General features: G+C 39.6%; 2 long non-coding RNA genes across 3 annotated transcripts; one reads left to right on the forward strand and one right to left on the reverse strand.

Annotated features, from left to right (window-relative positions):
- Positions 1 to 36,121: 36,121 nt before the first annotated feature.
- LOC136885878 (uncharacterized) lies at positions 36,122 to 113,403 on the forward strand. 2 transcript variants are annotated; one of them, XR_010861630.2, is made up of 6 exons: positions 36,122 to 36,333; positions 49,076 to 49,148; positions 66,266 to 66,327; positions 66,494 to 66,566; positions 73,446 to 73,518; positions 113,276 to 113,403. It is a non-coding gene; the product is annotated as an uncharacterized lncRNA (long non-coding RNA). The 2 variants fall into 2 exon arrangements; XR_010861629.2 differs by lacking the exon at positions 113,276 to 113,403 and adding an exon at positions 83,149 to 83,515.
- LOC137503090 (uncharacterized) lies at positions 83,572 to 116,234 on the reverse strand. The gene is made up of 3 exons (XR_011019040.1): positions 116,196 to 116,234; positions 102,463 to 102,666; positions 83,572 to 84,724 (listed from the first exon to the last, which is right to left on the reverse strand). It is a non-coding gene; the product is annotated as an uncharacterized lncRNA (long non-coding RNA).
- Between the last annotated feature and the right edge of the window lie 6,129 nt (positions 116,235 to 122,363).

Here is a 122,363-nt window from a genome sequence, read left to right on the forward strand (position 1 = left end):
AAATGAAAGCAGATTATTAGATAAAATTCCAACAAATGTTGCTTAGATGCAGGAAACCAAACCAAACCCCATGGCACTACAGCCCTTGAAAGGCCTTGGCCTACCAAGCGACCGCTGCTCAGCCCGAAAGCCTGCAGATTACGAGGTGTCGTGTGGGCAGCACGACGAATCCTCTCGGCTGTTATTCTTGGCTTTCTAGATTGGGGCCGCTATCTCACCGTCAGATAGCTCCTTAATTCTAATCACGTAGGCTGAGTGGAACTCGAACCAGCCCTCAGGTCCAGGTAAAAACCCTGACCTGGCCGGGAATCGAACCCGGGGCGTCCGGGTAAGAGGCAGGCACGCTACCCCTACACCACGGGGCCGGCCTTAGATGCAGGAAGCACGGGCTAAACGGCAAGAACTTTTGAGCTTCCCTTATGCTGTCGGAACTAGACTGTACTCGTGTACAAATTCAGAAGCCACATGGTCATGGGAATGACAACATTTACAGAAAAGGCGTCCCTAGTATTAATGTACAGGCCACTTGCAATGGAAAGGAAGAATTCAACCATTGTAGATGTATCACGGCCTGACTGTCTATGACGTCCGGCTCCATAGCTAAATGGTTAGCGTGCTGGCCTTTGGTCACAGGGGTCCCGGGTTCGATTCGTTAACTTCCCTGGCACGGGGGCTGGGTGTATGTGTTGTCTTCATCATCATTTCATCCTCATCACGACTACGGGCGTCAAATCAAAAGACCTGCACCTGGCGAGCCGAACCCGTCCTGGCATCTCCCGGCACTGTCTGTGACTCCCGACATTGGAGGAACTCCGATGTTTGCAGAGTTATGACGCCTCTGAAGAAAGTCGAAGGGATGACAACTTCTGCAGATCTTACAACTTGCTTACGTCACGCCGACACAGATAGGTCTTATGGCGTAGGAATAGGAATGGAGCGGCTGTGGCCTTAAGGTACAACCCCAGCCTAGTGTGAAAATGGGAAACCACGGAAAACCATCTTCACTATCTCCCGGATGCACAGCTGCGTGCCCTTAACCGCACGGCCAACTCATCCGGTCCTGCAGATCTGTCTGGCTCCTTAAAAATTTCATTCAATTGTCAATATATTATTTTCAACATAATTAATGTTTGTCAGTTACGTTATAGGCCTACCATTTTCCTCAATTTATTAATGTCGTAATATTCAGGCTATGATTTCCTACCTTTCAGACGGCCGATGGTACGGTTATTCTCCCCCTGCATCAGATTAATCAGCCGCTTCTCCCATTATTATAACGATATGCATTTGTTTCCTGTACGCCTTAATTCTACTTTATATTTCAGTCTTGTTTTCATATATTGTAATTTTTTAGCAACAGTTGTTGGACGGAAATTCTTCTTCTCCTTCTAGCGCTTTTCCCACCTCTGTGGGGTCCTGTGTACGAATTTTGTCGCACATGTGGATTTGGCCCTGTTTTACGGCCTGATGCTCTTCCTGACTGCAACCCTAGGTGGAGGGATGTAATCACTATTGCATGTTTCTGTGATGGTTGGTAGCGTAGTGTGTTGTGCGAATATGAAAAGGAAAGTTTTGGGACAAGACGGTCCAGAAGAGTTAATCGGAGGCGATTAAAATCCCCGACCCAGCCAGAACCCTCTGAACCGAAGGCCTCAATGCTGACCATTCAGCCAATCAGACAGTTGTTGGACGGAAATGTCCAAGTTAAATTTAGCAAGTAGTTCACACTGAACTGCATTTATTGCACTTGTTTTCTTGTGCTTCTTATGCTGTGACTTTGAAAACATAATTGTATGTTCCTTTAAAATGGAGATAAAAGCGGACTGGAATTCCACACGTCGCCTGCCATGTTAAGCATTGAAATACCTGGAAGTCATCGAAGTGTTATCACAGTCTAAGGTGTTATATACATGGCACGTGCACGATCTTGATCAGTGACACTGAGTTGCTGCTCCAGACACTCGAGTGTATCCTGTGCTTCTGCCCTACATTTTTATTCACCGCAAATGCTGAGTGGAAGCTCATCGGCAGGAAGACACTCAGGCACTCAGCGAGCACACGCTCACTCACTTAGACTCATTTTTATTCACACCATCCATAGACTCAGAGAGATGAGAGTCGAGTACAGGCAGTTGAAATGAAATTCCTGAGGAGTGTCATAAAGAAGACAAGGAAGGGTAGAGTGAGAAATGAAGACACGAAAACTACTAAATGTGCAAAAGCAAAATGACCAACTGGAAAAGAATTGATGAGGTGGTTTGTACATGTCCAGCGGAAGCAAGGAGAAAGACTGCTAAGGCAAGCACCGGAAAATGTGATTACTGGGAGGAATAGATGAGGGAGACCAAGATTATGATGGATGGACTCTGTGAGGAACAGCATGGGACAATGGAACTTGGAATGGAATACGGTGTTGGATGAGGAATAGTGGAGAGAGATGATGAAGTGGAGAGGAACCATGTTTGTCCCCACCCGGTGTCAACTGGAAAAGGGGAATTGATGATGATGATATTGTGTTAAATAATACATTTGCATTGCCCACTAATAAAGATGTTTAATAAGAGGTATGAACAACATTCTGATAAATTCAAAGAAGTTTATAGCAAAGCAATGTACAGATTGTCACGTTCGAATAAACACTTCATTTTCTTAAACAGAGGATCCAATATGGCATCACGAAGCAGAAGTTTCCTCATAATTAATTAACCTAATATATGTCTAATATCTAGAACTGTTAGTATTTTTAGTGACTATATTTACCATGAGAAATAAAGCATTTTGACTAGAGGTAGGAATTTTTAGGTGTAAAGAGTAAAAGAGGGAAATTTTAAATGTAAGAATGCATACCTAAACTAATTTTACATCAAATGAAACAACACTCACGTTATGAATTCAAATTTTTTCTTTTCAATTTGTTTTACCTCACACGGATTCAGATAGATCTTATGGCGATGATGGGAGAGGAGAGGGCTAGAATTTAGAAGGAAGTGACCAAGGCCTTAATTAAGGTACAACCCCAGCATTTGCCTGGTGTCAAAATGGGAAATCATGGAAAACCATCTTCAGGGCTGCCGACAATGGGGTTTGAACCCACTATCTCCCAATTGCAAGCTCACAGCCTCGTGACTAACCGCTCGGCCACTTGCTCGGTTATCATGTATTAAAAATCTGCCTAAAACAAGTCCCAGAACACAATGTTATTAAAACCATACGTCCAGAAAACTGTCAAGCAGATAACATTTCAATGTCATTTTCAATGAGGTTGTATCTCCAGTCACCAGGTAAATATTTATACTTAGAAAAGAAATGTTAAACATGAATGGACACAAGTGTAGTATATTTTGTTTGCAGTCGATATTAAATGCCCGTTTGTTGCAACATTCTTAGCATCACGGTTTTTGGCTAATCTCAGCCAAGATAAAATCGTCGGTTTAGTGATGAGTCGAAATCCTGAAGCAGTCCACCTGCGAGCGCAAATGAAGAAGTAGACATTATCATTAACTTCAAATACTTAGGGAGCTTCGTTTCTTTTGACAATACCATAAACCATGAAATAGTCAATAGAATACAAGCTGCATCAAAATTCTACCACTCCGTTCGTCAATTACGTTGAGATACTCATTTCCCCAAGCTTGCAAGCTTACGCTGTACAAAACATATCTTGTACCAATTTTAACATACGGACTTGAAGCAGCAACGTTGACTAGATCTGCACAGTCGCCTACAGGCCACTGAAATGAAATTCCTTTGGTCATGTCTTCAAGAGACAAAGAGAGACAAAATATGGAATGAAAGTAATCGGCAACAACTTGGATTGGACAGGAGCCTGTAAAAAACCTTAGAATTAAGCAGATTACGTTGGTATGGACATGAATGGCTCCAATTAGGACCCCAAAGAGCATACTATGAAACTAATGTTGTTGGTAAGAGGCCCAGTACGAGGCCTCGTGATAGTTGGGAAAAGCAAATTTTCAAAGACCTTGTCAAACGTGATGTAAATTGGCAGCAAAAGGTACAGGGTCTTTTTTTTTTTTTTTTTTTTTTTTTTTTTTTTTTTTTTTTTTTTTTTTTTTTTTTTTTTTTGCTGGTCCACAACACCACCCAGAGCAAGGCACGGCTGGTGCAATGACACTCCGTCGCCATCTGATATAATGCGCATTTTTCCTCCCCACTACTCACGGCAATTCACACTTATAGAAATCCATTTCTAGTGAAACTATTAGTCTACAACCTACCTGGCAGTACATCTGATGTTCAAAATGTTGTCCCTCAGCTGTCAAACATGCCCGACACCTCGTAAATAGGTTTGCAGACACTCGATGAATCTCAGCCCATGTGATGTTCGAAATAACTTGTGCAATGTTCTCTTGTGTGAGGGTTGTTTACATACACTTTTCCTTTCAGCATCCTCCACAGGTAATAATCACAGGGGATTTAAATCAGGAGATCTAGGGGGATAATTAACCACACGATGTTCAAAAACTTCCCGTATTACCTCCATAGACCGATTAACAGTGTGTGCCGTCGCCATTATCTTGCATAAAGTAACCATTACTCCTTTCTTCTTCCATCAGCTCTTGAAAGAATGGTCAGAGAATGAGGTCTCTATATTGATCAGCATTTATTGTTTTGCAGAAAAATATAGGCCCTATAATTCTGCAAGCACTTATTGCGCACCAAACTCCTATTTTTACATAATGAATTGGACGGACATGCAGCTGGTGGGGATTTTCTGCACACCAGTAGCGATTGTTTAGACTATTTAGAAAGCCACTTGAGTGTAGCCATGCTTCATCACTATAAAATAAAAGTTCTCGGTCAACATACCCACTGTGAACTGACTGAAGCAAGCAGTTACAGGTTGTCTTAAAAATTGGGCAGGGGTGGGTTTGTACGGTTTTGATTTAAACAGTTTTGTTGCTTTGCGGGCAGAAGATAATGACACATTAGCTTGTACGGCGAGACGCGACAGGGGTTTTGTTGGAGTTCTTACCAAGAGAGCTCCTATTTTGTCAAGCTTTTCCTCTGTTAAAACGGTTCGTCTCCTGCGTGATTTCTTGTTAAGAATGGATCCGGTGGTGCGGAACTTCTTTACTAATTTACGTACTGTACTCCTATGGGGAGGGAGGACGCCAGGAAATTTGCGAATGATTCGAAAGCGGCACTCTGTATAAGAAGAATGCTTCGCATAGCACAACATAATGAATACACGCTGTTCTACTGTATAAATCACTCGTTAAACACACGATTATTATTCCTACAGAAACTACACTATTTTAAAGCGAACACATTGAACACTCTACCAATACTGGAGACGAACTGAACTATTGCTGTGAAGCAATGTTTATCACTACCGTACTGCATTAGATCATCTTAGCTGGTCATGAAGCAATATATCTCTTAGCAAATGAGTTAGCCGGCCGCGCTCTCGCCTTCCGTGCATGTTCCTCTGACACACGGAACAAGCCATAAATAAGACCCTGTAGAACATCAGCTGTGGATGGACAGGACAAGCTGGAAGAGGCTCGTAAACACCCGCACCTGGCTGGCTGGAGCAGAAAATCGATGATGATGATGATGATCTATTGTTATTGATATATCACAAACATTGCACCTCAGAACTGACTCGCCACTCTGAATACCATCAGCACTAAACTGTTTAGCACTATCACGTATTTTCTCGGTGTTTCAGCATACTTGATACTCCTACTACAGTAACAGCAAATAGCGTAAGATTAAGCTAATAGGACAATGGTAGACACCACATGCAGTCAAAGCGCATCCCGAACCGTCACCTACGTAATAACAACAAGGCCGGCAGATAAGCAACTGATGACAGGCGGCAAGCTAATAGTTCAACAATCACCAAGTTTGAACGTAAGCTCCTGATTAGTGCAGTACAGGGAGCCTACAATTCTAGCGATGAACTGGGGAACGACATAGAACATAGAACCAAGCTACACAGATACATGTTCGGGTTTTTGTGTTTAATATCTTTAGGAATAAAATGCGGCAAAGGAGTCAAGAAAAGTATTAAACAAGTGGAAAATGGCTCTGACATTAAGAAAAGGTGCAAAAAATTGATAGCATTGAGAAAAGGTGCAACAAGACAAGCTAATTCGGGAATTTTAATAGCAAAAAAGGATTAAGGTGCAGCACATAAAAATCCTAGCACTAACTATAACACAGAATTATCATTCCTTGTGTACATTATTGTAAATGATTCTCAGGACCACAAAGTGTACGCAAGACAGACACAATTAATATCTACAGGACCGCATTCTTTTAAATTTGCATATTTACCTATTCATTTCAATTTATAAGTATAAAGTAAACATGCCCTGTTTTACGGCCGGATACCCTTCCTGATGGCGACCCTCTGTTTGATGCTCTCCAGGAAACTATAACTGAAATCGTACGACAAAATTTTACACTACTATTATTAGAGCATAGACTATGCCTGTAAACTTCAAAAGAACATTATTTCAAACTAATGAAATTACTGTTTTAACTGGTGTCATTTTTTATTATTATTATTATTATTATTATTATTACACTCTGTTCATAAAAAATATAACACCTTGAAAGACTAGAGACAGGAGCGCGCAGTTGTGAGCTTGCATCCGGAAGATAGTGGGTTCGAACCCCACTGTCGGCAGCCCTGAAGATGATTTTCCGTGGTTTCCCATTTTCACACCAGGCAAATGCTGGGGCTGTAACTTAATTAAGGCCACAGCCGCTTCCTTCCCATTCCTAGGCCTTTCCTATCCCATTGTCGCCATAAGACCTATCTGTGTCGGAGCGACGTCAAAACAAACAGCAAAAAAAAAACACTATCGGCACGGCACACATGTCTATATCATTCCGATTTTAAAAAACGCCAAAGGACAGCAGCTTAGCAAAGAATTATATTTAATAGAACATATATCTTTGCTGGGAAATGAATGATCCCAAATTCGGTCTGCAATCGACGCTTAATATACGATCTTGTAAATAAATGGATACATCTGGAACAGAGGCATTCTTCATAAGATAATTCCTACCTTTATTTTCTGATAACTCCTGCTGTCTGGACATCTTCAAAATCTTTGTTGCATAATACACTGGAAATAGAATCACGAAAGATACGATAGCGACACGGCTCCACCACGAAGTGAAGAAATGCCAGGATTCCCAAGACCAGGAGGATATGGTAGTTCCATCAGGGATACCAACGGGTGTACTGCTGTTCCGACAGGGATACCAACGGGTGCTACTGCTGTTTCATCAAGGACACCAACGACGTGAACTGTCAAACGTTGTCACCAGAGTGCAGCATGAACAGAACGGGTCTTTACTCTCCAGAACGTTGTAGGCCTAAATATTTTCAAATTGGATTGCTTACAAAACAAAACGGACATAGGTAATAAAAAGCTGCCATATGACATCAGTAGACGAATAAGTTTGAGTGGTGTCTTTAAAAGTAGGAAAGATTACAATATGAAGATAAACCTGGAATTCAGGAGGACAAATTGGGGCAAAAATTAATTTGTAGGAAGGGGAGTTAGGGATGGGAACGGCTTACCAAGGGAGATGTTCTGTAAATTTCCAATTTCTTTCCAATTATTTAAGAAAAGGCTAGGAAAACAACAAATAGGGAATCTGCCACCTGGGCGACTGCCCAAAATGCAGATCAGTAGTGATTGATTGATTGATTGATTGATTGATTGATTGATTGATTGATTGATTGATTGATTGATTGATTGATTGATTGATTGATTGATTGATTGATTGATTGATTGATTGATTGATTGATTGATTGATTGATTGATTGATTTTTAGAAGAGATTTGTTGGTAACACGTCAAGTTCTACTATAGGTGGACCTGCACAAGGTTGCACTCGACAGTTGCATGTTGCAAGTTGGCCCAACTAAAAGAAATAAATGAAGTACGTCAAACATCAATCGAATGACCAATCCTCCTAGTGCTACTTGCTTTACTTATCACAAAATCAAGTTGTCTGGTCCTCCTAGTTAGGCCTACAGCAGTGCTTCCTTTAGGACCCCTTAATAGTCCCACTCCTTGAGTGTTCTGTAAGTTAAAAATCTTACACATCCTTAATAGTTAAACTGCTCGGAAGTTTTGTGTGCAATAGGTGTGCTTTTTTGACAGTGTTAATTGTGCTTCATTACATTTTTATTGTGACTGGGTAAAAACTCAAAGCCCATTAACCTTTCCAGAAGAAGAAAAGAATCCAAAGAAAAGCAGCTCGATTTATTCTGGGTGATTTCCGACAAAAGAATAGCGTTACAAAAATGTTGCAATGTTTGGGTTGGGAAGAATCGAGAGAAAGAAGAAGAGCTGCTCGACTAAGTGGTATGTTCCGAGCTGTCAGCGGAGAGATGGCGTGGAATGACATTAGTAGACGAATAAGTTTGAATGGCGTTTATAAAAGTACGAAAGATCACAATATGAAGATAAAGTTGGAATTCAAGAGGACAAACTGGGGCAAATATTCATTTATAGGAAGGGGAGTTAGGGATTGGAATAACTTACCAAGGGAGACGTTCAATAAATTTCCAATTTCTTTGAAATCATTTAGGAAAAGGCTAGGAAAGCAACGTATAGGGAATCTGCCATCTGGGCGACTGCCATAAATGCAGATCAGTATTGATTATTGATATTTATTATTATTGAAAAGAAGAAGAAGAATGACCAATCCACTCTTTAAAGTCAAATAAGCCCACTGTAAGGACTGTTATACGGATTAGTTCGTATATAATTTCGTATACCTAGTGCTTATATTTATTTATTCATGTGTTTAATTATTTGTTGTGTTGTTGTTTGAGTCATCAGTCCATAGACTGGTTTGATGCAGCCCTCCATGCTAAGGGTGTCCATACCCGGGGGCAAGGTGGGGCCGCGGCCCCCCACTAGCTCTCAGGTAAAGACAAAAATCTAGTGTAGTCACGTGTTTTTCTTTCAAGAAAATGATTTAAAAGTCAGTATTACGTAAAAGCGTTAGTACCGTCCACTACCAACAGGCAGCGAATACCGTGGGTTATTCTACGCAGAATACAAATAGCCATTTATCTTCCAAATATTAAAATTACTACGTACCCCCAGGTCTGGGCCCCCCTCTAGAAACTGGCACCTGGGCGCCCATGCTCCATGCCATCCTATCCTGTGCTAAACTTTTCATTTCTACGTAACTACTGCATCCTACATCTGCTCTAATCTGCTTGTCATATTCATACCTTGGTCTACCCCTACCGTTCTTACCACCTACACTTCCTTCAAAAACTAAATGCACAAGTCCTGGGTGTCTTAAGATGTGTCCTATCATTCTATCTCTTCTCATCAAATTTAGCCTAATCGATCTCCTCTCACCAATTCGATTCAGAATCTCTTCATTCGTGGTTAGATCTATCCATCTCACCTTCAGCATTCTTCTGTAACACCACATTTCAAAAGCTTCTATTCTCCTTCTTTCTCAGCTAGTTATCGTCCATCATTTATTTATTTATTTATTTATTTATTTATTTATTTATTTATTTATTTATTTATTTATTTATTTATTTATTTATTTATTTATTTATTTATTTATTTATTTATTTATTTATTTATTTATTTATTTATTTATTTATTTATTTATTTATTACAAAAGGTCCCATTAGCCTTTGGCTCATGATAGGGACAGTACAGTACATACTTTTGTTAAGGCGACACAGTAATAACATTACATATAGGGTTGCTTTGTCAGAAAAGTGACAAGTTCATTTTTGGATAACTAAGAGATAGTTTTTACATGTCAGCATCTTATTATTTCAGTAGTATATTTGCATGGCTTTAAGATATTAAATATAAGTTAGAATATATATTAACGTATTAATTAAAGTAAGTTATATAGAGTTTATATTAAGTTATCTGTATAGAAGTAATATTCCTTCAGTTTTTTCTTAAAACATTTAACCGATATACAGTTCTTTATAACAGGAGGCAATATAATATAATCCCTAAACATTGACCATTCTATGCCTTTCACTCCAAACTTTACTGAATTGGAGTGAGAGGGATATATCCTTAACGATCCTCTAGTTTCATATATGAGGGGTGTAGAAGCAAAACTCACATTGTCCACTTTTCATGATTTACGGTAAAGCTGAAAAACTCTCAAATGTGCACACCTGGACAAATCTTGCTATATACCTTTTTATTTACATCTTGAATGTGATAATAAATACCGGTGAACATCTTTTCTTGTGGAAAGTAAAGGTGAAGACGACAAATTACATTTTAAGTTTGGAGAATGTGAGTTTTGCTCCAAGTTTTTGGATTATGAGAGTTATGCATCACAAGCCTGTGGATAATGTAAATTTTGGTACAAACATTCTTATGCTTAGTAGGCTATATGAAGCTAAGAAACAGGATTCAAACAGTGAACAGAAGCAAATAAATAAAAGAAAAACGGACACTTGGAGGAGAATAACGATAAAAATACAGTTTATTAAACAGTAATGCATAATTTTAAAACATAGTTGTCTTGGGAAACTTTGTTCTTATGAAAATAGAATTTCTCATGAAACCTGCGAAGGTCTTGAGCTCCAACTGTACGACATAAGAAGGCTCCCTGACTGAGATTTCATCCTGGAAACTTTGGTAACGTAACCTCTTTGTAGAATATCTGAAAAAAAATTCAAAACATGTAAATACGAAAACTTGGACTAGTGAAACCTTCTCTTAATACTCCACCTCCAGAGCAAGAAAGTGCACATCCAACTCATCTCGTTTGTTTAGCCTTGTTTCTTTTCCAATTAGATTGATCTCTACTCCTCTTCCGAACTCTTTCCTCCGGAGAACATGGTTTCACACTTTCTTCCATTTATAACCCTTATTTTGGGGAACTATTTATCTTAAATCAACAACTGATGTACTGCTGAGGCCTCCACCTAACAATATGACATAGCCTGTAACCTAAAGTAAACTTGCGATACCCACAATGCACTCGGAAACAAGTATAGCAGCATGATTGGTGTAACCGGAGAGTGTGACGTTTACTTCGTGCTGGGAAGTGGATAATGTGAGTTTTGCAACTAACCCGTAATTTCAGAATGATGTTACACAATTAAACGCTAGTTTCGCTACAAATGTTTCATTGGAAATGAGAACACGCCTTCACACAGAAATCAATATTGAAAGAAATGAAGAATGTGAGTTTTGCTTCTACACCCCTCATATATCAATTTCACTAAAACGGGGGAAGTTAACAGTAGAGTGGGTTAATTTCCTGATTATAAAAACGCAATTTGATTATTGAATGGCAGAATGTTTGACTCTGAAAGTACTTCATGCTATGGTTTGAGGAAGGGGAATCCATACGTGATTTTGATGACATTGTTTTTAGGATTTCCAAATTATTAACATAATCTTTCCTACATCTTCCCCAAATGAAGCTTATTTATGTGTATTAGATTTGAGTGTATCATTGCATAATATATACACTTCAATTGTTGGTGAGAGAAATTACTGAATCTCAATATGGCTTTTTCAGGAAAGTGTCCAGTCTAATAATATACCAAGATCTTTTATTTACAAAAATATGAGCATTGAAAAACTATAAGGTTTAAGCTAGCCATAAAATAAATATAAACTATTTTCATTTGATTGTTGTTGGCAATATGGATAGTATAGTGATGCCATCTATATCTAGCGTTACAAAAATATTGCAAAGTTTGGGTTGGGAAGAATTGGGAGAAAGAAGACGAGCTGCTCGACTAAATGGTATCTTCGGAGCTGTCAGCGGAGAGATGGCGTGGAATGACAATAGTAGACGAATAAGTTTAACCGATACCTTTAAAAGTAGGAAAGATCATAATATGAAGATAAAGTTCTAATTCAAAAGGACAAATTGGGGCAAATGTTCGTTTATAGTAAGGGGAGTTAGGTATTGGAATAACTTACCAAGGGAGATGTTCAATAAATTTCCAATTCCTATGAAATCAGTTAAGAAAAGCCTACGAAAACAACAGATACCTAGGGAATCTGCCACCTGGTCGACTGCCCTAAATGCAGATCATTATTGATTATTTATTTATTTATTTATTTATTTATTTATTTATTTATTTATTTATTTATTTATTTATTTATTTATTTATTTATTTATTTATTTATTTATTTATTTATTTATTTATTTATTTATTTATTTATTTATTTATTTATTTATTTATTGAATACAGCAGTCTGACTACCGTATTGAAGTATTGGTGTCTTGTCTATCGTCGCTAGCACGTGGTCGGGTGTGATTTGCGCGTTTATGTAAGTTTTGTTTTTTTGTGAGATAATTATGAAGTTTTCTTCATGTAACTAGTGCAGTGCGATATCACGGAAACGGCAACATACGGTAGTGAGAAATCGCGAAATGATAATCCTTTGCGCCGTGGAGAGCCCCTTAATAGTCAAGCAAATTAAATAGTGCGGAGAACTCTTGTGTTTTATGAGAGGGAAAGAGAATTTGTACGTTTGTATGTCCGTCCCTCTCTTCCTGCAGATCAACTTGTGGAACACACGTCAAATTTTACGGCTTTCAAAGCCTACTGTTATTCAGGCAGGCGTTCGCCTCCAGTAATTGAAAGAAAAAGAGACTGGGAAACCTACCAGTAGTGCTGACGAGGTTGATAGTGGGGATATCAACTGGGTGTCAATTTTATCATACAGAATGCTAAGCTTCATTTCTCTAAAACTGAATCAACTTAAGCAGCTCCCTATAATCGCTCAGCAAATCTTTCCCACCGAACCGATTTATTGAACTTCTCGACAGCCTTATCATAATTATCTGCTGAGGGGGGGAAATCTATCAACCACAGCTCGAACCTAGATATAGAAACTGTTGATTGGATCAAATACCGTATTGAAACATTTCCTCCTTAGAAAGAAAAGAGTCACAATCGGTGCCTGACAACTGTGCCCAAAATGAGATCCACTCAGACACATCACCGCTAAACTTGACTAATTCAAGTTTAGGAAACAGTGTCGATCTCTATTTCTCAGACGATGAACGCGCAGATGACTCAGTATTTCCACTTTCCACTCTTGCTCTCACAATTTCGTCACAATTGGTCTTGAGCGAGTGTTACCTGATCCCGTAACTATTTCTTTTGCAAATTTTGGCATCAACATTTTGATTCCGCCAGATAGAGTTGATCCAAAATTTGTTCGTCTACCCCTTTCTTTTCGAAAAGGGGTGAACGGCTGGTCCAATTTGTAGAATTTATGAAGATGCCCATCACGAACACCTACTTCAAAATATATCCCAGTCGGAAGTGGACATGGAGGAGCCCAAATTTTGAGGTCACCAATGAAATTGACTTCATACTCTCAAACTCTCCTTATGTCGTTAAAGATGTTTCAGTGCTAAATAAGTTCAACACGGGTAGTGATCACCGTCTAGTAAGAGCAAGAATTGTTCTGAATACACACATGGAGAGGCAAAAACTAGTGAAAGATAGGAGAACAATAATTGATCTTAAAAACCTGGATACAAACAAAGATGAATTCCAACAAGCTCTTCAGAGAAAACTGATTAATGTCAAAGAAGATGATCTACCTGAAGTATAAACTGCAACAGCTCAAGAAATTTGTAGTACTTGAAAGAAAAATTGTTTGTTTAAGAAATTCACTGATGAAACAAGAGCCTTATTAAAGAAGAGGAGAGAGATGAAAACTGATACTAACACTGATAGGATAGAGTACACAGAGCTATGTAAGTCATTGAGGAAAAACATGAAAGCAGATGTAAAGAAGCATAATGAAGAAATACTAAGATCCATCCTTGAGAATAAAAGGAGTTTAAGGTCAGCTAAACGATTGCTAACCATATGCAAGAAACAAAGAATAGCAATGGATGGTGAAAATGGCAGAATAACTGATAAAGTTGAACTGCTAAAATTCATTAAAAACTTCTATAGTTCATTATACAGCAAAACCGAAGAAACTACAACTATGCCCGTTCTTGGTTCAACTTCACATGTCCCAGATGTCCTACCTTCCGAAGTTAAAAGCGCTATAGATAATATGAAAAAGGATACAGCTGCAGGAGATGACGGACTAACAGTTAGCATTCTGAAATTTGCTGGGGAGGCAACCACAAATTATTTGGCTAAAATGTTTACTTCTTTTCTTCAACGAGGGTCGATTCCCAAATGTTGGAACAAACAAAGATCATCCTACTTCACAAAAAAGGTAGTATCCACAACATAATGAACTATCGTTCTATCAGCCTATTGGCCGTCCTGTACAAAGTCTTTACCAAGATCCTGACTAATAGAATCAGCTCAACACTCGACTTAGCCCAACCCATCGAACAGGCGGGTTTACGCAGTGGTTTTAGCACCATTGACCACATACTTGCTCTACGGGAAGTAATCAGCCGAATGAATGAATACCAACTGCCCCTCTGCTTAGCATTTGTTGATTTCGAAAGGGCATTTGATTCTGTTAAACACTCATCTGTCCTTTTGGCATTACCTGAACTGGGAGTAGAAGCAACCTACATCAACATACTTAAGGACATATACAAATCGTCCTCTGCCTTTGTGAGTGTCAGTGAAACAACTGAAGATTTTTCTATTCAACGTGGTTTAAAACAAGATGACCCATCTCACCAAAGGTCTTATCTGCAGTCTTAGAAATGGCAATGTCCAAAATTCAACGGGAAGATCGAGGCATCAGAATCAATTGGAGGAGGCTGAATCACTTGAGATTTGCGGACGATATAGTATTGTTGGCTAACGATAAGGAAGAACTGCAATCACAAGTACGTGATCTTGTACTAGTTTGTCAGCAAGTAGGCCTCAAGATTAATCTGTCCAAAACAAAGGTCATGCATAACAAGTGGGCAACTTCAGAAAACGTAGAGATAAAAAGAATGACTATTGAAAATATTGGTGAATACATCTACCTTGGCCAACAAATCAACATACAAGGAGATGTAAGTCAAGAAATTTTCAGAAGAATCAAATTAAGATGGCAGGCATTTGGACGATATTCAACCGTCTTCAAATCCAACATGTCAGTAAACCTAAAGAAGCAAGTTCATGACCAATAAATTCTCCCTGTCATGACCCATGCCTGTGAGATCTGGACAATGAATGAATTCACTAAACGGAAACTAAGAACTACCCAGAGATGAATGAAGAGGTCTATGCTTGGGTTTACAAGAAGAGATAGAAAGAAGGCCCATGACATAAGAGCAGTCGCAAATGTCGTTATCGTCATAACGAGAATTTCAACCTTGAAGTGGCAATGGGCAGGACATGTGGCCGGAAGAAGGAATGACAGATGGGCCAAGGTTGTTCTCGAATGGAGCCCAAGAGAAAAATTGAGGCCGCGAGGAAGGCCACCGGACCGCTGGGACAAAGGCATGCGTAAAATCGCCCGAGTTAATTGGCAAAACATCGCTCAAGATCGCTGGAAGTGGAGGCAACTCCTAAATTCTTACCTAGGTTTCAGACTTCAAGAGGCCACATCAATTATTGATAGAACTGGCTGATTGTGACTGTGGCTCTCGGCTACAGCGAACATTGCCAAAATACCTATCGCGTAACGGTACTCCTTTATCGCTAGCAAACTACAAGCTGAAGCAAGAGCTTTGCTAAAACTGATCTACTTACAACGGCCACCGCTAGCTTATCCATCTTCAAAATAAGAAGTACACACGTTGCGGATGCTGAAAGTGATGTAATGTTGCTGCGTAATACCTCTTTGTCGTGACGGCATCAGCTGAGTGAAAGCTTGGTCGTGTAGCTGTGTTTGTTTACATTTTTTGCTAGTTGGGGAAAGCTTCTTACTCCACTCCCCCGGTCAATTACATAGCCAACACCCAATCAGGGGAGACCTATTGCTTTAGAAGTCTGTATGTGAAGTATTTCCTTTCCCTTTGTATGTGCTTTTATTACAGGTCACAGATTTGGATGTCTGATTGTGGGCATCATTGTGAGTGCTTATTTATGCTGTTTACGTGTGTCATATTGTCTTATGTTTGTCATTTAGAAATTGATGTAACACGCAACTTACTAGGGGTCAAGTGTTCATACAAATACTCCTCTGTGTTTATGGGGTCGCGCCCACAGTAACCACTGTGCTTTTGGTGGGAGTAATTGAGTCGTGTGCTTGTGTACATTTGTATATACATCCATTATATAAGGGAACATTCTAGTGTTAATTATTGATCTGCGAAGCGTTACCAGTCCTAACACTACAACTCATTTATTTTATGCCAGCGTGTTGTACACCCAGGGCCTGTTCTCATTAGATTTCAAATGATAGAGCAACATCCCGAAGACTCAATGTGTTGTTTATTTAATTGCCACCTTCTGAGCATTTACCACACTTGCTTTTGATACATTATATTATGTAACTAGGGATTATAATATTTTTCTTACCTTGTGCTTTTATTTATTAAATTGGTTTATTACAAGTTGCTCCTCATTTACGCAAATACAACGCAAATTCCTGTCCATTTCGATGTTTAAGATCCTATTAGTTATTTATTTTAGGCCATCGAACCGTACACGAGTTCTCGGGCTGCTAGGCGACGAATTCTGGACAGGAATAACAGGTAAGTTATCGAACCCCCCATACTCACTTGACTTAACCATTCACTTATACCCTTATAGGGTATAATACCTTTTAAAAATACCTTTCAAGAGACAGCAGTGCCTTCAGTATTTGCATGGCAAAAGGCAAAGGGTAGCAGTGAAACGTTAAAGGAAAGAAAAGAGAGACATGCTAGGAGAGAGTTACTGTTAATCCAAGGAGGCAAAGATAATGGTGGCTGATCCTCCGGTGAGTAGCCAAAATGATTTTGAGGTCATTGATAGATAACATTTGTCCCTTTCCAGTCATGAGCGCCCATATGACAGTTTCTAGAGGGGGGCCCGACCTGGGGGTACGTAGTCATTTTAATATTTTGGAAGATAAATGGCGATTTGTATTCTGCGGTAGAATAACCCACGGTATCCCCTGCCTTTGGTGGGGGACGGTACTACCGCTTTTACGTAAAACTGACTTTTAAATCATTTTCTTGAAAGGAAAACATGTGACTACACTAGATTTTTGCCTTCCAAGAGAGCTAGAGGGGGCTGCGGCCCACCTTGCCCCCGGGTATGGGCGCCCTTGTATTCCAGTTGGTGAAAAAGTAGAGATTTTTAACTACTGATCATCCCCCCTCCAGAATGCAGCAAGGCTACAATCTACAAAGACCGGTACTGGAATACAGACAGAAAAAATAGGCTAACAGTTAAAAAATGAAATTTCTAGTGTATTTTACTTCATCTAAACTAAAGCAAATTTGTTCTACATAGTATAAATACGTTTCAAGGAAATGAAAACATGCTGTACTATTACACTGATTTAGAAAATTATGTGAAATTTCTGTTTGTTTTATAATTCTTACGACATCCATCACTTCATATCAACTATATAAATACCCCACCATCTACTCATTTAGAATTTCTAGATTTGTTCTACCGAATGCCCCATCAAAAAATAATCTCTTCTAGCAACTCAAGAAGCAGCATTTTCCTTCTATAGTCAATAAAACGGTACACATTGAGCGACTGATAGGCTTGGGTAAAACATATAAAATACTGCAATATCCAGTGAGTCCCTCATATACTTCCTTGTCATCAGAAATTATATTTATTTGTTATATGCTCTTGAAATATTGTGGGGAAGGATTTTTGATTAGTAACAATGAAGTCATTTCCTTTACATGTTATAATAACTTACCGTACTGTAGTTTTAAAATACAACGCCTATAAAACAGATCTTCTAGTGATGTGTTGCAGTATCTTCCATTATACTTGTTGATCAGTTATAGGCTTACAGCATTTTAGGATATGAACACAGGTGATTAGTTTTAATCCACCGCAATCATTTTAGGAGTATAGTTTATGAACAGAAATTATTGTGTCGTGAAAGAGTTTTAGAGAGGAAATCATATGTTTAATAAATTATTCATTCCCATGAAAAAGGATAACTTTCATGTCCCTGAAGGCGCATTACAAGCCTGCAAACTATTCTTTGAGCACAGTGCAATTGACCTTGAATCTTATAGTATTACGAGTGGTTAGTATTCAAAGCTTGGTTTCCTGATACATCACAAAAGCACACGCATTCTATAGTTTCAATGGAAACCATTTTATCTCTGTAGGAGTATGGAGACGTCTTGATTTCAAGTTCATTCTCACCCAGAAGTCGGTCAGGTGAAGCACACAAACATGGATATTCTGTGCTTCTGTCGTGATGCAAGAGCCAAGTGTTGTGCCGTGACCTTGGACGGAGCTGCTTGAGAGCCTGGATGACCTGAGGCAGACAAGTCTCACTGTACCACTTCGCAGTAACTGTCCTTTGTGTTTCTAGCACAACTCGAGTCAGGATGCCCCGTTCAGTGAAGAATACTGCAATAATCCTTTTCTTCACTGACCTTGACTTTCCGTCATCATAACAGGGGTGTCCAGCCAACCGTTATTCTGGGATTTTGTTGGAACATCATAATAATAAAGCCAAGTTTCGTCATCTGCAACGATGCTATTGACTTTACACGAAGTCCCATTTTCAAACTGTTTAGCATTTTTCGGCACCATTTTACTCGATGTGCCCTTTGTTCCTCAGAAAGTGAATGGGGTACCCAAAGGGGGAACAAACCTTTCTAACATGAAGATGATCGTGTAGAACTGAATGAATAGCTGGTGCAGGAATGTGGAGGGTCTCTTCTACCTGCCGATATGTCAACCGCCTCTCTTGCTGCAACATTTTCCTCGCAGCTTCAATGTTTTCCTCAGTCACTGATTCAAACGGTCGCCCAGAACGAGGATCGTCTTCATCCCCGAAATTTCCCCTCTGGAACTCTTTGTACCTACCAGCGTAAAATTATAGTCCGATATTAGCAGTCCTTTCCTCAGCACATGAGTCATTTCCTCCAGGCTCTGGTCAGCAGTTAATCCACGAGCAAATTTGTAGTGGATCATTGCACGATATTCATCTTTAGACCACACTGACATCTTAACTTGCTCTCAATCGCACTGCTTGGTACCAACTGGTGTGGAGGTCGCGCCTTGCTGTCTTCTAGACCGGTTTTCACCCCTCTTTTTTGATCCCTCACAATAACAGGGGTGTCCAGTCAACCGTTTTTGCGTTTTTCAAAACTTTCCTAGTGCCCTTTGTACAAGAAGTACTACAGAATTTAGAAATGTGGATAGAAGTAAATGGGTTACAAATAACTCTTAAGAAAACGAAACAGATGACATTCAGGAAAGGAGGCAGGATAACACCAAAGAACAACTTGACACTACATGATAAACCAATAGAAATTGTTCCACAATTCATTTACCTTGGGACAGCACTCCAACCAACTTTAACCACATTCAGAATTCACGTTCAAGAAAAAAGCAGCCACTGCAATAAGAGCAATATATAACATAAAACATCACCCACTACTCTCAACAAAAACTGCAATGACACTTTTCCGAACTGTAATAGTGCCCGTAGCAACCTACGGTATTACTGTGACTTGGGATACTCTACAGTTGGAGATTTATCAACTTTAGAAAAAGTCAAGGCTCGTTTCAGGAAGAGGGTACTGTACCATTACGTTACGATTGACGTCAATTTACATGAATATAGATCGGAAGAAAAATGACGCAGATCAGCTTCAAACGTTGAGAATGCACGGAATAACTTTTTATGACAAGTTCACCGCAATTAGGAGGCAGTGCCTGGCGAGATGGAAAGGAAACTCTATGAGAAATGAACTATTGTACGTAAAAAAAATTGAAAAACGTTCTATTATTATCTACTTTGGCAAGAAGATTTTCGTCGTAAACGAACTGTGAATTGCAATTACCTGACCAGAAGATTAGCTGACATAATCAATATAACCATAATAGGAGCCATTCGAAGGAAGAATCCAGAAACAAACTACCGGAAAATACGAAAAAACGGCAGGGAAACACGCATAATACATTTCAAATACTGTACGGAAGAAGAGGTGTCGGAATACGGCATTCGTAAATAAGGCCTACACTGACTTAATAAACGGCCAAAATTTTCCTCAAATTATGCGTATAGCCCATTTATAAGATTTAAAGAACATTATTCAGACAACATAGAAAACCAAGGAAGAACCAGTTTATGAAAATAAAATTGAATCTGAGCAGTATCTATAGAGCAAAAGAAATATAAATACAGTTAGACAAAGTCCTTGGAAGAGCTCTATATACTGAAAATTAAGATGTATTCTATCAATTTAATAATATCTTTTCGTTGCATGGAAATTGGACACGAAATGGAGCTAGCCTAAAGCGATGGAGGAAGGCTGACCAGATCATCGTAAGCTCAAGTCTGAAGACCTAACGTAATCCAGCACAAGGCTAGACGTTCCGTGATGCCGTGAGGAGGAAGAAGAAAGCAACGTCGGACATAGAATGGCCTGAGATAAGTAACATTATAAGAAATTTAACTATAAAGTATTTCATTTGGTGTAGTATAATTGTAGAAATGCTGAAGTGCCAAAAATATGACCTGTTTGTGCCAAGGTGTGAATTCTAAGGCATATGCCGGAGAAAATAACCACAGATACGTATTATTTATGTGTAGTAATATACTGCCGTGCTCATAAGTTTGATCTGAGTTTAATGTGAGCAGTATCGGGAAGAGAATTGATGTTTTTGAACCTATATGCTTAGAGGAACGTCGTATTCAAGCTAGGCGAGGCTGAGATATGAAAGTGAAGTGCAGTATAATAATAATAAACCTAGGCTACCCAATGACCAGATTGAATAACTAGGCCAATATCGTCCATATTTACGATGAGTTGAAATAAACAGTAGCAGCTTGCGGTGTTTTGAGTAGATATTAAGGTAAAAGAAATGTTTTACTGCGACGTGGTAGACATTATGAAGAAGCTGAGTAGAGATTTTGATTGTATGCGGAAGAATAGCAGTAATTAAAAGCATAAATGATAATATGTTGTTGGAGATTTGAGATGTTGAATACGTATTGTGTAAGTAAATGATTGAAGGAAATAGGTGCGAATTTATGCTTAGCTACAGTTATGTTGTGATTGAAAATGAGGCAAGCAGTGGAATTAAGGCCTAGATACGTGAATATTAAGTGTAGCAGTGAGGTTAAATGGTCAATTGGTCGAACTCAAATGAAGTATGGAGATAGGTTGATCGTAATTTACATGTATTTGAAGTGTATATGGGAAAGAGATATAGTCGCCTAGTAATATGTATTTGTCTCACATAGTGAATATACAATATTGGAACACGCGTTAACCTGAAAATGGTAAAATTAGTAGGCAGTAGAAAGAACCATTTTAATTGAAAATACACATAATAATTAATTGATCGGTACGATTCCGGCAGGTTATGACGGTTGAAGAACATGGAGTTGGCACTCGTAAATGAAGATATTTAATTTCATTTTTGGCACACCTTTTTAATATATATAAGGATGTTGGAATTAATATTTATGGTTAGGATTAATTTATTTTAGATACTTAAAATGGCATTTTGAAGCCATAATTGGAAAGAGTTACTTATCTCATGCCATAAACAAGTCAATACGCAAATTCCCAAACCAATTCCAAAGAGTACTGCAAATAGACCTACAGGAAAGAAAGACCACTCCCTCCTTTAATAAAGAGTGAATCCTAATTGTCCCCATGATGAAATGAAATGAAATGTGGTCACGCAGCAAAATAATAATTGCCCAGATGAATTAAAGATACCTGCCCAATTTTAATTATGTTCATTCATTAATTTGAGTTGTCAAGAAAGATAATATGTGATATTCGAGTTTATTTTCCTCTATTACCAAAGATGACCATTATTTTGTTAATTATAGTATTGGCATACTAATAAATTAGTTTTAAGATTATTTTAGCGTTTATTTTCAAAGGTAGAGATAGGAAGAGTAGTTATAGGATATATTTAGACTAGTATTTCGGAATCATGATTTTCAGAGGCTCATATTGATTCTACGGTAGGATTTTGGAGAAAATGAGTAACATATTGAAGTATACAACCTCTTCAACGGAACTTGCGAAGGTAAATAGTATTTTTGAATATACATAGATGTTTTTACCCTGAGATATTGACGTTATATGAACATGCAACCACCGCACTTGATTGGTATACCTATCCCCGATTTTGGATAGTTAATTAGCAACATTTAAGTGGAAATATTGCACGGGCAACATCATATTAAATTAGTACTACAAGTTGAGGTGAAGTATGAGGAAGTACAGCGCGATGGTGATACCTATATTTTTTATCAGTCCAACCTGGAACTTGGTAAGAATTAGGACTACGAGGCCACCAAAGGTTGCATTAGATTTATCACCCATTCGTGAGGCAGAATTGAAGAGAAAGGCACCGTAGGGCATGTTGCAGTACTAAGTACACTGACTGACAGAGCAAATGCAACACCAAGAAGGAGTGGTTCGAAAGGGATGAAAGTTGGGAAAAAAACAGAGACGGCACGGACGAATAATTGATGTTTATTTCAAACCGATATGCAGGTTACACAATGCGCACGGCATCGACTCAGTAGGATGCAGGACCACCGCGAGCGGCGATGCACGCAGAAACACGTCGAGGTACAGAGTCAATAAGAGTGCGGATGGTGTCCTGAGGGATGGTTCTCCATTCTCTGTCAACCATTTGCCACAGTTGGTCGTCCGTACGAGGCTGGGGCAGAGTTTGCAAACGGCGTCCAATGAGATCCCACACGTGTTCGATTGGTGAGAGATCCGGAGAGTACGCTGGCCACGGAAGCATCTGTACACCTCGTAGAGCCTGTTGGGAGATGCGAGCAGTGTGTGGGCGGGCATTATCCTGCTGAAACAGAGCATTGGGCAGCCCCTGAAGGTACGGGAGTGCCACCGACCGCAGCACATGCTGCACGTAGCGGTGGGCATTTAACGTGCCTTGAATACGCACTAGAGGTGACTTGGAATCATACGCAATAGCGCCCCAAACCATGTTCCCGCGTTGTCTAGCGGTAGGGCGCTCCACAGTTACTGCCGGATTTGACCTTTCTCCACGCCGACGCCACACTCGTCTGCGGTGACTATCACTGACAGAACAGAAGCGTGACTCATCGGAGAACACGACGTTCCGCCATTCCCTCATCCAAGTCGCTCTAGCCCGGCACCATGCCAGGCGTGCACGTCTATGCTGTGGAGTCAATGGTAGTCTTCTGAGGGGACGCCGGGAGTGCAGGCCTCCTTCAACCAATCGACGGGAAATTGTTCTGGTCGATATTGGAACAGCCAGGGTGTCTTGCACATGCTGAAGAATGGCGGTTGACGTGGCGTGCGGGGCTGCCACCGATTGGCGGCGGATGCGCCGATCCTCGCGTGCTGACGTCACTCGGGCTGCGCCTGGACCCCTCGCACGTGCCACATGTCCCTGCGCCAACCATCTTCGCCACAGGCGCTGCACCGTGGACACATCCCTATGGGTATCGGCTGCGATTTGACGAAGCGACCAACCTGCCCTTCTCAGCCCGATCACCATACCCCTCGTAAAGTCGTCTGTCTGCTGGAAATGCCTCCGTTGACGGCGGCCTGGCATTCTTAGCTATACACGTGTCCTGTGGCACATGACAACACGTTCTACAATGACTGTCGGCTGAGAAATCAGGGTACGAATTGGGCCATTCGCCAACGCCGTGTCCCATTTATCGTTCGCTACGTGCGCAGCACAGCGGCGCATTTCACATCATGAGCATACCTCAGTGACGTCAGTCTACCCTGCAATTGGCATAAAGTTCTGACCACTCCTTCTTGGTGTTGCTTTTGCTCTGTCAGTCAGTGTATAATAGCACCACTCAGGTTAACTTACATTCTATTGAGAGAAAGCTTCTTTATAGAAGATATTAGACTACAAATGTTTCTTCCAAATACAAGAGCGTATGATAAAACGCTCCAAATACTACACGACGAAAGCAATGAAATTTGGGATGACTTCTTCATTACGGATGCGATGATGAAAGAAGAATTGGAAAGAAGCCAACCACCAATTGCGACACACCATCGGACGCTTTGCAGTACACGGCTTTCACAACAAGATGTGTTCGGCTCCATGGCTAAATTGTTAGCGTGCTGGCCTTTTGTCACAAGAGTCCCGGGTTGGATTCCCGGCACTTTAATTGGTTAATTTCGCTGGCGCGGGGGCTGGGTGTATGTGTCGTCTTTATCATCATTTCATCCTTATCATGACGCACAGGTCGCCTACGGATTTCAAATCAAACGACCTCATTCTGGCGAGCCGAACTTCTCCTCGGACACTCCCGGCACTAAAAGCCATACTCCATTTCAGTTTATTACCACAAGATATGTGCCACCAAAAGATTTCACCATCCAAGTAAGGCCTGTGTATATCAGTTGTGCAATGATCAATGTACAGAGTCGATATCGTGCTAGTGAATGCAGGGAAAGACAAATATCACTAGCTAAACTTTGTACTGAATAATTCAGAGTGTGTACTAACATACGGTAACTATTTTTTATGACTATTTGCTGCAATAAATATTCATTCATAATAGCGTAAGTAACGGTTGGAATGAACCTGCAGTATATTTACTTCACCGCCGTCTCGATCCTCCCAAACTGCCTGCTCTATGCGAGCTTTTTTGCGACTACGCCGCGACAAAATTTCTCCGCTAGATGGCAGGCAGAGACGCACAATGTTCTAAACTTATTCTAATGACGACAGCCTACAAAACAACTATGCAATATAGTCATATGTTCACTGAAGCTCGTAAATTACATCAGTAATATTCAATATTGGCAATATTACTTGTATGAAGTCACAGTTGGCCTCTTCATGCACAATTTAAAGATTTTCCTGGGCGAAGGCTTGGAGTGGTACTGTACTTTTTGTGTTCTTGCCAACGCAATATCAAATAATAGAGGTCTTACGAACTTGGTTAGGATAATATCACTAACCGTTTGCTGATGTTCTTTAACCTCACATTGTAACAAAACACATTCTGAAATGTTTTTTCTATTTGTCTTACGTCGCACCGACACAGATAGGTCTTATGGAGACGTTGGAATTGGAAAAGCCTAGGAATGGGAAGGAAGCGGCCGTGGCCTTACTTAAGGTACAGTCCCAGCATTCGCCTGTTGTGAAAATGGGAAACTACGGAAAACCATCTTCAGGTCTACCGACAATGGGGTTCGAACCCACTATCTCCCGGATGCAAGCTCACAGCTGCGCGCTCATAACCGCATGGCCAACTCGCCCGGTATTCTGAAAGGGAAGACGTCGCAAGTCCTCGTATTACGATCGTACGTATGAAGGACTTCGACAATAGTGCACAGCAGCTTAAACGAACTACTGTAGATGCTTCATCAGAGCAACAGAACAAGGTTTTGGGTATCGAACTCCTCCTCTGTCCTGATGCATCATCAATTCCATTTAGCGGTGACGAAACTCTAGGCAGTGAGAAGTTGATGACACAAATGTCACACTCCATCCTCTCTTCAGCAACACGAACCTAGTACCCGCAAATTAGCATTTTATTTCCTGTTTCTAGTTTGATTGGAATATTATTGTGTGGATATCTGAGGTTGTCCAAAATGTCTAAACACGAAGACGTTTGTTTTGTGATTGTCCGTCACAGTTCTTATCACAAGGGATCCACTATACTCCACGGCTTTAATCACCTTATGAAAAAAATCCGCTGCCTGTTTCCAGTCATTCGACCGGGTCAGGAATGGAATGAATGTAGCCCATCTAGCAGCGAGGACAGTAATTGTGCCGGCTGCCGAAGTCTGTCGCACTCCTCCGGGGCGATGATTAATGAATGGGAGATTAAATGAAATTATATTAGAGAGTGTTGTTGGAATGAAATATGACATGGAGAACCGGAGGATCCGGAGAAAAACCTGTCCCGCTTCTGCTTAGTCCAGCACAAATCTCACATGGAGTGACCGGGATTTGAACCACGGTACCCAGCGGTGAGAGGCCGGCGCGCTGCCGCCTGAGCCACGGAGGCTCCATCACCTTCTGAAATAAGGTGTAAAGGCATAGATGCGAGAGTAATCTGAGGATATCCAATTACTTCCTTTATTAGGTCCTTGCCAAGATAAAGCCGACAGCTGCTTTTCCCTTAATTCCCTTCTAGATGGTATTTGATGGAGTCGTATCTTTTCTGGCTGCGAACTACCTTGCCGAGGTTGGAAAAATGGTACACACCAGTTGAATATTTCGGAGAAAGAATCTGAAGTTTCAGTTCTAAGAAAAATATACCTTGCACAAACAGAAATAAACGTGTACAAACACCTTAAAATTACTTTTGAAATATCTATAAGCATAACATGATTAATTCTTTTCAAAGTTCTATACAAAATATCTCTTGTACGAACGAAAGTGACCAGACACGTTTACTCAATGTACGAAACAACTCAGGTTTTCACACACATTCATGCATCAATAATGCAGTGCTACACCCACACCGACGGCGAAAATTGTGCGTCTACTGCTGCACTCTTACGGCGACTTGGAGAAATATTGGTAGTCGCGCCCACTGAACTATAGCAAATACAGTAGAGACAATACACGACACTTACGGATTTCGCCATGCTAAAATGGGAGACAATTCGACGGTGGCGCTCCTAGTGACTTGACCTGAACAAATCGCGCTAAATTCAAATATCAATGGAAATGTATATACGGAAATGGATAAATAAATTACGTCTAGAAATAAAGTGGTATTGAGATATTAACTTCGAAGTTGCTAAAGCAATTCTGGATAAATGAATGAAGAATTATTTAAAAGGTTATTATTCAAAGACTGAAATTGATGCTTGCTTGTTGTTTAAAGGGGCCTAACATCGAGGTCATCGGCCCATACAAGACTGAAATTAGACATATAAACAAGGTGTGAAATGGACTGCTGTGATATGGCTTGATCTTCCATTTATGCATTACTTTTTTTAGCTTTAGCATACCTGCCTGAAATCTTACGGTTGGATTTGTCTTTTTTCCTCATTTAAAAACATTGTATTATCACATTAAGACATTTGTCAATAAAAATATCGGCACATTCCTTACACATATTATGCAATGAATTAACATTTAATAGCTGGACAATTTTCCTCTTAACATGAAGCCTACTAACAGAAAGAAAATCTATAAAATCTCGTCTTTAATCTGAGAAGAGGGATAAAAGAAATAAAAGTTTGAAAATGTTATCAATAGTGATGCTTTGAAGAATATTTACGTACAATTAGAGGAAAAATGTAACATACCTTTGGCTGTATAGCCTAGGATTTTTAAAGTCGCTGGCCTGGAAATGATCTGAACAGATCTTTATAATTCTTATACAAGCGTAACGTCCCTTCTTTCTTGTACACTTTATCCAAATCGCTTCTGTGACATTTCAAAACCCACAGATCACACCTACAACAACACATCGGTATTGAAGGTTAACTGCTGCACTATAAAATAAAATATGAGTATTATATTTTAAGCCCGTTAAAACATGGGTCGAGCAGGTCAGAAGATTATGAAGTACTATAAAAATCTCTGTCACTGGAAGAATATAGATGCAAACACAATATTACTTACATGTTCTTGTCACGAGGGAACCTGAAGGACGACCGCGCATTTTTCTCTACTTCAATCAATCAATACTGATCTGCATTTAGGGCAGTCGCCCAGGTGGCAGATTCCCTATCTGTTGCTTTCCTAGCCTTTTCCGAAATGATTTCAAAGAAATTTGAAATTTATTGAACATCTCCCTTGGTAAGTTATTCCAATCCCTAACTCCCCTTCCTATAAATGAATATTTGCCCCAGTTTGTCCGCTTGAATTCCAACTTTATCTTCATATTGTGATCTTTCGTACTTTTATAGACGCCATTCAAACCTATTCGTCTACTAATGTCATTCCACGCCATCTCTCCGCTGACAGCTCGGAACATACCACTTAGTCGAGCAGCTCTTCTTCTTTCTCTCAATTCTTCCCAACCCAAACATTGCAACATTTTTGTAACGCTACTCTTTTGTCGGAAATCACCCAGAACAAATCGAGCTGCTTTTCTTTGGATTTTTTCCAGTTCGTGAATCAGGTAATCCTGGTGAGGGTCCCATACACTGGAACCATACTCTAGTTGGGGTCTTACCAGAGACTTATATGCACTCTCCTTTACATCCTTACTACAACTCCTAAATACCCTCATAACCATGTGCAGAAATCGGTACCCTTTATTTACAATCCCATTTATGTGATTACCCCAGTGCAGCCAAACACAGCACGTACCTTTCCCCTCATGTTGAGAAGAGATATCAAGGAATGACACACACTACTATTTAATTATGTCAACTCACTGAAAACTTATAAATAACACCAAAAACTTCGCACAAAAATACACGTGCTCTTATGACAGAATCAGTACCGTTCAGGTCTATACGCTAGAGTGAGCTCCAATAGCTGTCCCTCGATATCTCGCTCAGTGTCGTGTATTGTCTCTACTGTATTTGACTATAGGTAATACCTATTCCCTAGTTCAATGGTCGCGCCTTCCTGTGTTAAACCAACACCTCCTAGATAGCAGGCAGTATAAGAGGATCTACGTTCAGTCCATTCGTGTGTCTCGTACGGTGCGGATCGTTCTTTGGTTGCAGTCTGGTGTTTGCCTGCGGTGACAAGTGGTGTGTGACCGTTTGGCGAGTGTGTGTCTGTGTACGCTTTGGTGATGGATACTGATAGTGGAGGAGATGAGGCACCGGATCCCTCATCTAATGCCAATGTTGGTCGTGAAGAAACTGTGCCGATGCAAACCGATTTGATTAATCTCACTTCAAATATTAATTCATTACAGCAGCCTTTACAACCTCAACAGTCTCATGCCGCTCAGCCGCCTCCTCCACCTCCCCCACCTCCTGAAGAATTGGAGGTTTATCAACAGGCTCATTTTAGTCCATTTATTGTATTTGTTGAATCAACTAAGTCGAAAAATATTGGTGGGCTACATCCCATGGCGCTTGGGCGCTTGTTTTACGATAATGATATTTTTGTGAAAGGTATAACGCCCAAAGGACGAAATAGATTATTGGTGGAATTTAGTTCCGCGATCCAAGCTAATTCCTTTCTACGTCATTCAATACTTGCAACTCACTCATTGAAAGCATATATTCCCAGTTCCAATATCTTTCGTGTTGGACTTATACGCGGTGTGGAAAAGAATGTTTCTGATTCTGACATTCTTAAATACCTTAAATCTGATGTTCGGGTCAAATCGGTCAAGCGGCTTAACCGTAAGGTTGTGGAGCCCAGTGGAGTGAACTACGTTCCTACTGGAACAGTTAAGATTGTTTTTCGCTCTCAAACTCTTCCTCAATATGTCTCTTTGTTTCAAGTGCATTTAGAGGTTTCCCCTTTCATATTTTCCCCGATTATCTGTTCAAAATGTCAGCGATATGGACACACGATTAAAAACTGTCAAGCTAAGTCACCCCGATGTGGGCATTGTGCGTTACATCACCTTACATCAGAGTGTCAGGAAAATATTCGTCGCTGTGTTCACTGTTATCAGGAACATTATACTGGCTCATCAAACTGCCCTACTCATCAACAGCAAACTGCCCTTAAAAAGCTTATGTGTACAGAAAATCTATCCTTTTCCGAGGCGTCTGCTAGAATACCCTCGACCCAATTTGACATGTCCAATAATACCCATCTTTTTCCACCTCTTCCTTCTACTAGTTCCACTTCACCTGTGGAAACCCCGAGGAAACGTAAATTTACTCAGGTGGTTATGAAAGAGCCCCGTCCCATTCCAACACCTGGTTTCGATAAGTCTGAGTATCTTAATCTCATCCGACCCACTCCAGTGTCTTCAAATACCTCGGTCTTTCCATCCACTTCATCTTCATCCTCCCCCTCCCCGATTCCGTCTACGTCCCGTAATTCTCAGTGTTTACCTTCAGCTCCTTCTCAATCATCTAGTTCCCCTGTACTACGCCAAAAGGCGTATCTCCAAAGTGGTATTCATCAACTATTTCTACAACTTATTCAATTATTAGGGGACCAGCCACATGTCGCACATACACTTTATAAGCTTCGTGACTGTGTGCACTCTATGTTCTCTTTAGATGCTACGTATCCTGCAGTGGAATGCTAGGAGTATTCCTTCTAAACGGTATGAGTTACAATTTTTGATAAATGAAATTTCCCCATTCATTATAGCATTACAGGAGACTTGGTTTTCCCCATCCTCTGAGTTTTATTTAAATGGCTTTAATGTTGAACGCTGTGATGGTGTTGGTTACGGTGGTGTTGCTTTATTTATTCACCATAGTTTATCCTATCAACGTCTTGATATCTCGTATTGTCTACCCCATACATTTGTTCTTGGTATCTCATATAATCGCCTTTCCATTATTAACCTTTACTGCCCTCCAGATCTTTCTATTTCTCACATTCAATGGTGTCGATTCTTGCAGCAATTTTCTTCTCATAACGAGCTTCTCCTCTTAGGGGACTTTAATCTTCATCATTCTATGTGGGGAAGCAGTAGTGATACTTCGCTGGGTTCTTATTTCCTCACTGCCTCCCAATCGCATGACTTTGTCATTTTAAACGATGGTTCTCCCACGCGCCTAACTCCCCCCGGCTCTCCTCCCAGTGCTGTGGATTTATCATTATGTCGTCCTGCAATGGCTTCGATTGTAACTTGGCACCGTCTTACTGATACACATTCTAGCGACCATTTCCCTATTATTCTTACATATGGTCTTGGTAGGTTTCCTAGTTCTTCTTCCGCTCCTACATGTATCAGTAATGTTCGCTCTCTCCGTCACTTTGATAGAGTATCTTTTATTTCTTATGTTACCCATCATATTGAGCTTATTTCGGATAATATTTTGTCCTTTTCTACTCTCTTTCAATTTATACAAGATTATCTCGATCTTTATCATCCCTATAAACCTATTTCTTCCCACTCTGCTCGCCCCTCTTCCTTTTTACGATGGTGGGACTCAGAGCGCCATAATCTGGTTCTTAAACGACGCCATTTATTCCGGATATATAGGAAAACATTAGCCCCCCACCATTTTTTCCGTCTTAAACAACATATTGCTTATACTAGACGAGTTTTTCTTTCTAAACGCCGTGCTGCATGGCGATCCTTTATTTCCTCCCTAAACGCTCATACTTCGTCTTCTCACTTATGGAGTGCATTTCGTTCCCTTACCCGAGCTTCTCAATACATTCCAGCCTCTGTCACCCCTCCACAGATTCTATCTATCTTTCTCAACTCCCTCACTCCTGATTATGTCGTGCCCGACTTTACTATCCCCCTGTCTCCGTGCTCTTCCCGCTTTTCTGTATTACTCAAACCTATACACCTTTCTGAACTTGAGGCCACCTTGTGTAATGCAAAGAGTTCGTCTCCGGGCCCTGATTATATATCATATGATATGCTCCGGATTCTCCCTCTCCGTGCTAAACAAGCTTTATTAGCTCTCTATAATAATATACTTCTCACTACTTCCGTTCCTACCTCTTGGAATGATTTTTTTTTAGTACCTATCCCCAAACCTGGTCAACTTCAAACTGACGCTAACGGCTTTCGAGGGATTGTCCTTGGTTCGTGTATCCGCAAGACGTTTTTAAAAATTCTCCTTCAACGACTCCTGTGGTCTCTTGAATATTATAATTTGGTTCCCAAATATCAATTCGCCTACTTTAAAGGTCGTTGTGCTCAAGATGCTATTAACATTTTACTTATCGATATTTTATTAGCGCAAATTCGTAAGGATTGTTTTATTGCTATTTTTTTTGGACATACGAGGAGCTTTTGACTCCATACCACTGCATCTTCTCTGGACTAATCTTGCACAGAAAGGTTTTCTTGGTCATTTTCTCCACATCTTGCGTAATTTGTTTACGTATCGGAAACTTTCACTTAAATCCGCTTATTCTTCTCTTCCTTGTCGTCTGTCATCTGTCGGTGTTCCTCAGGGAGACATTTTAAGTGGTCTGCTTTTCGCCCTGTATATGAGTAATCTTGAACAATTGGTTACCCAAAAAACTCGCATTCTTTTTTATGCTGATGATATAGTTCTTTATTACTCTCATAGTAATGTCGATGTGTGTCGTCACCATATATATCAGCTAATGGAGCAAGTCATTACATGGCTTACTTTCCATGGTCTTCAACTTTCTACCTCCAAATGCTGTGCAATGTTTTTTACCTCTAAGCGTAGGTTTAACTCTGAGCCACTTGTTTTCGATTCTCATGTCATTCCTTTTTGTTCCTCCCATAAATACCTTGGTGTTATGCTAGACCGCTCGTTATCTTGGAAACATCATATTACTCAGTTACGTAATTCTTCTGATATGTATATTAAAATTCTCCAAGTGGTTACTAGACGATCATGGGGTGCTGACCCTGGCACAGCTCAGTTGTTATATTCCGCTACTATTCGCTCTAGACTCGACTACTGTGCGCATGTTATAGATACTGCGTCGGATTCTGTTCTTAACCACTTAAATACTTTACAATTTAAAGCCCTGAGAACTTGTGTTGGAGCATTGTTGTCTACCCCTACTAATGCTCTCCTTGTCGAGACCGGTGAGTTCCCTCTTCCCATTCGCCGTAAAATGATAACATCTAAATATTTACTTAAAAGATTTGCTCTGGCTCAACACCCATTGCTTCCTAAATTGCAGTTATTAGATGAATATTCTCTTCTTTCACAGGCCCGCCGTCGTAAGATGCCTGCTTTGTTGTATGCATATCAATTTCTTCTTTCCTATAAAAACACTATCTTACGCACTGCTTCTTCCCCCGTTTATTCAGTAAATTTTGATTGTTTATTTTTTGTCCCTTCTATCATTATCTCCCCTACATCTTCTTTTTCCTCTTCTATTCCTGGTTCTTCGTTGCCTGGCCCTCCTTTTAAGAAGCTACGTTTTGCTATAAGTGATTCTGGCGTCCAGATATATACAGACGGCTCAAAAAACTCTGCTGGCGTTGGAGCAGCGTTCTATATTGTCAATACCAATGTTGCTGAACTCTATCGTTTACCCAGTGACTTTTCTATCTACACTGCGGAAATTTTTGCTATTCGTCAAGCTCTCATGTACATTAAGCATCATTCTATACCTAACGCAGCTATTTATACGGATTCCCTCAGTGCAGTTCAGTCGCTCCAGTCATCTCATCTTTCTTTTAACTGGTATTTGTATCATGTTAAAAGTCTCATTTATACTTTGCATCAATCTGGGGTGGTTCTCACTTTTGTCTGGGTCCCTAGTCATATAGGTATCTATGGGAATGAACAGGCGGATTTATTCGCGAAGCGAGCTGTTCGTGATGGCAAATCCCTACTTAACCTTGCAGTTCCTCTACCCGATTTTTATCCAGTTCTTAAACATTATGCTTATGGTCAGTGGCAAGAAGATTGGACTAGATCAGCTTCTTATAAAGGTCGCTATTATTACAATATTCAGCCTTGTATTCCTACCTATCCTTGGTATTTGAAGGGTAACTATTCTCGCCGTCACATTACCAACATTATTCGTCTTCGCTTTAACCATGCTCTTACTCCTCTGTATAAACATCGTTTTAACCTCTCCCCCCACTCCTCCTGTATATGTGGTACTCCGAGTGCTGATGTAAATCATTTATTATTCCAATGCCCTGTGTATGATTCTTTTCGTCCGGCTTTTATTTCTCGTCTTCTCAGTCTTCAGAAAGCTCTCCCCACCAATGTCTCCTGCTTGCTTACCGATATGTCTCCTGCTCTAATACATGCTATCAATCAATATTTGGATGACTCTCATCTTCATTTGTAAATTACTGTCTGTTTATTGTTCGCACCGTTACATACTCCTGCTTCCACTGTTTTTTGCTTCTACGCACTTCCTTTGTTATGTTTCGCGTTACTTAAGGTGTGTACATAGACCCGATGCTCAACTGTTCTTGAGACCTTCGTAGTGAAATTCATTGCGTGTGACCTTCGTAGTGGACTAATTGCGTGTGATTTCGCATTATAAGTGTAATATCACGACAGGACGAATAGAAATGAATAGTGTGACGACTCCCTCTGAATCACATGTTAACAGACACGGTGTACATGTTCTCCGCCACCTGCAGCGCTGCTGTCAATAAAAGGGCCAAGTACGCGCGCTTTTCGTCGGCTTACTGTGGAAATGTGCAAACGGTTTCTGGTCTTTTTCAGTAGTTTTATACATCCTCAAGTGTATAAGTGCAAAATAGCTGGCATTAACTTTTCATGAACTGAAAAGTGAAAAAGATTATGCATTTGAGAAGTAGGACGTATACTTTGACATATGCTTCAATTTACTACCGCATGTGAATATGCCAACTTGAAATGTCCCGGATTGTAATTCGGGTTACAATAAACATTCGAATTATAAGCGTCATTTTTGTTTCACCCCCAAAAGATCCCACTCTGTTCTCAAAGTGGTCGAAGGCTATCCCACGTCAACATCTGCTTTTAAAGTGATAGTACCCTTAACATAATTTTTCAGTCAGATTAGAGCTATGGCAAAAGCTGTTGTCAAAGAGAATGCCAAAATCACAAATACAGCTCAGGAAAAAAATTGCAACACGCTTACCTTTGATCAGTCCGACTCGTTGGCTGAACGGTCAGCGTACTGGCCTTCGGTTCAGAGGGTCCCGGGTTCGATTCCCGGCCGGGTCGGGGATTTTAACCTTAATTGGTTAATTCCAACGGCACGGGGGCTGGGTGTATGTGTTGTCTTCATCATCATTTCATCCTCATCACGACGCGCAGGTCGCCTACGGGAGTCAACTCGAAAGACCTGCACCTGGCGAGCCGAACGTGTCTTCGGACACTCCCGGCACTAAAAGCCATACGCCATTTCATTTCTTTTCACCTTTGATCAGCCACAATTATCTTTTTTCATTTTTTGCTAGTTGCTTTACGTCACACCGACACAGGTAGGTCTTATAGCAACGATAGGATAGCAAAGGCCTAGGAGTTGGAAGGAAGCGGCCGTGGCCTTAATTAAGGTACAGTCCCAGAATTTGGCTGGTGGGAAAATGGGAAACCATGGAAAACCATCTTCAGGGCTGCCAAAAGTGGGATTCGAACCCACTATCTCCCGGATGCAAGCTCACAGCCGCGTGCCCCTAACCGCACGGCCAACTAGCTCGGTCCACCATTATCAAGTTGGGAAGATGAACAAATAGCTCCTTTCACCAGTTCAAAAATTAATGTCATTCATCAGTTCTGTGGGTATATTGTTAAACATGCAAGCGAAGTGATAGGCTGTACAGCATGTATTGGTTCTATGCAGAACAATACAGAGGAGGACCTAACAAGTCTAGAAGAATATTTTAACGCATCCAACTATCTTATTTATCCATCGAGTTTTAATGTGTTTATATTATGCAGCATGTACACTAACAGTCGAACATGTGTTTTTTAAAGGTTATAGCGGATAATTGCAACTGAACTTGATTTTGTGGTGAATTAATGAAATAGCTCTGTACACACATACCCGTTTGACATATTCGTTAAGACACTGAAGAGCCAATTTCAGAAGTAATGTCATTAAATCATTACTAAATGTAAAATATTTCCTATGAATTTGTCACATATTACTTTCAAAACAAGGAACACTATATCTTAATTTGCACGAAACACAGATCGCACATAAACACAGTCATCGGTCAGTAAAGAGAATGCACATTCCTGAAACATAGCAATAATAAACACACGGTTTTGAATAATTTATTTAAACGATAAATTCCGAATTAAGTCACATCAGATCTCATTTAAAATCACATGTTCAGGGACAGCTGATCCCTGTTTACCTACACCAGCGCCGCGTAGTGTAGGAACATAACAAACAGCAGAAGTCGTCACACTATGTACTTCTATTCGTCCTGATCACGATAATAAGTGTAGTGGCTGGGTGAAATAATAGAGCCCATAACCTCTCCGACAACAACAACAACAACAATAAGAGGATCTAAACGGCGGTGATTTACTTCCAAAAACTATAAGGAGAAGCAGAAGAAGAAGAAATAATAATATTTACATGACGTATTCCAGTGATACTGCAATTTTATAATCTGTTTATACACGTGTGTTATAGTAAATTATATAGTGTTAATGTCGTTGGTATGATTATTCAGTGATGCCGTGATGAATATGTGTGTAGTATTGTTAACCTAAAATACTTCTGTTTGAATGATGAGATACTGTATGCCTTTGCGCATTCAAGAAATATCAAGCACCAACTATGGATTTGCACTGAATAATAATTGCTGTAAGTACTGTATTACGGTGTATTTTAATCATTAATAATCATGCATTGGCGTTAAGCGTGCGTCATTAACGATATTTATTTTTCATTGTAAAGTAAGAAATCACTTTTTTTATTTCAACAATTTGCTTTACGCCCACCGATACAGATATTTTAGGTCTTACGGCGACGATAGTACCTACAGGAAAGGCCCAGGAGTGGGAATGATTCGGCCGTGGACTTAATTAAGTTACAGCCTGGTGTGAAAATGGTAAACCACGGAAAACCATCTTCAGGACTGCTGACAGTGCGGTTCGAACCCACAATCTCCCGGATAAAATCACTGTTAAGCTTAATGGTGAAGGGATGGGGACTTAAATATAAAGATATTGAAGATCGCATATCATTTATTTTACTACTGTCTCTCAATGGAGGTAGCTCAATGGATTCGTCATACTCTGCCTTAATATTGCTGTAATTATGGTAGAGGCTAAGGGATTAGACTTCATTCAGGTTTTTTATAGCCCTACATTTAAATTTCACCATTGGTCGAGATGGGTAGTTTCCAGTGAATGATGATGATGATGATGATGCTTGTTGTTTAAAGGGGCCTAACAGCGAAGGTCATCGGCCCATCCAGTGAATGATAGTGGCACCCACTGTTCAAGAGTTTTACCTTAGTATCTAAATACAGTTCTTGGGAAAATAAGAGTGTGTAGGTCAGTGACTTGTTGCTTATAAGAGAGCTGCAGGTCCTTGTCATCGACTTAAATAGTTTCAGTTTCTATTGTTACTTCCCAAGAGCCTTTGTAGGTTAAGTGGGTGAAAAAGCATATAAAAATGACATAAAAGACTTGAAGTAGTGTAGAATAGAGATCCTTCCTTTTTGCTTGTTAGGAACCCGCCAACCTGCCCCTAGAAGTATTATTACTTAGGCCTACATGGGATAATTAGAATCGGGGCACTGTAAATCTCGGATTTGCGACCATTTGTTTGTGTTTCTGTTGGCCACCTTGGGTTTTCTATTACCTCCAGTAGAGCTTGCATCATGTGTGCCCACAAGACTGTCTGCACCTTTTTTGAAAATAAGAAAACCATTCACTTTCACGTTGTCATGCTGTATGCCCATTTCAGTTCTTACATTTCTTAGGTCCACCTTTCAATGCTTGATAAACTAATACAATTTAAGAGATAAATTTCGTCATATGGTACATGTTTTGACCTTTTGTGATCATCAAATGCAATTATCAGAAACAATGGAATAACATTTTAAAATCTATGAATGAATCAATAAAATGATGGGTATCATGAGTGGGTGAAAACATTATTTAAAAAACTCAGTAAATTGTCTATAATTTTTTTTGGCTTCTGCCCTTATTAAAATTCACAATAGCCATATAACTGTTTAAACTCCTCTTGCTGATTATAAAAGATTCAGATGAGAAGGTGAGAACATAGTTGCTGGTGAAAATCTGTAGTAAATAAGACCTGTAAATAAGATTTGTAAATTCATGTACTTCAAACACTAAATGGCCAGTTCGGTTGCAATAAACATGTTATTAAAAGATTCACGTGTTGTCTTTGGGAAAGCTTCTTTTGTTTAGACAGCTTGTGATCAGTTAACATCAAGGCAGAAGCATTCGTGTCATGAAGTTTATTGTTTGCAACTTTACATTTTGCCACTTTGTCACTTTTTGTCACATTTAACAAGACTCCAGGGAATGCTAAAGACCTCTTAGCCTGTTTGCAGCCCTAACGTGGTGCCTTATGTTCCCAGATGCTCTTTATTAGTCCCCATTCCAGTGGTCTTGTCACCTGCTGGACCTAAGCTGGCAGTCTTGTGTAGCGTTGTGACATCGTCCAAGCGGTGCAATGTTGGATCTGTAACTTGCCTTTCGCAAAGGCTCAATGGAAGCTTTACCCAGTTTTTTGCAATTTATTTTATGTACATGAATTTGTTGTTAATTCACAGCCTAAGTAGTGCTAATGGATCGTTACATTTTTGGGGGGTTGATGTTGGGCATTAAGCCTGTTTTTGGTACTGTAGTTAGCATGACATTAACATCAAGATAGGTCCAGGGTGTCGATCAATTATGGGTCCTTTGCAAGAATGAACAGAAGTCGTGATAAGGCTGAGGGCTGTGAAACATACCAGATGGCCCTGCAGAAGCTTGGATATTGTTTCATTGTTCTGTATATAGGCTGCACGGAGTATATTTTAAGACTTCATAGTGGCAGTGGCGTGCACTGAACCCCACCTACCCCGGTGTTGCTGGGGTAAATACTTTTGTATTTACATTTTATTATTATTCCTTAGAACACTTTTTACAAAGTTTAAAAACTGCGAACATCTAAGCCAAGCATAGCTATCTCGACAATCCGCTCGCACTGCCGCAGTTCAGCTTCTCCAGCGAGCTGGATTTCCTTGCTGGCACAAAAGAGAGCTACCCCAGCAAAATTTAAGTTGCTTGGTTGACACATACATTTGAAGCTTCCTTGTCCTGGGAGCGGGGCGGGGCTGAGGGCCCTACCCGACAGCAATTTACGGCGACAGGCAGGCTAGCTTAGGTAAGGGATATTAGTTTTAATACTTGACACACAAATTGTTCAGCGCCACACACTAGAGACTACAAGAAAAAGAAAAGAAAAAAAACAACATGATAACAGTATAGCCACTTGAACATCATCTTGCTAATAAAAATAGAGCCAGTTTATGAAATCAATTGTAATATAGAGGCATATATTTTATTTTTTTGATTTCGGCATGTATAAAGTTTTTTTAGCAATTCATTGATGGCACGTATACAGTGTGTTTTCTGATAGCTGCAGAAAAATATTTAGATTGCCCAGCATGATGAACAACACAGAGCTAAGCGCGAAGTAAATTTTTTTTTGTGTATTTTTTTGTTTTTTGCAAGTTGCTTTTACGTCACACCGACACAGTTAGGTCTTATGGCGACGATGGGACAGGAAAGGGCTAGAAGTGGGAAGGAAGCGTCCATGGCCTTATTTAAGGTACAGCCCCAGCATTTGCCTGGTGTGAAAATGGGAAACCATGGAAAACCATTTTCAGGGCTGCTGACAGTGGGGTTTGAACCCACTATCTCCTGAATACTGGATACTCGCCGCACTTAAGCGACTGTAGCTATCGAGCTCGGTAGTAAAAGAATTTTGTGTAATGGTATAGGTATAGTGAAGTTTTGTAGTGTTCCTCCTGGATTATGGGTGAAGTTTTTATGAGTTCTGTGCTATTCTTCATGAATATAACGTGTGTTATACGTCATGACGAATATTTTCTCTCGTTTGTCATTGATGCACGTACACTCGGTAAGCGAGTGAAACTATAGAACTTTGGCAACGGTAAAATACCAGTTAAATTTTGCTGATTCAGTTTAAGTTAACCTTTTTGAGTTAAAAACAAATATATAGTCCCAGTGTATTTTTGTGAAAACCCTGGCTGTACTGTCACAAAGCGTCACCGGGTGAAACTATAAGTACATTGTTTGAAATCTGTTCTAGATTACGTTATGATGGTGTCGTCACTGCCGTGAATATCAATTTGGAAATATGTGCGAGTGTGTGGTTGAAAATATTCTTGAAAGACCTTTCTCAGGTAGTCCTTTCCACAAAAAATGCAGCTTTATAAAATGGTAATGTTGACTTTAGAGAGTGTAGTGCAGCTACGATTGCTTATATTTAAAAAATATTTTTGCAGCTGGGGTAATGAACGTGTTCACCGCACGCCACTGCATAGTGGAGTACTGAGGCATAGGAGCGCAGAGAAGCAGGGACAATGAGCGCAGTCCCACAATGCTCTGCAGTCGTAGTCGTCTCAAATAAGCAGCATAATTACACCTATTAAAACCAAACAAAACTGAACTTGCCAGCTATACATATACGTAGAACAAATATATGAACTAGTAAATGAATATGAACTCACCAGTATTTACAGATGATGTGAAAAGTTATCTTGTTAAGCTGCGATGCAAGCTTCACATCTTACGAGATATAGGAACACACTTAGCACTTCCAGAATTATTCCTCTAAACTTTCTCTTTGAGAATTCCCCATAGATAAAATTCACATATGCTTAAATCAGGCAAACACTTCTTGCAACTGTCGCATAGAGCTATGCGCGGTATGGGCTCTCGCACCATCCTACTGGCAAATCACAGTCATCCATGCAAGATTTGTGTTGGACATTGTGCAGGTGGGACATGTTTTTCTCCGGGTACTCTGGTATTCCTTGTCATCTGTCATTACAGCAACACACTCCAGTATCATTTCATTTCATCTGTCAGTCATTAAGCACTGCCCCAGAGGAGTGCGACAGGCTTCGGCAGCCGGCACAGTTCCTGTCCTCACCGCTAGATGGGGCTTCATTCATGCCATTCCTGACCTGGTATGATGACTGGAAACAGGCTGTGAATATTTTCGTGATATGTGCGAGAGGCTCTACCACTCCTAGTAATTTCGCATAAAAATAGGCCTACGTCACTCATTTGGAGATAGTTCTGATAATCTTCTACTTCGATATTTTGTATATCCCTCAACAATTTCATATGAGGCCACCTCTGTGGTGCCGTGGTTAGTGTGATTAGCTGCCACCTCCGGAGACCCGGGTTCGATTCCTGGCTCTGCCACGAAATTTGAAAAGTGGTACGAGGGCTGGAACGGGGTCCACTCAGTTTCGGGAGGTCAACTGAGTAGAGGTGCGTTCGATTCCCACCTTAGCCATTCTGGAAGTGGTTTTCTGTGGATTCCCACCTAACTTAATTCCACGGCTGCTTCCTTCCCTCTTCCTTGTCTATCCCTTCCAATCTTCCCATCACTCACCAAGGCCCCTGTTAAGCATAGCAGGCGAGGCCGCTGGGCGAGGTGCTGGTCATCCTCCCGGTTGTATCCCCCGACCCAATATCTCATGCTCCAGGACACTGTCCTTAAGGCGGTAGAGGTGGGATCCCTGTCTGAGTCCGAGGGAAAAACCAACCCTGGAGGGTAAACAGATTAAGAAGAGGAAGAAGAACTTAATGTGAGAATACTATTCTCTTTTCCTTTACGTTTAACACTGCGTTTTATGCAGATGCTAGTATGATAGCTACACGTGCCCATCTTTTACGATCCATTTTGATAGAATACCGCAATTTCAAATTATATTGACTGTTATCGACTTTTTATTTGTGAAGTGAGAATACCGCAATTTCAAATTATATTGACGGTTATCGACTTTTTATTTGTGAAGTGAGAATACCGCAATGGGAAGCAAGTGCACTAGTACTGACCAAAATATTGACAGTAATAATGATCATGTAAGGTCACGACAATATTGATGCGTACTGTCAGTATTATTGACTCAGTATTACTGACCGTGTAGGGTCTGCTTTACATCATCTTTCTTTATCAGTCTAGTGTTGCCCTAGTTACATTGTTCTAAGAAAGGCATGTATCTGAGCTTTAAGAAAGGATGGAAAATATTAAGAACTTTCAGAGTGGGTCGTACTTTAGACATTCCTAGAAATACGAGAACATATGTCCGATAATAGTGTAAAACTCTTGTACGTGGATTATTTATCATACCACCAGGCTGAGTCGCTAGACAGTTGAGGCACTGGCCTTCTGGCCACAACTTGGCAGGTTCGATCCTGGTTCAATCCGGTGGTATTTGAAGGTGCTCAGATATGTCAGCCTCGTATCAGTAGGATTAATGGAATGTAAAAGAACTCCCGTGGGACCAACTGCAGCACATCGGCGTCTCCAAGAACGGTAAAAGTAGTTGGTGAGACAAAAAATAACATCAATATTGTTATTCATCATATTAATGGTTATGAATTTCATGTTTTTGGTCCGTATTGAACTGAGAATAATATATAAGTAATAATAATAACAACGTAAACGTTTCCACCTTTTCAATACTAAAATATATTCATAAAATTATAAATTACACGGTACTAGTTTCGACCCATCTAGGGGTCATCATCAGCCGTAATGGAGCAAAGATCACTTTTGGCGAAATCCTAAGAAAATGTTATTTTAAAGAATAACAAGTGAAATGAGATGTTATTATGGTAATAGTTAATAATACAAGGAATATACATACTAAGAGGTTTTTAACAAAGAATAAAGTATAAATGGGGTGTTGTAAAAATTATAATCATGGAAATCAGTAAGTTCTTGTATTGAAATGAAATATGGCTTAGGAAGAGGGCTTAAGGTGGGGCTGAAGGGTGCGGGAGAAAGTGTAATTGTCTTGGAAAAGTACCTTTGATTAAATTTAGGATTGAGTTTAGGTTGGCTGCATTATTGTTTCTGAGGAAAGTGATAAATAGATCGAAGAGTATGTTGGGTTTCTCTGAGATTTCATTGAGATTGTGACTGGCATTAAAGTATTGGTCTAGGTGTATGTAGTAATTTTCCATTATGTTGAGTAAAGGGCCCTTGTTTGCTAATACAAGGATGTCCATGTCTTGTTCAATATTGGTGAAATTATGGTTATAATCTTGCATGTGTTGGCCAATGGCTGAAAATCTGTTGTATTTTATTGCGTTAGTGTGCTCGTGGTATCTGATAATGAAGTTTCTCCCGGTTTGCCCGATGTAGGTTTTTTTACAGGTGGTACATTTGATCCTATAAACTCCTGATTTTAAAAAACTGCTGGTTTTATTGATGTGTGAAGTATTGTATAAAATGTTCATATTCTTATTGTTAGTTTTGAAGGCTATTTTAACACCTTGTTTCTTAAAGATGTTGGTTAACTTGTAGATATCATTGTTGAACGTGAAGGTGGAAAATGTTAGAGGTTTGGTTATTTCTTTTTTGAGGGTAGTTTTTGGGCGATGTTTGTGTTTATTGATTATCCTTTCTATAAAATGATTGCTGAAGCCGTTGAATTTTGCGATTCCGCGGATTGTGTTGAGTTTGTTTTTTAGATCTTTATTGGACATAGGTATGCTGAAGGCTCGGTGAACTAGGCTGTTGTATGTGGCTCGATTGTGGGACTGGGGGTGCACTGAATCTTGGCGAATGGTGGAGGCTGTTTGAATGGGTTTTCTGAAAATTTTATAACTGAAAGAATCTGAGTTTCTAGTGATGGTTAAATCTAGAAAGTTGATTTTTTGATTTGATTCGGATTCTAGTGTGAATTTGATGTGAGGATCAATATTGTTGAGTCTTAAGAGGGTGGTGGGTGCGTTAATTGATTTCTCATTCATGATTACAAAGACATCGTCGACATATCTGGCCCAAAAGAGAATGTTTTCGAATTCGTTGTCAATTTTGGTGTATTCGAGGAAGTCCAGGTATATTTCTGCTAAGATACCTGAGGCCGGTGACCCCATTGCCAAACCATTTTGTTGATATATGACATTGTCAAAAGTGAAGAAGTTATTGTCGATGATAAGTTTTAATATTGTGATAAAGTCTTGTATCTCTAGTTTGCTTAAGTGGCTGTTTTTGTTTAAATTGTTTATAATTATCGGAATTAATTTTGATACTTGTATGCTTGGGTACATGTTTACAATATCGAAAGAGTGGATGGAGTGATCCGGTTGCAAATTGAACTTGTTTAGTTTTTCTACTAGCTCAGATGTGTTTTTAATAGACTTTTTGGATAAGAATTGATAATTTTTTCTTTCTTCTTCTTTTTTTATTTTTTATTTTTTTTTAAATCCAAAAAGTCTATTAAAAACACATCTGAGCTAGTAGAAAAACTAAACAAGTTCAATTTGCAACCGGATCACTCCATCCACTCTTTCGATATTGTAAACATGTACCCAAGCATACAAGTATCAAAATTAATTCCGATAATTATAAACAATTTAAACAAAAACAGCCACTTAAGCAAACTAGAGATACAAGACTTTATCACAATATTAAAACTTATCATCGACAATAACTTCTTCACTTTTGACAATGTCATATATCAACAAAATGGTTTGGCAATGGGGTCACCGGCCTCAGGTATCTTAGCAGAAATATACCTGGACTTCCTCGAATACACCAAAATTGACAACGAATTCGAAAACATTCTCTTTTGGGCCAGATATGTCAACGATGTCTTTGTAATCATGAATGAGAAACCAATTAACGCACCCACCACCCTCTTAAGACTCAACAATATTGATCCTCATATCAAATTCACACTAGAATCCGAATCAAATCAAAAAATCAACTTTCTAGATTTAACCATCACTAGAAACTCAGATTCTTTCAGTTATAAAATTTTCAGAAAACCCACTCAAACAGCCTCCACCATTCGCCAAGATTCAGTGCACCCCCAGTCCCACAAACGAGCCACATACAACAGCCTAGTTCACCGAGCCTTCAGCATACCTATGTCCAATAAAGATCTAAAAAACAAACTCAACACAATCCGCGGAATCGCAAAATTCAACGGCTTCAGCAATCATTTTATAGAAAGGATAATCAATAAACACAAACATCGCCCAAAAACTACCCTCAAAAAAGAAATAACCAAACCTCTAACATTTTCCACCTTCACGTTCAACAATGATATCTACAAGTTAACCAACATCTTTAAGAAACAAGGCGTTAAAATAGCCTTCAAAACCAACAATAAGAATATGAACATTTTATACAATACTTCACACATCAACAAGACCAGCAGTTTTTTAAAATCAGGAGTTTATTGGATCAAATGTACCACCTGTAAAAAAACCTACATCGGGCAAACCGGGAGAAACTTCATTATCAGATACCACGAGCACACTAACGCAATAAAATACAACAGATTTTCAGCCATTGGCCAACACATGCAAGATTATAACCATAATTTCACCAATATTGAACAAGACATGGACATCCTTGTATTAGCAAACAAGGGCCCTTTACTCAACATAATGGAAAATTACTACATACACCTAGACCAATACTTTAATGCCAGTCACAATCTCAATGAAATCTCAGAGAAACCCAACATACTCTTCGATCTATTTATCACTTTCCTCAGAAACAATAATGCAGCCAACCTAAACTCAATCCTAAATTTAATCAAAGGTACTTTTCCAAGACAATTACACTTTCTCCCGCACCCTTCAGCCCCACCTTAAGCCCTCTTCCTAAGCCATATTTCATTTCAATACAAGAACTTACTGATTTCCATGATTATAATTTTTACAACACCCCATTTATACTTTATTCTTTGTTAAAAACCTCTTAGTATGTATATTCCTTGTATTATTAACTATTACCATAATAACATCTCATTTCACTTGTTATTCTTTAAAATAACATTTTCTTAGGATTTCGCCAAAAGTGATCTTTGCTCCATTACGGCTGATGATGACCCCTAGATGGGTCGAAACTAGTACCGTGTAATTTATAATTTTATGAATATATTTTAGTATTGAAAAGGTGGAAACGTTTACGTTGTTATTATTATTACTTATATATTATTCAACATATTGGAAAACAAAAGTAATGGAGTGTAGTGGAACGAAGGCAGGTGATGCAGGTAATATTAGATTAGGAAATGAAGTCTTAAAGGAAATAGATGAATATTGTTACTTGGGTAGTAAAATAACTAACGATGGCAGAAGTAAGGAGGACATAAAATGCAGACTAGCGCAAGCAAGGAAGGCCTTTCTTAAGAAAAGAAATTTGCTTACTTCAAACATTGATATAGGCTAGGAATTAGAAAGATGTTTCTGAAGACCTTCGTCTGGAGTGTGGCATTGTATGGAAGTGAAACATGGACGATGACTAGCTCAGAAAGAAAGAGAATAAAAGCTAAAGGTGAGATGGATAGATCGAATCACGAATGTGCTGAATCGAATTGGTGAGCAGAGATCGATTTGGGTAAATTTGATAAAAATCATTGTTAATCCGTATTGAAGATACTGAATGTAGGATGCTAAATGGTTATTTTGTCACCTATTCAATACTAATAAATTTTTACATTTGGGAATTTATTATTAATTCCACTTGAGACATGTTTCGCCCTTCATTGAGGGCATCATCAGTCAAATCACCTCCTCAAGGCAAAAATCAGGTACCTGATTAGTATTTAACATGCACACATTAATATACATTACAATGGGAAAATTAAGTACGAGAAATACTTGTACAATGGTGATAGTTGACAATATAAGTTTATAGACTAAGTAGTCGGCACCATTAGCAGAGTCTAGCAGTGGTGCTCCGAAGAATAATTGACGCACTCATAGGAAATTATAACGTTTTTACAAATTATTTCCATTATAACAGTCAGGGGAGAAAGGGTATAGTGCTCGGCATCAATGTTTTTTAACAAAAATTACTGTCAATGGTTGGTAACTATACAGTAAATTTACATTATCAAATTGAACAGTTGAGAATTTACAGTTTATATACATATTTACAAGAGAGCCGCTTGGTGAGCAAGGATATAACAATATCTAGCACCAAGTGCGTCCCGTTGTTTTAATCGTTGGAAGACATTGCAGCATTGACATATCAGAAATATGCAGAGTGGTTTAATCTTATTTTATAATCACAGGGGGCAGAGAAAATATTCCATAGCCAAATGAGGTTCTGTAGGCATCAAACTGAAAGTTGTCTGGTTGAAGTCCCGGGTTCGGTACGGTGAACTTGGTCGGCGTGGACGGAGACTCATTGGGTGTCACTGAGTAAACGGTGCATTTGAATGGCAACAATGATGGCAGTTATTTGTAGGTAATTGTATTATTGGGAATATGTTGCGGGTTGGATCTTTCGCTGTGAGATGCCTGTGAGACTTAAATTGATATTATTACGTAAATGAAAGTATGAAGGACCTTGAGACGAAGTTACTGTTTTTGTTGCTGGTCTGGTGAAATAGAATCGAATGGAGTTGCTTATGCTATGAACTGCAGTGGAGAGATTACAATGTATAATTACAGAGTCAGAGCGTTGTAGCTGGGATGAGGCATCTTCTCATTCTGTCTGCGAAGAGGAGCCGTAATGGCACGCCATGTTCGTGCCGGTGTGCGCTGGATTCTAGCGTGTTGTTGGAAGTTGTGTTGTATGAAGTGGAAGTTACCTGTTGTGTCGCTGAGAGGCTATTTGTTGGTGAGTGTTGGTTGACTATGAAGGAGGCTCAGTCGGTAATATGCGCGTGTGGTTGGCAATGGATTAAAGGAAAATGAATCTCACCACGTACCATACTCTAGGAATATATGTCTGTATGAAGTATTTACTTATATTGTCAACTACCACCATTGTACAAGTGTTTCTCGTACTTAATTTTCCCATTGTAATGTATATTAATGTGTGCATGTTAAATACTAATCAGGTACCTGATTTTTGCCTTGAGGAGGTGATTTGACTGATGATGCCCTCAATGAAGGGCGAAACATGTCTCAAGTGGAATTAATAATAAATTCCTAAATGTAAAAATGTATAAGTAATGAATAGGTGACAAAATAAACCATTTAGCATCCTACATTGGGTAAATTTGACGAGAAGAAGAGCTAGAACGATAGGACACATCTTAAGACACCCAGGACTTGTTTAGTTGGTTTTTGAAGGAAGTGTTGGAGGTAAGAACGGTAGGGGTAGACCAAGGTACGAATATGACAAGCAGATTAGAGCAGATGTAGGATGCAGTAATCGTGTAGAAATGAAAAGGTTAGCACAGGATAGGCTGGCGTCGAGGGCTGGACCAAATCAGTGTATCAGTCAGTACTGATCTGCATTTAGGGCAGTCGCCCAAGTGGCAGATTCGTTATGGACTGATGACTCAAACAGCAAAGTCAGTTGCCAGCAGATTGGATTTGGAACCTCCAGATTGATGAAGTTTTAATTCTTAGGTGACTACTTGTAAATTGTATCTTATTATACATTAAGAAAGTAGAGTACTGTACTTTAGAGATTCCTACAAATAGCAGTACAGTCAAAACCAGTTATAACGACTGTGAGGGGACCGTTAATTAACGGTCATTATAAGCGATAGTTGCACAAATTGTTTTTTTGGGTAGCTGTAAATGTCATATCTGTAGATTTTAGGCTGCACACTTAACATGGTTAACAGAATAAAATTAAATCTTCAAAAAACATAAGTGAAATAAATACTGTATTTGTAATACAGTAGGCCTGCACTATTTGTGGAGTGGGACTGAGAGGAATTTTTTCTTCTAATGTTTCGACGGTACGTACGGCAACAATATGTCGACAAAATATACAATAATAAATGGGGAAATCATCAGCAACAATGTAAATTGATCAGTAATGTTGCACACAGTCCTGGTTTATACATGAGGTGCTCTGTCTGTCCTTCCAGATTGTAGAAGTCTTTGAGTGTGATACACACAATTCCTTCGCCACACTGACATTTGTTTCCCCATTTTGTAATCACCATATTATTTGTTACTTTTCTTCAATGAATTTTCCCTTTCTTTTGCAACATATTCAAAGCAATGCTTGCCTTGACTGTTTAACAGACAGACTGATTTGTTACCTACAACCTACTGGAAACAAGAGTTTAAAAATAAGCTTTACATTGTTGTCAGCAATCCTCAAACGCATAACAAAGAAAAATGAACATTTCTCCAAAAATGTGATAAAAATATGCCGTTTTATAAGATATGTCGAGTAAGGTATGTCGTGCTAAGCAATTTTTTAAAATACAGTGCTCATATCGGATTTAGACAGGACTGTTAGATTTCGCCGTTATACACAATACGTCCTTGAAAGCAGTTTCGACTGTATTTAAATCTGCAGTATAGAATGAAAAACCCTTACATGGATTTTTTATCATATCTGAGAGGCCTAACTAATATTTCTTGAGTTATAGGTCAGCGAGTCTACTCCCGTTTGCCAACAGAACGGACTTGGAACCTCCAGATTGTTGAAGTTTTAAAATTATGGTGAGTACTTGTTCATTGTATTTTATTAAATTAAAATACTGGGCGAGTTTGTCGTGCGGTTAGAGGCACGCAGCTGTGAGCTTGCATCCGGGAGATAGTGGGTTCGAATCCCACTGTCGCCAGCCCTGAAGATGGTTTTCCGTGGTTTCCCATTTTCACACCAGGCTGTACCTTAATTAAGGCCACGTCCGCTTCCTTCCAATTCCTAGGCCTTTCCTATCCGACCATAAGACCTGTCTGTGTCGGTGTGACATAAAAACCACTAGCAAAAAAAATATATTAATGGCCTGTGCTCCTTGTAACAGTGCTTGGGTCTTATTGATGTTTGCAGGATGGTCAGGAATTACGGAGAGTTATAATGTTGACTATTTATGTCACAAATATATCTCGAAGATAGGTGACTTGTGAAAAACTGGCTCATTAACATAAAGTTATCTTCATTAAACCTTCCAGGCTATTTTGGATCAAAAACTTTTCTGCCAGAATTGGAGTGTTTATCATAAAGACAGGAAAGGTTCAATAGGAGGGGGAGTATGCATGCTGGTGAAAGATGAATTTGTAAGCTATGAAAAAGTTAAGGGAAAAAAGCATGAAATTCTAGATGTAAGGCTCATCTCTAAAATCAATAGGCAACTTGATAATTTTGGGGCATACGGACCAGGGAAGGGTGGTGCTGACACAGAATTATTTGATAAGATAATCAGCTTTGTGGGGAACGACATAGAAAGGTACTTGATTGTCTTGGATGATCTCAAATATTAACTGGGAAGGTAATGCGAATCGCGGAAAGCGCGATCAACAAATGGTAACTAATTTAATCTGCAAAGGACAGAAAGCCATATGTAAAGATAGTTGGATGTAAGGATAATATCCAGGTGGAGGAAGTAGATTTGTCTATGATAACAAAGATAGTTACAAAAAGACGTAAAAATTAAAAACTAGAAAAGCAGCTGGAATTGATAAGATTTCTAGAGATATAATAAAAACAAGGGCTGCCATATTGGACAAAGTGTATTGTTTGAATATATAATATAAATTAAACATTGCAGATTAAAAGTACATCCACAAATCTGTCCTTTTAAGAAACATAGCTAAAGCTGCAGAAAGTGTTACATTTATATCCAGTAGTGGAGGTATCGCCTCTTGTGGTTTGCAGTGGAAGAAGACATTGTTGGGTAGGTGGTGCCCGAGTATTGCAAGATACCTTAAGCGTTGCAAGGGCTACTTTCTTCATATTTGTTAGCACAGACTTACAGTAATTGGGATTCAGATGAAGCCCGGCTTCTTGAAACTTTGGATTGCCGTTCTTGTTAGCTCAGTATCATCAGTGAACCTGTCCGACTCGTTGGCTGAATGGTCAGCGTACTGGCCTTCGGTTCAGAGGGCCCGGGTTCGGTTCCCGGCCGGGTTGGGGATTTTAACCTTCATTGGTTAATTGCAATGGCCCGGGGGCTGGGTGTTTGTACTGTCCCCAACATCCCTGCAACTCACACACCACACATAACACTATCCTCCACCACAATAACATGCAGTTACCTACACATGACAGATGCAGCCCACCCTCATTGGAGGGTCTGCCTTACAAGGGCTGCACTCGGCTAGAAATAGCCAAATGAAATTATTATTATTATTATCAGTGAACCTGAGAACAGTTAGAGGGCAAAAGGCTGTTTACAAGTTGAAACCCAAATTCCGAGGCAGAACGTGATCGTTTCTAACTGTTAGCGTCTTCAGTCTGCCAAAACTAATTTTTTGATAAATCAATTTATGAACTACCTGAAAAAGAAAACATAATGGTAACAGAATTATAACTCTTAAAAAAAACCCCACAATGTAATTAAAATAGAATAAAATAAACTTGAACTTGAACTGGCCTTCCAACTAACAAAAGATACATACAACAAGAAATCTCTTTCATGGGTGTCCAAAATTAAACATTATAAAACAGTGATTAAACCAGAAGCACTAAATGCACCAGAAACACTAAATATGAATTATTATTATTATTATCATCATCATCATCATATGGCATTTATAAGCATAATTTGCAAAAATATACAATGAACATATAAGTTAAAATAGAGAAATAATTAAACTAGAATGTCCAGCTTCAACAATCAGTCCACTGTACTTGGTGTCAATTCATGTGGAGCCCGTAAACCGTCCTTAAATGCTGACAGTGGACAGCTGTCAACAACATGAAGCAATGTCTGCTTCTCAGTACCACACTCACACGCAGCACTTTCACAATATCCCCACTTTTTCATCATATATCGGCACCTGTCGTGGCCTGTTCTGAAATGGTTGAGTTTTGACCACTCTCAAGGAAGATCGAACCTGGCACTTTCTTCGTTGGGTCTTTAATCAGAAAGGCGTTGGTGGGTGGACATTGTTCCCATCGCTGTCTCCATTTTGCTGTTACACTGAATTTTTCGTGGGAGTGTAGATCAGTCCAGAGTGTATTCCGGGATTTTAACCTCATTACAGGTAGATCTCGTAAGTCACTGAACAAGAGTGAGTTCCTGTGTGCTAAGGTCTTCTTGAGCAACTGTACTTTCGTTGCTTTTCTCCTCAGATCTGGAAGAGTAATGTTTGCTAAAACAGGCAGCCACTAGAGTAGGAGTGGACCTCACTGTACCAGTAACTACTGTCATTGTTTCATTGAGCTGTACGTCAGTCTTGCTCGAATGTACACTGTATTCCCACACAGGAGCGCAGTACTCAACAGCCGAGTACGCTAGAGAAAGTGAAGTGGTGCGAACAGTGTTTGCACCTGCACCCTAGTTGCTGCCCGGTAGTTTATGCAGCAGATTTACTCCTGTACTCGGCTTCTTTGACAGATTCAGGCAATGCTGTTTGAATGACAAGGATCTATCCAGTTTTATTTATTTATATCGTGTCAGAAGCATACATAAGCTTTAAATTAAATATGAGTAAAGAACATAAAACATAATATAAATTCTTCCAGTGACGAAGAGCCACATTAAACTATGTTAGCCCAAAACATTGCGACATCAAGTGCATTTGGCTTCACTTTAACGAGGTCTTCTAAAATAAATGTAAATTAAGCTTTCCTACATCTTGTATTTTTAATAATGTACCCATTTTATACAGCTGCCAACCTACAAGACAAAGTCTTACCTTGTTTGAGGCAGAGTACTTCTCTTTGATAAGAGACCGATTGTACGATTTTGATACGGACCCTGAAGGCATTGTTTACATCTTGTGGTTTCAGTGGTGATGTATCGCGCTCACTGCGAGTCTTCTTGCAATTGGAAGAGAATCTGAGACACTGACCAACTGTTCTGAGTAATCCGTTTAAGGATGAGAAGCGATTTAGGAATGTATCATCGTGTTTTATGACAATAAGTGATGTTATAATTCTTTGGTCAGGGATCTTCGAAGTGTCGCATCCTGATTGTGATGGCCATGATGCAGGGTCTAGATGCAGCCTTCCCACCATAGTGCACTGTCTTGAAGAAGCAGTGGCTGTACTCCCCGTGATACAAGATCTTCAGGATTGTCCAGTGATCCAACATGTCGCCAATGGGAGGCTGGTACAGTGTCTTGAATTTCTGCCACCCTGTTTGCCACGAATGTTTTCCATTTTGTAGGACATGCGCGTAACCAAGCCAATACGATTGCTGAATCAGTCCAAAGTAGTACACCATCGGGGGTAGTGCGTAGAGTTTCAAGCGTTTCCTTGATGAGGCGAGCCAAATTAAGGCACCACATAATTCGAGACGGGGAATTGAAATCTGTTTTAGAGGTGCAACCCTTGATTTTGCAAAAAGAAGTTTCGTAAGAACCTCGGCTTTGTGGTTGACAGATCTTATGTACACGGCAGCCCCGTAAGCAGTCTGTGAAGCATCGCAGAAGCCATGTATCTCGATATTCTTCACTATCCCTTCACTGAGGACCAGTCTTGGAATTTTGAAATTATTAGGTAGTGATATTTGTTGATATAGGTCAATCCAGGTATCGAGCAAATTCCTGAGTAGTTGATCATTCCATCCTGAACCTTCTTGCCACAGGCATTGCATGAAGACTTCAAAGAGAACAACTACGGGAGTTATCAGCCCTAATGGGTTGAATATTGATGATATTATGGACAGCATCGTACGTTTTGAGCACTCTGATTCCCTTGAGCTCGATTGATGTGGCTTCAGGCTACAGTTGATTTGAAATTGGTCCGTTGAAGGGTGCCAAGTTAAACCCAACGTTTTTACTACGCTGCTCTCACTGTCAGTCAATGAATGTTTATATTCTCATAAGTTCTCTGGGATTGATTCAAGGAGTTCTGGACTATTTGTGCACCACTTTCTCAACGGAAATCCTCCAAGCTGAAGAAGGTCTTGAAGTGTGATTCGCAGCCTTAGAGCTTCATCCAAATCTCTGTTCCTGAGATGCAATCATCCACATAAAAATCATGGCGAAGGACTGAAGCCGCTTGAGGGAATCTGGTTGCTTCATCCGTAGCCAGCTGTACCAGGCATCTTGTAGCTAAGTAAGCTGCTGATGATGTGCCATACATGACGGTAGTGAGGGCGTAGGATTTTAGTTTGTCCTGAGGGCTTTCTCGCCATTGCAGGGGTTGATGTTTTGGGTGCACTCTTACTTGTCGGTACATTTTCTCTATATCAGCTGTAAAGGCTATTGTAAGCATATGAAACCTCATGACCAATGAGCATAAGTCATCTTGTACTGTTGGTCCTACCATTAAAATGTCATTTAGTGCCACGCCATTGTCGGTTCTTGTAGAGGCATCAAAAACCACCCTTGTCTTGGTAGTACTGCTCGAATGATTGTGAACCGCGTGATGAGGAAGGTAATATTCTGTTTGTCTTAGTGTGGAATTTGGTTGAATTTCGACCATGTGTCCAAGTGCTTCATATTCCCTCATAAACTCGACATAATCTTGACGAAGGTTGCTCTGCACTTGCAATTTTCTCTCCAGGAAATGAAAACGTTGTCTTGCAATCTCCTTTGAGCTTCCTAGGTTTATTTCTTTTCTTATGGGTAGTTCTACTACATATCTTCCATTCTCATCCCTTAAGGTGGTATCGATGAAATTTTTCTCACATTCCGCATGCTCTGGTGAACGAATTTCATGACTTATTTCCTCTATGGACCAGAATCGTTGTATTTGATTCTCAAGACTGAGGTCAGACCTAATGAAGAATGAATTAGATCTTTGCCCATTGTCTTCTCCTTCATTCATTTGCTGTGGATACTCTCTGCTTAGAATCCATCCTAACTGAGTGTTCTGCAGTGTGGGATATACTGCGCGAAATTTCTTCCCCTCCTTCTTGAGATGCAAAAAGAACCGAGCTCCGATTAGTAAGTGAGTACTCTGAGGAAGGTGGAAATCTGGATCAGCGAGGATGACATCCTTTGGGATATTCCATTCCTTGAAGGTTGATGTTTGATGTAGGGATATTGCCAGTTATCCTAGATAGAACTATACATTCCATATTGAAATGAAAGTCACTGATTGTCGAGTGCACTTCTACGTTTACTGAATCAGCTTTGGATGTCAGTTCACCAAATGCTTTCAGGAATATAACGGTTGTTCTTTTCTTCTTGAGTTTAAGTTGTTGTACCGCCTGCTCGGATATGAAGTTGCTTTGGGAACCGCTATCTAATACTCCTCGCATGCGATGATATCTTCCGTTTGAGTCCTTGATTTTAACCGTGACTGTGCTTAGAAGAGCCTAAGTGTTTGGAGTACTTCTGAGAGAGTGATACGATGATTGGAGTGTGTTGTTAACCTGTGGGTTTTGTGCCATAGTGTTGTTTGTGTTAGTTTTTTTCCTCATTCTGATCGTTTTGGTGTAGCAACGTGTAGCGGTATTTCTTGCATACCTTACATGTAGTACTGGATCTACATGCCTTCCAAGTGTGTGATGGACTAAGGCAATTACTGCAGTGCTTGCTATCTTTGATCAATTTGAACCTTTCATCAGAACTCAAATTGAGGAAATCAGGACATTTATACAGTCTGTGCTCTTCTGAGCAGATGTAACATCTCTGCTGTCAAAACGTATGATTGTTGTGTTATCAAGCGTGGCGCTGATTTGGGGTAATTGTTAAGACTGACTGCAGGTGGTTGGGTACAAGAGCAGAGTTGTAGTGTCTGACAGCATCTCTCCTCGAATTTAACTGCATCGGAATGAGAATGCTCCTTTTCAAATTCTAACCTTAGTTTTTTGTCTAGTCGAGAGAGTAGGAGTTCATTAAGAAGTAAATCTAGGATACTTGGTTGGGCATTTAGGGCATTAAGTGCATCTATACTGCCCTTGAATAAATTGATCAGTTTGCATATTTCACTCTCCGTTGAACCTATTTTATGTGTGAAGTTTCTGTAATTTGCCTAATGTGTTCAGCTGCAATTAATTTGGGTGAATGATAACGATTGACCAGAATGTTGTAGGCTACTTGAAAGTTGGCATCAGAAATGCTGATATTTCTTATGCTGTCCTTGGCTTCGCCTTTCAGAAAGGAGAGCAAGTAGTGGAATTTCTCTATGTTTAATAGGTCATTATTGTTGACCACCAGGCCTTCAAACGTATCTTTGAAATGCAGCCAGGTAATTAAGAGTCCCACTAAAGGTAGGGAGATTTATTTTCGGTAACATGGACCATTACAAAAGCCTCCACTGCTAGACTGGAAGCATTTGAACTCTAGCTATACAGAAGAATTTTGAGAATATCATGGACTCAGAAGATTACAAACGTTGAGGTTCTACGCCGAGTTAACAAGAGATCAGAGCTGATCAACACCATCAAGTGTCGTAAACTACAATATTTTGGACACATCATGTGGAATCAGAAAAGGTATGAGCTGCTTCAACTTATCCTGCAAGGGAAAATAGAAGGAAAAAGATCTCCTGGGCGAAGAAGAATTTCCTGGCTCAACAACCTTAAAACCTGGTTCAACAAAACATCTACAGAACTGTTCCACATTTCAATGGATAAAGCCCGAATAGCCATGTTGATCGCCAACGTCCGAGGCGGACAGGCACGCTAAGAAGAAGAAGAATTTGATGTTTCTAGGCATGTCCTGTGATGACTGAGTCATGTTTTGTAGATTGGTGACCTTCCTTAATTTAGCCTCCAGCAAGTCGATTGTGTCTTCGAATTCTTCTCGATAGATCATGTTAGATTCCTCATTTTCTTCATCATACGACTCTAGTTGGCTTTGAATTTGTAGATGTCCTCACTGTGTCTGGTTGTGTTCCAAAGATGTTCCAGTTAGCTTCTGCACAATATTGTTTCTAGCAGCCACTTTCTGCTTGATGTTCAAACAATGTTTTCGGTAGGTTAAGGCACGATCCAGAGTGACTCCGAGGTACTTCGGGGTAGGACAGTGTTGTAATGCTATGCCTTGCCAAGTGACCTTCAGAGTGTGGGAAGCTTATCTGTTGTTTAGATGGAAAACACAGGTTTGCGTCTTGTTGAGTTTGGTGTTAGTTGATTCTTCTTGTAACAGCCAGCGAGAGTGTCTAGAGCTTTGGACAATGTTTGTTCGTTCGTTTCAAAGTTATCCCCCTGAGAAGTGATGACACAATCATCAGCATAGTTGAAACTATTCGTCCCGGCAGGAAGAGGCTGATTATTGATGTAAATATTGAAAAGCATTGGTGCCAACACACCTCCCTGAGGTAGTCCGTTCTTCTGTATCCTCCACCTGCTTCTTTTCCCTGGAACTCAACAAAGAAACTTCAATTTTCAAGTTGATTTCTAATGGCACAAGTCAGATGAAAGTCCTTTGTCATGCTATATACCTTTTCTAGGAGAATTCAGTGATTAACAGTATCATATGCTGCCGAGAGATCTATGAATGCAGCTCCTGTGATTTTCTGGCTTTTAAAACCATCTTCTGTATGTTGACTTAATTTTAACACCTGCGATGTGCAGCTGTTCCTTCTCCTGAAACCACCTTGCTGTGGAATCAGAAGTGGCTCGATTTTATCAGTCAACCTATTGAGGAAAAGTCTCTCCAGAATCTTAAAAAGATGACACATTAAAGAGATTGGTCTGTAGCTTCTACGGTCATTTTTATCTTTTCCTGGTTTTAGGATGGCTATGACCCTAGCTATCCTCCATATTTTAGGTATCATGGAAGACTGAATGCAGTTGTTCATGACTTCTACCAACCAGCACTTTGCAGTAGGACCAAAGTTCTTAATTTGTTCCATTCCTTACACTTACTGAGAGCTAATTCCAGTTCAGTTAGTGTGAAATGCTTAGATAACTCATTGTTCTCGTCTGGTTGTCTGACTATAGGATTCTTCCCTATTTTCATGGAAAGTTTTGGTTTTCCATTAAGCAAAAGTTGGTGTGCTATTTGATCTGCACTTACATTGGCATGTGTGTTAGCTTGAGTAGGAACATTGCTCAAGCGTCTTAAAAGTCTCCAAGCTTCTTGACTGCTCCTACCCATATCAACTTCAGACATCAACTTCATCCACATCTCCTTCTTTGCCTGGGAGATAGAGGAAAGAACACTTTGTGTTGTTTGAATAGTTTCCTCACTAAATGGGTCTTCTTCCGTGAAGCCTGTAGTAATCGTGCAGCAGAGCAGTTGTTTCACGAGTTATACCTTGAAGGTAGCGTGTCCTGCAGCCTCTGGGAATTGATGCCCATGAACAGAATTTCATGATATCAATGAATTTGTCATAATCTGCGGGTATAGGAGAGACAGTTTTTATCCTCTCATCCAACATACTGGAAAATCTTTTCCAGCCAGCCTTTCAAAAGTTATATCTCCGTCTTAACCGAACTTTGTGTGGTCTTATGTATTAAGAGAGGTGACGTATTAGTGGCCGGTGTTGTGTTCTTGGGATTGGTGAGCACATTTCTTTACAACATTGCTGCACAAAGCAGTTGCTCACAAAGAGAAGATCCCCCCTCTCGGGACACCAAGACCTTGACGTCGGTGTGGGAGCTTGTGTGCTTGTTGATCCCGAGGGCTGTGCCAGCTCAGGGTTACCCATGCTGGATTGGCCTTGGTGTAGAGCCAGACTAACAAGGTGTCCCTCGAGTTGCCTGAGAGGTGTCTGTGCTCTTTAGATTTCATAACTATTTCTACCCTTCTATTCTCACCTTCTTAAATTTCATTCCTCTTCCTGTCTAGCCAAACTCTCTGCCTCAGGTAGAATAGGTTAGTATGGAGGTTTCATCTTCCCACAATCGCAAGTTTCGGGTCATGGCGACGTGATGCATGGCTACTGGGAGACTAGTTCCTACAGATACTGGGCGCCTTGCCTTTGGTACGTCAGGGCTTTGCCGAAGGTCGACCTTTTATATTGCAGGTACTTGTGGGACTATGTATGGTTTTTGAGTTTGGTTTTAATTCGTCGAAGGCTGCAGGCCTTAAAACTGCATCTTTAAATTGTACCTCAAAGAAACTTAAACGTTTCAACCGAGCCGATGATTTGTTCAATAGGGAAACGTCTGAGGAAAATCTGCCTCGGTTTCTGGTTGCCTCCAGAGTCGATGGACAGAGCTTTCTTCCAGAAAATCCGTTTCTAATTAGTAATGCTGTTTTGGATATTGTTGGTGGAGAGGTTCATGAGATGCAGAAACTGCGAGATGGGTCCGTACTTATCAAGACCACTACGGCTGTACAGAGGAAGAGGTTACTGGAAGCTACACTGTTCGGACCAGTACCTGTTAAGGTGGAAAAGCATAAGTCTCTGAACTCCATTAAAGGAGTCATCTTTCACAGGGACTTAGTCAAAGCCTCTGATGATGATCTCGTCCGAACCCTTGCACGTCGGAGTTTCCAACATCAAGAGGCTCAGGAGGCATGTCGGAGCCAATCTTCATAACACAGGTGCTTTCATACTCATCTTTGACAAACAGACACTGCCCGAACGAAGTAAAGTTTCAATGTATACGCTGACAGTAAGACCTTATATTCCAGCACCTATGCGTTGTTACAACTGCCAACGGTTCGGTCACACATCACTGCGCTGCCAAGGCTCAGCAGCTTGTGGGGAATGTGGAAAAGGGGCATATACCAGTGTAGAATGCACACCACCACCTGTGTGTGTAAACTGCACAGGTGAGCAAGCCCCTCGATCCAAGAATTGTGCAAAATTGAAGTAAGAAAAGAAGATCCAGGAGATTAAGACACTGGATAAACTAACTTATCCAGATGCCCGGAGGAAATTTAAATCAATGGCCCCTCCAGAATTCTCCATCTCCTTTGCTGATAAGGCAGCGAAAGTACCGATAACACCAACAAGTTTTGTAGCTACCGCTCCTGTGAAACCATCAACTAGCAAACAGACAGTTCCTCACAGCACCAATATCCAAGACAAGAAAGAACAAATTCCAACAAAAGCATCGGTAAGCAAGTTATTATAATACCAATATCATACCAGTATAAATGGTCCATTATTGGACATTACACCAGTGGGTATTAGAAGTTCATGTTCCTCCGGCTTTTTCGAGTCCGAGTAGGGAATGCATTTACTCATATTAAGTTCAGAAAAATGGAGTAACTCAGGGATCGGTACTGAGTGTCACACTGTTCGCAATCGCCATCAACGGCAGGTTATTGCCGAAAACGTCTGGAAAGGGCACTTCCCAGGCACCTTCGGCTGGGAAGTCCACCCCTACAAGTGCGGGGGGAATGATTTCCCCAAATATGGCTGGAAAACCTTCCAGCCTTCCTACCAAAGCACAGGTCAAGAAGGAGGAGAAAGGGAAGCCACAGCGCATAGTTGCCACTTCTGGTCCCACAGTCATTCCATCACTGTATGTAGATGACTTAGCTCTACATGTAGCTTCTGATTAGCTTCCATGTTATACAAGTGGAATGCTGTTACTTCTGTTTTACTAGGATTTGGCTGGAGTCTCCATTTGTGGAAATAGTCCTCTGTAAGTACATTCTCACAGTGTGCCAAATCCGTACTCTGACTAATAAAGCTAGATTGTCCGCAAACTGTATCTTCTTTGAAGTTGTTCTTGGCAGGGCATGGATGTAAAGATTGAATAGAATGGGAGCTAATACTGACCCTTGAAGTAAACCATTATTTAGAGATCTTCACCTGCTTCTTTCGCCGTTCAGAAATACAGCAAGCGGGCGGTTGGGTAACATTTTTAGTATGCATGCTAGCTTCTGACAAGGGAGGACTTGAACAAACTTGAGCAACAGTCCCTCTCTCCAGACCGTGTCATAGGCTGATGTAAGGTCGACAGAAGATGCATCAGTCTTCAGTCTTTTTCTGGATTCTGTCTCTGTTGTCATTGTTAGCACCTGACCACAACTGTAATTTTTTCTGAAACCCCCTTGTTCAACTGGGATGCCTCTTTCTGTTGCTTCCTGGATAAGGTTAAGTATCATTCTTTCAAGCATCTTTTCGATTATGCTAAGGAGTGAAATTGGTTGATAAAGTGACGCATCAGTTCCTTCCTTTCCTGGTTTCAAGACTGCAATTACTTCGGCTTGTTTTAACAACTTAGGTAATTTACCAGTTCCTAGAATTTCATTGAAGAAGTTGACTAGCCATTGTTTTGTTCCAGGGCCTATGGCCTTCAGAAATTCAGGATAAGATTTCATCCAGACCAGCAGCTTTATTTATCTTTATCTTGGATAGAGCCTTGTCCAGTTCTTCAGTACTGAAGTTACAGGAATACTCCGGATGGGATGTCAACTGTGATCTTCCCGCTCTTAGTTACTTCTTAACAATTCTTGCGTGTACCTTATCCATCTTTGTTCTAGCAATTTGTGTCAGTCTGGAGGCAATGGTGTTTGGGTTCATTGGCAAACTTCTGCATTTCATGGTAGGGTCACTACCAAGTTTGCTTATGAGGTTCCAGGTTTTACGACTAGAGTGTGTGAAGTCCGTCTCTGCTGTAGTTCTGTGCCACTCCTCTCTCCTAGATTTTTTTAGATCCCTTAGCAACTCATCACCTGTCGTTTTTGTTAGGAGAGTTCTGATATTCAGTGTAGAGCTGATTACATTCTTACCGAGTTCGAGAGCTGCAGTCACTTAAGTGCGGCCAGTATTCAGTATTCAGGAGATAGTGGGTTCAAACCCCACTGTCGGCAGCCCTGAAGATGATTTTCCATGGTTTTCCATTTTCACACCAGGCAAATGCTGGGGCTGTACCTTAATTAAGGCCACGGCCGGTTCCTTCCCACTCCTAGCCCTTTCCTGTCCCATCATCGCCATAAGACCTATCTGTGTCAAAGTGACGTAAAGCAACTTGTAAAGAAAAAGATTACATTCTTCTGACCATCGTGACCATACATCTTACGATATCCCCAGGAAATGAACCTCCTAGCATTAGCTTTTATGGCGTTGACAAATCTACTGTAATTTTCAGGAACTGGTGGTGGTATCCACTGTACAATGTTATCAAGCCTTTTTGCAAATTGATCCCACTTTGCTAGTCAAGAATTCCAACGGGGATCTCAGTGCTGTGTTGACTGTGAGGAAAAGAACTGATAACCTTTCGTTGTACCACGTGTTGATTCTCAGAAGTTGACTGAGATACTATGCTCAGGTCAGGAGAATAATCCTTTTGCCATCTGCCAGAACAGAATGTGCCAGGATGTTTAGCATTGTGGACGAATTGTAGAGAGTTTGCTTCAATCCAGCTGTCTTTGAATTCGTATCCCCATGCTGGGCTGTGACTATTGAAATCCCTGACGTACAAAACAGGGTGATCAAAAACTTTTAATGAAGGGCTGGACCAACTGACTCCTGGTGGTTTATAGACATTCGCAATAGTAGTGTCTGAGATTTCCACTGCCAGGATAAAGATATCTGTTGAGCTGTCTTCATAAACAACTTTAAAATCAGTTAACTGTGATGTGACGTAAGTTGCGATCCCATAACGTTCATCATTGATTGTCCCAGCGAGATTGTAACCACCTATTTTTCCTCTTCTGAAGAGATCTTAACTGTCACTGGTGTGTGCTTTCTGTAGTGCTATCAAATACACGTTGTTCTCCAGCATAAGATGAGACAGATACTGACTCTTTGGTGGTGATAAATGATTCGATATTTAAGTGACAAATGCAGAGATTGTTACAAAGTCTGATCGACATGTGTTTTGGTTGGTCCTAAAAAGGACTCTAAACAAGAATTTGAAAGGCCAGATGGAGAAACTCGAGTTAAAGGGAAGAAAATTTTTAAGAAAGATCATAGGACCAAAATTTCAGGACAATAGGATAACATACATCAAGAATGAAACGCTTGACAGGAAATTTGAAAAACTCTCAGATACTATGCGAAAAAGAAGGAATTTTTTTTACGGCTATCTTCTCAGAATGAACTCTTATTAGATTAATCTAAAAACAAATCTGTGACTTCTTCTGTAACGGCAAAACATAACCCAACGGGTTTAAAGAAACTGAAAAACCTAATAGAATTAAAAATTAAGAGAATTCACTGTTCGATCAAACAGCTAAAGTAATAACTAAAGACGAAAATATAAGGTTCCAAGACAAATCTACATTAAAAGCCAAACCTATTATCTCGGAAGACGAGAGGAAACGAAGATCAGAAAAAATGAAGAAATACCGAGCACTAAGAAAAGAACAACACAGAAAGAAGTGATTGATTCAACGTACACCAAAGAGGGTGAAACGAAAGAAGAAGAAGAATGACATGTTTCGTTCTTGAAAGAACATCATCAGGTTCTATCAGATCACACTAAAAAATATTTAGAAATGTATAAACATTTATGTTTAAATTCTTAAATACTTGAAATATGGAGCTTATCTTAATGAAGTCCTCGGTTCTCTCCAATCTAGTGTAGAATACAGGGTGGTGTAACACCCGTGCTCAGATGTGTAACACCAGTCCAGCCGGATAATCGGTCCGTTCCTCTCCACCTAAGTCATTGACGTGCTGTACTTTACTATTAAGTATTTTTATTACTATTTTTTGTAGTGCTCCCCTCATGATTATTATTAATTTTCCACTTCCCCTTGTTCAGCTCCTAGGTCGGGATGTTGATGGTTTACCATCACTCAGTATTAGGCTATTGTTACAAAGGTATTTTATAGTTAGCAGTTATTCAGGCCGCCCCTTACATGGAGAACATACGCTGCTGATGAATAGTATAGTCATACTACTGAGCTGCCTCTTGTGCAATCTCCACCATGCTGAGGTCCGTCTTCTCCGCTGTAGATTGCATTGAGGTCCTCACTAGTAACCCCGAGCTGGGACCCTTAACAGGAGATACATAGCGGGGCTTACGTAGACAGGGCTGCCTCCAAAGAGGGTCCTTACCTACTAACTCTATTATTATCATCATATTAAAATTGTTTTGTATACTATGTAGGAGTTCTTAATTGAGGTATTTTGTTCACGATATGATCTGTGCACTTAATACGAATTGAAACGATGCTCCTCACTACTATCTAATAAAATAAGTGTTCTACAATTCTCAACTTAATGTCCTACTAATGACTTTTACAATTTTTGCAGGGACCGGGGTGCCGGAATTTAGTCCCACAGGAGTTCTTTTACATGACAGTAAATCTGCTGACATGAGGCTAACGTATTTAAGCACCTTCGAATACCACCGAACTGAGAATCGAAGTGTGAAGTTGGGGTCAGAAGGCCAGCGCTTCAACCATCTGAGCCACTCAGCCCGGTGTATCCTAATTATCCAGGTTAACTAAAAGAGTAGACCTGGAGTTAAAATTAAATTTAGATGGGTTATTATTTCCTTTTCTACTTACGTGCTAAAAGAAATTAAAACTGCCCTTAATTGCTGAAATATCAAAAATGAATCAATTAAAATATAGGAGGAGATATCTAAAACAGTGACTCAACAAGGAATCGATTGATTTAGTGAACTGTATGTCAACAGAGAAATATTTGTGTTCAACAAGCAGCAATAATCACTAACAACGAGAGATCATTAACTATAATAATACCTATGTATGAGTGTAAATAAATAACTAACTTACATGTTCCACTTACCTGTCCGGAACCTGCTTGTTCCAAAGTCGTGTCACGTTTTCAGTATATAATTTGAACTGGATCATTTCCATTGCAGATAACATAGAATGCCTCAGTTGATATCAACAGCACACAGCTATGTGTAATATAACACTTCTCTTCCTAATACAAATATATCTCACACCAGGCAAATGCTGGGGCTGTACCTTAATTAAGGCCACGGCCGCTTCCTTCCAACTCCTAGGCCTTTCCTATCCCATCGTCGCCATAAGACCTATCTGTGTCGGTGCGACGTAAAGCCCCTAGCAAAAAAAAAAAAAAAAATACAAATATATCATTGACAATTCAATAACATCAAGTTATGATGACAGTCAATGCACAAATGGAGTAATTTTGATCTACACACCAGTTTTTATATATAAAAGACAAGATATTACATTTCAAGACAGTGATTTTAATTATGTATCAATAATATTTCACCAGAACACTGCCACATATTAATCAATTTATTTAGAAATAGTGTTTTAACTTATGTTTTTAAGACTTAGTTTCTACTGAAGATGACTCTAAGATGTGTCAAACAAAACTTGCTTGGATAATGTAGATATATCATCTTTATAGATGTAATATATTACACTGTATTGAATAGGAGGATATTTTACATTTAAATTGATGTTATGGAAAAACTGTGAATATGGAATGAAATTTGTACTGTGTGACCTTGTAGTGTATCAGCCGTGTGGCCGGTTTGCTCCTCCAAAAACAGCTCTTGAGTTCTCAGTGCAGTGAACCTTCTATTTTAAAGGCCCAAAAGTGCAAACTCCCACTTCTTTTTTGCCGTGGTCCTTCTCTTTGCTTCTTGTAGTAATCCCCCTTGTCGCAGCATGTGCCCAATACAGGCAAGTTTTGTTTTACAAAGTTGCCCAAGCAGTGCTGTTCTTTCACCAACTCAATTGAGCACCTTCGCATTTGTGACCCATTGTGTCCAAGGAATCGTAAGCAGGTGTCTCCAGTACTGCATTTGAATGCCTGAATACGACTAGTGAGCTGGCATTCAGCATCCACGTTTCTCTACAGTATAACCCCAGTGACCAAACAAATATCTTAAGAAATCGGTTCCCCAGCTCTAGCCTCGAAACACTGTGCAGAATGCTGCTCTTACTATTCCTTTTTTTTTTTTCTTGCTTTACGTCGCACTGACACAGATAGGTCTTATGGCGATGATGGGTTAGGAAAGGCCTAGAAAGTGAAAGGAAGCGGCCGTGGCCTTAATTAAGGTACAGCCCCGGCATTTGCCTGGTGAGAAAATGGGAAACCACAGAAAACCATCTTCAGGGCTGCCGATAGTGGGGCTCGAAGTCACTATCTGCCGATTACTGGATACTGGCCGCACTTAAGCGACTGCAGCTATTGAGCTCATTGCTCTTACTATTCCAAGCTGCACCTTGAAGGAAGATACCTGTTCGACTGCCACACCATGAATGGAAATGTTGACATCTTTCCGTTGATTTACTTGTATTAATTTAATTAAGTGACTTAGCCACTTGAAATCTCTGGCCGGGATACGAACCCAGAGCCCTCTGAATTGAAGGACAGTATGTGACCATTCAGCCAGGAAGCTGGACATTGCTACCAGTATTGTATTAATTATTTAAAGAAATTGTTTCTTTCGTGACAGGTGTGACGGAAGTGCTACGCGAAATATCATGTCTATAAATGTAAACGTAGAAAGTTCTGTAGGTATCCTACCAACAGCACTATAGATTTTCAGACCAAAAAATGGAATATTATTTCCTATTTCCTGAAACATAAGCTTTAGTTATACTTGTGGTATGGTCCTTTCCACAGGTTATTTTGTAGGTGTTCCTATGAAGCAGTGTCTTGTTGAATTGATATTCTCAATCGGTGAATCAAATTAAGATTCCCTACTGAGTTTTGATTGAGAATCTAGTTGTACTGTTGTTCCATCTTGCATAGTACACCTCTTACATCATTGTCCTAGCTTTCTTGTTCTAAGAATGGCAAGTAGGCTGAGGTGGAAAACATTAAGAAATTTCAGAGTGGGTGGTACTTTAGACATTCCTGGAAATAAAAGAACATATGTCTGATAAATGTGTAAAGCTGTTGCGCATTGATTATTTATCATATCTACTGACTAATATTTTTTGGCTTATTGTAGGTCAGGCAGTCTTCTCTCAGTTGTCAACAGAATGGACAGATTGGTGTGGTTTTAAAGATATGGTGAGTACTTGCAAAATTGTAAGTCATTTCATAAAACATTACGAACCTTCAGTAGTGGGCACTTCTTAAGACATTCTTAGAATAAAAGAAAATAGATCTGATGTATGGTACAAAACTCCCTTACAAGGATTTTGTATCGTAACTAATATTTTTTGTGTTATTGTAGGTCAAGAAGTCTTCTCTCAATTGCCAGCAGATTGGACTTGGAACCTCCAGATTGGTGAAGTTATAATTCTTAGGTGAGTACTCTTAAATTTTATCTCATTATACATTAAGAAAGTATAGGATGGTACTTTAGACATTCCTACAAATGAAAGTAAAGTCGAAACTGGTTATAACGATTACCAGGGCACCGTTGATCATATAGGCGATAGTCACACAAACTTTTTTCTGTTGTGGCTAAAAATGTCATATTTAGGCTGCACACTTATGTGGTTAATTAACAGAATAAGTCAAAACTTCAAGAAACATAACTGAAATAAGTACGAGGACTAGAAGGAAAACAGGAGGGCATCATTGTTAATGGGATCGCAATAAACACTCTGCGATATGCAATGATAGTGTTCTGCTTGCAACAAGTGCTGAAGATCTGCAGACGTTACTTAACTGCGTAGTCAAACACAGTGCTGCAGCAGGTCTATGTTTAAACACGAAAAATACCAAGTAATAGTCGTAAGGAAACATGTTGTTCAACCTGTTAACTTGACAATAGTACCGAGCTTGATAGCTGTAGTCGCTTAAGTGTGGCCGGTATCCAATATTCGGGAGATAGTCTCCGTTAACTTCATTGTTATGTATTTTCTGTCTTGTTTTATGGTGCCGAGATTCAGACACTGACAGAGAACGCCACCATAAAACTTAGATCCTTTGAGATGTGGTGCTACCGATGCCTGAACAAAGAGCTAGAGGTGATGCACAACATCAAATGAAGAAACTTGAGTACTCTGGCCATATTGTTTGAAATTATAAATATAAACTCCTTCAGCTTATCTTACAAGGTAAAATTGAAGGAAGGAGAAGTGTGGGAAGAAGGAGAATATATTGGCTACGGTATGGGCTCAGTACCCTCACTCTTTCCTGAGTTGTTGAGAACAAGAACCAGATCATCCTGATGATTGCCAACATTCGATGAGGGTATGATACGTGAAGAAGAAAAAAAAGTACTGTACTGTATTTGCAATACGTTATTTGTGGAGTGGGACTGAGGGGAACTTTTCTTCTGATGTTTACACAGTACATACAGTATACAGTACAGTAGAAGTCTGTTATAGCGAGAATTCATAACAGCGAAAAATTTACTCGCAATAGCGGATTGTCGTTATACCCCCATATATATTAAAATCGGCATAAAAAGGCAATCAATTTTGAACCCATGACCTTTGTGCCCTAAGAACATTATGCATAAATTAACAATTAAATTAAAAGTTGGATTCTTGATAGCATGGATTTGACACGTGACGAGGGGGTGATTGCCTTCGGTCCCACGCTCTGGGGTACGTGACGTCAGCCACACGTGTCGACGGTGAAAGAATCTCAAGTCATTTTTGTGAACTATTTCAAAGCGCGTGTACATGGCGTGACCCAAGCCAAGTCAAAAAAATATAGTGCCTATCAAAGGGGGTCAATCATCTCACAAATCGAACCCGTATAAATTTTAAATGTCCATGAACGCTACCGCCAGAAATGTAGCAAGCATGTAGTCACTTTCAAAACTCTTGAAATTACAGTTTAGTTAAGTCAGAAATTTTATAGAAATTTTCTTGGCAGCAAAGGGAGATATACTGCTATAAATATGAAGGGACGCCATGACGAAGTCTCCTTCTCCGGCATTTGTGATACAAAGCGGACGAAAAATTGTTGAACTGCTCTCTGCGAAATCAAACAACATAAGTAGACTGAATTCAACTGCAGATTTTAGCCATTGTGGCTAGGTCTTGACTCCATGAGGAGATAGTTTTCTTGAGTGAAATAATTGTACCAGATAGGACGGTCAAAGTACTGAATAAATTCTAATGTGATTAAGTAATTCGTGTGCAGAAATAATTATAGTCCCTCGTGTGCGCTCAGCAAACAAGTGAAGGGTATTTTCTTTTTTTTTTTATGCTTTATTCCAGGAAACCTGAAGAAATATAATAATGATCTGTAAAGCCATGAATGTAAAAATGGCTAAATAAAATGCCAGGGTCGCAGGTGAGCCCTATGACGAACAATGGTGTGACTACATGAGGTAGGTGACTTTCCATCTTACTACCTATTATATCTTGTTTCATGATCTCTAAAAGTGTATTTGAATGGGGATATACGACGCAGTGGTCACCCCTACTAAGTTTTGTAAATGTGAGAATACGACTAAAAGAGTCATTTGTTTTATTTTCCACTTGGATAAATTTTTGAAGTCTTGCGAGTGCCGTATAATGTTGTAAAAAGTTATTGAATAGGGTTTCGAAGTGATATCACGTCCAATGTTGATCGTCATCCGTGTGAGTGTACTGCCTATATTTTGTGATGTCAAATTAAGATGTTCATTCGACGTAAATTTTTCCTGTCTGCAATTTGACGTTAATAATGTAGGAATCCATGGTTACTCATTTTCAATCGAATGGAAGCGCGCTGTCGGGTGAGAATCTAGGGTGATGAATTTGGTCACGGAGAGAAACGTTTTTCTAGGCCCATTTTAAACTGTGTCTGACTGACAATAAAAAGATCTAGTAGAATGTTTCAGTCATTTTTTCATAAAAATCAAGTTATTAAATACGATATCACTTATGCGAAGTTATTCATGATTAATGCATTGTGCGATATTAGACGTCGAGATTTCTAGTAAGGATTTTATTCCAGTTCTTTGTCGATGATAATTGTGGAGCTGGGAAACAGAGGTTAGTTTTGTTGATATGAGATTTGTGAATCAGGTTGGACCTGTCATTGAAGCCGGGACGTGGAAGCCCGAGGAATGTTTTATATGAGTTGAGATGAGGTGTGCGAATCAGGTTAGAGTCCTGTCATTGAAGCTGGGACATGGAAGCCCGAGGAATATTTTATAATGTTGGGAATGGAAAGATATACATAGAAATCCATAGCGGTATTAATTTGTGACGCGTATAATTAGTGTGGGCATCTTGAAGCATAATCTGTGCATTTTGTTGGTTAGAATATCGTATTTGTTTAATTATGTCGGCAGAGTTTAAAAGAGAGCATTTTGAGAAGCCAGTCAACTGGAATAAACCAGGTGTTTCATGTTACTGCCAAGCGAACTTGGGGACGAGAGGCCTCAGCTGAGAGGGTTACACCATATGATAACGGGACAGGCGTGGAATTGAGATTGTATTCTCGGCCGGGGAGAACATTAAAATGCTGGATTTAGTTGAAATTCATAGCCGGTAATAATCTGAGTATTGTGGAATACTGTAAAATTTGTTTAATTGGGGACGTAATGAACATTTGAAACCACGAACTTCGAGTATAAGGAACAGAGTAACCAAATTCAGGGTTGTTCAAAATATAGAGCGATGGTTGTGATGATTGGTTTGTCTGTGAGGGGTGCGCAAAATTTATAAATGGTATAACGAGATATGACATCGTAATTATATGGCGAGTTGTTTGGTTTGTACGTAGATTATTAGGATATCCAAGTGTTAATAACGGTTAGGACTAGATTAGATTTTAAAGTGTGAGATCATGAGGCAAGATATATAACTGGACATGAATTATGTAACAATTCTTTTCCAGCCAGATAAATAGCACAAGATTGAATTCACATCACAGCTGCGTAGGAATTTGTGAAGAAACCAGAGTCCGCGGAGATAAAATTTACTGTTCTTTAACATTTTGTTAAATCATTTAAATTTATTTAATTATTAAATTCAGTGAAACCGCATTTTGAAATAACTTTAATCAAGCGAATAACTTGGAGATGCATTCTGGAAATTTTAGTTTGTTTTCTGGGGAATATTAAAAAAATAAAGTAAAGATTAAGGGGACATATCCAAAGGAAATGGATTTTACTGCCACAAAGTTTGTGAGCATTGCTATTGTTGTAATTATTGAACTTTGATTGACTGAGCAGTGAATGTGCTGGGGATAGTAAAGTGGAAACTTTGGTCATCAACCGATGTAACTTAATTGTGTTTAGCCTTCAGCCTAGAAACTTGGATGGTCAGGGGGTCATCAACCTTAGTGACTTAGATTAGGGCCATATGCCATTGTAGCATCATTTCCTTGCGGTCATCATCCACAATGACTCTAAAGTAACTTAGAAGATTAGATGTCGGTCTATGACATAGACGCAGGTCACATCGATTCAATTAAGGGTCCATGCTGTAGAACCACTGTGTGGCACACACCAATTGGACTGCCTTAATTATACCCAGAGTCCAGAGTTCGTGTTACGAGGGCTGGACCATAACGAATCACTATGATGGTACATGTTGTCTCACATGGAAGCCGAATTTAAGGATTTCCAGACTTTCCTTTCTGAAATGATTAATAATTGAGACAATGGTTTCTAGTATGAATGCTCGTCAGGCAGTTACGTTAAAGACTCACACCAGTGTTCTGACCTTTATGTAAAAATGATTGTGGTGTCCAGTGGACACAATTGACTTCTATGATACCGTTGACATATCAGATTGCTTCAGAATTTTCCTGAATAAATAGGAATCTTTTAAACAGACCTTTCATTCCAGTAGATAGATTAGAATTACTGAACCCTACCTTGACCTCAGCATGTGACAAAGAACCCGATGCGACCCAAGAGACAGATCTCATGAACTTTGCTGATAGGCAAGGAAGGTAGGTATCCCTCAATATGGACCAAAGGGTTCAATCTGTTCAAAACTTGCGTTTCTGCAGATGATATCCACACTATGGCTTACTTGTTTGTTATTTTTCGTGAAAGTGAGTGTTTAATTTCATTCTGAAAAAATTATAGTACCGTATTTCTCCGAATCCAAGATGAACCCCACTTTTTCCTTCAGAAATTTAAATCAGGCTCAAAAAGTGCTTTGTAAAATCATATGAATTCCTTTGTTGTACAGTACGCAATTTTAGACGCCGAACATTGGCTTTCACTATGCCGTTATTTTTCTTTTGCGGCTGCACAATTATTCTTTATTTCCACGGGTTTAATGATCATTAACTTAAAATTAGCATCATAATACCGAAGAGAACTCGTTGAAAATTTGCCGGCAATAACTATTCCATGTGTCTCTACAATACGACGATCCATCAGGAAAATATTCTGTACTTTTACTCGGCGTCAGATATTACCGGCTACCGCTACATGCACGTCTCACTTGTTGGGTTTGGCCAACTTCAGCAGCTAGCGATGTACAGACCTAATCGCGGACGTTGAAGGTCAATGAACAAGTTTATTGCACCACTGTATGGCCATTCTGCCATAGAGTTTTTCGTGCACATACCTCACAATTTCATCTTCGACTTCTTTAAAGCGTCCTTGTCGCAGACCACTGAATGCAATTTTTGTACAGTACCGGTACGCATTTTTTTAGCTCCTTGTCTTCATGCTAACGTCAAAATTGGCTTTAGTTAGGCCTATGGCGTATTTTCTTGCGGCTGCACATCCCATCACAAAAATGTTCCTGCTGTCTATAAAACTTAATTTTACTAAGCGCCAGGTACAGTAGACGCGTTAGAACTTTACCACTGAGTAGCCTTGGCTTTTCCAAGAATTCGAAGGCTCGCGTGTTTCAATGCCATTCTGCAGATTTGAGAAATGTTTTAGTAGAGGTAAGAGACCACGAGGAAGACCTCGAAAGAGGAGGACAGATTCAGTGTGGGAGTGCATAGAGAAGAGGGGAGGAAAAGCAGAAGATGTACTTATAAAAAAGGAGGAGAAGAGTGGTGGAGAAATGAAATGTCGTATGGCTTTTAGTGCCGGGATATCCCAGACGGGTTCAGCTCGCCAGGTGCAGGTCTTTCTATTTGACACCCGTAGGTGACCTGCGCGTCGTGATGAGGATGAAATGATGATGAAGACAGCACACACACCCAGCCCCCGTGCCATTGGAATTAACCAATTAAGGTTAAAATCCCCGACCCGGCCGGGAATCGAACCCGGGACCCTCTGAACCGAAGGCCAGTACGCTGACCGTTCAGCCAACGAGTCGGACAGTGGTGGAGAGACAGGCAGCGATGGAGGTTCTTGATTCACAACCCGACCCGGGAAAGCTGGAAACGGGAACTGAAGATGACTGCGGATTTAAGTACAGTCAAAACCGGTTACTGCAACATCGCTTTTAAGAACATATTGGATATAACAGCGAAATCTGACTGTCCAGTCTAAATCCTATAGAAGCACTGTATTTTAAAAAAATCGTTTAGTATGACATATCATATAAAACAGCATGTTCTTTTCACATTTTTGTTGAAATGTATCCATTACAATGTCTTTTTCTTTGTTATGCATTTGGGGATTACTGGCAACAATGTAAAGCTTATTTTCAAACTCTTGTTTTCAGCAGATTGTAGATAACAAATCAGTCTGTCTGTTAAATAGTCAAGGCAAGCATCGCTGTGAAAATGTTGCAGGAAAGTGTTTAAGAAAAGACACATATAATATGGTTATTACAAAATGTGGGGAACAGACTACTAAAAAGGAACTGTGGCAGCACTGCACCAAGCTTCTGTCAAGCCAACGGGAAATCCTCCTCCACACCCGCAGACACTGCCTCGGCCTTCAGTGAAAAATTTAAACAGGATTTCTCAATGTCAATAAATGTCATCACCATGTCTTTTCCAAACTTCTATCTTTTCTCCATCATATGTCTTAATGTAAAGATCAGGTCAAATGTTGATCTGTCTTTCCTAAAACCATACTGTTCTTCTTCCATTTCTCCTTCTAGCTTCCTCTTCAGTCTATCTTCCAATACTCTCTCAAATATCTTTGCTACAAGGGCAATGTGGTGATCCCTCTGTAGTTATTGCTTTCATAACGATGCTTGTCTTGACTGTTTAACAAACAGACTGATTTGTTATCTACAATCTACTGAAAACAAGAGTGAAACAAGTAAAATAAGTAAATCTGCAGTATAGAGTGAAAAACACTTATATGGATTTTTTATCATATCTGAGAGGCCTAACTAATATTTCTTGGGTTATAGGTCAGCAAGTCTTCTCTCATCTGCCAACAGAACAGACTTGGAACCTCCAGATTGATGATGGTTTAAAAGTATGGTGAGTACTTGTTCATTGTGACTGAGTGACTGTTAACGGCCTGTGATTCTTGTTACAGTGCTTGATTGTTATTGATGTTTATATCTGGTCAGGAATTACAGAGAGCTATAATGTTGCCTATTTATGTCACAAATATATCTTGAAGACATGTGACGTGTAAAAAACTGGCTCATTAATATAAAGTAATTGGCATTAAACTTTCCAGGCTATTTTGGATCGAAACATTTTCTCCCAGAACTGTAGAGTTTATCATAAAGACAGGAGAGATTCTGTAGGAGGGGGAGTATGCATGCTGGTGAAAGAAGAATTTGTAAGCTATGAAAAAGTTAAGGATGAGAAACATGAAATTCGAGATCAGGCTCATCTCCAAAATTAATAGACAACTTTATGCTTTTGGGTCGTACGGACCTGGGAAGGGTGGTGCTGATACGGAATTATTTGATAAGATAATCAGCTTTGTGGGGAACGACATAGAAAGGTACTCGATTGTCTCGGATGATCTCAAATGTTATCTAGGAAAGTAATGCGAAGGACAGAAAGCAGAAGTATTAGTCAGCAGTATGTAAAGATAATTGGATGTAAGGATATCTAATATCCAGGTAGAGGAAGTAGATTTATCTATGATAACAAAGATATTTACAAAAAGATAAATTTAAAAACTAGAAAAGCAGCTGGAATTGATAATATTTCTGAGGATGTACTAAAAGCATGGGTCGCCTCATTGGACAAAGTGTAATATCTGCATAATAATATAAATGAAACATCGGAGTTTAAAAGTACATCCACAAATCTCTCCTTTTAACAAACAGTTAAAGCTGCAGGAAGTTTGTCATTTTTATCCGGTAGTGGAGGTATCGCCTATTGTCGCTTGTAACAGAATAAGACATTGTTGGTGTAGGTGGTGCCTGAGTATTGCAATATATATCCTTTAAGGGCTGAAAGGGATACTTTCTTCATAATTTAGGGTCTTTCTTATAAACCCAGACCGAGCGCACGGTGTTTGTACTCCGCGCTACAGCAGCCGCCTCAGCCCATCTTACGTCGCGTGTGGCCGCCCTGCTTTAAGTGTGTATACAATCTTATATGAAATCTTACCGTATGAAAGATGCTGGAAGTGTCATCCTTCATAATGAGGGACTTTATTAACACCATGAGAACTTTCTGCACACCAAGAGTGAGAGTTATGACTGTTCACACGACCATTAACCATTTAAGTGCTGAGTTACCAGTTGACTGTTTGGTACCTCAGTGCCGAGTTTTTTCATCTGTATGTAAAAAATGTATAGAAGCCTCAATTTTTAACTTCTCAGTGGGGTGATTAGCTTAAAATGTTTATAAATGTTGGTTCTTTTTAAATCTAAATGCAAATGGAAAAATCCTACACTTATGTTCAATATTATTTTGAGAGAAAACAAAATAACACTTATGTGCCCATGTGTTCATTATCTTTATACAAAGTAAAGAGGCCGAAATAATATTATTTCCTAAAATCTGTAGGCAACTAATACATGTAACTTCTTAGAAGTATATAAGTTGATATTTTAAAATACTTTCTAAACCTAGAATGTGGGGATAGTTAAATGTTTTCTACTGGAGGTTTGTGATGCTGATTTGTTCAACTATCTGCACCAACTCCACTGGCACAAAAGTTTTTAAAAATCAATGATTTTCGGGTTGTCATCAAACACTACTTGGCTCTCAGAGCCCATCACAGTTACGGGAAAGTGTAATGAAGAAAAGTAATCCGTCCCCCACAAAAATAGTGATAAAATAGCTTTTGTACTCACTGTGTTTTTCTTCTTTCCTTTAGAAGGAGGCAATGTTTCTCTCTCACATACAATATTTTTGGCACTCTCTCTATCACTCTCACTTTCAAAATTGCTTAGCAATTCGTTAAAATCATCATCTCCATCATCGCTTTCCGCTGTGGTTAATAACTGAAAGATTCTGTGATCCGAAATAGCATTGCTGCAAGAGCAACTAAATTGTTGTTCCGCCATGATCAGTGATGCAAGATACCACTCACAGTATCTCACTTCTGTGGCTGGATCAGCAGATTTTAAACAATGGACTCCTACTTGTTGTGAGTGATTTATTCGGTGACCGTTCAAGAAACGTACATATGTCATGTAGCTTTTCCTTTGTTAAAACTGTTTATATACACGCATGTTTTTTTATTGAGCACTGAGCCAGAAGTTTCAAATTTATTTACACTTATGTGAATCTGTGCTCTTGAACGTGGCACTTTTCCAGGAAATTGCTGAACAAATGCATCGCGTACCCGTCAAGCCGACTCGTAGTTGAAATAACTTTTACGTACGAAAATACGATGTTGCAATGATAACTGTCTCACCACGTTAACAGCTGAGATTCCGACTGGCTATTGATGCTAGATCGAACACGTGCACGCTCCAAGCAAGGTCAAGAACTATGCGCATGCCTCTTGTAGAGCTGTTTAAGTCTCGGAGAGGAAAAATGCCGCTGGAGGGTTAGGGATATGCAACCTTCACAAAAGATAATTTTAAAGAAGGAAGTAATGAGGGGCCATTGGATTGTGCACTCCCTTTTTCTGTTAGTGCAATATTTATTTATTTATCGTATGGAAAGGAAAACATGCTTATGAGATACAGGTAAAAATTAACTTTATACATATTTACAAAGTAACTTCACAATTACAAGCTACTGTGGATAAGACACATGACAATTCGCAGCCCAATATCCAAAGCATCTATCCATGCAAGTGAAGCTGGCAAAACACAGCGGAAGTCTGTCCAGTTCCCACGATAGGCTCGTAAGTTACACTCATGCACAATATGCTGGATTCTCTGATCAGGGGCACCACAATCACACTGGGAGGATGTAATCTTTCCCCACTTGAACAGGGAGTAGGCACAGACTCCATGCCCAGAACGGATCCTATTCAGTGTTCTCCATGTTTTTCTTGAAAGTTCAGCCCCTGAGCAACTAAAATCTTTCATGATGCTGAATAGTGGCCAGTGCTGAGGGTCAGTTTTTGATGTCCAATCTTCCACTGTGCAGTGGGGCAGAAACCGCTTGCAGATAGCATCTGGGCACACCGGGTCGGTTGAGATCTTAATTTAAGCTGATTCATGTGAACGGCAGGAATGTCGTCATGAAGCTCCCTAAAATTTTATTATATTCCCTTATAAGTGCTTGTGTCCTGCGAAGGGAAGGTGGCATGATATTACTGAGCACAGGAAGCCAGTAGGAAGGTGTGGATCTTATTAAACCTGAGATCATTCTCATTGTGTTGTTCAGCTGGGTGTCCACAAGTTTCACATGACTACTGTTGAGCCATACTGGACAACAATATTGAGTGCAGAACACCTCAAGGGTATTTGAAAGGTGCTGCTTAAAGGAGAGTGTCCGGTAAAGCACTACACCCAGATACTTCGGAAACCTGTTATGTCTGAAAACTCTTCCTTCGAAAGGTATTTGAAGAGTACTTTGGGACATTTTGTTATTTAAGTTGAAGCAAGACACTTCAGTTTTGCTTGCGCTTGGTTGAAGTGTCCACTTCTTAAAGTATTTCCCAAGGATGGCTAGGTCTTTCGTGAGTACTTGCTCCATTTTATTTAATGCTGCTATGACTTATGCCCAACGCTATGTCATCGGCGTAGCAGAATTTCTTAGATACAATTTCAGGCACATCAGATATGTAAGAGGTTAAAGATGAGGGGAGCCAGTACCGATCCTTGTGGAAGGCTGTTGTTTAAATTTCTCAGTTTGCTAATTTTGGTTCCTAAAACAACTTGGAAGAGTCTATTGCTGAGCATGTTTCCAATGAGGTGTACTGTCGTCTTAAAAGGTATAACCTGAAGTAGTTTATACAGCAGTCCATCTCTCCACACTGTATCATATGCTGCAGTCAGATCTAAGAAAATGGCATCAAAATCTGCCGTCTTAATGTTGTTAGTGCAGTTCCATAGGTCGGTTGGCGTGAGATTCGAATATGATTGTTGGATTGATAATAGATGGAGATCCATCAATGTTTCTGTATGCAATGATGTCTGTACACTGTGTACTTCTTTCATCAGATAGACCATGGAGTTCCACATGAACAGTATACCCAGCGTCATTAAGCACTGTTGCAATCGGTGAACAGATTCAGTTTCTACTGTATTTACAAAAATAAAAGTTTTTATCCCACCTAATCAATACATTAATGTACAGCTCCATGGCTAAATGGTTAGCGTGCTGGCCTTTGGTCACAGGGGTCCCGGGTTCGATTCTCGGCTGTATCGGGAATTTTAACCATCATTGGTTCATTTTGCTGGCACGGGGGCTGGGTGTATGTGTTGTCTTCATCATCATTTCATCCTCATCACGACGCGCAGGTCGCCTACGGGTGTCAAATCAAAAGACCTGCACTTGGCGAGCCGAACATGTTCTCGGACACTCCCGGCACTAAAAGCCATACGCCATTCCATTCTATACATTAATTACCATTAACTCATTCAAAGGTTTTTAGACTAGTTTCAATCAGTGTAATGGTCGTCTTCAGTAAATCAAAATAAAATTTTAGAAAAACACAACAGGGAATGAAACATAGCTATCTAAACACATAACAATGAACTGTCTGCTTAAAGAAGTCAAATGGGTCTGTGGAAGTCCTGTAAGGAAGAACACAGTGAGCAAGAGATATATGTTGACTTAAAATCTTGATGTCTAATTAAAATAAAGTGACAACCAACTTTAACTTAACACATGGGTGACGGGCCCCGAGAAATCTCAGTTTTATTCACGACATCGTTTTCGGTCTCCATGTGATATCTCTTGACCATATATTGAACTATTTCGAACTTGCACAATGTATTAAAATAGTCCACTGAACATTTAGACTGTTGTTGAACGTATAAAAGTATAAAATGTGCCGAGGCACGTAAGATTTGTGTGTTGGGTTTACACTATATGATTGTACAAGGCTTCTGGATGTAGCTGTAGTCTTCTATTTTAGTCCAAATTCATACTGAACCGAGGAAAGGTTAAGTCTTAAAGGAATGTCCTAGTAGTTGAGTGGAAACATAAGCCGTATCGATCAAGCTGCTGAACGATGTGTGTGATAGGATATCTAAAAAGAGACAAAATGACTGTGCTTTAAAAAAGCTTGTAGAAAGAAGGATTAAGAAAAATAAAGAAGAGCGATGATTTCAAGTACCATAACATAAAATGTTTAGATGAATTAACTGAAGATATAAGTGGCAAATAACTTTCCGTAGGAATATTTTGAAGTGATTGATATACACACCAGTTCTGGGAAGCTAAATGATGTTATTTTTCTCATACAATGATGCAGTATAACTTGATATGATCAGTGTCATGTTGAACAATCTTATTATCATCACTTGATCACTTAACAAACAATAATGAAAGCACTGTTTTAGGAAATCACAGGTCTGTCCAAATCATAATTTGAAACGAAACGGGCTACCTCTAGATTATAGACAGACAAGTTTAATTCCTTGTACTAAAGAAGAAACTTATCTAAAAGTAATGTGTAAAGCATTGATTTTTCATTTCCCCCTCTTTTTTGTTGGTAGCCCTGCCAAATAAGAAAGTGAGTTTTAAGAAAATTTGATTTGGAAACAGAATAATGTTCTAAAACGTGGTTGGAAGAATAACTTGAGAAATCTCTTTCTGTGCTTTATGCTAACCAGTTTCAGACTTTCTTTCAGTTTTTCTTCCTTCCAGCCCTTCAAGTTCTCTTGATTTATTTGTTCGTTATAATGGTATGTCTAATATTTCCTCATGTTCCAACGTTATAACGAAGGTATTCGAGAGAATTTTATTATTTTGTAGCAAGTATGGACAATCTTCTTGAAGCAGTATTTAGATGTTGAATTTTAACCGTGTTCTTAAACTGGAGATATTTGTATTATTTTACAGAGGATATTGCCTTGATCTTATCTCAAGGATTGAGGTTATTATTATATAAAAGCCCTGAGCAGAGCTTTTAAAAAGTAGGGAAGATAATATGAATATTAAGTTGGAATTCAAGTGGACGAATTGGGGCAAATATTTATTTACAGGATGGGAGTATTTTATCAAGGAAAATCTTAAATGAAAAGGCTAGGTAAACAGTTGATAGGAAACCTGTCGTCTGGGCGACAGCCCTAAATGGAGATCATTGATTGATTTCTTTTTGGTTTTGAAGTGGTCGACACAATTCAGTTTACGCGTAGGTGTAAACTTATCGTGGCCAACAATGTCGCTGGTTTTGATCTTCAGGTGTAACTTGTTACTGTGTAGTCCACCTTGTGCCCATATACAGTAATATTAGTATCTCGGAAATGGAGATACATTTTTTTTAAATTGCAAAACTGTCAAAGCGACTGGGTGATGTTGAATCCAATCACAACAGTCTGCAGAATGTGTCAGGATGGAAGAAAATGCAGTTTGTGCATCTGTGTTGAAAAGTGTTGTTCACTCAGATTTTACTGAGCATTTCAGTAAATGCTTGCAAAAATTAAACAGGAAATAGAGGATGCTCTGCTGAACATTTTGAGATAGGAAACCTAAGGTTTAAGAAGATAGCATAAGGAGATATATCTGTCGCTATTTTCTGGATTATTTACAGCGACATTTTACATATATTTATTTAAATTCAGTTTTATATTATTTTCATTGATTTCCAGTATGGTTGGTCAGTTAGAAAATTGGGTGTTCACAAAAACAGTATAGTAACATTAAGTAAAAATGCTTATCACTCGCTTAACTGTGCTGTTGGCTTGTAAAGGTACCATGTTTTAGAATTAAATCTATTGAGTTAATGATTGCATTGACTGATCATAATAAATAAATCTATATGAAAACTCAGTTGACAGACACAATTAGGGCACCTACTGTGCTTCTTTTGAAGCTCGTACATTCAGAGTGACCAAGCGAGTTGGCTGTCTGGTTATGGGTGTGCAGCTGTGAGCTTGCATTTGGGAGATAGTGGGTTCGAACCCCACTGATGGTTTTCCATTTTTATACTAGACAACTGCTGGGACTGCACGTTAATTAGGGCCCTTTCATATCCCATTGTTGTCATAAGACCTATTTGTGTCAACTTGCAACAAAAAAAAAAACCTTGGAATTCATTGCCAGGATTGTAGTCGCCTGCGATTTGAAAGGGTGCGCGGGTATCTTGTACATGAATATCGTGCTTGCATTGAATTTGGGGCCATCATTTTGTTGTGAGGTGCAAAATTATACATTAACTCAGGTTTGTCAATGATATGGTACTGTAAAAACTAGATGTAAATAAATTAACTAATTAATGCCAGTAACCTCTAAAACATGTTTAAGCTAGTTTCTTAGACTCTACGTTTCCTATCTCAAAATTATTAGTAGAGCATGTCATATTTTCTGTTTAATTTTTGCATGGTTGTACTGAAAAAAAAAAAATCACATATATATTATATATATTTATTGAGTATGGTAGCAAAGAGACTCGCCACTAAGGCCAAAGAAAGACAAGGGCAATGAAGGGCATCACAATGAAAGACTCCCTAGGTCTCAACACCTAATACTGTCAGTGTTGGTAAAGAACAAGAGCTGACCAAGGGAGGTCGGATAGGATAGATAAAATTGAGGAGCCTGGCACAAGTGGAAGCAATGCCAGGATTCAGCTCAGCGCCCCAGGGTGCCAACCCACACTCCCTAGTTGAGAACCCCAGGGGGGCCTTTTAGTTGCCTCTTATGACAAGCAGAGGATATCGTGGGTGTTATTCAACCGCTCCTCACCCACGGGAAGGTTAGGGTAGCGAGAGGCATTAAAGATTGGAATATGTTGAATAACTTTCCAAATTTTTTACCTAGACTTTTCTTTAAATAAAAGTAAAAAAACGAAAACAGATAGGGAAACTGCCACTTGGGTGACAACCCCAATTGCTGATCAGTGATGATTGATATTGTAAATATAATACAAGGGTTTACCAATTTGTTGTGCACATAAGTGATCAGAAAGTTGTCCATACTTGTCAAATGTTTTTTTTTTTAAATCTAGTATTGCCAACTCTTGGAAGTGCCCAACCGCTGTTAAATCTGAATCTAAAGTTAATGAGCTTAACAACTTCCCAATTTTGGTTCAGTTATAGTATATGTCCAACCCTTGTCCCATTGCTTTACGGGGTAGGGTATGAAGAGAGTTTTTATAACCGGATGCTCTTTCTGACGTCAGCTTCATCAGAAGAGCTAATGAGATTAAACGAATAATGTGATAGTAGAAAGTGAGAGGAGTGAACCCGGTGCTGGCGCATAGCCTACTTCTATCAAATAGCACTGCATAAGGCTCAGTATCTCCATCCGACAGCCAAATCACCATCAACAGTATCATATGCCCTCGCTCCATATGAGCACTGCAGAGAGGTTTACAATTTAATCCAGGCTATTGGCACGTAAACATAATCCAGTGATTAGAAATTGTATACCACCACCTCTCCCACCCTGCCGGCCCACATTCTGATGGTGAATTTTTTTGACCAGTGGGGCTTGAACTGGCTAACTGCGGTATCAGAGCACATAGACTGGACGTCTTAATGATAATGGCCACCAGGCAGGCTATGTGGAGAAATTATAAAATCTTTACATTTACGAACACGAAATAAATTGTTAGTGTCCTAGGAACGTTGACGGGAATAGTGCAGTCCTGGCATTTAAGAGTACAAGAGGACTGCATAGCTATGAGCTTGCATTTGGTAGATGGTGGGTTCAGGGCAGCCCTGGAAATTGTTTCCAATCATCCCATTTTCACACCAGGCAAATGCTGGGGCTATACCTTCCCAAGCCTAGCCCTTTCCCATCTTTGTGTCACTGAAGGTCTCCTGTAAGGAGAAAATAAGTCTTTTACAACTGATAGTAGTTGAAGGGATGGTAAACACATGCCCTCTCAATATCTCGTGCCAGCAAAATCAAAGAAATAATGGTGCCATTTTAGACTGCAGTAAAATTACGGTGGTTGATAAATATTCCGCAGGATTAGTTCTTCACTAGTAGGCAGCGCGCCAGCCTCTCGCCACTGGGTTCAGTGGTTCAAAACGTGGTCACTCCATGTGGGATTTATGCTGGACAAAGCAGAGGCGGGAGAAGTTTCTGTCCAGGTACTCTGGCTTTCCTTGTCTCTTTCATTCCAGCAACAATCTTCAATATCATTTCATCTACCAGTCATTAAAATAATCATTGCCCCAGATGAGTGCTTTGGCACCCCGCATATTTCCTACCCTCGCTGGTAGAGGAGGGCTTAATTCATTGCATTTCTGACTGTCTAATGACTGGAAACAGGCTGTGGATTTTCATAGTAGACAATTATATTTACATACTTCCAATTGTTGGCACTACTACTGTGTGTAACGTTTTGATAACGACAACAGCTTATCGTTGCACCTGCGGAAACCCCTGTGTGAAATGTTTCCAGTAGAGATAACAAAATCCTAAGTTTAATACTGAGAGTTGCCTCAAAGAAGTCTCAAACTTCAAATGGTGGTTTTTGCAGGTGCTTTGATATGTTTGGAGTACTGCTATTGCACATGTGGGGGAGTAAAAATGCTCTCTCCTTGTGCAATAGCAGTACTGTCTTACATGTACTTACTAAAATTGTATTTTCAAAAAAATAATTTTCTTGAACAGGAAAGTCTGTGATTCATCAAAGTTTCGACGCTGAACCTGGACACTTGAAAAGAGGTGTTGGACTTAGGATATATTTTTAAGCTGTTTTTCTGCTCAAAATGCAGATTTTTCAGTAAACTTTCAGTGTTTTTTTTGTTATTTTTCATAAATTTAGTAGAATAAGCTAAGTTCAAAAAGCATTTTTATAATTCTATTTTTGATGCAATTGTGAAAAATAAATGAAGGAAAAAAAAACTAAGTCCAAACTTTCATAATTTTGGTTTATGCCGAACCTGAAATGTTAAAATCTTTTTTTTGTTCATTTCAGTATAGGCACTAAAGCTGTTCTTTGTGCAATACAGATCAATTACAACTCTATTACATGAAAAGGAGAATATAAGGAGCATATATATATATATATAAACAAACAAGTCTTTTGTCCTTTCTATCCTTTATTACATAATTTTCTCCATGTTACAATAAGTAATACAATGATCAAGACTGCAGAAGACCCTCACCTCTTGGTTTTATCACATGTTAAGTTTCCTGAACATTTAGTTTACTTTTTGTGAAAATTTCCAAACAAAAATTGTTCTTTAAATAAGAAAACCAACAATTACAGTAGCAAGTTTAGGAAGGAAACAATTGCCAGCTTTCTATTACAAACAGGTCACAATAACTGAACACCTGACAATAGCAAAACCATAAACAAATGCCCTATTTGCAGACACTAACAGTTTAATGTACTGGGATGCTAAAAAATGAAGTTAATCAGCTAAATTGTTCAACTCAATTAACACTTGAACCAGGGGACTCTTTCCACTTTCAGTAATGGCACTGATTTTTCTTACATGGAATTATACATAGCCATAAACCTTCAAATATTACAAATTCAGTACCATGATTATTTTGAAATCCAGACAAGTACTTCACAAAAATACAATGGCAAATGAAGCATGTTTAATTATTATCATATTTTCTCTAAGCACTTGTCTGATTTTCAAAATAATCAGGCTGAATTTATAATTGTAAGTTCAAGGCTGTGTACAAAACTTATACGTTCATTTAAAAAAGTTATTACCATCATCTCAAGATACTGACACTACAGAAAAGAACTAAGTCTGATTATGAGCCCCTTGGAAGTTATATCAGACAACTTATTCCACAATTTCCTCCACCCTTGTCTAGAAAAATAACTGAAAATGTTCAGCCATTTGCAAAGTTTTTGAAGACACATCCTTATCAATTTAAAATATAATTACAAACAATCCAGCAATAAAAACTGCACCCCAGTTCCTCTTATTTTCACATTTAATTTTCAAAATATTTACTGCAAGTAATAACAGTCAAAATAATCAAAAAGCCTACTTTTGGCCAAGAAAGACCACTATTTCCCCAACATTAACAATTAAAATGCATTGTTATATCACAGTAATAAGAACACAATGTGTCCCTAAACTTTCTTGCAACACTGTACTTATTTTCATGAATGAAAAATTAAGTCACTATTTTCTCATCTTTGTTGCTGGATAATTTCTGTCACAGCAAATCTCCATGTCCTCATCCATGCAATACAGGAAAATACAGCTCTCAGCAACTGCAAAGGAAGTACATTTGAAAATTAATCACTTAATCGCAAAGTAACATTCTAGTTTCAGAATACACACAATCACACCAATGAGAAATTGTCAAAGTTCATTTATAGTTGGGCCCAAGAAAGTTGGAGTCCGACATTTGAGTGACAAAAGCAGTAACTACAAAGTATGCTGCATTGTCATAGTTACCTCCACCTGCAGCATATCACCCTTTCATACAGAATGAATGCTTAAAATATTTAGGCATTATGCAATTCAATAAACTTTGACCAATTCCTAAGCTTGTGCTAATAATTCCAGCATTTAAGACAGAACACATCATTGCAAATAAATGTGATTTCCACAATCACTAAACTGACAACATCAACAAATGCACATGTTAAATAGAGACTAGAACTGTACAACTAACCATTGATTAACTTACAAAAAATAAACTTAACAAATAATATTCAGGAAACATACACAAACACATACTGTAAACCAGCAACTAACATAGTACCACTCCAAATAATATCACAAAAGAGGCTGAGAACAAGCCAACCCACATGGCATCACTGCTATCACTGTCATAGCAACAGGCCATTTGAGCAGGGTTAGTCAACTTTTTCTCACCAGTGGCAATAGAGGTCAGACTCCAACTCTTGTGTACCCAACCATAATCAAGTGGCACATGTCACAGGATCTATCAACAGAATTTTCATTCATAATATTGATTGCTTTACAGGGATATGCCTGTTGATAGCCTCTGCTATCAACCAACCAAGGTCCCCAGCATGAGGCACAGAAGACCTATTAGAGTAAATTACTCCAATCACCCAATTCCTGAAACTGGGGAAACATTATTAAGCCTAATAAATGTTTGCACACATTCTCCAAACCGTGAGTTTATTTTTCCTAGATGTTGAACAGGGTTATATAATTTGAGAAAACTTTTATCCTGTCTATTAGTTGAATGGCAAACATGCAACTGCTAACACTAAAGGTGGCAAAATAGTAGCATGTAGCCCATGCTGGTTTTACTAACAGTGGCGTTGACAGATTTTCCTGTATAACAGTATCAGATGTCTAGAATTTAACTGTATACAGCACAACACAGCACAGGCTGTAAGGATCGTAAGAATCTGAAATTTCATAGATATGCTACCTAAGCAATTTGCTCTCAAATTATGCCACAAAAATAATTAGTTCTGTCTTGCACCAGGCAAAAATATGGCACTGCAAGCAGTCAGAACATCCACAATTTTTCATAACTTTTGACAGATTTTTCTTCTGGTGGAATTCAATTGTCAATTCCTTGGTTGTAGGAACAACCATTGCATTCAGCTTAGATGACTGGTGTAATTTTACAAGGTCATTCATTCTTGGTCCATTTATGTTTGGAGAGATGACTCCTCATACACCTGTTAGGTACACCTTTCAGGAACCTCTTTGAGCAACACACAATTCCAGTTTTGCAAGAACTGATCACACCACTATTTAGAAGCAAGATGGGACAACACCATGTCACTCACCAGGTAAAAGATTTGCTGCAACAGACCTTCAGTAAAGGACTGCATCATCTCTGGCCATTTTCCAGATGCACAATCTTAAATTTCCCAACCTAAATCCACGCAACTTCTGGTTGTAGGGATATTGGGGATATATCTTGTCTCTGCCTGGTCTAAAGGCTAGCATACGATGGCATGTCACTGATTTCACCGGATAAGCTGCAGGCAATTGTCGACCATGCAGTTACGGATGCAGGATGTTGCAGAGTTGGGTGGCCATATCGAACTGTGTTTGTCACCATAAATCCTAACAAACAAGCCAGAATCACAGTTTTCATTTGTTTGATTTTTTCTGCAACCCTACCACTCATACTACCATATTTTGCACCTGGTGGCAAGACATGAAACTAGTAACTTTTGTGGTGCTTAATATCTTCAAAATTTCAGAACCCTACAATCATTACATACCATGCTGCACCGCTCTGGTCAGATTGATAATATTTGCTTTACATCCCGTTTAACTACTTTTAGAGTTTTCAGAGACACTGAGGCGCCAGAATTTAGTCCCGCAAGAGTTCTTTTACGTGGATTTTGTTGCGACTTTGTGCCTGACGGTGTATGCAGTCTGACTCATTTAACTGTTCTCTGCTTTTCATGAACATTATGAGAGTGCCAAACATTGCGTGTGCCGTGCTGATGCTTGGAAGATTACGCATTACTTCTTATAAGTAACTTACATTCCACTTCGTCTGAATTTTACAGAGCCTACCCCCGTCATTTTTATATCACCTCTTCAACTGATATTGTGTGGACTTGACCGTCAACTTCTTTCTTACTTATGCATTGTTTTTCGAGTTATAATTGGCTGATGACCCAGACTAGGGTCGAAACCGGTACCATTTCCACTTTTAATTAAATAAGAATGTAATGTATTGAATAGGTTGAACTACCATATTTATTATTTCAATTTAATTGTGATACTTTTCAATACAGAACAATGAAATTTTTATCTTTAAATCCAGTTAATCTATCGACGAAACTTGATTTATTTGAGCACCTTCAAATACCACCAGATTGAGCCAGAATCAAACCTGCCACATTGGGGATCAGAAGACCAGCACCTCAACAGTCTGAGCCACTCAGCCCAGCTAGTGTCAGTTTAATTGTGAACATCCAGTACACAGGGTGCCTTTTGGGTCAAATTGAAACAGGTGATAGTGGGTCCACAACATATTGAGATAGGGAACTAATGATTAGAAATTCACATTTGTGTTATGGACATACACTGCGTAACAATATAACTCATAGTAATTGTTCAAAGTGACAACCACCAGCCTCAATGCATGCATGGCAAAAGCATATGAACTTATGCCATACTCTCTCAAAGATCCCTGGTGTCTGTCATACCAGGAGACAGGCAGCTTGGACCCATTTCTATATGGGTTTCATACACCAACATCTTGACATAACCCCCGGGGGGAAAAGTCCAGATGTGAGATCTGGCAATTACACTGGCTGTGAAACATTACCTCCCCTTCAAATCCAACAGTAAGGGTACCTGTTGTTCAGGTGTTCGCAGACATTAACACAAGCGGGCTGGTGCAACATCGTGTTGAAACCACATCCTTTCGTGGACTACAAGGGGTACATACAGTCCAGGAACTGTGGCAGCACATCTTGCAGGAACAGCAGGTAAGATGGACCAGCCAAACAGGAAGGCAGCAAATAAGGTCCTATTAAGTGATCTTGGACAATGTCCACCCATACGATGACAGAATCTTTGCTGGTGGCCACCGATGTGGGTGGCGTGGGGATTATCCTCACTCCAGACATGGGTGAATGAGGCCTCATCCGTGAATAATACAAACTGTACAAAGTTCAGCACTACAGCTCCACGGTACCACCGACAGAAGTGAATGTGGGGCTCAAAATCCGTTGGTCCCAGGCCTTGCACACTTTGATGGGGTGCAATGCCTGTTCCACCAGTACTTTCCACACTATCCTAAAACACGTGCTTTTCACAGGCAAGTTTACAGGTGCTTATTGCTGGGTGGTCAGCCACACAATCAAAAACCATCTCCTCAAAGTCTTGTGTTCAGACGTGTCTGGCAGGAACCTTGGTACCAGACGAGTTGGCCGTGCGGTTAGGGGCGCTTGGCTGTGAGCTTTCGTCCGGGAGATAGTTGATTTGAATCCCACTGTCGGCAGCCCTGAAGATGGTTTTCCATGGTTTCCCATTTTCACACTAAACGCTAGGCCTTTCCTATCCCATCGTCACCATAAGACCTATCTTTGTCAACACTACGTAAAGCCACTAGCAGGAACCTTGGCCGGCTCTGTGGCCCAGTCTCTTGTACGTTGGTATCCACAGAGATAAACTTCTTCCGATGAGGATGATGCCTGTTGGGAAAGCATTCTCTGTACATACACGCTGCTTTACGGACACTGCATCCTCCCGCACCGAACATTAAATGAAAGTCTACCTACTCGCCAACTAGTTTTTGCTATTGGCTTTACGTTGCACCGACACAGATATGTCTTATGGCAGCAATGGGACAGGAAAGGGCTAGGACTGGAAAGGAAGCGACCGAAGCATTCATTAAGGTACAGCCCCAGCATTTGCCTGGTGAGAAAATGGGAAATCACGGAAAACCATCTTCAGGGCTGCCGACAGTGGGGTTCGAAACTACTATCTCCAGAATACTGGACACTGGTCGCACTTAAGCGACTGCAGCTATCAAGCTTGGTCGCCGACAAGTAACGTGCCGTCTGACTACATGTCATGACACAGTAACACATCATTGACACATCACAAGCTGCCTGATCTAATGGACAACTGACACCAGGGATAGTGGTGTGCTTGCAGCACAGGTTAATGTACCAGTGCCATGCATGCAGTAGTCATGACACACATGCTATGAGCTAAGCTGTCCAAAGTACCTCTGTTTGGTGGTCACGGGTGTATGCTGTTTATCACCCGCTGCCTGTTCCTGTGTACAAGACACCCAGGATCTTTGAAAGAGTGCAGCAGAACTGCCTGCGCGATTGCAATACATGCATCGAGACTGGCAGTCATCTCTTTGAACAATTACAGTGTATGTCTGTAACAAATATGTATTTCCAATTATTGGTTCCCTATCTCAATATAATCAGTTGTTGACCCACTATCACCCAATTTCAATCCAACTCAAAAGTTTGAGACACCCTGTACTCATAACAATTTACATAGAGGCAATATGGAACATTCTAGTCATACTAAACAATACGTTTGTGTCTTAAACGGCCATTAGTTCAGAATGTTAAAGTGATATCGTTACGTTTTTTGCCCTACCATGCAAGGAGTACAAAAAAAAAAAGACAAAAATGGATATTAGCAATGAACCAAATGAACTTTAGCATCGTGAAATAATATCAGAAATATTGAATTCATACATACTGTAACTGACCCCTTAAGAATGACAGACAATAACATCTCAAGTTCATTGACCCAGCTTATTTACAACACTAAACTCATAATCCAATAATTTATTTTGTACAGATTCCAGATTTCATCCTTTCTTAGATAAATATGAATTCATTCCTGCAAAAAATACTAAGGGTAATTATGACAATGTTAAAACTACTTCAGTTTTGATTCCATTTTTTCCAAGTTTAGGTACTAAAAAACCACACATTTGGAATGAAAAATTAAGAGAACATAAAATCTTGCAAATAACACTGAGGAGAAGAGCAAAGGTGTTTGAAATGAATTGCCTGACAGATGAAAAAACAAATCAATCTCTTTGAAGAAATAGCCCAACCAAACAGGTTTGAGAATCTCTAAGAAAACAACATTAATTACATAAACACATTAACATTTTTTTATTTGCTTTACGTTGCACCGACACAGATAGGTTTTATGGCGACGATGGAATAGAAAATACCTACGAGTGGGAAGGAAGTAGCTGTGGCATTAAGGTACAGCCCCAGCATTTGCCTGGTGTGAAAATGGGAAACCACAGAAAACCATCTTCAAAGTTGCCGACAGTGGGATTCGAACCCACTATCTCCTAGATGCAAGCACAGAGCGGCACAACCCTAACCGCACAGCCAACTCTGCCGGTACTCCAAAAATTTTAAAGACACATTGGTCGGATAGAGAAAGTAAAGGAATTCATATATCTGAGGGGTGAGGAGGAGGGGAGCGATAATTCAAGAAAATGCTTTAGAAAAAGCTGTTGAAAGGTTACACAAGATGGAAAGAGCATCTTTTAATACAAATACAGATCTTAAAATAAGGCACTACAATTCAGTGGCCTTTATGCAAGTGAATGTAGTTTTGAACTACTGTTTATTTAAACTAAATACTAAAATGAAGAAACAAGACAAATCTTAGGCCCAATCAAAACAGAACAATGGAAATTAAAAAAAGTAATAAGAAAATATAATAGAAACAATAAAAATATAATAAGAATAACTTATTCATAAGTTAGAAGTAACAGACTTGAAAGTAGCAAGAATGATGGCTGGTACAAACAGGTGGGAACAATGGCTGGGAGGGTGCTTGGAATGAGGAGATGAATGGTAAGTTAGGAGTGAACACTATTGATGAAGCTGTGCACATAAACCAGCTTTGGTAGTGGGGTCTTGTGAGGAGGATAGGCTACCCAGAAGAATAATGGACTTTTATGGACAGTACGAGAAGTAGAGGGAGACCAAGACTACGATGGTTAGACTCAGTTTCTAATGATTTAAAGACAAGAGGCATAGAACTAGCGACAAATAGGATTGTGGTGGTGTTTATAGTTCCATTTTTATGAGTTTTGACTTGACAGTTAAGGCAACATTCCAGAGATAAAAATATTGTCTTTTGGCAATTTTTTTTCATGACAAATTGGAAAGCATTGAGTTTCTTCTTTGTCACAAAGTTATTTCATTGAATTGAAACAATTTATCACTGTAGTAATGCTTTGTTTGCCAGTCTGCACACAGCAGGAATGGGCATGGCATCTGCTGAACTGAACTCTTGTCATGTTTCCATTCAATGAAATATGCCTGTTCTTTGCAATTATGCACCCATGGGATGGGCCAAAAAACCCCCTTCAATATATTTATATACTCAAGCTGTAAGATCTACCATATTTCTGAATGAATTTATAAAGCCTATTACAGACTAATATTTCAGTACTCTGTCCCTGAGCAACATTTTATGCTTGTATTCCTGATGGTACTACAATAGTGCTGACAACTATTAAGTTTTGTTATTCTTGTATGTTTAATCTTTTTGTGGGTCCTGTGGTGGTAGCCAGTCCGTTAGTTTTGTGAAGTACACAAGTACACACAAGTAACATCCTGTAGTTTCATATCAAGATACTGTTATTGAAAGACAGCGTGCTGCAATAATTGACAGCTTGTACTGAAGGGAATAAACAATATGCATAAACCTAAATCAGCCTTAGCTAAGCAACAAATTGCTAAACTTTTGATAGGAAAGAGATGGGGATCAGCTTTTACTGAATACGAGTCTCCATTGAAGAAATCAGGGACAAAAGGTCGATGAAATGTTATTGGAATCAGATTGTCCTCATCAGGAAAGTGTCACATCAACTTCAAGTCCTGCACCTATACCCAATAATCATGACATGACAGGAACTACAATCCCCATAACTTTGACTCAGGAAAGGTTGCACTGTGAAAAACAAAATGCAGGTGAATCATTTCCATTCTTTGGAGGAGAAGAAGAGACAAGCCTCCAGAGTTACCAGTATTCATACAGAAGCTGCTAAGAAAGGAAGGGAAAACATACGGTTCTGGCAACTTTTTAGGTAATGAATCAAGAAGAAAACGTCACTTGAACTTTGCTTTCATTTTTCTGCCAATTGTAATTTTTACACTTAAATTCCATTTTACCCCCATAATTTTCAGTTAAGTGTAACAAAATTTGTATGGTATATGTATCAAACCTATATTAAGAAACCTGCGTATGGAATTTTTGAAGCAAAAATCTCTACTAGAAAAAATTCTAAGTCCAAAATTTTAGAATGTAAGTACGATATATGTCCTGATATAAATTATGTACAGAAAAATCAATACGTAGTGCTTTTAAAAGAAGTACTATCTACCTAATTACAAATTTACACTGACACAAATTTCATGAAAAAATGGAGTAAAAATTTCAAAACTTTTTGGAAAAACTTAATTGTATATGAACGAAATTTTCGTGATATCTCTACTTTGATGTAGGTGACATTCCCATAAACTTTCGTGAAAATCCATGAATTAGGTAAAAATATCTATCTCCGGAGTGTTGCTTTAACCGGAAGTCAGACTGATGCCAAACTGCTACAAATACAAACAGCTGATTTACGATACACAATACGAACAGAAATGTATATACTGGAATATGTTCATAATTATCGTTTGTAGCAACATTCACCTAAGATGAACAATACATAACACATTTAGGATAAGGCAACAAGATAAAAATACGTCAATGCTCGAACAGATAAAACGTGGGAAAAATAAAATAAAATTTCTACTCGCCATGTAGAAGAGCTCGCGTTACTGTTAGATTCAATTTCCTCTATGGAAGGAAATAATCCTACGAAGGGAACACACCACTCATTTCAGAGTCACTATCATCACTGTCATCGTCTGTTGAGGTTTCACTCTCACTGGACCCTAATGAGATACAGTCTTCAACATAATTGAGACTTTCTTTCCTCCAAGCTTTATATCATCTGATTTCGTGTGTGTCAAAAAGTTGCTCCAGTGCTCCACACTTATACAGTCCACGGCTTCGAAAACGAGTCTTTCAATTTCCGAAACTATGAAGAGTCTTATTCTCAGCTTTCGTCCAAATCAGTTCTATGGCATTAAAATGGCAATGGTATGGTGGACGGCAAAGCACTTTATGACCATACCTCTTGGCCATTTCATCCACCACAAACTGAGCACTGGGGCTTGTTTTGTTTCACAAGATGCACGAGATCCCCCTTCCTCATGTCATCGCAAACCAAAATATTGTGTTCCTTCAACCACTTAACTCATTCTAGCCACCACTGTTGGTGCTTTGTCAAGAATGGATTGGTAGGGGCATTGTCTATGATTATAACGCTCTTTTCAAGCAAGCTGCTCAGTAGGCTTTCCTCAAACCATTTCTGGAATGTGCCACTATTCATTTCCTCGAGGTAATCTCCGGTTTTCTTAAATCGGAACACATACAAGCAATATGGCACAAAACCTTGCAAAGTACTGGCGTGAATAACTCTGCCCCTCTTTCCAACAGGTATTGGCATAGTGTCTTCTACTGAATCATCTGTCCAGCCTTTGCTCTGGGAATGAGAGGCATTAACCCAAGTTTCGTCCAACCATAAAATAGAATCAAAATTCTCGTCAATAATCTCTCAGAAGTCTGCACCGCCACAGCACAATATCACTTCTCTCCATCAGCACTCTGTCCGTTAACCTTCTTGTACCTAAAACCCAGATTTTTAACTACTTTTCTAAAAGATGATTTGCTCCCACTGAAAAGTTCGTTTTCAAGAGAATGACAATTTCTCAAGAGTAGGATATTCTGTCCTATGGTTATGCGGAAATATGCTGATGAATCGCATCTTGTTGAAAAGAGTAATTCAGTTACAGACTTACGCTTATTCCTCCTCTTCCCTGGAGTTTCAAGTTTGGACGGCCCTGCTGCCTGGTACTTGGCAGAGTACTTCTCCTTCCCTATGCTTATAACTGTGCTCCTGTTAATTTTGGTTGCATCAGCTGTTCTCTGAACTGCTTTTCGCAACAGGCAAGCGAGGCACACCATTATCTTTTTCCTTCTCGAAATACTCCCTAACACTGCAAACAATTTCCCGGGCCTTAGTGGAGTACTGCATCCGAAGGGCTTTCTTCTCTCGGGAGCTTCATCCTTAAGACGTAGGCATTGACATGATAGAACATGAAATTCACATACGGGCCTAAAATTAACCTACTATATAACTACAGAACGAAATATTAAACTAAGCTACTATATAAAGTAGTTCACTATTGTACCTTGTTACAGACTTCACTACAATGTAACACACTAAAGGCCTAATATTAAAAAATACTAAACATATTTCATAGTGTCAAGTTAATAAATTTAAACGAACAACCTACCACAGATACAGAAAGACCGCCAAAAGAACTGAGCACAATACAACATACAGCCGATAGCATCTGGTTACAGTAAACAGACAACACTGCTAAGCGAAACTGGAATCTAACGTGCTCTATTGGAGCCATTGGCTGTTAATCCACTTACGCTCCGCCAAAAGGCAGCGCTCAAACGTTCAAGTCGAAACTCATAACTGAACTATAGTAAATCCAAAGAGGCTTGCAGACCAAATGCTGAAAGGCGTAAGAGTCTATAATGAATATGTATGTATGGAATGGTATAGAAATGGACTGAATACAAATATTCAGATTGGGATTCAAGAGGGCAAGAAATTTTAGACAGAAATAGAAAAGAAATCTATGGAAGCAGATATTTAAAAAAAATTAGATTAAGAATGGAGGGATTCTAAGGAAGAATGAAACAGAAACCAAGTCCAAATGGTCTGAGGAGAGAAGAATAAAGCAAAGTGCAATGATGAAGCAATACTGGAAAGAATGGAAGAGGAAACAAGGAAGGATGAATTGAAATTGACATGTTCCTAGCAGGCCCCATGAATATGAAGAAACGCATGTAGATATGTAGATGTATTGGTTCAAACTTTGAATTTTCAACATACAGGGTCTCAAATACAGACCGAGCGCACAGTGTTTGTACTCTGCCCTACAGCAGCTGCCTCAGCCCAACTTATGTCACGTGCAGACGCCCTGCTTTAAGAGTGTACACCATCTTATATGAAATCTTACCTTATAAAATATGCTGGAAGTGTCATCCTTCATAATGAGGGACTTCATAAACACCATTAAGATTTTCTGCACACCAATAGCAAGAGTTATGACTTCACACGACCATTAAGATGAAACCACGCACCATCCAAAAAGAACCGAAGCTGTGGGTCGAATAAGCGATCATTCAATGAAGGAAGATACCAACCAATATTTCACTTGTGGCTGGATCAGCAAGTTTTAAACAATAGGCCTGTATAAATCTGACAGTTTGATGTGTAACAGCTTTGTAGCTCAGTGTACAGAAGAAACCCCTATTTGTGCTAATTTCGTGAGCGATTTATTCGGTGACTGTTCAAGATCTACACCAATGCTATCTGTTAAAACTGTTCGTGTACATGCATGTTTTTATTGAGCAGTGAGCCAGTAGTTTCAAGTTTATTTACAATTACATGAAGCTGTGCTCATGATGGTGGCACTTCACCAGGAAATTGCTGAACAAATGCATCACGTACCCGTTGAGTCTACTTAAAATAACATACATACAAAAATATAACTATGTTAACAGCCGAGATTCAGACCGGCTATTGATGCTAGGTCAAACATGTGCACTCCTTACATGGTCAAGAACTATGCACGCACCTTCCATACTGCAGCTGCCGTAGCGCAGAGCAGGAACACCGTGCATAGAGTCTAGGTTTATATGAGAGACCGTGTTAGGTTGTGCATATTCCCTTCCATGTAAGCACATACACTAAGGGTACAACTTTACTATTTCTCCGCTGTTAATAGTGAAGGTAGTGTATTACAGTAATTCCCTAACTGTTGGGTTCAATTCAGCGTGGCTAACCATACAGTTTAGGAACCCGACTTGTCGATACGACATCTTATAGGTAATCCTGCATGTTGGCATTATGTAGTCACGATGTAACTTAAGTTACACTTAACTGAGTCGACACTAAAGTATGACTTCTTTCTTAACAAATTAGTGGATATAAGTAAAGCATTTTTTTTCCCTGCAGGATAATGCTTGTTTAAAAGGGATTAACATCTAGGTCATCAGCAGCTAATGAGACAAACTAATGACAATTTTACAAATCCAAAATGGATGAATATGAATTTAAGACAATTAGTGGATCCAACCTGACCAAGAGACTGCTTCTAAAGCACATTCTTGAAGCAATGATGCTTGATGTCTAAAGGGGTCCAAAATCCAGGTCAATGGCCACTCATAATGCTACTTTTCACAAGTAGAACCATGGTATTTGTCAAGTTCTGATACTAATCAAAACTAGCGTAGACTCGTGGTGTTCCACACATTATGCTACTACTCACAACTATCTTAAGTCACACAGGTAATGCAGACCTGGTGTTTCTCACACTGATGTACTAATCACGGGGACCAGTATTCCCATGGTGTTCCTCACATAGTGGGGTACTAATCACAGGCAATGCAGACCCACAGTGTCGCTCATAGTGGTACTACTCGCAAGTAAAGGTGATCCATGGTGTTCCCCACGTGATGGTACTGTTCACAAATAGTTTCATGGTTCTTACACAACCATCCCTTGGTCGCCCCTTACGACAGGCAGGAGATACTGTGGGTGTATTCATCTGTGTCTCCCACACACAGGGGTAGCAAGTCAGTGTAACATTAAACAAAGTGGCATTACAAATGTTCAGGAAAATGGAAATTGTGAACTGAAAGGTCCTTTGTTTGCAAGGGCATGAAGATATTAAAAAGGGAAGTACATTTAACTAGCACTTCCTTCCAATCATTTGAAATGTTGCCATCATTTTTTGCTATCAGGCCAATATAAATGACCTTTGTATTTATTTAATAAAGACGAAGTCAGAACACTGGGGTTTCTTACTCTGTCTACTCTTTTTGTACCATACTATTCCGGAATTTCATTTTAGCTGCTTGTACTCTGTTCTCATCCCTTTGAGTCATTGTCCAAGTTTCTGCTGCATATAGGAAATTAAGCTTTATATGTAACTTCTTTAACCTTCATTGGTGTTTCCTTGTTCCATACTAGTCCTCTCACCTGTTGATAGTCAGCACTCCCCAGTTGTATTCAATTAATTTCCAAATCTATTCTATCTTCAGACAGTACACTTCCCAAATATTTGAAGAGTTTTACTACTCCAAATTTCTGATCTCCCACTTTGATCATTCCTTTTCCTTCTTTCTTGCCTCTACACATCACTTTTACTCTTCTCCACATTCATCTACAATCCCCATTTTTAAAGATTTTTATTTATTGCATCTAACTATTCTTGTACCTCCACTTCATCCTCACCCCAAGTCTGCAAACAGCATCACCTTCATCTTCTACCTACAGTAGTCTCATTGCTGCCTGCATGATATCCATCACCATTAAGAACAGTAAGGGTGACAGCACTTCCTTGTTTTAGTCCATTCTCAATTCTAAACCATTCTGATGCCCCAGTCTTCACACTGTAGCAATTGAACATTGCATTTATCATGTTTCTCAATTCCTTATCAATCCTTCTGTTTATTAGGCATTCCCAAACTTTTGTTCTAGAGATGCTATACTTAAGTCTTTTCCAAGTCAATAAAGGTCATTGTCATATCCTTCCAATATTCCCAACTTTTCCATATTTTGTCTCAGGATGAAAATCAGTTCCACTGTTGACCTGCCTCCTGGAAATCCAAATTGTTCTATTTGGCTTTCTACCTTTACTCTATTTTTACCAGTATTCTTTCCATTACTTTGGCAATATGCGAGATGTGATTTCTCGGTAGTTACTACGTATCTTCCTGTCTCCTTTCTTGAATTATTGGTAATGTTCCCTTTTTCCAGCCTTCAGGAAATCTCTCTCTCCACACACATCTGAGAGGTCTATGTTCATTGCAATCCCACTGGTCCTGCTGCTTTATTTCTATTGGCACTCCTCTATTCCCATAGCTTTTCCCATCTTCATTTTACTAACTGCCCATTCCACTTCAGCGATAGTAATGTCTTGATTCTTTTATTTTTTCCTCAATTCTGGTTGCTTGTGTAATTTCTCCACTTATCTGATGTCTCACCTTTAGTAGCGCGCTGAAATATTCTTTCCATCTGTTCTCTTCTGGTTTAGTCAATATTTCTTTGTTTTTTATGAATCCAGTGTTCACCTTATCATTCCTTCTATTTTTTTTCCAACTCCAAATGATTTTTCCCCCCACAATTTAAATCCTCCCTGATTTCCTGGGTGAATTCTTCCCAGCTTTTCTCCTTTTTCTCTGCAATATATTTTTTTTTGCAATCTCTTTGTGCTTCTATATATTTTGTTTTACTTTCTTCAGTCTTAGTTTTCCATTCCTTCCAAGTTTTCTTCTCTTTTACCTTTTCCTGCACTATCATTCCACCATTTTGCCGTCTTTTCCCTTACTTTTCGTGATGTTCTTCCACACGTTTTCTCTGCACTACTTACAAATGCCCTCTTAAAATTCTCCCATTCTTGTTCCACATCGCTGATTGTTTGCAGCAGTATGTTGCTGAATTAGGTGGAATTTTTACAAGTAACAGCAAAATTCCATTCTACCAAAAAATGTGGGAAACCTGTACGTGTGGAACACTGTTCACAGGTCTTACAGCATTTAGGAGGAAATATAAGGGGCAGTCAAATAAAAACCGAACACCCGCTACAACATGACCATGGAAGCGTTTTATTCGAAAGTCATTACCGAAAGCCTTGATCCATTTATCCCACTGGGAGACTATACGATCCATTCCAGTATTGTAGAAAGAGGTAGGTCGCTGATGGATCCACAACCGCATCCACTCTTTCACTTCCTCGTCCGAATAAAACCGATGGCATGCACGGAGCCATGACTAATGCGGACTTGAACATAAATTTCTTCCGTAATTAGTCTGTTTTCTCGGATTAGGCCATCAATTGCATAAAACTATTTTAATGGTTTTTATCTGTATTGAACTCGCTATTAATTGTTACAATTCTTGTTTTCATTTTCCACCTAATTCAATACATACAAATGTTTAAGTGTCCCTAAAAGGACTTTTTATTACAATATAACACTTAACAGGGACATGTTTCGCTTGTTATATTGAGCATCTTCAGCCTCATTTGAACAAACATCTCAAGGTTAAGTCTTTACATCTAACCTTCTTACAATTAATTTGATCGTTAAAATTGTTTTACACCATTAAAATATTACCACTAGTTAACACAAAATTAAAAAGAATTAAATTAAAATATAGCTGTGATGGACTAGATATTGATCACAATTACTGATGTCCAAGTCATAGTAATGGTCTGAACACCTAAGATTTAGCTAAAAATCTTGTTAATTCCCAGTTTTTACTAACACTATTTAGTGCTAAGTTGTTTTTCTAAGTTTAATTGTCCTATTCAAAATGAATGATGTTAGAGGATTAAACTCGCGATGTTTATCTCCGTTGTACTTTCAGTTGAGAAACAACTACATTATTAACCTCTTAACTGGGCATGACGTATATATTCGTACGCTCAATGTTAATGGGTAATGGGCATGACGAATATATACGTACGCGTCTTTTACCGCGAATATCTCCTGGGTATGACGAGCTACTTTGCCGCGTCGTGTATTGTCGCCTTAATTGATGTTTTTCCTGCACGATGGCATCAAATACCACATGTCACGCTTCTTGAAGCTTATTCGTTTATATTTTACAACTGTACGGTGCTACTTGTCCGCAGTAGGCCAAATATGGCAGCATCTAGTTCAAAGCGTAAGTTCGAAACGCTCGAAGAAGGCAAGATTATTCAACACTTAGAGAATGATTGTGACGATTTATCTTCTCAGAAATCCAAAGATGAGTGGTTTGATACAACTGAAGGTGAGTCTGATAGTGAAAGGGATTCAAGAGAATGAGAATAAAGAGCAAGATGAACAGCATGACGAATCGGATGAAGGCGAAGTGTTAGACATGTTTCATCCTTTCCCGCCGCGTGGTGTTTCACGCCAGAAATTCGTATTTTCTGGTGCTAGTGGTGTAAATGTGGACTTCGACGATGAATCCAATGTGTTGGATTATAGGTGATGATAGGTGATGATATGTTTCAATTTATTGCCGAAAGAACCAATTTGTATGCTAAACAGTTTTTAGAAGCCCATCCGAACTTGAAACCACAGTCACGAGCGAGAGATTGGATGGATACAAATCCAACTGAGATAAAAACTCTAATTGGACTTCTAATGCTGCAGCGGATAGTTCATAAGCCAGAAAACAGTATTTCTCAAAACGGGAAAGTATCGCAACCCCTTACTTTTCGAAAACATCTGAGAAAAATCACTGCAGTTCTAGTGAGGTAAATGACGTAACTGACCGTGAAGTTAATGTAAAACCTTTCACAATGTAACTAGGATGATGTGTAATTCGTAAATACTCCCTTTTATTTGTTTTAATTTTAGGTGCTAACATATGAACAAAACACTCAAATTTCAATCAGGTAAATGACCTTGCAGTTAATGAAAAATGGTTCAGAATGTCACATGAATGATATGAATAAATAACTCTTGCTTTTATGTTTCAACTTACGGCTGTAAAGTATGGGCCAAACTCTCAAATTCCAACCAGGTAAATGACCTTGCAGTTAATGCAAAAAGGTTAAAAATTTCTCTAACACAAAAAATAATTAATTAAAACTCCTTTATTTTACTTTTTGCACCACAGATGAATGATATTAATGATAATACTAACTTTTCTGCCTATCCTGCCGTGTAACAACAATCTGCTGAAAAAAAAAATACACAGGGGAGGTTACACAAAGCACATGAATAATACCCAGTTAAGAGGTTAAAAGACTGTGCATTGAAGGTTTGTGGTCTGCTGGAAACAGCAGTCCTATTAGTTCCCAACTATTCCTGGTGTAGGACAACATATTGTACCTTCTCACCAAATTTGAACATTTTTATACTCACAGTACGTAGATCTTCGTAAATGGAGGATGATAAAAGATCTGCCACTAAGAAAAAGGTCAAACATATCCAATTTTCTGTACAGATCTATTAATTGAAGAAAACTTGTGATCAATATTTCACATAAATAATAAATAGTTTGTGTTCCATAAGGAGTGTATATGCCTTTGCTGGCGGAACCTAGTGTTCACAGTGCACTATGTCTTCTGATATAGACTAGAGCAATTCTGTCACTCATTGATCTGTGTCTTAACCTTGGCTTTGACAATATGAAATTGACTGAGGTATGAGTGATGCTATTGGTGCTATTTGACGGGAGCAGGCTATGTGCCAGCACCAGGTTTCACCCTCTCCCTTCCTACTATCATTTTGAGTAGTTCCAATTCATCTCATTAACTCCTCTGATGAGGTTGACGTCAGCAAGGGCATCCTCTCATAAAAACCTACCACGACAGATACATCTCGCCTCATACCTGACCTCGTAAAGAAACGGGACAAGGGCTGGACAAAATTTCTATGTAATTAGTTTCATTATAAATTTTCTCTCACTAATTTAAAGTAGGATAATAGACTTGAAACCTTAAAATTGCAATTCTAGACAATTAGCAAAATGTGACAGGTCATTTTTAGCTGCCACCCTTCAAATATTCTTGTAATTTTATACATATTTTTCCATTTTTACAAATATTTTTATTTTCTACTATTCTTAACTGGCTACATAAACAGTCAAAACCATCACTACTAGTCCAACTGCATGTCCACCCACTTCACGATGTGGTGTGCAGTAAGTGCTTGCAGAATTATAGGGCCTACCATGAAACAAGTGCTAACCGATATAGACTTCATTCTCAGGCCGTTCTTCCAAGAGCCGACAGAAGAAACGAGTAATTGTTACTTCACACAAGATAATGTGACAGCACAACACACTGCTGATCAGTCTATGGAGATATAGGGAGATTTTCAAAATCGTTTGGTTAATTACTCTGCTAGATCTGATTTAAATCCCTGTGTGGAATGCTGAAGGGAAAAGTGTATGTGGACAAGAGAACATCACAAGTGCTGAGATTCGCCAAGTGTCTGCAAACCTGTTTACGAGATGTCAGGCATGCTCGACAGGTAAGGGACAACATTTTGAACCTTGAATGTAATGCCAGGTAGGTGAATTATCGCGATGTAGTGGGCAGGAAAGCCGCATGTATTGGCTAGCAACAGAGTCATTCCACCAGCAGTGCTGTGCTCTGAGTGGTGTTGTGACCAAAGCTTAAAAAAAGATCCAGTAGTATCTTAATATAGAGAATATCTAATGGCCATGAGCAAATTTAATCTCCAATTAACAGATTATTACACACCCGACCCCCATTCTGTCATTAAAACAAACTCGTTTGTTTTTAATTTAATGTACATAAACTGGAAGAAACTATCCACAGCATTAAAAGTAAAGAGCTACTTCTAAATGTCAAAATGGAGTAACACAGACCTGTTTCTGTACAGAGGAAGGACTTCCCATTGTAACTTGTTACAAGTAACATGTAAACAGCACAGAAAACTTGAGACTACGGTGATTGAGCTTGTTGAGTATGGGGGAAAGTTTGCCGACACCATGGCCTCTTCCAGCCTCCGAACTGCTTGTCCTACCAGAAATCGACAGAGCTGAACATTCCACCTTCAATGCCCAGCATACCTAGAAAATACAACAAACAGAATTTAGACAACCAGTTAGTCATACCTATACACCTGACTCAAGAATACAGGGCATGTAATAATAAAGAGAGCAGTCTGCATTTCATTGTACAAAACAAGATCAGCAAATTCTTGATCTCCACTAAGTCTCAACTAGAAATTCTCCAGAACTGCATTTTCTGTTTATTTAATATATCTACTAATTGAGCTACGTTCTATTCAGTACCAGAGAAACTTATCTCTAACAAGGGAAGGGCTTGAACCGGGGAATCACGGAACTTACGCAAATTTTGCACATTAAAGAGCCAAGAATAACAATGGCCAAAATATTTCTTTAGGAAACTGACAAAAGGAAAATTAAGCATTTTTGGTAAATCAGATGAACTCTTAGCAAATCTCAGGAAATTACTGGAGAGATGGAAGTAATATTCTGAAAACCTTCTCAACATAAAAGGAGATCATTCGGTGAAGTCTCAAACAACAGAGCTCATGAGAAAAATGGCAGCCAAACTGACCCTCTAGGAAGTGGAGAAGATGGTAAACTACATCATAAAGCAGATGTAATTAGACCTGTAGTAGTGAAATATAATCGAAAAGCAGAGATGAAATCTTTTACCATTTGCTTTAGATTGCACCGACAGATGGTCTTACGGTGACGATAGGATAGGAAGGGCTAGGGGTGGGAAGGCAGTGCCTGTGGCCTCAATTACAGTAGTCTCAGAATTTACCTGGTGTGAAAATGGGAAACCACGGAGAAATATCTTCAGGGCTGCCGAGTAGGGTTCAAACTCTCTATCTCCTGAATGGGAGATATGAAATCCCTTTAAAGAGTAATACAAAGAGGGTGGATTCATATGGACTCACACAGTCTCTTATAAACCCAGACAGTCCAGCAGTGTTTCTACTCTGAAACTGCTGTACATGAGGCATATGCATAGTTCTTGACCTTGCAAGGAGCGTGCACGTGTTCGACCTAGCATCAATAGCCAGTCTGAATCTCAGCTGTTAACAAGGTGAAACCGTTATTTTAAGTACAAGTTGGCTTGACGGCTACGCAATGCATTTATTCAGTAATTTCCTGGTGAAGTGCCACTTTCACGAGCACAGATTCACGTAATTGTAAATAAATTTCGAACTACTGCTTCAATGCTCAATAAAAAAATGTGCATGCACACAAACTGTTTTAACAGAGGAAAAGCAGGATGACATTGGTGTGAATTTTGAATGGTCACCAAATAAATCACTCACAAAATTAGCACAGATAGAGGTTTCGATTTCTTCTGCACACAGAGCTACAAAGCTGTTGCACATCAAACTGTACAGGTTTAGATGGGCCCATTGTTCAAAACCTCCTGATCCAGCCAAAAGAGCAAGATGTAAATAATAATGATAATATTTGCTTTACATCCCACTAACTACTTTTACGGTCTTTGGAGATGCCGGAATTTAGTTCCGCAGGAGTTCTTTTACGTGCCAGTAAATCTGCTAATACGAGGCTGTTGTATTTGAGCACCTTCAAATACCACCGGACTGAGCCAGGATCGAACCTGCCAAGCTGGGGTTAGAAGGCCAGCGCCTCAACAGTCTTGAGCCACTCAGCCCGGCGGAGTGAGATGTGTGTGGCATCTTGCATCATTGCAACCCACAGCTTGTGTTCTATTCAGATGAGGCCTGGTTTTATCTTAATGGTCATGTGAACAGTCTTAACTCTTGCTGTTGGTGTGCAGAAAATCCTAATGGTGCTTGTGAAGTCACTCATTATGAAGGATGACACTTCCAGCATCTTTTATAAGGTAAGATTTCATATAAGATTGTATACACGTTCAAAGTAGAGCGGCCGTGCATGACAAGTTGGGCTGAGGCAGCTGCTGTAGCGCAGAGTATAAACACTGTGCACTGCGTCTGGGTTTATAAGAAAGACCCTTATGCACAATTGCACTCTGCAAAATATTTGTTTTTCCTCTATATATGAGATTGGTTCTCCAAATATCAACTGCTAAAGCAGAATACTTTAAGCTGCTCTTCCTTTTGGCATAATTTCTAGCGGTTACTGATCTTCATAATACAAAGAAATGAAAGTATACGTTATAGATCCAACATAGTGGCAGCTCCGGGGAGCTTGCAATGCATGAAACAGGCTTTCCAACATCGGCACATTATCCACAGATACTGTATAACAAGAAAGATTAACAGTAAAGATAGGTTAGAACTATGAAATATTGGTCTGGACTGGTTGGGTCCTGCTAGTGACAAGACCATAGGAACAAAGAAAATAGCATTATTTAGTTTCAGGCCGTTTGTTTTAATTCTTTAAGAATACTTTTTGGTTCATGTTTGTGGGTTACTGTAGTCACGTACTAGTTCGTGAACCATGGGCAACGGCTGAGTGGCCTAGTAAGTGGTCCTGAGAGTCGGGATACCAGTTGCTATGGAATGGGAGTGGGCATCTCGGACATATTCTGAGTCGTGGCCCTCCTTGTGCTCAGGCGGCTAGGACTACACAATTCACCGGTGGTCCATAACCCGTTAGAGGAGAGATCCTCACTTGGACTATGTGCAAGTAGGGCAGCATCCTGCTTCATGAATTTACCGAGCTCAGAACACTTTAAGCAAGCCTCGGACCTATGGGAGTAATGGAGTCCCACTCCCATTTGACAGGCGAGGGACTCCTTGGAAACAACTTGGCAAACGAAATGGAATTCGATGGGGAGCTATCAATATTAATGGGGCTTATGGAAGAAAGAAGGTAGAACTTGCTGAGTCAGCAAAGAGGATGCATCTGGATGTGCTAGGAGTAAGTGATATTCGGGTAAGGGGAGATAAGGAGGAAGAGATAGGAGATTATAAAGTGTACTTGACGGGTGTTAGAAAGGGAAGGGCAGAGTCTGGGGTAGGGCTCTTTATCAGGAATACCATTGCACGCAACATAGTTTATGTTAGGCACGTAAGTGAGCGAATGATGTGGGTAGATTTGTCAGTGGGAGGAATTAGGACAAGAATTGTGTCCGTGTATTCACCATGTGAGGGTGCAGATGACAAGTTTTATGAAGCATTGAGTGACTTCGTGGTCAGGGTCAACAGCAAGGATAGAATAGTGCTAATGGGTGATTTCAATGTGAGAGTTGGGAATAGAACTGAAGGATACGAAAGGGTGATTGGTAAATGTGGGGAAGATATGGAAGCTAATGGGAATGGGAAGCGTTTGCTGGACTTCTGTGCTAGTATGGGTTTAGCAGTTACGAATACATTCTTCAAGCATAAGGCTATTCACCGCTACATATGGGAGGCTAGGGGTACCAGATCCATAATAGACTATATCTTAACAGACTTTGAATTCAGGAAATCTGTTAGAAATGTAAGAGTTTTCCGAGGATTTTTCGATGATACAGACCACTATCTGATCTGTAGTGAACTAAGTATCTCTAGGCCTAGGGTAGAGAAAGTGAAATCTGTCTGCAAACGAATAAGGGTAGAAAATCTCCAGGACGAGGAAATTAGACAGAAGTACATGGATATGATTAGTGAGAAGTTTCGAACAGTAGACAGTAAGCAGGTTCAGGATATAGAAAGTGAATGGGTGGCATACAGGGATGCTGTAGTAGAAACAGCAAGGGAATGCCTAGGAACAACTGTGTGTGAAGATGGGAAAAGGCGAACATCTTGGTGGAATGATGAAGTGAGAGCAGCCTGTAAACGTAAAAAGAAGGCTCATCAGAAATGGCTCCAAACAAGGGCCGAGGCAGACAGGGATTTGTACGTAGATGAAAGAAACAGAGCGAAACAAATAGTTGTTGAATCCAAAAAGAAGTCATGGGAAGATTTTGGTAATAACCTGGAAAGGCTAGGTCAAGCAGCAGGGAAACCTTTCTGGACAGTAATAAAGAATCTTAGGAAGGGAGGGGGAAAAAGGAAATGAACAGTGTTTTGAGTAATTCAGGTGAACTCATAACAGATCCCAGGGAATCACTGGAGAGGTGGAGGGAATATTTTGAACATCTTCTCAATGTAAAAGGAAATCATGGTGGTGTTGCAAACAGTCAAGCTCATGGGGAGGAGGAAAATGATGATGGTGAAATTATGCTTGAGGAAGTGGAAAGGATAGTAAATAAACTCCATTGTCATAAGGCAGCAGGAATAGATGAAATTAGACCTGAAATGGTGAAGTATAGTGGGAAGGCAGGGATGAAATGGCTTCATAGAGTAGTCAAATTAGCGTGGAGTGTTGGTAAGGTACCTTCAGATTGGACAAAAGCAGTAATTGCACCTATCTATAAGCAAGGGAACAGGAAGGATTGCAACAACTATCGAGGTATCTCATTGATTAGTATACCAGGCATCTTGGAAGGGAGGGTGCGATCAGTCGTTGAGAGGAAGTTGGATGAAAACCAGTGTGGTTTCAGACCACAGAGAGGCTGTCAGGATCAGATTTTCAGCATGCGCCAGGTAATTGAAAAATGCTACGACAGGAATAGGCAGTTGTGTTTATGTTTCGAAGATCAAGAGAAAGCATATGACGGTACCGAGGGAAAAGATGTTCGCTATACTGGGGGACTATGGAATTAAAGGTAGATTATTAAAATCAATCAAAGGCATTTATGTTGACAATTGGGCTTCAGTGAGAATTGATGGTAGAATGAGTTCTTGGTTCAGGGTACTTACAGGAGTTAGACAAGGCTGTAATCTTTCACCTTTGCTGTTTGTAGTTTACATGGATCATATGCTGAAAGGTATAAAATGGCAGGGAGGGATTCAGTTAGGTGGAAATGTAGTAAGCAGCCTGGCCTATGCTGACGACTTGGTCTTAATGGCAGACTGTGCCGAAAGCCTGCAGTCTAACATCTTGGAACTTGAAAATAGGTGCAATGAGTATGGTATGAAAATTAGCCTCTCGAAGACTAAATTGATGTCAGTAGGTAAGAAATCCAACAGAATTGAATGTCAGATTGGTGATACAAAGCTAGAACATGTCGATAATTTCAAGTATTTAGGTTGTGTGTTTTCCCAGGATGGTAATATAGTGAGATTGAATCAAGGTGTAGTAAAGCTAATGCAGTGAGCTCGCAGTTGCGATCAGCAGTATTCTGTAATAAGGAAGTCAGCTCCCAGACGAAACTATCTTTACATCGGTCTGTTTTCAGACCAACTTTGCTTTATGGGAGCGAAAGCTGGGTGGGCTCAGGATATCTTATTCATAAGTTAGAAGTAACAGACATGAATGTGGCAAGAACGATTGCTGGTACAAACAGGTGGGAACAATGGCAGGAGGGTACTCGGAATGAGGAGATAAAGGCTAATTTAAGAATGAACTCGATGGATGAAGCTGTACGCATAAACCGGCTTCGGTGGTGGGGTCATGTGAGGCGAATGGAGGATAGGTTACCTAGGAGAATAATGGACTCTGTTATGGAGGGTAAGAGAAGTAGAGGGAGACCAAGACGACGATGGTTAGACTCTGTTTCTAACGATTTAAAGATAAGAGGTATAGAACTAAATGAGGCCACAACACTAGTTGCAAATCGAGGATTGTGGCGACGTTTAGTAAATTCTCAGAGGCTTGCAGACTTAACGCTGAAAGGCATAACAGTCTATAATGATAATGTATGTACTTTTTGGGGCAGGTAGGTTTGCCTATGCCAAGTATTGAGGAGGGATCTCTTTTCTCTGCAACTTCAGTTCTCTTAAAACATTTTTTTATGATTCCAACAACCAAACCAAATACCAAAATGCTACTGGAAGAAAGTTGCAGTCTGTCAAGCTCTCATTAACACTGTCGACTGCCGGCAACAATGATACAGATGTTAATTCCCATAGGGAACCTGAAATAGGCTATTTGCCCCAATTGAGTAAATTTATAATATCAAAATAGTTAGTCCGTTATTGGACATTATAAATTTTCCAGCTAAGTTGGGCTCATCACTTGTTAAATAGCACACCTACCAAGACACATGGCTAGTAGGCTACTTGGAGCCACCAGCAATGCCACTGCCTTGTGAGAGACCATCTCATTTTCAGAAATTGATGCCTGCCTGGCCATCATATGATACAGATGATTCCCATAAGGAACCTGAAATATGTCCCGAATAAGTAAATTTATAATTATAATACAATTTATAATAAATTTACTCATTTGGGACAAATATTTCAAGTTCCCTATGGAAACCAACATCTATATCACTTGCAAATATGCCAAAATTCACCCTCTAGTAATAAGATTAGCACGGAATGTAATATAACTTCTGATTGGATGAAAGTAGTAAACATATCTACGAACAAGGGAACAGGAAGTATTTCAACTACTATCAAGGTATTTCATTGATCAGTATACCAGGTACCAAGCTCGACAGCTGCAGTCGCTTAAGTGCAGCCAGTATCCAGGAGATCGTGGGTTCAAACCCCACTGTTGGCAGCCCTGAAGATGGTTTTTCGTGGTTTCCCATTTTCACGCAAATGCTAGGGCTGTACCTTCATGTGACAGCCTGGAGATAAAAGGCGATATTTGGAAAAAAAAAAAAAGGCTGATATTGAAAGGATTGAGCTGCTTTCTTGAAATGAAGTTATTTTGTTCAATTCAAACAATTTATCACTTTAATAATGCTTCGTTTGCCAGTCTGCACACAGTAGAAATGGGTGTGGCATCGGCTTTATTTTTATTTTCCCACTAATAATTTTATACACAACATTTGTCAGAAAATTCCAGGACAAGTGTTGTATTTCTGAGGTTGCAATGCAAACAAAGGTTGGTTATGTTACCTGATATGTGTATGTTCTGAGATGGCCTTGGCCATCTTTCCACATACACGCACTAGGCGACAGGGCTGTGCTTAGCAAATACTATTTGGCTTGGTGACTGCGACACAATGGACGATGATTATGAATGAAGAGTGAAGTTCTGTGTTAAGCTCGGGAAAACCCCTACTGAAACTTTGACAATGATTTAGACAAGTATATGGAGGTGATGCACTGCCAAGAAGTCATGTTTTCGAGCGACAAAAGGTTTTGGGAAGGCAGAGATTCAGTGTAAGACTATCCCAGAACTGGCCGCCTAGTCTACAGCATATTCCAATGCAAATATGAAGAAATTAAGGCAGTTATTGCAAGAAGACCATTGTGTAACTGCATGCGATATCAGAAGAGCCTAATTTGAATCATGATGTGCAACATAAGATTTTATGCGACGACTTAGGGAAACAAACTGAATGCAAAACTCGGCCCGCACACCCTAACAGACGACCAGAAAGAGGGAAGATGAACGATTTCTGCGGAACTACTGGATAGAGCCAGACGTGATCCTACATTTCCGACAAGGATTATTGCTGGGAATGAAAGTTGGTGTTAATAGTATGACCCCCACACGAAGAGTTATGCAGAACGGTGGAATCCTTGGTCACCACTCTTGAAAAAAGCAGAACATCAACCTTCGAGAATGAAGACAGGTTAATCACATTCTCTGACAGTAAATGGTTAGTTCAGAGTAAGTTTCACCAGGCGAAGTCTTGAAACATTTGCAACAAGCAATTCGACGTCGCCACCCTGATTTGTGGCAGTCGCATGACTAGTTCTTACTGCACGGCAATGCAAGACCTCACAATGCTTTATCTGTTACCAAGTATCTGGCCAGACATTCTCCCACCGCCGACCCACATCCATCAAACTCGCCCGACCTCTCGCCTTGCAATTTTTGTTTCCGCAAGTGAAATTGTGACTGAAAGGAAAGCTTCAAGATATCGCAGACATCCAACAGGCTTTGACACATGAGATTACAAGCATCGCAGTTGACAATTTCCCTGCTTGCTTCCAAGACCTCCAGAAACGCTGGCAATTTGTATAGGTAACCATGGGGACTACTTCGATGGGAGCCAAGATCATTACTTGGTAAGTGCAACTTTTCTACTTTTTACAACCTGTCCTGGAACTTTTCTGACATAGGATGTATTCCCATTTTTCTCCCATCCTATGTAACAAAATTTGTATACATATCATTTCCCATCATCCAGCTGTAGCCAGGTAGGGGTAAATATGGTTCCTCTCCACTTTACACTGTGTACTGCCAGGTTCAAAATTAGGCTGCCCGTAACATGGAGACAAGACTCCTTTCGTAGCCGCTCCTCTGGAATACAGACGCAACGGGTTTGCCCCTTCCGCCATCTCCACCGTACCAAAGTCCACCTTCTCCGCCGTTGAGGTCGTCACTCGTAACCCTGAGCTGGGACCCATACCAGATGTTACACACCAGGTCAGTGTGCTCTGGGATCCACATAGGGGAATTTTTGATTGCAGAATTTTTTCAAATAGTAGGAATCTTTAAATCAAAAATTTTCGAACATAAAAAATTACAGAAAATTCAGTACAATATATCTCCTTATATAAATTATGTACAGAAAAATCAATACACAGTGCTTTTTAAAGAAGTATTATCCATGCAATTCCAAATTTTTATTAACACCTCAATTCAATTTCAGTAAAGAAAATGAATTAAACATTTTTGGAAAAACTATTAAGAGGCTCCCTGCTGCAGTAAAAAATGAAATGGAATATGGCTTTTAGTGCCGGGAGTGTCCGAGACATGTTCGGCTCACCAGGCCCAGGTCTTTCTATGACTCCCGTAGGCGACCTGCATGTCGTGATGAGGATGAAGACAACACATACACCCAGCCCCCGTGCCACGGAAATTAACCAATGATTGTTAAAATTCCCGACCCTGAACCCGGGACCCCTGTGACCAAAGGCCAGCACGCTAACAATTTAGCCATGGAGCCAGACCCTGCTGCAGTGAATTTTGAAGACTATTTTACATTATATCATTGATGCGAGGGCTCCAAGCCTAAAAATGTGGACGTGAACTTGCTTTTCAATTTCATTTAAGGAAGATACATGCTGATAATTACTCCAATGAATAAAAATTTGAGAACTTTTATTCGCTTACCTAGAGCAATGTAAAATGGAACAGGTTACACAAGATATTAATTAATGGCATGTGGCCTTTAGAGAGGCCTGGTGCAAGTCTTTGGGTTTGACTCCCATAGGCGACCTGCATCGTGATGAGGATGAAATTATGATGAAGACAACACATACACTCAGTCCCCATGCCAGGGGAATTAACCAATTACGGTTAAAATTCCTGACCCTGCCGGGAATTGAACCTGGGACCCAAGAACCACAGGCCAGCACGCTTTGAACCATTTAGCCATGGAGCCGACCACACAAGATATTAAAAGGGTGGTACTCTTTGTATTAAGCAACTATCTGCCACCTGAAGGCAGCAACATTGTACGCTTCATTCACCATAATCACGCTAAAAATATAAGTTAGACAACAATCTGAACACAGGGTAACCTGAAGTGATATACAAAAAAAATTCCTTCGGATTGAACCTAGCATCATGCCTCAATGCTTTACCAATATGAACACGATGTTGCCATTACTTATCAGAAATTTGTACGTAGAACGTAATTATTTATTCAGCAATTTTGGAAACTTCATGCTGACTAAAGAGCAACATTCTTCGGGTCACATTGTGACCACACGAAACGTGTTAGCTGTATGTGAAAATATATTTTCAAATTAAGCGAATGCAGTAGGCCAATGTGAAAGGTTTGCCAGTCAATACAACTTTTAATTTCTTTACAAAAATGAGTTTTTATAGCCTGCCTGGTTGTTATCACTGAGGTGTCAAGTCTAAATGGTTAGCCAGTTTGTGTTCCATTGATCCAGGGTTGCTAGAAGTCCCGGAATTTATGGGACAGTACCGTGTAAGTGTTAAATGTCCCACGTCCCAGACAGTTCCTATCCGGGAAGCAATTGTCCCGTATTTTGAACCTGGAGAGAAATACGCCAGTGTTTCCAACTCTGATAAGTACCAAGAAATTTCTTTCAAAGAGGATAGATTCATTCACTCCTTGGTGTATCTGGTGTGAGTTCATAGATTTTAAGTATTTTTTTAAATTTTATTTTTTTGCAATTCTCGGGTTGTCCATCTGGCGAAAATAACATGTAATAGCAGACAGCTACCTAAGGTAGTACGAATCCACTGCAAGTTTGTATGAAATTGTCAGCTATGAGAATTATGTTTTGTTGACTTCATTAGGTCTGAGCTGTTCATTTCTGTAAATTTTTCTTCAATGTCATGCAGAGACTTTTATGAAACTCGTAAGAATGACAAAAAGCTTAACAGCTCTTCAGAAAAATGAAAATATATTGAAATTGAAAGAACTGCTATGAATAATTAAATAAACTAAATTTATTTTGCTTTACGTTACACTGACACGGTGACGATGGTACAGAAAAGGGTTAGGATTCGAATAGACCATGGCCTTAAGATAGGCTACAGTCCCAGCAATTGCCTGGTGTAAAATGGGAAACAACAAAACAGTCTTTAGGGCTGCCGACAGTGGGGTTCGAACACATCTCCCGAATACAAGCTCATAGCTACATGACCCAACCTGCTCGGTGCTGTAAGTTTCAGTCTGTGTATAAATGTTAAGGTACATGCATTAATAACCCCAACCATAATGTTAACATAACAATAAACATATCCTTTTGAAACAAAGTTTATAACTTGTAGAATACGAGCCCATTTATTTCCTCGATCACACGTGTCATTTTGATTTCAGGTATCCGACAACGCTGCAATGATTGAAAAAATTTTCACCATCAGAATGCTGGCCTGCAGGTTAGGAGAGGTGGTGGTACACAGGCTATCGCTAGACTGAGTGCCTAAAGACTGGATACCATTACAAACCTCTCTGCAGTGTTCTTATGGAGTGGGGACATATGACACTGCTGATGCGTGGACATATATTAGCAAATAAGAACAGCTCTGCAATCGCTGATAAATGAAATTTTAAAAAAAGGCCACATTAAAAATCCACCTTTTGGTCTTTGATACTATGACAAGATTTATTTTGCGAAACTCCAGCAATGTTTTTTGCATGTGAATATATTTCATTCATTTCAAATAAGTGATTTTAGACTCTGGACAGTCATTACATATTCCAGACCTGAGCCCGACTGACACAAACAATATTTTGAGACTCCCAGCTTTACGATGAGCAGCTCATCCCATATCTGTATAGAATCTTATAACGGATGGTATTCTCGGTATCATTCTTTGATGGACAAATGCAAAACTCAGAGACTTGAGAAATGTAGATATGATTGAGCTGAAAGCCTTCAAAGGTTTGTTTTACTCTGCAGCTTTCATATCCAATCATGGACGCACAAAGTCAATTTTTGCAACAGGTTGTACCAGGAGGGAAATATTCCGTTGCGTGATGAATAAACCCAGATTTGAAACTCTCCTCTCAAGCCTTAGATTTGACAACCCTGATGACAGAAGTGAACGCAAAGAGATCGATCCTACAGCAGCAATTTCTGAGGTATTCGACGCATTCGTCAGGAACTGTCAGAGTGCGTTCAGTGTTTGATCCTCTGGATGTAGGCCCTACTGATGAGATGCAGGTCAGCTTCAGGGGGAGGTGTAGAGTCAAGGTGTATATGCCCAGTATGCTGTGCAAGTATGGACTAAAACTGATGTGCCTTACTGACGCTACGAACAATTCTACAATGGGTACATCTACTACGGTAAGAACTTGGACAGGTTAACACTTAGTGTAGAAAAATGTCATCTTTCAAAACCTATTCAAGCAGTACTTCAAATCAGTGCTCCCCTAAACAGATCTAACAGAAATATTACTGCAAACAACTGGTTTAGTTCAATGACGTGTCTAAAAGACATACGTAGAAACTCTCAAAGAGAATAAACGGGGAAATTCCACGGGCATTTTTGCCATCAAACACTAGAGTAGGATCATGTCAATTTAGATGTACCAGAGACATAACTGATACCAGAAGTCCCAAAGCTGTGATTCTCGTATCTTCTATGCACCATGACAGTGCAATAAGCCTGAAATTACAGTGTACTATAACTGCAAGAGGCATAGATGCCTTGGATGAAAAATGTGTGGTTCACTGCACTGGATGGCGCACACGGCGGCGGCCAATGGATATTTTCTACAGGGACCTGGACATAAGTGCTGTCAATGCCTCCGTCATGTACAGTGCTTTCAAGGATAATCCTGTGAGAACTAGGTTAGAATTCATATTGGATCTTGCCGCCTCTTGTGAAACCGCAGATGGAAAGAAGAGTGAACGATTTTCATCTCACGTTCGAGCTGAGAGCTTGCAACCGCAGAGTTATGGGAATGCCAGAAGAACCACAACCCTCAAATGAAAAGTTGCAAAAAAAAAAAAAAAAAAAAAAAAAACAACTTATCAGCGTGACCCAAGAAAAGGAAAACCTCGTACTTGTGCCACAGGTGAAAAAAAAAAAAAAAAAACCGAAAAAGAACAAAAAAACAACAATCTGTTTGGAGTGCGCTAGTAAAGTATGTTCTCGCTGCATTCAGCAGGAGTAGAAATGACAATTTTCATTAAATTCCACCATTTCTGATTAGTCATGACTGTTCTAAGTGACTGCAGTAGAATTTTGCATGTTACTTAGTGATATATCGTATTATTCCTTAGTTTCTTTATTGTAATATTTTTCTGTGTTTCTACCTTTCGTCATAATTAAAAAGATTTATCAAGTGATAGATTATTCCATTACTATTTGCATATTTCCCCATCAGGAAAAGTCACCGAGTACTGGAAACGTTTCTAGACGTTAGAATTTATACATGTATTAGGGAAACACTTTCGGCGGTCTCACTGACCGGACATCGTGGTTAGTGTTACAAATCAAGACCTCGGTTCTTACGGGTTAAGATGTCAATCTGTAATCCGAAGAGGAAAGTGTACCGGTACTTAAGCCTTAAAAGTTTTCACGCAAATTATGAAACCTGTCTAATAGCTACAAACAGTATTCTGTTCTGGGATCTAACCGTATGACTTCCCAATCCCGTCTAATGAGTAAAATGGGGTCAAATTGTGGTAGATACAGAAAAGGTACCGTACCTAACAAAAAATATTTTTGGGACTGTTATATGACCAACATTTTTAGCAACCATTCGCGAGAGTGGACTTGAAATAATTTTTAATGTACATTATGACTGCTGGAGCAGGGAATTAAATTTAGAAAGAAATTTACGAGAATGGAAAGTAGGCCTAACTGAAGTACGATATTTAAACAAGTAACGTAGCCTTTCGCAATTTTTCCACGAGGGAACGTATGGTTCCTTTCAATGAAGACTGAAGGGAGGGCGGAAGAAAAAGTGTAAAATTAATAACTAACCGAACAGTGAATGCAAATACGAGTAGTACTTTTCCACTCGATATAATTTCTCTAAATATAACACTTACCTACTTCACAACTATGGGAATATTTCCCTAAGTTCCAATTTGTACCAATCTGACAGATACCGGTACCTAGGTCTATGCCAGCGATAAGTTTATAACTTATAACTACCGGTAAGAATATATTAACGTGGAGCGACAGTTCACAGCCGTCAGCAACTAATGTTAGATTATATTCAATCAATTATCTGAAGACTTAAAACATGTTCATCTGATGTATAGCCAGCGTATTAGCCTTACCTGTTATCTTCTTGTTACGAATATACACTTGGTAACGACGTAACGACTTCTTGCACTTGCCGAGTTGGACCGAGTTGGACTGCGAAGATGCAAACCGACTGGGAGGCCAGGGACGTCACGTTCCTCCCCACGCTCCATGGGCCCAAAGAGAATGAGTGCATGGGCCTGGCTCCAAAGAGGATGTAACGCCTGGTACTTCTTTGGCAAAGAAAGTTCAGTACTCCGTGGTTAGTCCTATCACCGCAGAAGACAAAGAATAATTATGTAGTAGGACTAAAAATCATAGTCAAGGAGTACGGGCTACGAAGAACGTCACGCCCAACGAGCTACGACTATGAATTGTATTTTAGTATGATTTTTTTTTAACATTTTCTGTTTGTGAGGGGGCATTAGGATTATCTGTATTGGTTTCTATAATTCGTACTCACGGTAATGATTTTTTTCAAACATTTAGAGTTTTACATGTTAAAGTTTATATTTATATGTAGAAAGAGGACTAAATGATCCTTGAAGTGGCTACTCAGCACTACCGTTGCCTACGAGTGCCTACAAGATATACAAGGCCGGGACATAGCTATTAATTTGCCGCTGAAAATTAGTTCAGCAGGTTTCTGTTCTGCTCTCGGAGGACATTGTGATGTTGTGCTGATTTTATGCAATTTATTGTCAGTATTGTTTCTGTCGGTGAATGTCCGTGAGGTTGAGAATCATGGTGCACTCTTGTGTACCTCTATGTACTTCGGATACCCCTAAAAAGCAAGAAAATGTGACGTTCCATTATTTCCCTTCGGAGTGCGGTTTAAGAGAAAAATGCAGGCAAGCTCTTTCGAGGCACGAGTATGTAGCTTGCATTTTAATGTATCAGATTTCACTGTAAGCAGATCAATCAAGCGAATTCTCCCCAAAGAAGTTCCTTCTGTTTTTAGTATATATATCCTGTTCACAAACAGAAAAGTGTTAAACACAGGAAGGATCCAGCTCCCAGAAATGACGTATTTCCATCAAAATCTAGTAAAATTTCTGATTCAGATAACGATGAACATACCATATCTTCCGCATATAACTGTTCTACATCAGCCACAAACAAAAAAGGAGTACAAGTCTCGTTTCTATGTCAAGAAAAGGCTACGAGTATCTCTGTTAAATCTAAATATTTAAATTGATAAGATTTCAAATATTAGATTACGGAAAAAGTCTTTATATTGAGAAGTATGATATGGTGATGAAATCAGAAAAATGCTTTAAGGTATCTGAACTTGACCAAAAAGTAAACCAAATTGAAAACAATGGTACAAATGATCATTTAGGAGCTTTAATCCTGTTAGAACAAATTGAATCTTATGGGAAGTAAAAGAGAAATACGGAGAAACGACGCTAAAAATTTGCGTCCTCTGGCATAGGAAAGCACCTACCGGCTACAGATTTGTGTAACTGATGAGCCCAACTTGGCACACTGGGGTGGAATGCTGGCAACCAGAATTGAGTTGGCTGGAAAATTTATAATGTCCAATAACGGACCAACTATATTGGTATTATAAATTAACTCATTCAGAACAAATATTTCAGGTTCCCTATGGGAATCAACATCTTTATCATCTGATGGCCAGGCAGGCATCAGTTTTTGAAAATGAGACAAAATCTCTCATAGTGCACTGGCACTGCCGGTGGCTCCAAGTGGCCTACACAGTGGCTTCCACGGTATACACTAGCCATGCGTCTTGGTGAGTGTGCTATTTGCCAACTGATGAGCCCAACTTGGCACACTGGGGCGAAACACTGGCAACCAGAATTGAGTTGGCTGGAAAATTTATAACGTCCAATAACAGACCAATTATATTGGTATTAACCTAGTCATTGTCGATGCTGTCCAGTTGTGGCATCGGTTCATTAATTGGTGCTGTCGAACTGGTCTTAAGCATGTGCAGATTTAACAACACCATCTCCCAAAGCCGATTTGAATTTTCCCTTGAGGTGATTGATTTGCTAACTTCGGCAGCTGCTAAATTGACAAAGGTGAGGGATATGGAATTATTTATCAGTATAGCCAACTCTATAAAGCTCATGCACCCGGTTCACTTTGTTACCGACGACCCTATATATTCAAAAGCCAATTAAATCCTATAAAGAAACAAAGATAGTCGGGGGAGGCCACCTATCCTCAGCATTATACATTATGTACTTCGTATAACTCCCAAAGCGAACAATAATTTAAGTATGAACATCAACTTGTTGGAATAACAGAAACATGCAAAAGTAGTCACAGAACATTGCCAATTAAAGTGCATGAAAGTGCTAAGAGAGTTGCAAAGAAAACAATCAATCAGCTAAATCTCAAAGTTTGACTGTTAGAAATCTAGAGCATGTTTCTAATTTCACACACACTACAGTCAAGGAAATGAACAGGTACTGTGTTAATGTGTATGGTTTAAGAAACTACAGATTCAAAGATGAAAGAACAAAAACATGATGGTCTCTGTTAAAAAGGGGCATGAAAAGTGAACACATTCGCTCTACTGAATTGATGGAGCTATTATTGATTCAAAGTATTTCAAAAATAAATAATGTTAATCTTAAGCATCTTTTTAGGAAAGACCTTGCCCATGAATTTATACCTATAACATAATACAATCTGTTACCAATCACAAGTTTTCTTAAATAATTTGCCAATTCATCAATTGGTGTTGTTGAACTGGTCTATGCATTTCAATGACTTTGAGCAAATCTTTTCATAATGAGGGGTCCAGAAAAATGTAGACACTCTTTGATTTTCAATATTAATGGAACAAAATGACACACCATTATAATCCTTGCATGGAGGGAAGGTTATTTTGTGTGTTCAAAGTGACCCCCATTAGCAGCCAAACAATGTCGATGCCGCTGAACTGCTGACCAAACTATGGCTGTCAGCGTTGCCGGTGGCTCGATGGCTTCTCATAGCTCGTTCAGTGTAGCTGGCTTCTGTCGATAAACTTCATTTTTCAATGTAAGGTAAGGTCTGGAGGCCAAGGTGGGTACTCAACAGATCCTCTTCGAAATATCCATTGTCCAGGTAGATTTTTACCCAAGTAGGCTCTGACATCTCTGTGGTAGTGAGACGGAGCGCCATCTTGTTGTAGGTAAAATCATTCATTTCCAAACACCTCTTGGAAGACAGGTAAAATCGATGTTCGCAGCATACGAAGATACACCTCACCAGTTATGGTACCTTCAAAGAAGAATGGGCCAATCAAACCGTGCGATGACAGACCATACCACATATTAACACCAGGTAGATTAACATGTTATTCACGTGAACGTGAGGATTTTCAGGAGTGCAGTACCCGCAGTTGTGGCGGTTTACAGTACCGTTCAGTTTGAATTGCACCTCGTCAGACCAGACAACCATCCCTGCAAACCGTTAATCCTCGTGAAGCATGCCTTCAAACAACTCGCGGTACTCCCTCGATACGGCTCGTCCTTGTTTATAGCATGCAACAATCTTGGAATGTACACTTTCCACTTTGCAGCTTTCAGAATTCGTTGTAGGGTTAATCTGCTTACCCCGGTTTCACGTGCACCCTGATTCACAAATTTTTACGGTGACCAAGTAAAATGTTGCAACAAAACAGCGCTGGAAGCTGGACTTGTCAAAGTTTTTTGATCGGCTAGACCTTTTCTTATGCACATCCTGAACAGTACCTCGGCTTCAAATTTATCCCGAATACGATAAATTGTTGCATGTGTTGGTGGCTGAGTTCTGTACACATTTCGCCATTTCCATTGTACCTACATCATGTTTTCGTACTTCCAACACCACTTCAGTACGGCCTTGCGCTGCTCAAACTACAATCTTACTGCATTCATTACTGCACCGTCAGCTGCTGGAAAACGTGCGCCATTCATGTGACCATCATCTGTTGAGAAAACAATGGACTAAGCTGCATTTTTCTGGACCCTCTGTATGTTCACTCAGCATGTCCAGTTGATGTTTTACTTCCTCTCCACCTTAATATCACCTTCAGCTCCCCGTCCCCACTTTTTCCTTTGCCTCCTTCACAGTTTCATCCATTACCGTTATGAACAACATACTTCCTTGTCTTAGTCCTGAAACTATTGGGTCTTACCCAAAGGAGTTTGGACACTGTTGCAACATTCGTTCTTTATGAGACCCTCTATTGGGTAAGGTAAGGGATCAATGGCCTCTTTTTCTGCCCGTTCTTCCACTGCTCCTCTCCAAATACCTTCAGTACATCATCAACTCTTCTCTCCACTCCAATTTCTGTATCTGTCTTCTCCCTGGCCTCTTAGGCCTGTATTTTACTAGGACACGGGTGGTGCTGAAGGTGTCGCCAAAGCAGAAGTTCACTAGACACTGATGTCGCCATCAGAAATAGTATATAGATCCATTTTGAAAGATGTAATCAACAAGTGAGTACCTACTTTTGCTAGTTCTGCTTAAAATGTGATTTTGTTGATTTCAAAATGAAACACCATTCATAAAAATAATAGAAATGTATTGAGAATTGAAATTTGCTACCCTGAAGTCAGGATGTTGTTTGTGAAGTTGTTCAGTTATTACAAAATTACACATTCCTAAAATATTCTTGTCAGCAACATCCTTGTCCGCAAAATTGGGTAAAAAATACACCATAATTTCATTCCACGCATTTATTTTGGCGTTTCTCTCACTGTAGACGTGCTTGTACTGTTCCAGATTACTGGGTATTTTTCAGCTTGGGTTATTAAGTCCTCTGTATACACTTGCTTATCAAGTAAATTAGCAAAAACTTTCTTCTTATCCCCAGCACTACTATTCTCCATAACATTTACCTCAGTCATCATGAACACAGTTGAAAACAACAACCTATTTTGAGAACAGCACGAGTGGAACTGATTGAGGAATAAACAGATAGGGAGACGGGAATGGGTCACAAGCAGGTGTCGCCAACAGTGTCCTAGTGTAATAGGGACCTTAGTCTCCTCCCATCATTCATCAATGCTCTTGGGAGTCTTGTTTCTTCCATCCATTACTCATGGGCATAGCATTTCAGCCTCTCTATTTTATCTTGTAGTTTCTCAGTTCCCAGCCTATTCCATATCTCTTATGTTATTTATACGATCCTTTGCTGCTTTTTGTAAAATGTTCCACGGAGACTTCATTTCGATTCCCTCTATTTTGCTTTTTGCTCTGGCAGTTGTAATCCATGTGTCAAAACTAATGCCTAGTTTACAGGATGCCAGTTGATGAGACAATTGTCCTCTAATAGTTGCGGGACAATCGCTGGCTGGTCTAGTTGAACGAGAACCCGTTCACACGAGGAAGCTATTGCCATGGCAATAGAATATGAGAAATGGCCGAGTGTAATATATTATTACTTCTTACTTTCTTTGGAAGATATTAATATTAATAATTTCTTCTTCTTTTTTCATTTCGGCCTGCTGTGGACCACGTTATCTCAACCGTTTGCATCCTTGAGCTTTAATTCTTCCCCAGTACTCACGCATTCTCATTCTGTGACCCTCCTTTCTTTCATCAGTCCACTTCTTGCCTGTTTTCAACTTTGGCCCTTCTTGGAACCTCTTGTATCCCTGGAGCTTTTTCTGGAGAGGAGCATGTTTCTGGATGTCTTCAAGTGTGGTTTCTATTTCTTGAAGGTCTTTTTCAACTTCGATAAACCAGGGTCCCTTGCTTTTCTTGTTAAAAAAGTAGGAAAAGATCCTATTGGTCTGCCTCTGTGTGCTCATGCATGCTATATGGCCATAAAAATTAATCCTCCTTTTCCAAATCGTGTCTGTTATCCTCTCCATATGCTGGTACAGATCACTGTTGTGTCGTCTCCTGTACTCACCATTTTCTTTGATTGGTCCAAGAATCTTTCTCAGGAATTTTCTTTCTTTAGCTTCTAGCTTCTCCATCAGACCTTTTCTGTTCATTGCAAGGCATTCTGTTGCGTACAGTGCTTCCGGGCGTACAACTGAACAATAATGCCTAAGCTTGGCGTTGATGGACACTGATCTTTTGTTGTAGACATTCCTAGTCAGCTGATATGCCATCTCCATCTTGTTGATTCTGCACATGATTGCTTCTTTCTCAGAGTTGTTAGGTACTATCCACTCGCCTAAGTACTTAAACTTTTCCACCTGCTTGATTTTTCCCTGTTCCACAATGAGCTCTCTGGGAGCTGACTT

This window comes from Anabrus simplex, chromosome X (assembly GCF_040414725.1).
Source record: "Anabrus simplex isolate iqAnaSimp1 chromosome X, ASM4041472v1, whole genome shotgun sequence".
Lineage (NCBI taxonomy): Eukaryota > Metazoa > Arthropoda > Insecta > Orthoptera > Tettigoniidae > Anabrus > Anabrus simplex.